We start from the raw sequence: 134,623 nt of genomic DNA, 5'->3' as shown, positions 1-134,623 counted from the left end.
TCCGAAGAAGGGTCCAGACCTGAAACGTCAGCTTTCCTGCCCCTCTGGTACTGCCTGGCCTGCTGTGTTCATCCAGCTCTACACCTTGTTATCTCAGACTCCAGCTCGGTAGTTCCCACTATCTCAAAATAAATGCAGGTTGTGACATACTGAATTGAACATACAACAGAATTGCCACTCGTGGCTTCAATCTCAACGAAATTCTGAAGCTGTGGGATCAGTCCTTTATCTACCATTCCCTCCTATCCTTGTAAAGGCAGTCAGTTCCTGGTCCTACCTTCTAATCTGACATTGAGCAGATCACACTGATTGCAGCTTTGTTTCAATCTGACTTGTTTGAGAATAAAAACAAATGGTGCAGATTTACTATGGATTAAGGCAGAGCAAAATATAATGCCATTCAGCACAAAAGACACATCTTCATAAACAAACATGAGAATTGTTAGTTCTGTCACAACCATGTCCATGAGTGCTGATTTGTTTAAATGCTTGTCCACTGATTCTTGGCAGTTCAATTCAAAGTAGTTGCAGCAAAAATAATGATACATTTTCCAGGCCATACTTCAAAACTTTGAAACAGTCCAATTAATAAATCCTATTAGCTCTCTCCATCATTTCCATGGTAACTCAGTTTGAACTGACTCTAAGCTGAAGAATAATTCACCAACGCCTGAGACAGCGTTCTTGCGTAATGTGAAAGTTTCACTGTTTCTATTAGCACATTACTTCCATGAGTAACAAATGAGTTACTGTTTAATCAAGTTACAAAAGAAAAATGTTAGCCCAGATTATTTCTCACATTCTTTCAAACCACATTTCCAGTTGTGAAAGAACACCAGTTAAATGTAAAATGTGAGATCAGAAACTGCCTTTGAAATGAAAAATAGAAGCTCCAAGTGTCCCTGCTGATTGATCTGGGAGAGAAGTTTATGTGCATTCATTTCTGTCTGGAGTCTAAAATATCTGCAGGTGCTCAAGAATTCATGATCATTAAAGATTCATTACAATTCTTTCCAACTGAAACAGATATTTGAATAATTTCACACCATATTGTTTGATAGGATACAGACAGTTAAATTACATTAGGACATGTTAACTTCTGGTATAAAGATAGTCTTTAGTCACAATCTGTGTAATGAAGTCAACGGCAGTTGTGTGAGCATAATGTACAGGATTAGCAGTAAGCATAGAACCTAAAATATCAGTCCCATGATATTTTAGCTGTGTAAATAGTTGATGTTGCAAATAAACTTCAAGATATTCAATTCAACAAGAACACAAGTTTCATGTTATATGTTACATAGATGCAGTTTACAAGAAACCAGAAATTGCATCAATCATGAATGAAATATGTTCTGAGCAAAACTGACTCAAACCCAGTCCTAATGAGAGACAAGCTTGATGATGAATGGAACTTTTTTCTTCTCTAACAGTGGAGGCAGGCTTGAAATCCGGAGGACTTATACTAAGAGAAAGGTTGGGTATATCTGAATGATTATGTTTTCTTCAACTCATTACAAATTCATACACAAGTAAAACACTTAATATTCTGGGCAGGAACTTCTGCAGCCCCAGCAACCAATGGGGGCTCCCACTTCTGGGCAATAGATTTAAAAGACGTCTGGATAGCACTTAACTGTCTGCAACCAAGGAGTATTATTCAACCTCTGCTCATCAATCCCACCCACACCTGATGATATTGGAAATGTGGCAAAAGACAGCCCCTCAGCTTTCATGATGTTTCTCTCTGTGTGCTCCTCGAAGCTCTCCAGGAAAGGAGGTACCGTTCTGAGTGACAAAGACGTGTTGGACCATGGTGGCTGAGGTAGTCACTATGCATTAGAATGCCAAGGGAAATCAGACCCAGTGTCGTAAGAGCGTGAATGATCTATTAAGCATCAATTCTCCATGGCACCATGAGTGAAAGGAATTATCGCCCTCGGCAACTCGTTCACCAACCTTATATTACAAATAGGTAAACCTATAATTCTGATAGCTTTTCACCAATGGCCTGCACGGGCCGAGGTCACGATGACAGAAAGTAAACCTCTCACAGGACATTACTCTCCCATCAGACATACACATCTAATGACGTTTTAATGATATTGATCAACTCCAGCTAGTTGATGACAATGAAGCTCCTTCCAATCAGAACTTGCCCCATATCTTCATCGATATACAGTAGACCGATGCAGGCACAGTCCTAATGTACTCCTGCTAAGATCGCTGACAGACAGGGGTGAGGGAGATGCCTGATGTAAGACTCCTGACTCCCTTTGAGGAGTAGCCCACCAAGCTAGCAAGGGAGTAGGGGTAAGATACCAATGGTTGAGGGGAAATTGGATATCCACAGCTATCTAGTGAGAAAGCTTACAATCTGCAACTGCCAGATACACATCAAGCCCAATGCCATAATGAAGCCTTAGGTTAAGACTTCACTGTGAAGTCTTCATGTTTTTCTCTTCAGTCTTTTTGGATCAAAGTCCCAAGCCAGGACAAAGCAAACAAAAAGAGCCCCAGCACCAGGCATATCTCTACCAGCCTGTCAAAGCACACTTCTCAGGAGGATCACTCTGATCCTCAGATAAAGTTTTGTCAAGGTTTCCCTCTCAATGTTCCTGGGCATAGATATTCACCTTGGTAGGTAATCTATCTAGAGTAGGCTTGGGGTGATATTCTTGTTAGCACAGCACTGGCAGGCTTGCATCTACAGATCAGAGAGGTCTCTGACACTCAGAGGCCTGTAGAACAGGCCTCTGCTGAGTCCAGTAGAGATGATGAGCCTCTGGTCATTAATGTGCTGATGGAAATATAAAGGAAAGCAGTGGAAAGACTGAAAAGAGGTGCTAGGGATCATGCATAGGGGACCCTACCCAGTTCTGTCAGATGTTGTGCCTCTGGCATGCAAGCTAATAGCAACCTCCATGATTTAGTTGGCGGCTGCAATGGACAGCCAGGTCCAGCAGAAAAATCAGTTTCTGCTGGCTATGCATGGTGACCTTCCCTCCAACACCTGAACAATTCATGCATTCATTCAATGGCTTGACAAGAGACACCTTCACCTTCTTCTCGGTGCCCCAACTCATTAAGAGGTAAGTGAGGTGTCATTATGCATAGAGTGGGAGAAGGAAAAACAGCCAGCCATACAGGCATTTCAGGACATAGCTGGACAGCAGTATTGCACCGTCTCCTCTCTGTCAGAATCCCATCAGGTACAGGCCATGGGGTTACATCTGTATCTGTGCAGGAGACACCCAGCAGATCAGGGCCATTTCAAGCCAAGGCTCAACAGAAGACATCTGCCAAAGTTAACTTAAGCAAGACAACCAAACCATCAGCAGGATTCCTCAAGCTCAGTTGCAGCTGCTGAGGTGTCATCATGATGTTCCATTGCAAAAAGCAAATTAAGCAACACTGAAATCATTTAGCATGTATTGTTAACAACTTTTTGTCTAGCAGTATAATTGAAAAATATACAACACCTTGTACTAAATTGCTTTGGTCTATTTCAATTTGATTTCAATCTGATCTAAGATTGCTGATTATTCATGTTTTCCTTGAAATCTATCTTGAGGAGTGATGATTATCCAAGTCTCTCATTCACCTTGAGGAACACAATCTCTAGAAAATGGAAGTTAAGCTATGTCATTGGGTTTCAGAAGTCAGTCAGCATCATACAACCCCCTTACCTCAGCGATAGATGGAAACGTTTTGGAAATGAATTGAATTGAATGAGGAATTGAATTAGGTTTATTGTCACATGCATTAATATGAGTACAGTGAAAACTTTGTTCGTGAACACTTATAGTGCCACCTTAGGTACAAAGATACTTAGGTACAGAATCTCAGATACAAAGCAAAAAAATGAGAAACAGTGAGTTAAAAAGCTAAACATTACAGTCTTTCCTACTAAAAAATGGAAAAACAAAGAAACACAGTTAACAGTTCAGCACCATAGTCCATAAGTATACTCCTCACAAGGGCCAACCTCCCCACTTCGGGATCAACCTTGTCCCCACCACTGCACCAGGCTGCCTGCTGTTGCCAATTTGCAACCTGATCCTTCCACTACTGCTGCCACAGGAATCCTGTTCCTGCTCCCACTGCTGCCTCAGGCTGCCTTCTCCTGCTCTCACTACCTGCCACCCCGGGCTGCCTGCTCCTGCTCTGGCCACCAGCAGGTTTGAGTCATACAGGCATGTTCTCTGTGTCAGTCTGCAGAACTCCAACATGGATGCTCTGAAATAAAACCTGTCTTACAAAGTCCTCCAAATGCAAAGGTGTATCCTCCACAATCCATGATTGGTGTTCCCCTTCCTAATGCTGTCATGTGTAAGATATTTGTGACCTTTATCTATGTACATGGCAATTCACAAAGTGTGACTTTTTGTTGCCCTGCATTATTGGTCCAAAGGGAACAACTTCAATTACATTCAGTAACAATGAAACTCTCTTACAATTTAACATTTATGAAGCAAGCATTCCCTGAGGACAGGAAGCTTCTGTACCACGAATGGCTAATCCTGAGCATCAACATAGAATAATGCAAAGTCATTCAGCCTAAAATCTAGATGTTAGCAGGTTCTCTTGGGCTTGTCTGCTTTGTTTCAATACGGCCTTGGCTTCATCAACATCATCATCAGCATTGTATCTCAGCAGCAATTTTGTTAGCCTCCCCTTCTTCCTTGTTTGAGAAGGCAGGAGACAGATCACTGGTCCATCTTGCCTTCTTTTAGGTTCTCACCCTGGGAAAGACTGTGTTCTACACTGTCCACCCTGTCACGCTTTCAAAATAAAGTCAGTGGTGCACAAGAATCTTATGGCATTCAGTTCTCCAGTGTTTGAAGGTGACATGGTCACGTTTGTACTGTTGTGTAAGAGGTCAACTGTATTCCTTTTCTAATTGCACAGCGTAAGGGACTAGAGAAAGAAGATATTTTCCTGCAGGTTCAGGAGAGTGAGTCTGTAATGAGAGGCGTGGAGAAGTAGACGAGTGATCCAGAGGAGAATTTTGGGGACAAATGTTAAGGGCCTGGCATCCTGCATATGTTGGGGGAGAGGCAACCAGAACAGTCAAGATACAGAAATGAGCAGCCTCAAAAATGATGTCAGTACTGACCGAATGTATGTCTGTCTCAAGGTCTTGGCTGTCTTTCAGGGGCTACGAATTCTCTGACAATATTTCAGTAACTCTCTGAGATTTATTTCAGATAATGTTCTTTACAATGAATCTGTGAATAGATATGAGGAGCAGTTGAAGCTGGAAGTTCAGTTTTGTCCCGCATGACATAAACATAAACATTCAAATAATGATTATGCACAGAAAGTTAAAGTGAAGTCAGTGTAATGTGAAATATCAAGAAGTGCAATTTAATTGGAAGAACACCGATGATACATTTGTGCTTTCACGTCTTATGTTAATGGGAATAGAATTTGACAGTGAAGTTGTGGCTGTGATTCAAATCTCCCTGTTTCATGATTTGTTGAGTATTCTAGATTTGACACTGTTTCGTTTCCCAGAAGTGTGCTGCTTGCATCCATGGATAACAGAGTATGGAGCTGGAGGAACACAGCAGGCCAGGCAGCATCAGAGGAACCGGAAAGTTGAAATTTCGGGTCGGGACCCTTCTTCAGAAATGGGGGAGGGGGAAGGGAGCTCAGAAATAAAGAGAGAAGAGGCTGGAAAAGGAAGGTAGGATGGTGATAGGTGAGTGCATGTAGGCAGTGGTCAGGATTGGTTGGTGAGGTGGGAGTGGCAGATAGGTGGGAGAGAAGATGGACAGGTTGTGTCAGGTCAAGGAGGCGGGGATGAGAGGAAGGGTTGGTCATGGGATGAAGCCGAAACATGGATTTTACCAGTTTCAAAATCTCCCCACCTCTGGCCTCATCCCATGACCAACCCTCCCTCTCATCCCCACCTCCTTGACCTGACACAACCTGTCCATCTTCTCTCCCACCTATCCCCCACTCCCACCTCACTGACCAATCCCAACCACTGCCTACATCACCTATCACCATCTCACCTACCTTCCACAGCGTCACCCCTCCTCTCTATTCATTTCTGACCTCCCCCAATTTCTGAAGAAGGGTCCTGACCCGAAACGTCAACTTTCCTGTTCCTCTGATGCTGCCTGAACTGCTGTGTTACTCCAGCTCCACACTTCGTTATCTCCGACTCCAGCATCTGCAGTTCTTGCTATCTTAGTGATTTGCATCCATGGGTTTTCTATACAATACTCTTTGTTCACAGCTTACTCACGACAATATTGGCTCCCTTTCCGATATATGTCTTGTGAGACTGTAACCATCACTGCAGTACCAAAGACTTCTGATGTAAACCCACTTTGATGCAATTGACTCTTTAGTAGGCTGCCTGTAGATGTTGCAAAATCACGTGATGGCAAGTTTAACCAACGTAAAGTTTCCCAACCACTGCATCGAACTTTTTTTTTGGATGTATGCTGCTGGCACTCAGAATTTTGACCCAAATTGTTTGGGTAAACACAAGAAGAGAAAAAGTAGAATTGGCACACAGTTCTGGTTACTACATCAGGAATGGTACACTGTTGACAAACACATAAAAAGAACAGTGCTTCGTTCACAAGAAAGAAAACTTCCCAATTCCCCTGTTACCGTCAATGCATGACAACCATTAGGTGTCTCACTCCCTTTTGCTCTCTGATTAATGATGCACATTTGAATAAACTTAAGCAAATGTAATACGAAATATTTACAAATGAAGTGAAATTTTATAAAACGCCCATGCCACCTTATTTTCCTTGTCTAACAGGTGGAAATATATTTATGTTCAACTCTGTTCTGAAGATTTAATTCATGGAAACTGTTCTAAGTTTTCAAAAGTTTGTAGCTTTGCAAAGAAAGCTTTAAATACCTTTAGAATGGGTAAGTTATTGATTCTTTATTTACACTCATTTTGGAATTTTCTCTTTCTTGTTTCTGCCCACATTGAACTTGATTCATAGTTTAACCTCCAAAGTTTTGACTTGATTAAACAATCATTGGCAAACTATTTTTGAAGTTGTCCTATCTCAAACCTAGGTGTGTTCATGTGTATCCTGCAGCAGACATCCCACCCTTCAAATCAAATTCTGATACCATTTGATAAACAACTACGGCTCTCGATAGGAACCTCTGTATTTAATAAAATGTGGGACATCAGCATTGGTAACGGAACACTTGAACAGTTTCCATTTCAACTGTGCAATATCAACCTCAAATATCTCCAGATCAGAAAGAGAACAATTAAAGACAGAATTGATGGCAATGGCCAAGTGGTATTATTGCTGCATTACGAATCTGAAGACCCAAGTAATGTTTTGGGGACCTGGGTTTGAATCCCACCATGGCACATGGTCGAATTTAAATTCAATAAAAATCTGGAATTAAAAATCTGATAATGACCATTACACAATTGTCACGAAAAATCCATCCGCTTCACTAATGTCCTTTAGGGACGGAAACAGCCATCATTACCTGGTCTGGCCTACATGTGACTCTGGACCTACAGCAACGTGGGTGACTCTCTACTGCGCTCCAAGCAATTAGGGATGGGCAATGAATACTGGCCTAACCAGTGACGCCCACATCCTGTGATAGAATTTTAAAAAACCCTCCTGATAAGCACTTTATGTTGAAATTGAGAAATAGTTTTCTGCATCACTGGTACACCTTTTTTCTCAATTTCCCACTCCCATCATTAAATAGCCTCAGAGTGACATTTAAAATAAAACCTGGACTTTTATCGCGTCTTTCACCATCTCCCTTAAAACCAAAGAAGTACTTTTGAAGTCCTGTCGTAACAAAGGAAACACTACGTATAATTTGTATAGAGCAAGATTCTAGAAACAGCAATGTGGATAAAGATCAGCTGACCTGTTTTAATGCTGTGATGTGAAGTATTCATTTGGGTCAGAACATTATGAGACCATATGTTTTCGGAGCATAATTAGGCCATTTGGCCCATCGAGTCTGCTTCACAATTCGATCATGCCTGATAAGTTTCTCAACCCCATTTTCCTGCCTTTTCCCCGTAACCCTTGAACCCCTGATTAATCAGGAACGAATCAAGATCTCTATCTTAAATAAAACTAATGACTTGGCCTCCAAAGCCTTAGAATCATAGAGACGTACTGCATGGAAACAGACCCTTTGGTCCAACTCGTCCATGCTGATCAGATATCCTGAATATATCTAGTCCCATTTGCCAGCATTTGGCCCATATCTCTCTAAACCCTTCCTATTCATATATCCATCCAGGTGCCTTTTAAACATTGTAATTGTATCAGCCTCCACCACTTCCTCTAGCAGCTCATTCCATACACGCACCACCCACTGTGTGAAAAAGTTGCCCCTTCGGCCCCTTTTAAATCTTTTCTCTCTCATCTTAAATCAATGCCCTCTAGTTTTGGATTCCTCGACCCAGGGGTAAGGAACTTATCTATTCACCCTATTCATGCCCCTCATGATTTTATAAACCTCTATAAGGTCACCCCTCAGCCTCCAACGTTTAGGGAAAAGAACCCCAGACCATTCAGACTCTCCCTATAGTTCAAGCCCTCCAAGCCTGGCACATTTTTGTAAATCTTTTCTGAACCCTTTCAAGTTTCACAACATCCTCCTTATAACATGGAGACCAGAACTGCACATAGTACTCCCAAAGTGGCCCAACCAATGTCCAGTACAGCTGCAACATGACCTCCTAACTCCTATACTCAATGCATTGATCAAGAAAGGCGAGCATACCAAATGCCTTCTTCACTATCCTATCTACCTGCGACTCCACTTACAAGGAACTATGAACCTGCACTTCAAGGTTTCTTTGTTCAGCAAACTCCCCAGGATCTTACCATTAAGTGTATAAGTTCTGCCCTGATTTACCTTTCCAAAATGCAGCACCTCACATTTATCGAAGTTAAACTCCATCCGCCACTCCTCGGCCCATTGGCTCATCTGATCAAGATCCCATTGTACTCTGAGATAGCCTTCTTAGCTGTCCACTACACCGCCTATTTCAACCATATATGAATTTTTTACAACAAGCAGTGGTCACTACTAGGCTAGCTTTTAATTCCAAATTGTTACTGAATTCAAATTTCATGGTGTGCCATGGTGGGAATCAAACGTGGGTTTCTAGATTACTAATCTTGTAATTTTACCATTATGCCACTGCCCAGATATGCTCTGTACACAAAGCAGAACAAATCCAATCCGGCCAATTACCACCCTCTTAGTCTACTCTCCTCTGCGGCAATGAGGGACAACCCCCTTCTTTTTGATACCAGAGTGACATCCTTGATTTTTGTGCTCAAGTCCTGCAGTGGAATTTGAACATACAATGAACTAATTATGCAAGAAGGACAATTGTCTGCTGTAGAACACTGTTACGCACGGAAGATTGCCCAGCGAAATTGACATCTGATTATAGAAACAGCAAGCAGTGGGAATCTTTATTCTCTGAATTTGACTGCTTTACAAATTGAGTTCAGAGGTCATTTTGCTGCCCTGCTTTGGCTGACTGCCTTTTTGAAAGGCTTAACTTAATTATCAGTGGGCTATTTTTAGCAAGATTGACATTTCACAGCAGATGACAGGCAAATGACTATGCCAATATGTTTCCTGTTCCAACGTGGTTCAATTCTCTAAAACAAACAATGGTTTCTTAAAGGCAATTTGGGATGGGCAACAAATGTTGACCTAGCGAGCGACGCCCATATCGTACAAAAGAAGTACAAAATGTGAGACATTTTTCTCTCAACATGTTTTGTGAAAAACATCCAATAATCCTTCATACACTTTTACCATGTGATTGCTTGGATTTGGATTTTGCACGGCTTATCTATCTTCCCGGAAAGGTGATACTGGGCTCGATATTAACTCAATTTATTTTGAATTATTTAAAATCTTGCGAAATGGTGCTGAGAGAAATGTACTCTTATGGTACCACACTGAGTCATATAACATCACGATAGCCGAATGGAGTTACAGGTCTGATGTCAGTATCTCAGGTTTTAGCAGATCAAAAATCGGGTAACAAGGACCAGTTTTATTTTCATTTTTCCAAATCCCTCAGGGAAAACATATGCAATCCAGCATATGTAAACGTATCAAAGTTATAAAAGAGAATTTAATTGACGAATGGGAACGTAGAAGGAGAGGCATTCAGCCCCTCAAGCCTGTTGTGCCAATCTAGGTCACACCTTCATGCCATCTTCCCATGTTATCCCACTAACCCCTGTCAGTAATTTTACAAAAACAATGAACAAGAAGCAGGAGTAGGTCACTTCAACCCTTGCCTGCTCTGCCTTTTCATAGGATCTCAACTGATCTAATTGTAACTTCCATTCGGCATTCCCACCTAACCCCAATAACCTTTGAACACCTTGCTTCACAAGAATCTATCAACCTCTGCCTTAAAACTATTCAGAATCCTGCTTCCACTAACTTTGCAAGAAAACATTTCTAAAGACTCACAACCGTCAAAGAGAATTATGCCTCATCTCTGTTTTAAAGTGGCAACTTTATTTTTAAATGATGACCTCCTAGCTCTAGATTTTCCTACAACAGGAAACATTCTCTCCATGGGCACCCTTTCAAGAACCTCCAGGACCTTATATGTTTCAGTTAATTTGCTGTTTATTCTTCTGAACTTCAGCAGATACAAGCACAGCCTGTCCAATTTTTGCTCATAAGGCAACCTGCCCATTCCAGTATTCATCTGCTAAACCTTTTCTGAACTGCTTACAACATGTTTACATCCCCCTTTAAACCAATACTGTACCCTGTACTCCAGATGCAGTCCCACCAGTGCTGTATAAATCAAGCATAACCTCCCTTCTTATTCCCTGTGCAATAAAAAAAACATTCTTCTAGTTGTCCCATTTATTTGCTCAGCCTGCATAATGACCTTTTATCATCCATGCATTCAGACACCTAAATCCCTCCGCATCTCAAACATCTGCAATCTCTCACCATTTAGATAATATAAAAAATATATTCTTCCGGGCTACATTACTCCTGTAACTTCTGATTGATAGTTTTGTTTGTGTTTGTACAATAGTTGTGCTTTCAAATGAAAAATAATTATTATTTGAGTCATTTTTATCAATTAAAATGCACTTTTTAGTGTATGGTTAGGTACTACTCTATGTGCTGTCAGCTCAATAAATCAATAACAGGAGTTTGATATTTAAGGAGCTGAGAAGAACTGTTCCTCTAAAAAACTCCTCCCCACTATACATATTATTGCTAATTAGGTGGCAGATACAAATTATATTTCCACGAAGTAGGAGAGGACTCTTCCAGTTGGAGGGGTACATGGAATGGTTTGCTATCCAGTCACACCATTCTGCAGAGAAATACAGTCATCTTCAATTCAGCCACACAGACTCATCTTGCTGAATATACAGGCCTAAAAATAGTTTAGAATACTGTATAAGCTTTGAAATGTTTGGCTGAATCTTATCATATTTTAATAAATTGTCAATTTCCTTGATTCAAGAAGGGTTTCTCTCCATGAGGCCCAGAGAGATTTCTCACCAAGTCATCCCAAAATTGGCTCATTAACCACCGACTGCTCTGGCAACCCTCACACCTGATGATAGTCCAGGTGTTGAGATATGAAGCTGTATATAAATGAGATGAGACTTGCAGTTAATGAGATTATTAACAAGGAGAAAAACACCTCATTAATTGGCATCTCATCACTGTCTTGTGACAATCTCATCTCAATGCCAGGAACTCTGTTTGAAAATGTGATAAAGTTGCTCCCATTGTCAGATAAGGCCTTGCTTGACTTCTCACACAATTCTACCAGATTTCCCACTATTGTCTATGTTGTTCAGACCCCTATAAGATTCTGCCTGTGAGTGTTAGCACAAAACAATATGAATGTTAATTAGTCATTTAACTACCTCGATCTATTTTGACATTTAGTGAGATTATGGATAATCTTTGAACTAACATCATCTTTGTTCTGAATCCATTAAATCCCTTGAATAATAAAAATCTACCAATTTTATTTTTAAAATTAAATAATTTATTTTAGAGTTAGTCCCCACTTTGTGTGAAAGGTTCCCTAAATTCACTGCTCAAACATCAGGCTCTATTTTTTTGACTATTTTCTTCTTGGACCCTCTTAGATCACAAAAGTAGTTTTTCTCCGTTTACCTGGTTTGTTCTCCTTCAGAGTTTGAAATCATTGATTAAATCAAATATTTTAATTTGCAATTTCATTCAGAACCTGTATGATACAGAAAAACTGAGTCTACGAACACTTGTGTGGGTTATGTTGAAGAAATGATGTGCATATTTTGAGTGCTGGAGATCTTAATTGTCAAATAATTTAATTACATCTCTTCAAATACATCTATTCTAATTGGCAGTCTAGTGTCTGTATTCAAATGTTTCTTTTTTTCATAATCCATTTCATATCCAACCACCATCCAGAAGAAGCTAAAAGTGCATGTGGCAGAATAATTGATTGGTCTGCCCAAAGACATCAGCTCTAATGTCAGAGCAACAGCTGGCAGGAGCTTCCTTCTTGCTTTCTCCTGCCTAAATCCTGGAGAAATAAAGCCTGTGTTTAAACTATATTATTTCAAATGCGTGTAGAACGATGATGTGTATCTTTTCACCTCACGCAAGCACAGTATATATTACCATTGAAGATATAATTTGGAGCAGTAGATTGTAGAAAAAATAAAATCTGGGAAGTTTTTCAATGTTATTTAATTAATAGATAAATATAAATAGTTTCCTTTGACATCAGGCAGCCAAACACAGATAGGGAGTACCATAATTTGGCGATTATGTTGCTGAAATAGTCATCCAATGCACGCAATTAATGATCCTGTAAAATGAATTCAATCTTAGTAAGTCAACTGGGGAATTTAACTTCAATGCACTAAATAAATCTGGAATCAAAATCTCACATCGATGATGGCGTAATTATGGGTTTGACATTAAAAAACCCACCAAATTCACTAATGTCTTTTAGACAAGGAAATCTGGTCCCATCACCTGATCTAGTCGATCTGTGACTCCAGACACACGGCAATGTGATTGATTGTTATGTGTCCTCTGAAATGGCCCAGCAATCTATTTAGTTGCATTGAAGAAGGCAATTGTGCAATCCACAATTCAGATTGGGTGCAGAAGACTGACTTTGCCAGCAACATCAAAAATCACACAACACCAGGTTATAGTCCAACAGGTTTATTTGAAAACACAAGCTATCAGAGCCTCAGGCCTTCTTCAGGTGTTGGTTAGAGAGGTAGTTTCAGTCACATAATTTGTAAGTAAAAGATCAAAGATTCACACGAGGATTATTAAATAAACCTAAGATGCTGTTAAATCTTTAATCAGTTAGAACGTTTTAATTGATTAATATGTATATGTAAATCCCTGAATTCCTTAAGTCATGGTCCTGAGAGAACTGATGGTTTTATCAGTGTAAAGAAGAGGTGACATTTTAGGTCAGACAATGCATGTCAGGTAAAGCATGTTAGCTTAAAGTCAGACTGGTTTTACTTCTAAAGTAGGAATTTATAAAACATCACATTAACTGACTGTCTAAAAATTTTGTGCTTTTTGAACAAAATAAAATGTATCTGCAAATACAAATTCACCCCATAGATTCACACGAATGTGGTGTGTGTGTGTTTGTGTGTGAGGGAGACACATACTTCCACAGATCGTCTCTCATATGCACGGTCTCTCTCTCTCTTTCTCTCGCACATACACACACACTCTCCCACAGTCACACTCTCTCTCCCACACGAACACACACAACCTCTCTCCCCCCAATCACACACACACACATACACACACACTCTCTCCCACAAACACAGTCTTTCTCTCTCTCCCCCCTCCCTCTCTCTCTCTCTCACACACACACACTTTTACATTTATAAATTAAAATCTTCTAACTGATTGAAGATTTAACAGGATCTTCGGTTTGTTTAACACATCCTCATCAGTGGCGTGAACGTTTACTTTTACTTTTAAATTCTGTGTCTGACACTGCCTCTCTAACCAACACCTGAAGAATGACTGAGGCTCCGAAAGTTTGTGTTTTCAAAGAAACCTGTTGGACTATAACCTGGTGTTGTGTGATTTCTGACATTGCTGGCATAGTCAGTTCAACACTGGCACCTCCACATAATTTGCCAGCAACATTCTCTCTGGTTTCCTTTAGCTGTTTGGCTCCTTTGTGGCACCTGGCCACACATGTGTACATCTTCCTGTGTGTTGTCTAGATGTACCCTGTATGTTCAATTCTGCATTGTGGCACATTCGAGCAGTTTAGAGAGAACTTTTTGTTTGCTCAGGATGTCCACATCTAATGAAAAAGTTCAAAGAAAATCAACAGAGCAGAAAGATGCTGTAGGTCAACTAGCTATTGTCCTATAGCCAATCTTGAAGTAATTCTGTTACATTATTAACTGGCGTGACAAGGGTTTAGTCTGAAAAGAAAGAACAGCTGTTCAATTCATCCAGTCATCAAGATTATCCACAATGTTTTTAGAACAAATCCAGTGATACTAAAACACACCTATTCTTTCCTGATCCTAAAAACATTCCTAATGGATCCCTTTCCTCGTATGCCTTTTAACTAGCATGTGTAACATGTAGAAAATAATTGACAGAGTTGCAAAATAAGTAGAAAATGGAAATGGAAACTATTATGGTATTTTGAACATATATTCATACAGATCCCTGCGAAGGGGACTATATAAACCTTTTCTTAAACATGTGGGCATTGCTGGCAAGGATAACATTTATTGCCCATCCCTAGCTACTCTCAAAAAGACAGTGGGCTAAGCCACCTTCTTGAACCATTGAAGCCCTTACAATCAAGGACATGATCAGCAACAATGAAGGAACAGCAATACATTTCCAAATACGGATGGTGTGTGAATTGGAGTCAAATTGGAGTCGAACTTGAAGGTGGTAGTGTAACTGCTGCACTTGCCCCTCCATTTGGTCATGGTTTAAGACTTGTGAGGTGCTGATGGAATAATGGTGAAGAGCTGCTATAGTGATTGTAATGAGGTCAGCCAGCTGGGCCTTCTAGAATCTGAGTTCCCTGATTAGTGCTATTAATCTGGTCCAATCAGGGAGTCCTGGCTGATATAAAAAGATTGAGTGTTAGGGATACGGACATGCTGGTGCCTGATGCTGTGTGAAGCAATACTATAGTCAAAGATTGCTCATGCAAATAAAGGGAGACTTGGTGATGGGATACAGGTTTTTGTGGAGTTATTTCAGTGGCAACGAGAGAAAAGCACAATCCTGAAGAAACTCACCCGCAACAGTTGTCTTTTAGCTGAGTTAAGCATTTATTTGTTTGTGAAGCTTGACTTGTTCCACCCTGCTGTCGAGGTCCAGGCCCAGTAAGTAGAAAAAATTAGTTATCTTTTTGGGCAAACAACACTTTCGCAGATGAAAATCAATGAGTAATTCTCCTGACAGTGTGTGGAGCAGCAACTTTTTCTGTCATCAGGAGCCTAATTTTCCCTGAGGGACCAGATACTAAAACCTTTCAAAAATTGATGAACATAGTTAAAGAGTATTATGACCCCAAACCTTCTCCAATTCTGAGATGTCTGATGTTATTGCTTTTACGCAGCAATTTCAAAACCAGAAGAATCTGTTATTGGGATTTTTGACTTGGTTAAGATGATTGGCAGAAGCCTGTGCAAAAACCCTTCCTAGCTGACGTGCAACTGAACTTCAAACAGGCACTATATCCAGTTTTAACACTGGAAAATTCAGCAATGGGAGCATCTGAGTTTCAGAGTGCTCCAATGGAAGTGGACAGCCTCACCAGTCCAACTGAGTTGGCAGAGCATCACTTGAGTGCAGCAATTGTAAAAGCTCACTCAGGAAATATCTGGTTAGAGGCACTTGAGGTCGGTCCACAGCAAAACTCCAAAACAAAGCCAAGCCTTGGCCAAACGGTTAAAATTTTCTTCAGGATGCAGGTAGGCAAGCCATTATAGTTGTTGCTGGTATATAGACTTGAGACAGCAAAAAAGTCCTTCTACACCTATAGAGAGTTAGATAACTCATAGACCAGCATCCAGGAGGATATCCAAGAAAGCTCATACTCTGGAAAGTTCACCTACATCTGATTTGGAACAGTTAAATTGCTCAGCAACATCAAAATGAGAATCAGTCAAGATAAACAGCTGGTTAGGTGGTCACCCAGTCTAATGGAAGTCGACACCGGCGTTGCAGAACCAGTTTTCAATAAAATTCACTCTGGACTCCAGCCCTTAACTTTGCTTAAGATCTCAGCTAGGCTGAGGGCTGAAACCAGCTTTACAGATGAAGGGTACAACTTTGTTTCTGGTCTTTTTTAAAAAGCAGTGGGTTCAGTTAACAGTGATTGTAGTAAAAGGTTCAGGCACAAACTTGATGGGACGAAATTGTTTGCGAAAGATTCACCTAGATTGGCTCAATATTTATCAATTAGAAAATTGCTGCCTCAGGGAAGTCCTTATTAAATACCCAATGTCTTCCAGGAAGGTCTAAGGGCTATCAGAGTAGCCAAGGCCACCTTGCAAGTTGTCCAAGAACCAAATCTGCAAGGCCCACCCAGTGCCTTATGGGCAAAAGTAGAGGTCGAAATCAGAAGGCTGGAAAGTGAAGGAATCATCACATCAGTCCAATTCGTGGAATGGGTGCACCAGTCATATTGATTGTGAAATCCAATGGGTAGGTTTGCCTTTGTTTGGATTATGGGTAAACCGCCCCCCACCCCGTCCCAGTGGAAGGGCCTGTAAGTGTATTAAACTTTCTGGACACATTCCCAGTCACAGCATACAATCTCAGACTTTGGACACAAAAAGATCCATTCCTTTCAAAACTTCAACAACAGGTATTGATGGGGTAAACCAAAGGGCTGTCACAACTAGAAATGAAATCTTCTTGGACCCAGAGAGACCAGCTAATGGTAGAGGACAGCAGATTGTTATGGGGAGCAAGAGTGATTGTTCCGAGTGAAGGTCGCTGTCAAATACTGGCTGAACTCCACCTTGGCCATCAAGGGGTCTCCAAAATGAACATGTTAGCAGGAAGTTTTGTCTAGTGGCCAGGCCTGGATACAGACATAGCCGCATTGATGGGGCAGCACCCAGTGTTAACAAGGACAAAAATTACCACCAGCAGTTTCCTCACATTCATGAGAATGGTTGGGTAAACCTTGGACTTGGTTGCACATCGACTCTACAGGTCCTTTCATGGATTCAATGTTCTCAGTCATTGCAGATACCACGTGCATAGGGTTAATTCATCAAACACGGGGATGACAACAGAAAAACTGTATGCATCTTTTTAAGACACAGAGTCTCGAAGTGATGGTCACAGATAACGAGCCATCATTTACCAGCAGGGAATTTAGTTATTTCTTAAAATCAAATGGGATTTGACATAAAAGGACAGCTCCATACCGCCCATCATCCAGTAGTCTGGCAGAAAGAGTAGTTCAAAGTTTGAAGGCTGGCTTGAATAAACAGCCTCGCTAGATACCAAGTTGTCATGGTTCTCATTTGATTATAGGATCACCCCACATGCAACTACAGGAATAGCACCTGCAGAGTTGCTAACGGGATGAAGATTCTGCACCAGGTTAAGTCTGATTTCCTGGACCAGAATGAGAGGGTAAAACGGCATCAGGAACTCCAATGCTGGACACAAGACTCCACCAAGTGAGAGAGACAATTTGATACAATTGATTTGATATTCATTCCACAAGCTACATATGTTCCTAGAAACGGATCTGTCTTCTACAGGAATAAGTCCAAGCATTGCACTTTATTAAACTTAAATGAAAATCTGGGGACAACAGTTCACTGGGGCATTCTCTGACCAACACCAACCAATCAAGGTCAATTTGAAAACCAGTCAGCACCCATTCTCATGTAGTGTGTATTGTTGCTCCCTTTGAAATGTCATTTTTGCACTGATGAGTGTGAAATGAAAAGCTGTGATAGCACGTCTCTCCTTTCAGTAAAACTGAATTGCTGGTTCATTCTGAATTAACTGACCTCAGCTGAGGCAACAATTGAAGATCCAGAATTAGCTTTTGCATGAGGGAGAAGAAATATAGGTCATTTTTTTCCTGCGTATAATTTCTATTCATTGATTTTTGCATAGAAGTGCACAGCTCATAAGAAGATTGGCTTGACAGTCAGTTATCATTGAGGCACACAACTGTACAATAGCTATTTTCACTGTTTGAACTGAGCACCAGTAAGATACCAGATAGGATGGCAGGTAAAATCGCCAGCATCCATGTCCAGAAGATCATCTGACGCCATTTCCACCACCTCCAGCAAGATGCCTCCACCAGACACAAATTCCCCTCCCCTCCCTTGTCCGCCTTCCGCAGGAACCGTTCCCTCTGGGACACCCTGGTCTACACTTCCTTCACCCCCAACACTCCCCCACAGCCCTACGGCACTTTTCCCTCTAACCAGTGTAGTCTCAACACCTGCCCATTTACCTTCTCTGTCCCCAGTATCCAAGGGCCCAAACTGACCTTCCAGGTGAAGCAACACTTCACCTGCACTTCACACAATCTCGTCTACTGCATTCGCTGCTCACAATGTGGTCTCCTCTACATTGGGGAAACCATGTGTAGACTGGGTGACCGCTTTGCAGAACATCTCTACATTCTGCTCACAGAAAAGACCCTGAATTACCTGTTGCCTGCCACTTCAATGCACCACCCTGTTCCCTAGCCAACATTTCTGCCTCTGGTTTGCTGTAGTGTTCCAGCAAAACCCAACACAAGCTGGAAGAACACCACCTCGTTTTCCACTTGCGGACCCTGCAGCCCTCTGGACTCAATATTGAGTTCAATAATTTTAGGGCCTAAACTCTCCCATGTCCCAGCCCGCTACCCCACACACCAGGCCTTGTTACCACAGAGCCTGCCTTTACACACCCCCTGTTGTTAGTCACTAACAGTCCCCATTAACAACTATTCACCCTCCCAGCCTGATCGTTATCAACTCTTTGTCTGTCCAACTGCTCTTCTCTCTCTTTAGGCTCTATCCTATCGTTCACTCCCTACCCCGTTCCCCTCCCTATTTTCTGCATATAAAGTGACGTTTTCCCAGCCACCATCAGTTCTGAGGAAGGGTCACCGGACCCGAAACGTTAACTCTGTTTTGTTCCTCCACAGATACTGCCAGACCTGCTGAGCTTTTCCAGCAACTTTGTTTTTGTTGTCTTCTGCATCAACTGGGGTTGAAAGAGCTGTCCAATTAGTTCCACTCGTCTGCTATTTCCTTGCAGGCAGACATCAATTTTTCTCACGTCTCATGGGAGTCGTGCAGTTGAATCTGCCTAAACCGCCCTTTCAGGTCGCGCAGTTTACAACTCATTGCAAACAAACAAACAAACAAACAAATAAATTGCCTCCAATTTCTTTTTTCGCCTTCAATCTGTGAGGACTTAGTCTTTGAGTCACGTACAAAGAACAGTTTCTCCTTCTGGACCAACAGATTCGTTGCTTCCCCCCCCCCCACCACCGTGCAATACCGGCGAAATCAAGGTCTTTTGCTCGGAACAGGTTTTCCTCGAAGGCGATGCTGCAGCCCAGGAAAGTTATCCCGATGGGACCGATTCCGAAGCGTCGCAAAGGGGGCGCAGCTCAGTCCATATGTGTATGGGGGATGGGGGTGAACTGGAAGCGCATGCGTTGCTTTAGCAGTCGCTGGGGAATTATGAATGGATGATCAGAGCGGAATCGCAGTTCGAAAGTGCTGCAGACGAATTCCTTTCAAAGCGCATTTTTTTGACTCTTATATTTAGATGACAGGGGACGTAACGGTCAGCTCTTCCGGATAAAACCAATTGCACCTGTAAATCGCTCCGTTAAAAGTGAAGGGTGAAATGCATTGCTCTCTGGCCTGTTGAAGCCAGAGCAACGCCTGGTCTACCAGTGGTGAGGGAGCACCGGCAGAGCTTGGGACGGACTGGAGACAGAAGATGGCTGGAAATTTCGGGAAATATTACGCTGCTTTTATGCCAACTTTCATGGCATTGTTATACCTTGCGATAGCAAAGATCGGTGAGTCACTGGGGGGAAAGAAACGAAGCCAAATCACTTTGCGGAATCGCGTAATGAAAATCCTTGGGTGTGGGGAAGGCATTTTCTCAGTGCGGCAGTACTGGGCTGCTGTCAGTTTTCCCTTGTCGATTACTTTCGCTCCCACTGCCGAGGTGAAGTCATTTCAGGTGGCGATAAGTACAATAGTTACCTGGAGGGTGTTTTTTGTTGTGTTCTGATGAGTTTTTGGTGGACTGCAGCTAAAATGTTCTCTGCACCCATGCTTTTGAAATTTGTTCCAAAATTTAAGAATGAGCTCAATCTTGTTTCGCTTGGGCCAATCATCGGGAACAGCTTTGGTGATCGAGGTCCCGTATCAAGGGGAGTCGGGTGGGGGAAGACAAAGGGGGTGTTGGGTTAGCGGTTGTAAATTCCCGGTGATCGCAGGGTAAACTGGCAGTTTGGTTGGGGCGGCAGCGGATTGATCGCCAGTCCTACGCTGCGCCTGAAATTGACTTCCAGTGTCTGCAATGAAACTGGAACTAATCCCTTCCAGCATCATTTCGTAGGGAGTCTGTTGGTCTCTGAAAGGGAAGCGTCGCAAGGCTTTCGTGACCGGTACACATCAACTCGCATTAGAAGGGGGAAAACGAATAGCCTTGTGTAACACATTTTATCAGTTAGATTTTTTTTTGTCAACATGAAGTCACAGATTTGGTGATGGTTCACATCCAGTTTCTGACGCTCCCATTGGCTGGCCTTGTGGTTTTTGATTCTTGACATGGGATGACTCGCCAGAGCAGCTCCCGACGGCAGAAACCACTGGATCATTCCCTGACATTCAGTCGTTCCACGTTGCCTGCTTTTGAACAAACAGTGACCCCGTGGGGTAGAGCAAATCTTCCAGCAACTGCTCCCACATTCGTGTTTGGATGAGGACATGGTAGTTCGGAAGGCAGGGGAGGAAAGAACGGAATTTGCAATGTGGTTTCAATAAATATCAAGACTATCTGAAAAGGATTGTGGATGTAAATGTTTGTTTGAGGTATAATTTGAGATTTGTTTGATTTTAATCAAGAAGTACGGAAGTAGGTTTCTTCCCTTTCCCTTTAATTCAACGGATAGTAGTAGACTGCATTTCATCTCCGAGTTCCCCTTAAATTCTCTTATTCTGAAGCTGTGGACTTTGGTTATTGACTTTTCAAGGCTGTTTCATGTTCTGGCGCCCTGTTTAAACTTTATGGGCGTGATTGTCAACACCCGGAAAATCATTGCAAAATTATCTGCCAAAGATTAAATTTGATTTATTATTGTTACATGCACCAAGTGCAGTGAATAGTTTTGTTTTGCATGCATAAAAAACACAAAAAGTCAAAGGGTGATTGAACATAGTGAGGAATACAAAGTCACAGCTGCAAAGAAAATGCACAAAAGGCAAGATCAACATTAGATTTGAAATTTGAGAGGTCCATTCAGAAGTCTTAATACAGTTGGGGTGAAACTGTTTTTGAACTTGTTGGTACATGTTCAAACTTTTGTATATTCTGCCTGACAGCAGAGGTTGGAATTGTCTTTCTTGATGTTGGCTGCCTTCCCAAGGCTTCGAGAAGTGTAGATGGAGTTATTGGATGGAAGGTTGGCTTGCATGATGGCCTGGGCTGTGTTCATAACTTTGTGCAATTTCTTATGGTCCTGGGCAGAACAGTTGCGTACCAATTCGTGATGCATCCAGACAGAATGTTTTCTATGATAACAAGGTGTAGAGCTGGATGAACACAGCAGGCCAAGCAGCATCAGAGGAGCAGGAAAGCTGACGTTTCGGGCCTGGACCCTTCTTCAGAAATGGGGGAGGGGAAGGGGGTTTTGAAATAAATAGGGAGAGGACGGAGGCGGATAGAAGATGGATAGAGGAGAAGATAGGTGAAGAGGAGACAGACAGGTCAAAGAGGCGGGGGTGGAGCCGGTAGAGGTGAGTGTAGGTGGGGAGGTAGGGAGGAGACAGGTTGGTCCAGAGAGGACGGACATGTCAAGGGGGCGGGATGAGGTTAGTAGGTAGGAGATGGAGGTGGGGCTTGAGGTGGGAGGAGGGGATAGCTGGGAGGAAGGACAGGTTAGGGAGGCGGGGACAAGCTGGGCTGGTTTTGGGATGCGGTAGGAGGAGGGGGGATTTTGAAGCTTGTGAAGTCCACATTGGTACCATTGGGCTGCAGGGTTCCCAAGCGGAATATGAGTTGTTGTTCCTGCAACCTTCAGGTAGCATCATTGTGGCACTGCAGCAGGCCCAGGATGGACATGTCGTCTGAGGAATGGGAGGGGGAGTTGAAATGGTTCGCGACTGGGAGGTGCAGTTGTTTAGTGCGAACCTGTCCTTCCTCCCACCTCAAGCCCCACCCCCATCTCCTACCTACTAACCTCATCCCGTCCCCTTGACCTGCCCGTCCTCCCTGGACCGACCTGACTCCTCCCTACCTCCCCACCTACACTCATCTTTACTGGCTCCATCCCCGCCTCTTTGACCTGGCTGTCTCCTCTCCACCTATCTTCTCCTCTATCCATCTTCTATCCGCCTCCCCTCTCTCCCTATTTATTTCAGAACCCCCTGCCCCTGCCCCATTTCTGATGAAGGGTCTAGGCCCGAAACGTCAGCCTTCCTGCTCCTCTGGTGCTGCTTGGCCTGCTATGTTCATCCAGCTCTACACCTTGTTATCTCGGATTCTCCAGCATCTGCAGTTCCTACTATCACTGAAAGAATGTTTTCTATGGTGCATTTGTAAAAGTTGGTGAGAGTCCTAGTGGACGTGGTGAATTTCCTTATCCTCCTGAGGAAGAAGAGGCGTTGTTGTGCCTTCTTGACCATTGCAACAATGCAGGTGGTCCAAATCAGATTGTTGGTGATTATCACTCTTTGGAACTTGATACTCACAATATCTCCACCTTGGCTTCATCAATGTAAATATCGGTGTGCCCTCCTCCATGCTACCTGAAGTCGATGATCAGCTCTCTAGTTTTGCTGGCATTTAGGGAGAGATTGTTACCTTTGATGTTATCACATCACCAAGCACTCTATTTCTCCTATGTTCTGTCTCGTCATTGTTTGATATCTGGTCTACAATAGTTGTGTCAGCTACGAACTTGTAGATGGAGTTCAGATGAAATTTGGCCACGTAGTCGAATAACCCTGATTTCTTAAACATAAACAAAAAACAAGTCTTTCTTGGGGCCCACAGTGATCATGAAATGTCGACTAACAGGGATTCTGAAAGGAAATTCAAGGTTGGCTTCAGTCTGAGATACTTTGGGGAAGTTTTATTTCAAAACATTTAAGTGTGGTTTCACCCAAGATGTCAATTGACAGTTTTGTCAATTTAAATGTGATAGTTTGTTGGAGGGGTGAAATGGTTGCCAGGGAAATCCTGCATTTAAATAAAAAATGAGCAGGTCAATGTTTGCAAATGCCACTAAAAGAAATTTTTTCACTCTAATCTGCCTCCTTACAAGATTCAGTTTATCCATTCTTAACTTGATTGACCTGTCTTTGCTCCCGATCTGGAGCTGCGAGTGAGATAACGTCAAGACAAGACAGAGGTTCATCATCGTTTTGTTAAGAAATGGTTGAAATTGCAAAAACTGGTTGTTTACAAGATTTAGGTTAAACACTTTCATTCTTGTAACTTGCCACACTTAAAGTAATTTATTTGGTTAAATTTGAGAAGCCCTGAGCACATGAGAGGTAGTCCAGATGTGTTAGCTACTTCTTTCCTTCTGTGACTCAGACTTAAAGTTTCTGATTTGAGGCAGTTTTCTGTCAATAGTCTCGATTGACCCAAAATCAGATTATCTCCCCAAGAATCTCTGCACTGAAAACTTTTTGTGTAAGCATGTTGATATGTAATACAGGAAATTCTGTGCTTGTAACTTAATACATGTACAAAACTGACGCTGATTCTTATTTATGAAGAAAAGCTAAAAGAATGCATCAAATTGCTCAGCAAATGGTGCACATTGGGATTTTGATGGGGGTATGCATTGAAGACTATTGTTTGTGTCATTACCCACCATCTTCACATTCACATTATCAGCACGCAGGCTGAATCAACTCTGTTTTTTTTTTCCTCCCTGTTTTTCTACTTTTGGTAGAAGTAGAAGAGGCGGTGCTGATATGTACAATGAGGAGAAATGGATGACAGTGCATCACAGTTTTGCCGGGGTCATTCGTAATACTGATTTTTAGAAATGTAGTTTCAAGTATAAGGTGAACTAAGTTCAAGAACGAAGTTTATTCTCCTTTGGAGAAGCAAAGGTTAAATAAGATATCCAATACAAATTTCTTCATGATTAATGATACCTGACAAATTTGTGTAAATTCTTGGAAGTAGCAAAGAAGTTTGTTGAGGCTAGCACAACAGATAAATTTGATAAATTGACCATGTAGCACACATAATCAGTAATGACAAGTATAGGATTGAAAAGAATGGTACCTTGGGTATGTTGGTTAAGGAATTGGAGGTGGACAGAATGAGTGAATTCATGGATTTTGGGTGGATCACAATTTTGAGTGGCATCCTCTAGGAGTTGGAATTAAGAGGTTTAATTTCTCTTCATGATGGACCTGGATTTGAGCAGGTGATTTGAAGTTTGGGGATTTTACAAAACTTGGCTAAGTTGCAAGTCGAAGTCAGATAACAGCAGATTTTCCTGGACTGGTGAAATGGGCGGCACACCAAAGATATGGGTAAATATGAATTAGAATTAGATTTTGTTGCCATGTGTACTCAAGTATAGTGAAAACTGTACAGAGTCGCCATTCTCCGATGCCATCTTGGTTACAAAACCAGAATTTAAAAAAAAATTGAAAAAGTGCCAGATGGTAAGAGATTCCTCTTTCAACACCTTAAACTTTCAAGTTTAGAAAGGATCATCTTAACATGATCCTATGTCACACCTCTCCATCAGTTAAGTTATGTGGAGTACAGACAAAATGCTGGAAATACTCATCAGGGCTGGCAGCAGCAGTGGGGAAAGAGTGAGAGAGAAAGAGTTCATGTTGCAGTTCAGAGAGCCTTGAGCAGCACTAGGACAAGTTCCACAGCAGTGATTGACTTTTTGGGTGAAACAGCTTGCAGGAGGAGTCTAATATTGTTTTCAAGGGTGCAAGAACGTAAGTCCTTGGTGTATATATTCACAATTGTTAGAAGGTGGCAGGGCAAGTTCTATCCAAAATAAAAGGCTTAATCTTAAAATAGTGAAAAGCTAGGAACAGGGCACCTAAAGTTGCTTAGGCACATGTACACAAATCACAGAAATATAGTCATGAGATACAAAGAAATTCAGAATCCTAACTTTTACAACTGGATGACTAGATCACAAAGGGGAGCCGCAGCTACACAAAGGCTTGATTTAAATTACATCTGGAGTCATGTCTGTAACAGTGTGTCTTACGAAGATCTATTGGCTGTGGAAGGAAGGCAGCACACGTTAACTATGATGTTACCAGATCTCCAAGCAGTAGATTATGAGGAAAGATTGCTTAAGTGATTGTCTATTCCCTGGAATATGTTATCCTGCAATTTCATTCAAGCCTTTAGGATTGTGAGAAGAATTGATAGGTTATGTAGGGGATTTTTTTAATCTGCTCGTGGGCAAGTTTAGGACAAGGAAGATGAAATCATGGGCAAGTCATTGAGGAAGGAAATTGGGAATATAGGTAAATCTGCAGTCTGGGAGAACCAGTTGGGGCAAAACGAAGGGGCACAAACAGAGTGCCCTTCTGTTTCCTTCACTGTTTGTTTTCCCATCCCCCCCACCATATTTTCCCATCCCTCTGTTTTCATGCCCCTATTTCTCCACCAATCTTTGTGCCCTCTTTCTCTCCCTCTAGATGGGAAAGTCTGAATAAAACTAAATGTTAGAAAGTCTCATTGGCTCTAGTGCCTCTGTGGACAGAGGTATAGAATTTAAACTTCGAAGAGAATATGACTTCATCGGGTGAATTATCATATTCGTCTCAAGATTTTGTTTGTTTACAGATGCTGGCAGATCTGCTGAAGATTTTGGTAACTCGGAGTAAATGTTAACACAAGGGTTGCAGCAGGATGGAAACATTTTCCTTGAACATACCAGCTCAATTAATCATATTAATCCAAAGCAAAACTAGATGGATTGGAATTAAGAAACAGATCAGACACATCTCCTTGAGTGGCAGAACTGATTTGTGGAGCTCGTGTTGATCTGCCATGGTGCTTCCAGAGTCCAAGGGGTTTGCATTGGCAGGAGAATGAAACTATTTCACAGTGAAACCAAACTGATTTTAATGTGTTGAGAGCCCTTCTTTCTGATATTGGAACCTGTTTAGAAGTGCAAAGAGAAAAGCATCACCTTAGTATATCACATTGTAATACTTGTGTGCCAATGCATGAAAAATGGAGGTAAGCCACCATGCTTTGGGGGCAGGAGAGAGTAAACATTAAATTTGTTTGGTAGCTGGGAGTTGAAGGTAGACAGCAGCCAAAACGTGGACAAAACATTTGATAAAATATCACGCATCTCCAACCAAATTCAAATCATCAGATCCAATGACATGAGTTTCAAAACCTGAGGCATGAATCAGTTGAGCTGATGACTATTTCATAAGAAGAAAAAGGAAATGCAGGTGAAAAGTATAAATTTGATGTCACGTATGGAAGCGGAGAGTTTGGCTTATTTTGAGGTTCTGCAAAGATTGAAATACATAATGATTTAACTAGAGAGGAGAAGCTCAAATATTGGGGGGCTGTAGATACTGCCATAGCATGTGAAGTCATGAGTAGACAAATGAAGACACTGATTACCCAAGTGGCTGGCTATTAATTGAGTCAAAAGGAAAGCAAGCAGTGTTGATATAGTGAAGCAGTGGCAAAAGAAAGGGTGCCAGACTCGAAGATAGGCAGGAACTGTGGACTACCACACAAGATCACAGACAGAAGCTAATGTCTGGGATAGAGATCAAATTTGCAGAGCATGTGGAAAGCCAAATCACTGAGAACATGGCTGCCAAACCAAGGAAGAGGATGGTAAATGAGCCAACCCAGAACAACAGGGTACATGAGAAGAAAATAAACCCAAAATGAGATGGACAACACAATAGGTATAGGTACCATACAACTGTATTAAATGGCTGGTCACAAAGGTTCCCAGAGAAAAGAAAATTGCAGAACCATTCAGGAGTAATCATAGAGTCATGGAGATGTACAGCTTGAAAACAAACCCTTTGGTCCAACTCGTCCATGCTGAACAGATATCCTAAATTAACCTAGTCCTATTTGCCAGCATTTGAGGCATATCCCTGTAAACCCTTCCTATTCCGAGACCCATCCAGATATCTTTTAAATGTTACAATTGTACCAGCCTCCACCACTTCCTCTGGCAGTTCATTCCATACATGCACCACCCTCTGCATGAAAAAGTTACCCCTGAGGTTCCTTTAAAATCTTTCCCCCCTCACCTTAAACCTATGCCCCCTAGTTTTGGACTCCCCATGCTGGGGAAAAGACCTTATTTATTCACCCTATCCATACCCCTCATGATTTTATAAGCCTCTACAAGGTCACCCCTCAGCCTCCAATGCCTTAGGGAAAATATCCCTAGCCTATTCAGCCTCTGCCTATAGCTCAAATCCTCCAACCCTGACAACATCCTTGTAAATCTTTTCTGAATCCTTTCTAGTTTCACAACATCCTTCCTATAGCAGGGAGACCAGAACTGGACTCAATATTCCAAAAGTGGCCCAAGCAACGTCCTGTGCAGATGCAACCTGACCCCCCAACTCCTGTGCTCAATGCACTGACCATTGAGTATAGGAGTTAAAACATAAGGCGATCTCCAAGATCGATGAAGTAAGATGTTGAGTTCTCAGTCAGAGTCATGAAAGAAGTTTCAGCAAACTGTGAAAGGTAGTATTTCATTGTGAAAAAGAAAATATTCCAAGAGAAAGGTCTGTCATGTTTAAAGGGATCAGTTAGCTCACTTAGCTTGATAGCTGGTTTGCAATACAGCGTGATGCCAACAGTGTGGGTTCAATTCCCAAGTTGGAAGGAATTTTTTTGTCAATCTGTCCCCTGTCCTGAGGCATCGTGACTACCAGTTGTCTCTCTCTCTCTTTCTCTCTCTCTCTCACTCATGAACAAGCACCTCGATGATTGAGTTCGATTACTGCAACTTTTTCATTTTTACACAGAAGGAAATCCTTTCGTCCCCAGGTTGCTGCTTCTACAAAAGGTCTTGGAGCAGCCTTGGCGAAAGAGAGAAACTGACAACCTTCTTTTCTAAAAGTTTAACTGCAACCAGAGCAATCAACATGGAAAAAGGGCTTTTGTAATTTTTGTCTGGATGTGGAAAATTACATCATAGCTAAATGCGAGAAAATTTGTGAATAGACATAATCTTTCACTGGAACAAATTTACAAAGCAGAATCTGTTCAAACCATGAGCATATTGTTGAGGATTGATCGTTAAGATTTCACTCTGAAATGCAAGCCAGGAACAAAAGTGGTGCAAAAACTGGAACAGCTACAAAAAACATTTTAGTATTACAAGTTCTGTTTCTGAGCAAGAATTTCCTGAAATAATTAAGACAATGAAGCACAGTGTGCCTCCAGAGACTTTAAGGGATTCACTGAACAGTCTGTGTTCAACCTTATCATGACATTACCCAAGTCTACAGAAAGATAGATTCAGATGATGGATAGAAATGTCTCAAAATCCCGAGACATAGGATTAGTCAGAGTTGCCTTCATCGACATCTCTCAAGGCTGTTATGAAATATTAAATGGAAAGAAGCATTAGACAAATCTTCAAAGCAAGATACTTCCTCCAAGTGACGAGGAGCAAGTAAGATAACAGCTCAGTGACGTACAGGCAAAAGGAAGTCAACACTTCACACATGGTAAATCACTACTTGAGTGGGTGAAAGGACAAACTATTCGCGTACAGGATCTCTAGACTCAACATTAGCTTGCTTTCCCTCCATGGAAGCTGTCTGACCTGCTGTGACTGCCAGCATTTTTGTTTTGAGTCCACATGTAGGATCCCATCATGGTTTCCAGCATCTGCAGTTAGTTTTTTTTTAACTCGGCACTGCAAAGTCTCTAAGGTCATAGAAACTGAAACCAGTAAGCAAAGGAGAAGGAACAGCATTCATAGTCGACCCATCTCTGAGCTCGGAAAGCAGAAAAGGTTATCAAGATTACTAAATAGTGAGACAGTATATACATCAAATGGCAAACCATCATCAACAACATCACTACAAGTTAGATAATAATTGCAATGTAAAATACAGCTCGACCACACGGGGAGCAGTATGCACAATATCACACGTGCAGCATGCTCACCTTCCTTGACAAATACAAAATTGACCAGTGGGAGGTACAACATCCTACTATCCCAAGTGATATGATGAATCATGTATTTCTTACAAAGGAAACAAAGTTCTTGAGATATTCAGTTTACGTGTTAGAATAAATTATTAATCTTAACTTAATTTTTTTCCTGTGAAAGTAATTTTGATATATTTCAGGGAATTATTATAGCATGGAAGGGAGTTACTTAGTTTATCATGTCTGCACTAGCTCTCCAAATAGGTAATTCACTTTGTTTGCTTCACTGGTCTTCTCCGTTTAACTGCACACATTCCTTCTTTGCACTTTTTACTCTAATTCCCTTTTGAATGCTTCAGTTGGACTTTTCTCCATCAAACTCTTTGGCAGGGCATTTCAGGCCCTAACCACTTGCTGGCTGAACAGATTTTTTTTCTGACTTTGTTTTGCTTTTGCCATTTAGTTGAAATCTATGCCCTCTTGTAATCGTTCCTTTCGTGAGTGAGACAATTTCTCCCTGTCTACTTAGTCCAGATTTGGAATACTTCAATCAAATCTACTCTCAGCCTCCTTTTCTCTGGGGAAACCGATCCTAAATTTTCCAATCTGTCTGCATAACCGAAGTTTCTCATCCTTAGAGCCATTCTTGTAAGCCTCTTCTAACTCTAATCAATGCCTCCTGATACTTTTTAAAGTGTGGTTTCCAGAACTGTCCACAGTTCTCCAGCTGAGGCCGATCAAATGTCTTATGCAAGCTCATAACCTGCTTGCTTTTGTACCTTAGGTCCTTACCAATGAAGCCGAGGGTAAGGTCTTGTCTACTTCATTGATCGGTTTCTCATGTACACATGCATGAACATATACACTCAAGTCCCACTGCTCCAGAATCATTTTTATTTTACTTTTTTTTTCTCCAAAATAATTTCCTTCACTTATCTCCGCATTGAAATTTTTCTGTCATTTGTTGTCTGACCCTCGACTTCAAGAGCTGAACACAATGTACTTGAAGAAGCTTGAGTTTTGAGTTTGAATTGCGATTATCTCAAACTCAGAGGAACCAGAAGATGTAAAGACACACAACAGTGCACCATTTTATTATGCATTACGCTAAAGGATGAATCAAACTTCTTTGTGCGTTCACGTTGTCGTACTCATGGGAGTCTTCCAGGTTTCGACACACTCTGCTATTTACGCTCAGTGATAAGAAACTCTGTGACATCATCACAAGGTTGCTTCAGGGTCATGAAGCCCTTCCACAACAGTTCTAACAGATTGACAAGGTTCTGCATGGTAGACTAGTAATGTTAGAACACATGGGATCCAGAGAGACCTAGCCAACAGCAGGCAAAATTAGTTTGATGATAGGATACAGAGAGTGGTGGTGGAGGCTTGTTGTTCAGACTGGAGACCTGTGACAAGCAATGCCAATGTCAAAAAGGCTTGGTGCTGGGTCCACTGTTGTTCATAATTTATTTAAATAATTTGGATAAGAATACAGGAGGCATGATTAATAAGTTTGCAGATGACACCAAAATTGTGCGCTTATATCACCAATGAAGAATGTTATCTCCGAGTACAATGGGACTTTGATCAACTGGGCCAGTAGGCCAAGGAATAGCAGAAGGAATTAATTCAAACAAATGCGAGGTACTGCATTTTAGTAACCAACCAGGGTAGGACTTATAGTTCGTGGTAGGATCCTGTGGAGTGTTATTGAACAGAGAGCTAGGGGTGCAGGTACATAGTTCCTTGAAAGTGAAATCATAGGTTGACATGATGGTGAAAGGTGTGTGGCACAGATGCTTTCATTGGTCAGATCACTGCATATAAGAATTGGAATGCAGTGTTATGGCTATACAAGACAATGGTGAGGTCACATTTTCAGTACTGTGTACCGTTCTGGTTGCCTTGCTATAGGAAACATCAAACTAAACTGGAAAGGGTGCAAAAAATATTTAACAGGATGTTCCTCAGACAGGAGGGTCTGAGGGATAAGGAGAGGCTGGATAGGCTGTGACTTTTTACCCTGGAGCACAGAAGGCTGTGGCGTAACCTTTATAGAGGTTTATAACATCATGATAGACGTAGATAAAGTCTTTTCCCCGGGGTAAGGGAGCCCAAAACTAGAGGGCGTAGGTTTAAAGTGTGAGGGAAAAGATTTAAAATGGACCTGAAGGGTAACTTGTTCACACACACACGGTAGTCTGTATGTGGAATGAAATGCTAGAGGAAGTTGTGGAGGCGAGTACAATTACAACATTTTAAAAGACACTTGGATGGGTACAAGGATAGGGAACGTTCAGAAGGATATGGGCTAAATGCAGGAAAATGGAACTAGTTCAGTTTAGGAAACCTGGTCAGCATGGATGAGTTGGGCTGAAGGGTCAGTTTCTGTGCTGTCTGTCTATGACTCTAAGCAGGACCAGATGTCATTTGCAGGCATCTCATAAAGCACGCTTGATTCTTTGGAAATATTTACTTTACTTTGAGCAGAATTATTGTTGTCTTTAGGTATAGAATGCTTGGGGAACAAATAGGAAAGAAAAGCATGTGACTTGATCCACATTTCTGAATCCTTCTTTCATTCAGTAAGCATGCCAGTACCCTGGGTAAAAGCAAATAAACAATATAGTCTGGGTAATTGACCCAGTCAATTGTTCGAGTTTCCACAAATGATTCATGGAATATAATTACTCATTTAGGTTCTAAATTTTCTATCTTCCTTTACTATATGTAATACACAATATTCTATAATTGAGAATGTACGGGCTCCCTGGTTAAAGATCCTTCTCGCGCTGCGCAGGGGAGGCTGCGTTTCTGAGTGAGTGTAACCCAGGTGACCTACTGTTGTGTTCATAGCATGAAACAAACTTGTAAACTCATTCACTAAGGTTTTTGCCTTAAGACAGAACTGAACATCCGTCCATTCATATTGGAATTCAATACCACTCCGCCACTGTTTCTGTAGTCCTCATGAAAGATCATTTCTGAATCACCAATGGAGACAGTTGTGACTAAAAGTAACTTAAAGCATATCAGCCAAGTCTAAATTTAAATGCAGACTTATCGTTTGCAGACCTCAGTGAGAGTGGGAAGTCTGTCCCGAGTATATCTGCTAGTAGTTTGAACACCAGCCTATATTGGGATTTTCTTTACTCACTGAATTTTCTATCTTCTTTCTCCACATGGAATATGCAGTGTTCTGTGCTTGAGGCTGTACACATTGCCTGGTTGAAGATCTTTCACAGGGTTGCTCATGAGAGGATGAATTTCTGAGTGAGTGCAACCAGGTTACCCGTTACTCCCTGTCCCTCTTTGTGTGTTAATCTACGGGGTTTTCAGCCTGACATTGCACATCTTGATTAAAGGATGTGTTTAACTTCAGGCAACAAACAAAACCTCTTCCATTCCCAAAATCCTCATTCCCATTCTCCGCCCGTTGTCTCCACTGACCAAGTCTTGTTGATGTGGCCTTCTGCCCTCGGAACCTCAACAAAACTTTTTTTGTGCAGAATTGTGAGACTTATGAAGTTTGATCTTGGAATTATAGAAGGTTTGCTATAGCTCAGTAGGTAGAGGCAACTCTCAAAGCAAATGGCACAGTAATTCCCTTAATGAACAGCAAATCAATCAAGTGGACATAACGTTTAAAACAAAGGAGTAATTTCCCTGGTGATTTCTTCAGGAAAAGGTGATAAAATTGGGATCATTCCTTGATAAGTTGTTAGATGAATTATTAAATTTAAAATTAAGATCAAGACTGAAGTAACTCCACAGAGGCTAGTATCCCGTCACCAAGTCACCTTTTATTTACATGTGGGAGGTGATGGCCTCGTGGTATTATTACTGGACTGTTAATCCAGAGACCCAGATAATGTTCTGGGGACACGGCTTCAAATCCCGTCACGGCAGATGGTGGAATTTGAACTCAATAAAATATCTGGAATTAAGAATGTAATGATGACTGTGAATCCATTGTCGATTGTTGGAAAAACCCATCTGGTTCACGAATGTCCTTTAGGAAAGGAAACTGCCATCCTTACCTGGTCTGGCCTATATGTGACTCCAGACCCACAGCAATGGGGTTGACTCTGAACTGCCCTCTGGGCAATTAGGGATGGGCAATAAATGCTGCCTAGCCAGCGTCGCCCACATCCCGTGTATGAATTTAAAAAAAACATAGGAATAGTCACTGGTCCGACTTTTCGGACCAAGCTGTCAGAGTGAACAGACCCACTGACACTCTGGTTTATATCTGTCAGCCAGGGCTCCCTGATTGGGGCTGTTCATGTGGTCCAATCAGGGAACTCATATTCTATGAGGTCCAACTGGTTGACCTCGTTACAATCACAACAAATAGATATCAAACATAATGAGGGATATGCAACTAACACGCAGGTACATAGAGTTAGATTACAGATAAGTCATGATCCCACTGAATGGCAGAACTGGTTTGAGGAGCCAAATGTGTTTATGGTGAGTTTGCCTCAAGGAATGTTGAGTTGGTGTCTTTCCTCATGGGTTATGCAAAAGAGAATTGCAAAGGGGTCCCTTTGCTGTTTGCTGTGCAGCAACCCTTTGAAAGAAGATGTGCATGAATGGATTGAATTTAATTGTGATGTGACGCTTATAAATCCTCCTGTTAATCCAGCATCAAAAAGGTATACCTCAACAACACCCAAATATATTGCTGTTTTGTGGGATTTTGCTGTGCATAAATTTGTTGTCCGAGCTCCTGCATTACAACAATGACCTCGATTCAAAGGTGCACAATTGACAGTAAAGTGCATTGGCACATCCTGAGGTTGCGAAAACTGCTCGAGCAATTGCAGGAAATAAGAGACATGGTCATTTCTCTGAGGGCCATGTGAATTTTCAGGAATATGCAACAGGATATGGGCATGTAGATTTGGTGCTGCTGCTCAGGTGGCATCATGGTGGTCTGACCTGGTGAAGCAACCTGTTTAGATGTTTTTTACAATGTACAATCTCCTGAACTCAGGGTTAGCTTAAGTATTGCCACATTTCCTAATAACATTGTTAATGCAAAGCCACAGCTGTTTTCATTCAACCATTATATGTTTAGGCTAAAAAAAAGTCACAGATTCCATTTTAGTGTATTTTTATGCCTTCTGTCCTTTATCAATATATATTTGGAAAACAGCACTTAGCAAACCATCAATTTGGCTGCTCTGCTGTCACATTTGCTACATGGCTTTGTAATTTTCTTCTGTCTGCTTAGAGTGACAAAAGTATCAAATGGTCATTTCCAGTAAAAGACACAGAACTCTATTTAGCCCATCTGAATCCAACGTGAAAAAACAATTCCAGTAATTTTGCAGTCTAGAATTTATAAAGCTTGTTTACTTGAAGGAATGAGGGGACTTTGCAGTCCTCAGGAAATAATAGATGACTCCCCATTACTCTTAACAGGCTATCCGACTCAGATAGGGTTTAAGTATGCTACACCCTGCCTTCGCTTTCACTGAAAACTGATTAAGGAGGAGGCTACAGGAAGTTCAAACTTTGAAAGATAGTACTGTGTGTTTCTTTCAATGGCATAGTGATGAGTGAGGTGGAGTGATGGAGACATTTACATGAAGGCAATTTTGCAGTTCAGCCAATTAGAATTTATCAAGTATTCTCCCACGTGAGAAATCATGTAGATTATGGTCTGGAAGTGGATACTGTATTTAAGACATGCAAGTGCCAAATGAGGAAGGACTGCTGAATGTATATTGGATAACATGACATGAGAATAGAACAGAAATTTCCTGTCATGTGTACTTCATGAAAAATATAGTGAGCAGTTTTATAAATTGTGTCACCATGATGCCTACAGCAGTGACAGATGTGATATATAATCCCAAAAAAATAGTAAAAGTATTCAAAGTTCATGACAGTTCAGTTAATGGCTCCCAGGCTCGGGGAAAGCCGATTTGAGGAACAATGGAATACCCTGAAGACGCAGCTGGGATGATCAAACGGCCAAGTCGAGTTGAGACCACAACTCCTGGATGAGATTGCCTGCTGAGCCACTGGAATACCTGGAAGCCTCCACGTTGTAACAAGACCATCTTTGCCCTCCTTCAGGCACCTAGGCCCTGGAGCCTTGGCCTAGCCTGTAAGTCTGGGCTGGAGGAGTAAGCCCAGGACCTGTTTCTCACGCTCCCAGGAGACCCCCAGGCTGGGTTGGAATAGTGTCTGGCTCGTCCTGGCGTTGCTCCTGCTGGAGGCTGCCTCCTTCATCCACCACCCTCCAGGCATAAAGTAAAAGAAAACAAAGAAAAAATAAAGGGGAAAAAGTGCAAAAGTAAAAAGAAAACAAGAGCACTCTTGTGGATTTTATGCTTGCTCTTTGTGTAGAGATGAAGATGTTGTGTCTTTTTTTTGTCATTGGTTTTGTTGCTGTTTTTTTTCTTGATGGTTATGACTTATACTATGCACAGCAAAAACAGGTGGTTGATTCGACATTATCTATCCTAAGCAGGGGGTGAATGACCTACTCCTGCCATTGCTATGCTGTTGAGTGGTTAGCTGTTAATCTAGTGACCAGTAGATAACCCAACGCTGTATCATTGAGCCCATTTAACAATCTTCGTTTGAGTTTCACCTCCCAATTATTTCACTATGAATCAGGATTCTCTCTTGGTGGGTTAAAACATGAGGGAAATGTAAAGACCTATGAGTACTGACAGCTGTTGGGAGTTCTTGATTTGTCACACTTCATTTCAGACTAGCAAGTGCAATCAGAAGGTTTACTCAGGGTCTCTTGTAGTCTGCATTGTTCAGCACTACATAAGGATTTTTTAAAAAATTAAGATACTGATGAAGAGGGAGTGAATGGATAATCCCAGAGGAGATGTGCTTTAGTCGGAAAGTTAATTTGCGTTGCCCCACAAACTTCCACATACAAAATGTTTTGAAGGTATTTCCATTAATTGGCAAAGTCATGAAAATCTAATGGCAGCAGGAAGTGTCTCAATTTATAATGTTAGACCACATACCTTGTGTGGTTTCTTATTAGATCCTGTGTTCTGAAGCAGGTTTCACAATGTCAGTTGAAATTATCACTACCTCGCCCAACAGAGAATACGGTAAGCAGAAATTTTGGTTTATCAGCTCCCAAAGTCACTAACAGTTTATAAAAACATAATCACCGACTGTACAAGTTTTCATTCACTGATTAAATCCAAGCATTTTACATTAATTATTCTTGGAGTTTGCAATAATATGGCTCAATTTTGTGCATGTGTGTATTAGTACAAGGTGTGCAATGATTCAGCATTAGGTTCAGAGGGTAGCGTCAATGTAAAACACGGATGTGGTGAGATATGCCTTCTCCAGGTACCAATTCATACTTAGAATTAGAAGCTCATTCTACTTCCAAAAGGAGAGCAAAATACTAAAATGAAGGTCATTTCTACAGCTCACACTCTAACAAAGCTCCTATGGGTAAATCTTGGCAGCTGTGTCATTTGATCTGTATGTTTGGAAATTGAGGTACATTGATCCAGCTGATGAACGTGCTGCTAAAAAATAAATGCACATCCCGTTATCAGTTTAATGTAATTCCATTCTGAGATGTCAAATCTGTAGCCAACTGAGCTTATAGAGGTAAAACGAAGAACTGTGGATATTGGCAATCTGAAACTTAAAATAGAAATTGCTGGGAAAATTCAGCAAGTCTGGCAGCATCTGCGGAGAGAAATCAGAATTAATGTTTCCGATCCAGTGACCCTTCGGATCTGATGGTAGCTAGGCAAAAGGGGCATTTTTCCTGAAGGCAAGGATGTTGGGGGACAAAGAAGTGAGAGGATAGGTGAGGTGGAGATGGAGCCCAGAGAGAAAACAACGATTATAGAAGACCGAGATGGATAATAGTAAGCTCACTATTAATAATAGTATAAATAGTAAGTTTAAGAGAAAGAAAAGCTGATCATGGGGATGATGGAAGAAGTTCAGGTCATAACATTATCCAACTTGAAGCTGAGTCCTGAAAGCTGCAGAGTCCTCAAGCAGAAAATGAGATACTTTTCTTCCAGCTTGATTGTAGCAGTCCCAAGACCGAAATGTTGGCCAGAGAACATGGTGCTGTTTGGAAGTGGCAGACGACTGGAAGCTCGGGGTCATTTATGCTGACCATAAGTGCTCCTTAAAATGGTCATCCAGTCCATGTTTTGTCTCCTCAGTGCCACATTGTGAGCAGCAAATACAGTAGATTAGATTGAGTAAAGTGCCGATAAATAATTTCTTCACCTGATAGCTGTGTCTGGAGCCTTGCATAATGTGGAGGGAGGAAGTAAACAGGCAGGTGTACCTCTTCTGTGATTGCATGGGAAGGTACCATGGGGGTGTGGGGAAGTGTTGGGAGTGAAGGAGGACTGGACCAGGATGTCCTAGAGAGAATGGTTCTTGCGAAATACTGACAACAGAGAGGATGGAAATGTGTCTCATCGTGGCATCCCTCTGGAGGTGACAGAAATGGCGGCTTGTGAACCTTTGGATATGGATGGAAAGTGAGGGCCGGGGTATATGATTGGTGTTGTGGGAGGGGATGGAAGGAGTGAGGGCAGAAGTGCAGGAAATGTGTCGATATGACTAAGGGCCCTGTCAACCACAGTGGCAGGGAATCTTGGGCTAAGGAAAAAGGTGTACATTTCTGAGGACACCTGTGGAAGGTAGCGTCATTGGAACAGATGCAATGGAGAAGGAAAAACTGGGAAAAGGGAATGGAATCTTTTTAGGAAGCAGATTTTGAGGATGTATAGTTCTGGTAATTGTGGGAGTCAGTGGGTTTGGAGTGGTTATTCGTGGCTACCCTATCCCCAGAGATGAAAACAGATGTTGAGGATGGGAAGGCAGACATTAAGAGATGGACCAGGTGAATGCGAGACTTGGTGACCACTTTGCAGATGCCTGTGTTCTGTCTGCAAAAATGATTCTGAATTTCCAGTCAACTGTCACTTTAACACACCACTGTGTTCCCTGGTTAACATTTCTGTCTTGGGCTTGCTGCGGGGCTCCAGTGAGGCTCAGGGCAAGCTGGAAGATCAGAAACTAATTTTCTGCTTGGGATGCTGACTCTTTACTGAACAAAATATTTTCATAACCTGTACATCTTCCTCAATGAACTTTACCCACCCCAACACCCCAGGCCCGGTTATTACATTGGCTGCTTTCAGCACAGCCGACCCACTTGCACTTACTATGCATGTTATCAGCTTTTCTCCTTCCTTGGCTTACTGTCATCGATCTGTTTATCTGCCAAATTGCCTTCCTCCCTTTCTAGGCTCTGTCCCAACCTATCCTGTTAATTTGTCTCTGTCTAACTCCCCACCATCCCTGTCTGTCTTCAGCATAATTACCAGCTTCTCCTTGCTACTAACAGTTCTCGAGAAGGGTCATTTGACTTGGAATGTTAACTCTCTTTTATCCCCACTGATGTTTCCAGGCTTACTGAGTTTCTCCAGAGACTTCTGTTTTTGTTCCAGTTCATTTGAGGATTGGGAGAGAGCGAAAACGGCACACCCCGTGGCGTGACGAGAGTCGCTGCTCCAGCTTTACAGTCTACAATTTTTCTAATTTTATTACATTCTCTGATGTCATCCTTGGAATGATCGGTAACACATGGATTTCTAATAACACATGCCTCACAAGGATTGTTGACTCACAACTTCTACATGCTGCCATTCTGCTGGATAGTAGCATGTTGCCTCAGACTCAGGAATTTTGTCTCTTGTGCCATATTGTTGCATGAGAAGGATGCCAAAAAAGGCAGGATGCATTGTAGCGAGGAGGTGAAGGCCGTGTGAGAAAAATCTGTCGGTCATGACAGATCACTCACCATGAAGGTTCGAGGAAAATAACACAGCCTCAAAATGGTAAAATCCAACCTTGTGTAATTGTGCGTGTAAAATGTGATGCAACCAGTCCTGTTGCTCAGTGGCCAAACTTGCTTTGGAGAGAATGCGGTACACGATGAACTCTTTGTGTCTACAGTGCAGCTTTGTAAGGTTACCCGTTCTGTTGTGAAAATGACCCACTTCATCAGGCAAACCAAAAAATCAAGTCTTTGGTTTACTGGCTACATTGAAGCCTCGAAGATGCTTTCCTGTCAGTGCCAAGAGCTGAGGTTAGTGACAGTGTATAAGCCTAGGTCATGGCAATTTTCTGCTCATTAGTGTTATCCGAGCACAAGAACAGGACCTTTCAGCAAAGGAAGTAGAATACAACACCAAGTTATTTGCCTTGATGCACTGATTCAAGAAATGCTGTGTTTGAAACTGCATGTTATTTGGCTTTTTAGATTCTGAATTTGGTTTTGTGTCTCCACTGCCTGTTTCAGTAGCAGCAATGGAACTTGAACAGCAAGAACATGAATGAGGGCTTCCATTCAGAATGTTAGTAGGATGAAACAACAGGATATTTATAGTGAAAAATTGTATAGGTGCTTTGTTGCTGCAATAGTAACTTTGACATTTATGTAGTATCTTTTAACCTCTTGTTTTTGAGAAGCTTTGTAGCTTGGGTTGTGGATGAGGGTTGGAGACTTGCTCACCGAGTCGGTGTGTTTGATTGCAGATGTTTTGTTACCCTGCTAGGTAAGCATTGGCGTTCCATCCTGCTTGTTATTTATATGCCTCAGAACTCCGTCGACAAACACATTGAACTGGACCTGAAATACAAACCACTGAAGAACAAAACAGGTAGTAATACCAACCACCCCAGCAAACCGAGGCATATAAATAACAAGCAGGACGGAACACCAACGCTTCACCAGAGGCGCACACTGACCATATTACCGAGCCGGGTGATGAGATGTCTGCAATCAAACACTGATGCTCGGTGAGCAAGTCTGCAGCCTCGTTATCTTTAACCTTCCAAGACATTTTACAAGTGCATTATAAAACAAATTTGACCCTGAGCCACATATGATTTTTGTGTGGACGACCAAGGGCGTGCTAGGTTTTCACGAGTATCTGAAATTTTGAGACAGTGGACAGAGTTTTAGGGAGGGAATTCCAGATCTCAGAACTGTCACGATCCCTGTTCTTCAAGGGAAAATATATTTTTAGAAACTTAATGTTATATTTACCAAAGATTCTGACTGAAGTAGCCCAATTTTAATTGCTGTGCCATCTTTGTGATGACCTTTGGCTGGGAAGTGGTGCAGGATCATTCAGTTAACTTGGCTATTTTGGTTCAGGCTTTTCCTACAGGATTGTGACAACCCTGAACTCTGGAAATCCCTCCCTTAACTTCGTTCAGAAGTAGATACTTTGGTTTTACAGCAGGTTGAAAAATTTCCTGGCACTTGCTAATTGTAGTTTATAATGAGTATTTTGCTATCTTTGCCACAGTTGCTCTATAATTAGCTGTAGGTCAGCAAAGACTCCATACCTAAGCCAAGAAGGAGGCACATAGAAAATATTGTCATTTCAGGCATATATTTATTAAGGTATCTCAACCTATTTGGAGATAGTGATCTCATGTATTATTTTTCGATGTTGAACTATTTTAAATGAAGTTGGTTCTTTTCAAATTAACAGAAGCTTTCCCTTACAGCTTCCACAGCCAGGAAAAATCAACTGAAACTGGTTGAAGACTGAAACTGGATCTCACAGCCCCCTACGGGAAATAACAGTCTCTAACTGGCATACGCCACGAGCAATCTAAGCAACTGGGAAATCCGACAGGAAATCTCTGGCATTAGATTTCTCAGCTGACTTTTTGGCTATAACCAGTTATGATTTGCTGGAAACTGTTGACTTCTAAACCGAAAACTGCCTACACACAGAGAAGTCTGCAGACATTGTTCCTGTTCCACTGTGCCAGTTAACAAACTGCATGGTCTGTATTCCAGTATGTCAGTTCGCAGATTGTCTGGTCTCCATTTTCCACTGTGCCAATGTTTCTCTTTGTATCAGATTCACTAGTTTCTATACCCTCGTCACCATGTGCTGGTTAACAAATTTTGTCAAGTATGGTTGTGTGCCAGTTATCTGATTGTGTTGAGACTCTTTGTTGAGTTGGTGGAATGTCTCCAATGTTTCTCCTCCTGCCAGAAAGGCAAGTTTGATGAGATGTGGTAGACAGTCCTGGAGAGAGGGTCATAACAACGGTAATATATGAATGGGATCATCTGGAGCTAATGCTTTTGTTTTCCCTTTTGTCCTCACTTTGCAGCCCAAATTTGCAGAGCCGACATCGTTTGATATCCCTGACTGGTATTCATTATGGCTGCTGCAGCATTCCTGAGCACTGCACAAGTCTAGCTTTGGCGCTTTGCTTAAAATGACCAAATTGCCCCGATTTCTTTAGAGGACCACACTGGGAATCTGATTTGCAGTTATATAAAATCTGTTCAGCCCACATGGTTAGGGTCCTCCCAGCTTGAACTTTAAATGAATCACATCAACACTGGATGCCTCTCAATTGTTGCAACATAGCCATGCTGCCCAAAACCAGATGATATCAACATGCACTTTAATCCATATCATGGATTTAAAAAATTGCAGAGCAATTTTAATGAGTGTGGTCAGATACAAGTTGTATGCCACAAATGGAAGGCCAGAAGCAACTTGCCTAGGACTGGATAATTTTGGATACCAGCATTACCAGCCTGGTCTATGAGAGCATAGCGATTGTAGTGATTGTAACAAGGTCAGCGAGGTGACCTTATAGAATATGAGTTAATCTGGTCAAATCAGGGAGCTCTCTATTTGTTTACAGGGTTTTGTTTACTCTTAGAGCTGGTTCTATCATGCGGAACTTTATCCGACACCTTGCTGAGTCCATATAGACAACACCTATTGCTCTACCTTCATTAATCTTCTTTGTCAATACTTCAAAAAACTCAATCTAGTTAGTGAGACACAATTTCCCAAGCACAGAAGATGTTGACTATCCCTAAACAGCCCTTCCCTTTCCAAATGCAAGTAAATCCTGTCCCTCAGAATCCCCTCCAACAACTTAGCCACCACTAGTGTAAGGCTCACTGGTCCTTCGTTCCCTCGCTTTTCCTGATGGCCTTTCCCAAATAATGGCACCACATTAGCCAACCTCTAGTCTTCCGACACCTCACCCATGGCTATTGATGATACCAATAACTCAGCAAGGGGTCGAGCAATCTCTTCCCTAGCTTCAGCACCCCCTTTATGAACTGTTTTTAAGACATCGCTATTTATTTCCCTAAGTTCTCTAGCTTCCAAGTCCTTCACTGTAAATACTGACATGAAACATTTGTTTTGCATCTCATCCATCTCCTGCAGTTCTACATATAGACGGCCATGTTGATCTTTAAGGGGCCCTATTCTCTCCTTAGTTAATGTATACTCCTATTTCCCTTATACTGTACTAGGGATTCACGCGAATCCAGCTGTCTGTACCCGACGTATGCCTCGTTTTTTTTGACCAGAGCCTCAATTCTCTGGTTATCCAGCATTCCCTACACCTACCAGTCACACCCTTCACACTAACAGGAACATACTGCCTCTGAACTCTCGTTAATTATTTTTCAAGGCTTCCCACTTCCCAATCGTCCCTTTAACTGCAAAGATCCTCCCCCAATCAACTTTTAAAAGTTCCTGTCTAATACCATTAAAATTGGCCTTGCTTCAATTTAGATTTTTAACTTTTTGGTCAGTTCTATCCTTTACTGTCACTATTTTAAAACTGACAGAATTATGATCACTTAAAGTGATCTACCCCACTGACACCTTGGTCACTTACCCTGCCTTATTTCCCAACAAAAGGTCAAGTATTGCTCCTGCTCTAGTAGGTATATCCATTTATTGAATAGTAAAGTTTTCTTGTACACACTTAACAAATTCCTCCACATCCAAACCCTTAACACCCTGACAGTACCTGTCTATGTTTGGAAAGTTACAATCTCCTACCATTACAACCCAATTATTCTTACCGATATCTGAGATCTCCTTACATACAGTATTTGCTTCTCAGGTTCCCACTGACTATTGCAGGGGCCTATAATACAATCTCAACAAGGGGACTATCCCTATTTTATTGCTCAGTTCCACCCATGTAACTTCACAGGACGATCTCCTAGGAATATCCTCCCTAAGTACATCCATAAACTTTCTCCTTACCAAAACGCCACTGCCCCCTTCTCTTGACTCCCCTTCAATCCTTCCTATCTACATCCCAGAATATTAAGCTGCCAGATCTGTCCCTGTCCGAGCCACATTTCTGTAATAGCGATGATATCGCAGCCCCATGTTTCCAACTACGTCCTAAGTTCATCTGCCTTACCTGTCGGGCATCTTGCATTGAAGTAAATGCAGTTTAATTTATCAGTCTTCCCTCATTCTCTGCCAAACTCTTGTCTGCCTTGACAATTTGACTTCCTCCCCTTGGCTGGTATGCCAGCCTTAGCCTTTTTTCTCATTATCGCTTTGTATATCACCCAACCCCACCCCACCTTTATGAGTTGAAAGCCTCCCAAGTAACACTAGCAGATCTCCACACAAGGATGTTGGTCCCCTTCCCATTCAGATGGAACCCATCTCTCTTACAGAGGTCATTTCTACTCCTGAAGAGATCCCAATGGTTCAAAATGCACATCCCTGTCCACTGCGCCAGCCCCTCAGCCACATATATTCATCTGCTCTATCCATCTATTCCTACTGTCACTAGTATGTGGCACTGGTAGTAGTCCAGATATTACTACACTCAAGGACCTACTTTTTAATCTATTGCCTAGTTTCCTATATGCTCTCTGCAAAACCTCATCACTTTCTCGATCTATGTCGTTGGTACCAGTGTGCCCAACAACCTCCTGCTGGTAACTCTTCTGTTTCAGAATATTCTGCACCGTCTCTGAGACATCTTTGACCCTGGCACCTGGGAGGCAACACACTGTCCTTCACTTCTTCGCTGTAGGCACAAGGCAGTTGGCACACTAATTATTCAGATGGCCACTTGGGGCAGTCAAGGTTTGTTCCTTCTTTGCCCTTCTTCCCATATTGCTGGGCATTCCTCTGGATTGTGGAAAAAGCATTGACCCAGGTGGCAACCTGAGACCAAGCTGGGGATTTCTGGTGGTATGGTGGGCTCTGCCTCTTCTTGAAGGAAGAAGATGGCCCTTCTCTGCACCACCCCATCAGCCAGGACCTCCAAGTATTTGTTTTGGTTTACCCTCCTATTCTGTAGACAGCGAAAGGCAATTCTTGGTTGACAGTGCTTGACCTACTGCACGGCTAGGCTTTAAATATGGTGCCAGCACCAGGAATCCCAGGAGGTCCCAACAGTGGTGAATATTTCTGCCTGTCTTGAGAGGGAGGACACGATAAGCAGGCCACAATAGAGGGTTGGTGCGTAGGTAATGAGGAGAGTTCAGGAAGACAGCAGGAGAAATCGTGCTCCAGCTCACAGAAAGAAGCTTCCTATGAAACTTACTGAAACTGACACTTAGCTGATTTCTGACACGTTGATTGTTTAAAAACCGATCTGGTTCACTGATATTCTTTAGGGAACGAAATTTTCTATCATGACGTGGTCTAGTCTACATGTGAATCCAGATTCATAGCAACGTGATTGCCTCTTAGCTGGCGAGAAGCAATGATGGGCAGTAAATGTTGGCATAGCCGGTCACTGCTACATCTCATGGACAAATAAAATAAATATGTACAGGGTTTTTGTTTATTCCAATTCCAAGCTGGTGGAAAATATATTCTGTTACAGAAATTCACTCAGCAAGGGATGTTTACCTTCTGCCTATGTCAAAACATGAGCAAACCAATGAGATCAGGAATATCTTAGAAGGGAAACAGCACTAAAGTGAACTCCCTGTGGTAGAAAGGAGCAGGGTTAGGATTGGATACAGATAAACCCAGAGTTGTTGATCCCAAATGCAGTCATCTCGTCCCACCTAGAATAATGAACATCAAGGGATTAGCCTTCCTGGAGATGCCGCCTGCATGGGAACAACCAGCTGACACTCGGCGATGAGCTCACAAGGAGGATTTTCTGTAGTGGTTTTTAAGCAGAAAAGTCATTTGCAACTCTGTGAAGATGCAACATCAATAAAGAAATGAAGTCTTAACTGGTTTACACATATGTATCAGTTTTATCATTAGCTAATCACATTTGAGAGGATTACCAAGGCTAAAGTTGTTTTAATTACTGTGTATAAAATTAACAGTGCCCTTGTTAAAGTGGATAGGAGGTACCTATTCTCCTTACCAGAAAGGCCAATACTTGAGAGCATACATTTAAAGTAACTTTCTACAGGTTAGAGGGGAGTTGGGTAGGAAGTTTCTCACCCAAAGTGTTGTTTGGAACTCGATGCATAAAATGAATGGTTGAAGCAGAAACCCTCAACTCCTGATACAAAAACTTGGACATGCATTTCAAGTGATTTAACCCACAGGACTATGAACTAAGAGATGGAAAGTTACATGAATCATGAAAAAGACTGAGGGGCATAAAAATAATCTTTTCTGCTGGTCTCTCTGCAGATCTGACAGATTTCTTGCTGTTGCAGGCGGCTGTTTGACCTTTGTTGTTTACTGATTGACATTAATAGCACAGTGTAGAAATTGATAGAACTTGAGCCGGGTATGGTGCTGACCCACTGTTCCACTGGTGCACTGTGAACAGTTTGAGTTTTTGTCTGGACTATAATACTGAAAAATACAGTAGGGCCTCTTAAAGGTGGCCTATCACCATCACCAACTTTGGACCACTAAAGGATGGACAACACTTTGAATCTTTTGAATGTTTACTCTATGTTCAGGAAAAAAAGCACATAGAGAACATCTACTGTTTACATGAACCCTATTTTAGTTTCTGTGCCGATGGTCATTTGTGGCAAAGCATTTTAGCCTGTGTTCAGGGGCACAAAGTTCTCACTTGATTGTTTGACAGATTGCAATTTTTTTCAGAAAGATTAACATGGTTACCAATCTGTTTCTATTTAACTGCACAGATCTTGTAAAACTTTCATTTACATTGTATTCTAAATGTGGTGAAACTGCTGATGGTACAACTAATGCTTATTGGAGGGTACAAGTCAAATTCTGTCAGAGTCATTGTACAACATTTAAACATACTTCGTTCCTTGCCAACTTTTCATTAAAATGGCTTCTGGATTCTTTCCTGATGCAGTTTGACTCAAAAGTATCTTTCAATTCTGTCTTGGTATTTGGACAAACCTATTTAGCTGGGAAACCAAGGTCAAGTATGAAAGCTGACTTTGCAGGGCACAGCCAAGTTGATAAGAGGAGGAGGTAACTCCAGGAAACAGTGGGTTAGTAATGTCATTGTGACAAAAGTGATACACAGCTTTTTGTATTGTACAAATATTACTGAAGACTTGGGTTAAATATTACTGAAGACTAAAGAATTCCAAGTCTTTGTCTGTGATCTGCAGGTAGATGACTATTTTCTCATGTCTTGCATTAATAATATTGAAATGGAACTAATTATACCCAGTAATAAGAACTCTAACTGTCCAAAACAGAAAAACAACAAGTTAAGTGACAAATTGGTTAGCTTCTGGACATGAGTGCTTTGCCGTATGTAACCACTGAGATGCAGACAAAACAGGGAATTAGAAGAAATTGAGGTTGAACAGTTCACTGTCTAACATCACTTGCTTTAATATGACTGACGATGAAATAGTGCTTCTAAGCACTGTGAGCTGTGTTTATTTGCAAAGCCGCACAGATTTCTGACAACAAAACAAAAGCAGCTGTTCTTACGTTTACATGACCCTTTCCAAGAATGCATCAGATATTAGGCTATGTTTGTATTAACGGTCATTTGAAAACACATGGTCACCAGAAGGGAGTAATTGTGATGTAGGTAAGAAATCCACTTGGGAAAAGTGGCAGGTAGAATCCACATAGATTCACAAGTTATGAACTGGGCCTCTTGCCAATTGTGTGAAAAGTGCCAACTTTACTGTGAAAATGTTGGAATGCATAAGGCAGTCCAAGTTTTTTATTGTTAAACAAAGAACTGCTCCTCTCAAGGTTGACGAAAGGTTGACTAAAGGAAATTTGAACATGTTAAGATTTCTGTCTGGATTTGTTTCTCAGAGAGTGGCCTGCATAAGAAGAATGGGTTGCACCTGAATTGGAAGGGACCAGTATCCTTGCGGGGAGATTTGCTAGTGGTACTCAGGAGGCATTAAACTTGGAAGCAGGGTGGGGGGGAGTCGTAGGACCCAAAGAGGTATTGAGAAAAGAGATAAGTCTGAGATTGGTACAGTTGAGAAGAGTAGCAAATCAAATAGTCAAGGCAGGCAAAAGCAGGGAAGAGAACAAGGTAAGGCTGACAAATTAAGCTGCATGTATTTCAATGCAAGAGGCCTGACAGGTAAGGCTGATGAAATTAGGTCATGGTTGTAAACTTTCCAATCATTGACTGAGACTGCCATAATGCTAAGGGCTTGGATGGAGAGGAATTCGTTAAACGTGTAAAAGAAAATTTTCTTACTCAGTAATTAGATGTACCGGCTAGAGAAGGAGAATACTTGATCTTCTGTTGGGAGCTAAGGCAGGGCAAGTGACTCGGGTGTCAGTGAGGAAGCATTTTGGGGAAAGTGATCATAATTCTATCAGTTTTAAACTAGTTTTGGAATAGGATAGACTTGATCTAAAAGTTCTAAATTAGAGTATGGCCAAATTTGACGGTATTGGGCAAGAGCTTTCAAAAGTTGATTGGGAGAGGTTATTCACTGGTAAAGGGACACTTGGAAAGTGAGAAGCCTTCAAAAATGAGATAACGAGAGTCCAGATGCAGTATGTTCCTGTTAAGGTGAAGGCAAGGCTGGTAGGTGTAAGGAATGCTGCATGACTAGAGAAATTGAAGCTGTGGTCAAAAAGAAGAAGGCACGTGGCAGGTATAGACAGCAGAGATCAAGTGAATCCCTAGAAGAGTATAAAGGCAGTAGGATTATACATAAGAAAGAAATCAGAAGGGCAAAAAGGGGACATGAGGTTGCTTTGGAAAAAGAAGATAAGGAGAATCCAAACAGATTCTACAAATACATTACGAACAAAAGGGTAACTAGGGATAGAACAGGGCTCCTTAAAGAATTTACGGAGCATTTCCCGTAGCTTACCCACCTAGCCTGCACATCCCTGGACACTATGGGCAATTTAGAATGGCTAATCCACCTAACGTGCGCATCTTTGGATTGTGGGAGGAAACCAGACCATCTGGAGGAAGCCCATGCAGACATGTGGAGAATGTCTGTGTGGACTTTGCACAGTCACTTAAGGCTGGCATTAAATCTGGGTCCCTGTTGCTGTGACGCAGCAGTGCTAACCATCACTTTTCAAAAATTTTCTTATTTTGCCATTCCCACTTCAATATCAACAAGGCCATCTCTGTGTGGAACTGCAGGAATTGGGGGAGATACTAAATGAGTATTTTGTTTCAGTATTTAATGTGGAGGACGTTATGGAAGCTAGAAAACTTGGAGATATAAATAATGATACCTTGAAAAGTTTCCACATTACAGAGGAGGAGATGCTGGATGTCTGAAATCACAAAAAGGTGGATAAATCCTCAGGATCTGATCAGGTGTATTCCAGAACTTTGTGGGAAGCTAGGGCAGTGATTGCTGGGCCCATTGCTGAGATATTTGTATCATAGATAACCATGGGTGAGATGCTAGAAAACTGGAGGGTAGCTAATGTGGTGCCATTATTTAAGAAAGATGGTCAGGAAAAGCTAAGGAACTATAGACTGGTGAGCCTGAGGTCAATAGTGATTAAGTTTTTGGAGGAGATTCTGAAGGACAGGATTGACGTGTTTGGAAAGGCGAGGGCTGATTAGGGATAGTCAACATGGCTTCGTGTGTGGGAAATTGTATCTCAGTAACTTGATGGGGTTTTTTGAAGAAGTGGCAAAGGATTGATAAAGGCAGAGCATGGACTTGTCTATGTGGACTCTCGTTATCTCCTTTTTGAAGGCTTCTCACTTTAAAAGTGTCCTTTTACCTGTGAATAGCCTATCCCAATCAACTTTTGAAAGCTGTTGCCCACAACCATCACATTTGGCCTTACTCCAATTTAGAACTTTAATTTTTAGATCAAGTCTATCCTTTTCCATAACTACTTTAAAACTAATAGAATTAAGATCACTTGCCCCAAAGTGCTTCCTCACTGATACGTCAGTCACTTGCCCTGCCTTAGATCGACAAGATTCTGCATGGTAGATTTCAGAATCCCTTCACTGTGTAAAGAGGCCATTTGGCTCAACAAGTCCACGCTCACCCTCCAAAGAACATCCCACCCTATCCCTGCAACCCTGCATTGCCCATGGCTAATGCACCTAACTTACATATCCCTGAACACTATGGGCAAATTTAGCACAATCCACCTAATTGTACATCTTTGGACTGTGGGAGGAAACTGCAGCACCTGGCCGAAACTCACGCAGATAGGGGGAGAACGTGCAAACTCCACACAGACAGTTGCTCTAAGTTGGAATCGAACCTGGGTATGTGGTGTTGTGAGGCAGCACTGCTAACCACTGAGCCATCAAGCTGCACTAGACTGGTTAGCAAGGTTAGATCACATGGAATCCAGGGAGAGCTAGCTATTTGATGTAAAATTGGCTTCAAGGTAGGAGACAGGGGTGGTGGTGGAGGGTTGCTTTTCAGACAGGAGGCATATGACCAGCGGTGCTCTGCAAAAATTGGTGCTGGGTCCACTGCTTTTCATTGTTTATATAAAGGATTTAGATGTGAATATAGGAGTAATGGTTAGTAAGTTTGCAGGTGACACCAAAATTGGTGTAGTGGACAGTGAAGGTTATCTCAAGAATATAACATGGAATCTTGATCAGATGAAATGATTGGATGAAGAGTGGCAGATGGAGTTTAATTTACATAAAGGTGAGATGTTGCATTTTGGTAAGGCAAGTCAGGGCAGGACTTATACACTTTAATGGTAACGTCCTGGGGAGTGTTGCTGAACAAAGAGATCTTGGGCTGCAGGTTTATAGTTCCTTGAAAGTGGGGTCTCATGGAAACAGGAACAAGGCATTTGGTATGCTTGCCTATATTGGTCAGTGCATTGAGTATAGGAGTTGGGAGGTCATGTTGAGGCTTTACAGAACATTGGTTAGGCCACTTTTGGTATACTGCATTCGATTCTGGTCTCCGTGCTTTAGGAAGGATATTATCAAACTTGAAAGGGTGAAGAAAAGATTTACTAGGATGTTGCTAGATTTGGAGTGTTTGAGCAATCGGAACAGGCTGAATAGGCTGGAGCTATTTTCCATGGAACGTCTGAGGCCGAGGGGTGACCTTGTAGGGATTCATAGAATCATAACGGCATGGCTAAGGGTGAATAACCAAGATCTTTTCCACAAGGTAGGGGAGTCCAAAACTAGAGGGCATAGTTTTAAGGTGAGAGGGGAAAGATTTAAAAGGGACCAAAGGGGCAACATTTCATACAGAGAGTTTGTATATTTGGAATCGGCTGCCAGAGGAAGTGGTCAAGGCTGGTACAATTAAAACATTTAAAAGGCATCTGGATGGGTGTATGAATAGGAAGGGTTTAGTTTGATGTGGGCCAAATGCTGGCATATGGGACTAGAGTAATTTAGGATATCTGGTTGGCATGGACGAGTTCAACCGAAGTGGCTGTTTATGTGCAGTACAACTCTTTGACTGTATGAGTGAACTGTGCAGCTGGGTGGCCCTGTCACTTTGGAACTTGACTGCTTGAGACAATGACAGTGCAGTGACACATGATGGGTTCATCTGAGCTGAAGGGACTTGGTGCAAGAATGAAGGGACAATGGGAGAAAGTAAGGTCACTTCTATCAGGAATAACATTGTCTTCTGGAAAGCTGGAAAGGATCAAGAAAGGTGCAATGTATTGATGCACTCTTCTTTCAAAAATGAAGAAAATGTTTGTATCTTCAAAATAGCTTAATCATTCTTGAAGGTAAGTATGTTTTTACCTGTTTTACCTGTCTGTTTAGGCAAGCCAACAAAAAGCAGGTCATTGTTGATCCTGTTTGGAGGTTATCACACAACCATCAGGACTGAGCTTGAAAAATGTTGATCAAATGGTGGGCACCTCACTAGCTCCTTGGACTCAAAAATTATATCCTGTTGCAACTTATGAACAGAGCTTTTCAAATTCCTTGTATAAATGTTAATAGCAGTATTGCTGCGTTACACTTGAACTCAATTTTATATTCCTGTTTTACTTCATAGATGACTTACATTCAACATCCTACCAAACATTAAAACTGTCTGCCTACGAAATTACAATCCCACAACAGTTGACGGAAAGAGAAAAGCGAGATGCTGGCCTATCTCCCTTTGCACAGGTACATTGGAAAATAATTGTGCTGTTGACAAGTCTGACTTAACTTTGTGATCAAAGGAAAAGTACTGGAAAATTGTTTGAAATCAGCTTGTGTAAACTTGGCTTGTATTATTATCAGTTTAGGAATGTTGAAGGAAATCTAGTCAAGGTGTTTAAAACAATTAAGGGATTCAAGAGGGTCTATGCAGAGAAGCGTTTTTCTCTGAGGAAGTAATCCATAGTAAGGGAGAACAGTCTTAAAAAGCAAACCAACTTGTTTAGGAATCATTTTGATGTGTAACACTGGAAATCGGGATGTTTTCTAACAGGGCAACATTACCAATTTTGGAAATGTGATCCAAATGTTCTCAAAAAAAAATCATTGTCACATATCAAATGTAATGTTTCTGTCCAAGACTTTTAAACTTATTGAATATCAGCAAAATACTGTGAATACTGGAAATTTGATAGAGAAACAGAAAACATTGTAAATCCTCAGCTGGTCAAGCTGCATTTATGCAGAGACTAACAGAGATAGTGTTTCAAGTCCACTATCTCTCTGTGGATGCTGCCCTACTTCTTTGAACTTGTTCTCGTTACCTGAATAGGTGCTCACCTTTCTTCATTCAAGATCTCTCAACTTCAGTTTCCGGTCTGTCCATACCATGAGCAAAATTCTGAGTAGCTGCAGAAATTATTTTGCTCCCTCTTCTCATCTTTGACTTATTTCACATCTTTGACACTGACCATTCTGTCACACATTATTAGTACATAGGAGAGGAAATGTGAATTAGGAGCAGGAGGAGACTGACCTCTCTACCCTGCTCTACCATTCAACAAGATCATGGCTGACCTGACTCTGGTCACAGTTCCACTTTGCTGCCAAACTGTGATAGCCATTGACTCCCTTGTTAATGAAGAATCTACATACCTCTGCCTTCAAAATATTCATTGAGTCTGTTCTGCATGAGAATTTTGACTCTCTGAGAGGAAAAGATTTCTCCTCATTACTGTTTCAAATGCACAGGCCCTTATTTTCAAAATGTGACCTCTAGTTAAAGATTCTCCCATAAGAGGAAACATCCTCTACACAAGGCTAAACTGTCCAACCTTTCTTCATTCGACATTTTTACCAATTCCAGCCAAGTAAACCTTCTCTGAACTGTTTCACTGAATGTGCATCCTTTAAATATGTAGACCAGTACCGTACACAGTACTACACGTATACTACCCTAAAGCATAACCTCCTTACTTTTGATTTAATTCCCTTTTCAATAAACAAGTATATTCTATGAGCTTTCCTTATAACATTCTGAAACTGTGCACTAACTTTTTGTAATTCATGCACTGGGACACCCAGATCCCTATGTATCTCAGAGTTGTACAATCTCTCACCAATTTGAGAACGTGCTTCTTTTTTATTCTTCCTGCCAAAATGGGACAGTTTCATTTTTTTTGAAACTTTACCCACATTTGCCAGATCTTTGTCTACTCTCAACCTACTTCTACCACTTTGCAGCATCTTTGCTTCATCTTCATAGTTCCTTTCCTGCTTATATAGCTGTAGTGATTGTAACATGGTCAGCCAGCTGCACATCATAGAATCTGAATTCCCTGATTGAGGCTGTTAATGTGGTCCAATCAGGGAGCCCTGGCTGACAGATATAAACAGGAGTGTCAGACATTGTCAGACTCTGATTGCAGGTTTTGAAGGAGCTGGCTCAGTGTCAGGGATTTTGCACGTGTAAATAAAGGGTGACATAGTGATGGGATACCAGCCTCTGTGGAGTTATTTCTGTGGCGATGAGAATAAAGCATGCTCCTGAAGAAAATTGCTTGCAACAGTCATCTTTGAGTTCAAGTAAGCATTTCTGGATCGTGCTGTTATTTGGGAAGCTTGACTCGTTCGATCCTCCGTTGAGGACTAGGCCCAGTATGTGGAAAGAGTGCATTTTTTTCCTCCGGGCAGATGAAATTAGCAGATGAGTAATTCTGCTGACAGCTTGTGGACCCACAGTTATTTCGGTTATTTGAAGCCCAACTTTCCTCGAGGCACCAGATATGAAAACCTTTCAAGACTTGATGGGTTGGGTTAAGAAATATTATGACCCAAGCCGCCTCTAATTCTGAGATGCTGTCATTTTTACTTGGCAATTCGAGAACCAAGGAATCCATATCAGGAAACTTGACTCGGTTAAGAAGACTGATAGAGGCATGTGACTTTATTTTAACCCTTAATGAGATGCTGAGAAACCATTTGGTATATGGGATTAATGCAAAAGCACCTACTAGTTGAAGCCCAACTGAACTTGAGAGAGGCACTACAACTGGCTTTGTCATTTAGAAAATGCGGCAAGTGGAGCACATGGGTTACAGGGTATTCCAATGGAAGTGGACACCCTCGCCAATCCAACTGAGCTTGGGGAACACAAGTGAAGGCAATTGCATAGCCTCATGCAGGACATGTCCTGAACAGTGGGACTCTGGGTCAGCTCACAGCAAAACCTCAAAACTAAAGCAAGCCTTGGCCAAACAGTTAAAATTTTCTTCAGGATCTGGGCCGGCAAGCCAGTATGCAGACTTTGCACAGCAAAAGAGTTCTACCAGACTTAAATTGAGTGAAAGAACTTAAGCCGGTATCCACGACAATGCACGCACTGGAAAGACCACCTACATCTGGTTTGAAACAGTTAAGTTCCTGAGCAACGTCCAAAACAAAACTAACTAAAATAAACATCTACCGAATTGGTCACCCAGTTCTAATGGTGGTTGATTCCGGCATGGCTGTTTCAGTGACCATAAAACCAGTCTTTAAGAAAATTCACACTGGACTTGAATCCTCAAGTTTGTACAAGACCTTGGCTTGACTGAGTACCTTTCCTGGGGAACCATTGCAGATTAAGGGTACAATTTCGGTTCCAGCCTCTAATGAGAAGCTCTGAGTTCTGAGGAAGGGTCACCGGACCCGAAACGTTAACTCTGTTTTCTCCTCCACAGATGCTGCCAGACCTGCTGAGCTTTTCCAGCAACTTTGTTTTTGTTTCTTATGAGAAGCAGCTGGTTCAGTTAGCACTGATCATAGTAAAAGGCTCTGGCTGAAGCTTAATGGGGCAAAATTGTTTTAGAAAAATTAATCTAGACTGGCTCAACATAGTTTGAGTAGAAAATGGCTGCCTGAGTGAACACCTATTTAAACACCTGGAAGATTTTCAGGAAGGTCTAGGGAGTATCAAAGGAACCAAGGCCACTTTGCATGTTGTCCAGGAAGCATTTCATGATCTGCAAATCCTGGGGGCTGGAAAGCGAAGGAATTACGAAACTAGTACAGTTTGCGGAATGGGCGGAACTAGTTGTACCGATAGACAAGCTCAACAGGTCTGTCTGCTTCTGTGGGGATTTTAAACATACAGTAAACTGCTTTTCACAGCTGGATAAATTCCCAATCCCTTGCATCAAGGATTTATACACGAAGCTGGCAGGGAGGGCTGTCCTTCACGAAGCTGGGCATGAACCGTGAGTGCTTGCAATTGCTGTTAGATGAGGAATCTCAGAAGTATGCTACAATTAATACCCATAATGCTTGGTACCAATATACGAGACTGCCATTCGGGCTATCATCAGCCTGGCAATTTTTCAGCAGGCAGTGGAGATATTTTACAAGGTCTACCCCCCACCCCAGTCTCCATTTATCCAGAGGACGTGCTAAAAACAAAGAAGACCAATAAGGAGCACTTAGAGAACTTGGATATAGTACATAGACATTTCTCCCTGGGGATATGCCTTAGAAGGGAAGAACTGTGTGTTCCTGGTACCACAAGTTACCTACTTGGACAACAGAGCTGTCACAACTTGGTCACACCTGTTGGAAGATAAAGTGAGGGCGATGAAAAGATGCCTTGGCTCCCATGTCTGTTCCGGAGGTTATGTCTTTCCTTGGGCTGATGAATTATTACACAGAGTTCGTACATAGCCTGGCCTCCATTCTGGCACCTTTGCATCAACTCCTAAAAAAGGGCCAGCTTTAGAAACGATTGCGTAGTCAAGCAATAGCTTTCAGGGAAGTGAAGAAAAAGCGATCATCCTCCAAGATATTGGCACACCATGATCCCAAGTGAGATCTGGTATTGTTACATGATGCTTCCCCGTACGCCATTGGGATGGTAGTAGCTCATCGGTGGCCCAATGGAGAGGAACACCTAATAATGTATGCATCCAGGACTTTGGCTAATGCAGTGAATAAATATGTCCAGATAGAGAAGTAAGGTTTGGCAGTCATATTTGGAATCCAGAAGTTCCACCAATACTTTTATGGATGTAAATAATAATGGACCACAAACCTCTGTTAGATTTACTTAAAGGGGACAAGGCAGTGCCACCATTAGCATCCAGCTGAATTCAGTGGTGGGCTCTAATACTAAGTGTGTATAATTACAAGTTGGAACACCATCCGGGAGGCCAAGTAGCGAATGTGGATGCACTGAGCTGCCTCCGATGGCAGATACACCACCGGTGGTCCTGCCACTGGAAGAACCCTTAATGGTTTTAAATTTTCTAGACAAACTTCCAGTCACAGATGACAATATCAGACATCGGATGCAAAAAGATCTAAAACTGAAACAGCTGGTGATAATGGGAGAAACCAAATAGTGCACAACCAAATGTGAAATCTTTTAGGACCTGGAGAGGCCAGATCACAAGAGAGGATGGTATTTTATTATGGGGAGCAAGAGTGATTGTTGGTGGCCTCCAGTTACTGGCTGAACACCACCAGGGTCATCCAGGGATTTCCAAAATGAAGATATGGGTGAGCATTCATGTCTGGGGGGTCGCGGATTGGATACAGGCATAATTGCATTGGTGGGGCAGTGCCCAGAGCGCCGACAAGGACAAAAATTACTGCTGCCCTACATGTAGCTCCCCTACATACATGGGAATGGCCGGGTAAACCCTGGAATCAGTTGCACATTGACTATCGAGGTCCTTTTATGGGCTCAATGTTCTTAGTCATTATGGACGCCCACTGAGTGGTTGGATGAGCATAGATTTTATTAATCAAACGTGGAGATGACAATAGAAAAACTGCGTGAATTTTTTGCATTACAGTTCTGGAAGTGTTGTTAATAGATAATGGGAATTTGAGTATTTCCCAAAGTCAAATGGCATTCGACACATAAGGACAGCTCCTTACCATCCATCGTCAAATGGTCTGGCAGAAAGAGCAATCCAAACTTTGAAGTCAGGCTGAAAGAAACAGCCTACAGCTTCACTAGATACTGAACTGTCCCCATTCCTATTTGATCACAGGACCACCCCTCATACGACTATAGGGATAGTTCCAGCCGAGTTGTTAATGGGAAGAAGATTTCGCACCAGATTAAATCTGATCTTCCCAGACCTGGGTGGGGAGGGTGAAACTGCATTGGGAATGCCAATGCTAGATACAAGACTCGGCTAAGCAAGAGAGAGAATTTATTTTAGGGGACAAAGTTTGGTGTTGAAACCACAGGAGTGGCCCTGTGTTGGTAATAGGCATGGTTGATGCGAGGCCGTGTCCAGTGAATCTTAAAGTTGGGGGAGGTGTGATGGTCCTGGACAAGCACGTGGACCATATGAAAGCTGCAAATTCAGAAACGGGGTGGGAGAAAAATGTGCCCAGCTCCTTGGAACAGTTGGAAAGACTGGCGGAACATGTGTTCCCCCTCTCTATCTAGAGTTGAAGAGACCTCGGAATCTGAGGTGTGCATGGCAGATGTCACTGCCTCGATGCCTTTGCCGTCTGAAGAGGAGAATAAATTTCTTGCAAGACACTTCGGGCACAAGAGGCGAGCTAGTGTGCATATCCAAGGCAGAGTCCTGGGAACCTGACGTGGTGCTAAGATACCCAAGAGGAACTATGAAAAGAAAACAGGCCCCTGTCCTTGGACTCAGAGGGGTTGGGATGTAGTGATTGTAATGAGGTCTACCAGGAAGACCTCGTAGAATATGAGTTCCATGGTTGGCTGTTAATCTGGTCCAATCAGGAAGCCCTGGCTGACAGATGAGAACAGGAGTGTCAGACATCCTGTTCCCTCTGAGATGACTCTGAGGGAGCTGTATCAGGGTCAAGGATTCTCCACATGTAAATGAAAGGTGACTTGGTGATGGGATACTGGCCTATGTGGAGTTATTTCAGTAATTCTTGTATACTTGCTGATCCTATGTAGTCAGTTTTAGATTCATGTCCCTCTGGCGTAAACCTTCAACAATGCATTTCAAATGATAAATCTGTGTTTTCTTCAGTTACATTGCATTGTGACCCAGACGATTCCTCATCTCTTTGCTGACTAAAACTGTAAAGTCTGTCATGACATGGTACCCCGTGATTGCAAAAAGCAACGTGATCTGTTCAAAAGATCTCTTATACTTTTGACTTTGTCAATGAAGCAATACAAGGAATGTCTGAGTAAAATTAAACTGTGATATTTTTGGGTCAACTTATAAGTTATAAATAGACCACGAGGTAGGCCTGTAAGTTTGAACCAGGAACAATTTAGAACACATCTTTACAGATACACAGTCAAACCAAGACTCACCCAAAGCTCCTGCTCCAGATCATCTGACCCACTCTCTTTAAAGGGACAGCAAGCACACCTAACTGCACACATAGCACCTATCCTACTTGATTTCAAAAACTCCCACTCATGAACATGTGTACAGGAATTGTAAATATTAAAGAAGCATCATAGCCAGCATAGGTACATAGTTGTGAATATTTACAAAAACACGGAAAACATGCGCAAATGACCACTTATCACCCCCAAAGGCTTTAATGAAGTCCATGTAAACCACATCACTTGCACTACTCTTTGCAATGTATTTCATAACTTTTTTTAAAGATCTCAATTAAATTAATTAGACAGGATCTCCCTCTAACAAATCAATGCTGACTATACAAGTATTGATTAATCCTGTCCTTCAGAATTTTTTGCCAATCATTTCCCTGCCACTGACCTCCAGCTAACTGGTCTGTAATTGCTTGGCTTATCCCTGCTGCCCGTCTTGAACAAAAGAGCCACATGAGCTAACCTCCACGAATATTATTCTTCTCCTGTTGCCAAGCAAAGAAATAAATGTCTCTGCCAGGGCTCCAGCAATCTACTCTCTTGCCTTCCATTGCAGCATGGGATACATGTCATCAAACCCTTGGGATTGATGCACCTGTATGCCTACTAAAACCTCCAATTAATCCTCCTCCTTATTAATCTTAATGTGTTTTCGAAGGCATCCCAAATGAAACCCCCAGCTATAATGTCTTTCTCATGTGAACATGGATGAGAAGTCTTCATTTAAGACCTCATCCACGTTCACTGGCTTCATGCACAGGTTGCCCCTTTCAGTCTCTTATAGGTTCCACCCTTGCCTGGTGATTCTTTTATTCTTAATATACTGATTAAAAAGCCTCGGAGTTTTCCTGATCCTGTCTGTGAAAGATATTTTGTGGCCCCTCTATGCCCTCCTAATTTACTTTTTAAGCAACCTGCTACACTGCCTATACTTCAAAAGGCCTTCCTGTTTTTAATGCACTGTATCTGATGTATGCTTCCTTTTTCGTTATCAAACTTGTGACATCCAGGGTTCCCTGGACATGCTGTTCTTGACCTTTACTCTTAGAGAAACGCGCTGGTCCTGAATTCTTACTGTCCTACTTTTTTAATAATTCCACTTTACAAATATGGGCTTACCTGTAAGTAGCAGCTGCCAGCCTATATTTGCTATATATTGAAATCAGTCATCCCCCAATTTAGACACTTGATTGATATATTATCCATATCCCTTTCCATAATGACTGATACTTAAGAGTTATAGTCACTATCCCTGAAATGTTCGTCCACTGAAACTTTGACCACTTGACTGGCTTAATTTCCCTGGATGAGGTCTAGCACTGCCCCATCTCTAATAGGACTATCTACATACTGGCACAAAAAACTCTCCTGGGTGCACTTTACAAAGTCCACCCCATCTGACCCTTTCACACGAGTTACCAATTAATATTCTGAAAGTTGAAGTACCTCATTACTATTTCTGTTTCTCTCACACTTTTTGTGTGATTTGCTTACATGTCTGCTCCTCTATCTCTTTCTGACTGTTAGGAGACCTGTAGGAAAACCCCAGCAGGGTAATTGCCCCTTTTTTCTTTCTAAGCTCTAACCAGATGGCATCATTTCATACGCATCTCCAAGGTGTCCCCATTACTGCAGTGATAGTTTCCTTTATCAACAATACAACACCGTCACCTTACATCCCCCACTATTGTACCTGAAACTTCTACACCTTGGAATGTTGAGCTGCTGTTCTGTTCTACCTCCAACTATGTCTCAGTGATTGCAACAGTATGATATTCCTACATGCTGATCAATGCTGTATGTTCATCTATCTTACCAGTCAAGCAGCTTAGATTAAAATAGATACAGTTTAGCTTTCCAGATCTCCCATGCGCCTTATCCTGCCCATGTCTTCTCCAGCTTTCTCAGCATTCCTTCCACATCTGTTTGGGTTTTGCTCCTGGCGTTCCATCTGTTCTGTGCCCTATCCTCTGGCCAATCCGTGTAAAACCGCCCCAAATGCATGACTCAACCTTCCAGCAAGGATACTGCACTCATTCTGGTTCAGGTGCAACTTGTACAGGTCCCAGCTACCCTAGAAACTGTCCCACTGATCCAAAAATCTAGAGCCCTCCCTCCTGTATCTTCCCTTTTGCCACGTGGCCACCTGACTGTTTGTTTGTTTTTCCTATTCCTACATCAGAAGCATGTGGCACTGGAAGTATTCTGGACATGCCCACCTTAGTAGTCTTCCTCTTTAATCTATGACTTTGCTCCCTAAATTTCCGCTGCAAAACCTCATTTCTCTTTTTTTACCTATATTGTCAGCACCGACATGTACCACAACAGCTGGCTGTACACCCTCCCTCTTCAGAATGCCCTGCAGGCACTCTGAGACATATCCAACCCCAGCACCAGGGAGGTAACATACCATTCAAGATTCTCATTTGCTGCCTCAGAACCTCCTGTCAGCTCCCTTCACAATTGAGTCTCCTATCACAAAAGTTCTCTCCCTTGTCCTTTTCCTGCAGCAAAGCTAACTGTGGTGCCACAAACTTTCTTGCTGCTGCTTCCCTCTCCAACAGTATCCAAAACACACGATCTATTTGAGAGAGAACTGGCCATAGGGACTCCTGCACTGCCTGTCCATGCTTACTAGTTTTCCTGCTAGTCACCCAAATATTTTTGCCTGCACAGCCCTTACTTGTGATGTGACCAGCTCATTAAATGTGCATAATGTCCTATACATCATGGCTGCTCCATAATGAGTCCATCCATAACTCCAGCCACTCCATGTGGCTAAACAGAGCTGCAGCTGAAAACACTTCCCGTAGACATCGAGGGAAGAGGGTCTCTGCCTGCTCCTGCCCCACTGAACTTATCTCCACTTATCTCCACTCCATTTTCTCCCCCTTGGTCCAGGAACTCCCTATGTACATCCGTGACACCACCCACGCCCTCCACCTCCTCCAGAACTTCCAATTCCCTGGTCCCCAACGCTTCATCTTTACCATGAACATCCAGTCCCTATATACTTGCATTCCCCATGCAGATGGCCTAAAGGCCCTCCGCTTCTTCCTGTCCCGCAGGCCCGATCAGTTCCCCCTCCACTGACACCCTTATCTGCTTAGCTGAACTCGTCCTCACCCTTAACAACTTCTCCTTCAATTCCTCCCACTTCCTACAGACAAATGGGGTAGCCATAGGTACCCGCATGGGGCCAAGCTATGCCTGCCTCTTTGTAGGTTACTTGGAACAATCCCTCTTCCGCAGCTACACTGGCCCCATCCCCCACCTCTTCCTCCGTTATATAGATCACTGTATTGGTGCCACCTTGTGCTCCCACGAGGAGCTCGAACAGTTCATCCACTTCACTAACACCTTCCACCCCAACCTTAAGTTCACCTGGACCATCTCCGATACCTCTCTCTCTCTCCTTCCTGGACCTCTCTGTTTCCATCTCTGGCAACCACCTGGAAACCGATATCTATTTCAAGCCTACCGACTCCCACAGCTACCTAGAATACACCTCCTGTCACCCACCTTCCTGCAAGAATGCCATTCCCTATTCCTAATTCCTTCGCCTCTGCCGCATCTGCTCCCGAGATGAGGCGTTCCACTCCCGGACATCCCAGATGCCCTCGTTTTTCAAGGACCGCAATTTCTCCTCCACGGTGGTTGAAAACGCCCTTGACTGCATCTCTCGCATTTCCCGCAACTCATCTCTCACACCCCCTCCCCGCAATAACAACAAAAACAGAATCCCCCTCGTCCTCACGTACCACCCCACCAACCTCTGGATTCAATGCATCATCCTCCGCTACTTCCGCCACCTGCAATCCCCCCCCACCACCAAGGAATCTCCCCCCCCCCCCCCACCCTTATCTGCCTTCTGGAGGGACCGCTCCTTTCGTGACCCCCTTGTCCGCTCCACACTCCCCACCAGCCCCACCACCCCCGGCACTTTTCCCTGCAATCGCAGGAAGTGCTATATCTGCCCCTACACCTCCTTACACATCAAACAGATGTTCACCTGCACATCTGCTAATGTGGTATACTATATGTGCTGTTCCCAATGTGGCCTCCTCTACATCGGGGAAACCAAGCGGAGACTTGGAGACTGCTTTGTGGAACACCTACGCTCAGTTCGCGACAAACGACTGCACCTCCCAGTCGCGGACCACTTCAAACCACCACCCCCCCCACCCCCGCAACTCCTTGGCCGACATGTCTATCCTGAGCCTCCTCCAGTGCTACTACGATACCACCTGAAGGTTGCAAGAACGGAACCTCATATTTCGCTTGGGAACCCTGCAGCCCAATGGTTTCAATGTACACTTCACAAGCTTCAAAATCTCCTCTCCCCCTACTGCATCCCAAAACCAGCCCAGCTCGTCCCCGCCCCCTTGACCTGTCCGTCTTTTCTCCCACCTATCCACTCCTCCCACCTCAACCCCCACCCCCACGTCCTACCTACCAGCCTTGTCCCCGCCCCCTTGACCTGTCCATCTTCCCTTGACTGACCAACCCCCATTCTAACTCTCCACCTACACTCACCTTTACTGGCTCCATCCCCACCTCCTTGACCTGTCTGTCTCCTCTCCACCTATCTGCTCCTTTATTCACCTTCCATCCGCCTTCCCCTCTCTCTCTCTTTATTTCTGAATCCCCTTGCCCTCCCCCACTTCTGAAGAAGGGTCCAGACCCGAAACGTCAGCTTTCCTGCTCCTCTGATGCTGCTTGGCCTGCTGTGTTCATCCAGCTCTACACCTTGTTATCTCCTGTAGATGTCGTCACCATAACACTGGAACGGTAGCTGAATTCCCACATATTGCACAGGAACATTCCATGTAGCCAGATTCTTCTGACATTGTGAACCTCATCAACATACGATAAACTCGGAAGCAATTATTTAACCTTAACTACTCACCAAATCAGACTTCTCTCTCTCTGCATCTCTCTGTTCTGAACAAACTACAAAGAAAGACTTGACACTCTCCCTACTCTCCCTAAAGCTGGTTGCTAATCAGATAATCCACTTGTGTCTTGTCACTTTTTTAATTGCGACATCACTTCGTGAGTTCCTCCTCTGGATTCAGGTTTACTCTGCTCTGGTCTGTTCCTGCTGCAGCTCCAAGTGAGCTTGAGTCAGGCCCCACTGTTTGCGCTTTTATCCAGAGGCTCGACGGCCTCTGTTCCCTAAGCTTACTCTGCTTTGCTCATTATCAGAGCTGAGACTCAAATCCACACCTTATGACAACATCACCATTAAATATTTGCTTCAGAGTGGATCAGCTTCAAGCTATTATCTTTGGACCATGTAGTGATTGATTTTTAAAGGGACCATCCTTTACAATACTGTTAGGAGGTCAGTTACTTAGCAAGTGAACAATGTTGGAAGTCAAAATACCAGTCCATTTTAAAATGTCAATATTGTAACTACCCCTGATGAGCAATTCCTGGATTTCATATGTCCAAGTAAGAGGTTTCACTGTACCTATATTATTCATGGAAAATATGTTGTCTGAAAGTTTTTATTTTATTTCTTAGTTTGTAGAAGTAATTGATCGCATCTTGTTTGCCAATAAATTATTTTAATTACTCCAAAAGGTTTTGCTAATCACTTTTCTCTTTCTTGTGCTGAATGCCTCAGGGCAGACTGTCATATTCCATTCAGGTGGAAGGCCGTGAGCACATTGTTCACATGAAGAGAAATGAGTAAGTATGATTTAATTCAAAAATGAGATAACGAGAGTCCAGAGACAGTATTTTCCTGTTAGGTTGAAGGGCAAGGCTGGTAGGGATAGGGAATGCTTGAGGACTACAGAAATTGAGCTTTTGGTCAAGAATAAGAAGGAAGCATATGTCATGTATAGACAGCAGAGATACAGTGAATCCCTAGAAGAGTATAAAGGCAGTGGAAATATAGGTAAGAGGGAAATCCGAAGGGCAAAAAGGGGACATGAGATAGCTTTGGCAAATACAGTTTAAAAATAATCCAAAGATATTCTATTAGTACATAAAGGGAAAAACAGGAACTAAGGAGAGAATAGGGCCCCTTAAACATCAGCAAGGCCACCTATGTGTGGAACCATAGGGGATGGGGGAGATACTAACCAAGTATTTTACATCACTGTTTACTGTGAAAAGGATTTGGAAGATAGAGAATGTGGGGAAATACATTGCAATATCTTGAAAAATGCCCATGTTACAGAGGAGGTGCTGGATCTCTTAAAACGCATAAAGGTGGATCTATCCCTGGGACCTCATCAGGTATACCCAAGAGCTTTGTGGAAAACTAGGGAAGAGATTGCTGGGCCCCTTGCTGAGATACTTGTACCATAGATAACCGCAGGTGAGGTGTCAGAAGACTTGGAGGTTGGCTAACGTGGTGCCACTATTTAAGAAAGGTGGTAGGGAAAAGCCAGGGAACTGTAGACCAATGAACTTGACACAGTGCTGGGGACAGGGTTTACATGTTATTTGGAAAGGCTAGGACTGATTAGGGATAGTCAACATGGCTTTGTGTGAGGGAAATTGTGTCTCACTAACTCGATTGAGTTTTTTGAAGAAGTAACAAAGAGGATTGATGAAGGCAGAGCAGTGGACATGATCTATATGGACTTCAATAAGGTTTTTGACAAGGTTCCTCATGGTAGACTGGTTAACGAGTTTAGATCACATGGAATGCAGGGAGAACTAGCCATTTGGATCCAGAACTCGCTCAAAGGTTGGAGACAGCGGTGGTGGAAGGTTGGTTTTCAGACTGGAGGCCTGTGACCAGTCGTGTGCCGCAAGGATCGGTGCTGGATCCACTGCTTTCTGTCATTTACATAAATGATTTGGAAGTGAACGTTGGAGGTATGATTAGTAAGTTTGTGGATGAGAACAAAATTGGAGATGTAGTGAACAGCGAAAAAGGTTACCTCAGTACAATGGAACCTTGATCACATGGGCCAATGGGCTGAGGAGTGGCAGATGGAGCTTGGTGAGGTGCTGGATTTTGGAAAAGCAAGTCAGGGCAGGACTTGTTTAGTTAATGGTAAGGTCCTGGAGAATGTTGCTGAACAAAGAGACCTTGCAGTGTAGGTTCATAGTTCCTTGAAAGTGGAGTTGCAGATAGATAGGACAGTGAAGAAGGCGTTTGGCAGTTATTGGTCAGTGCTTTCAGTATAGGAGTTGGAAGGTCATGTTGCGGCTGTACAGGACATTGGTTCGGCCACTTTTGGAATATCTCCCTGCTACAGGAAGGATGTTGTTAAATTTGAAAGGATGCAGAAAAGATTTACAAGGATATCGCTTGGGGTTGGAGCGATAGGGAGAGGCTGGGGGTATTTTTCCTGCAGTGCCATGCAAGGTAACCTTGAAGTGGTTTACAAAATCACGAGGGACACAGGTTTTTACTTGGGGTGGACGAGTCCAAAACTAGAGGGCATAGATTTAAGTTGAGAAGGGAAAGGCAACTTTTTTACGCAGAGGGTGGTGTGTGTATAGAATGAACTACCAGAGGAAGTGGTGGAGGCTAGTACAATTACAACATTTAAAACGCGTCTGGATGGGTACATGAATAGGAAAGGTTTCGATGGTATGGGTCAAATCCTGGCAAATGGGACAAAATTAATTTGGAATATTTGGTTAGCATCAATGAATTGGACCAAAGGGTCTTTTTCTGTGCTGTACATCTCTATGACTTTATATAATCCTACGATCTCCTGTAATTTACTGATTGAAGAGTCGTGAATGTTGGTGAACAATTAAACAACTCCATTGGAGGAGGAGGCTCCACCAATATCCCATTCTTCAATGGTGGAAGAGCCCAACACATTAGTGCAAAAGATAAGGCTGAAGCATTCGCAGCAATCTTCAGACAGCAATGCTGAGTGGATGAGCCACCTCGGCCTCCTCCAGTGGTCCCCAGCATTTTCGATACCAGTCTTCAGCCAAATTGATTCACTCCACAGTTGGAGACACAGGATAGTGCAACGGCAATGGACCCTGACAACATTCCAGCAGGGGTACTGATGGTTTGTGTTCTAGAACTAGCCACGCCCCTCACCAAGCTTTCCCAGTATCATTACAACACTGGCATCTAACTGACAATGTGGAAAATTGCCCAGGCGTGTCCTGTACACAAAAAAGCAAGACAATTCCAGCCTGGCCAATTACTGCCCCATCCATCTCCACTCGATCATCAGGCACGTAATGTACAATGTCAACAGTAGTGTGTCAAGCAGCCCCTTCTCAGCAATAACCTGCTCACTGATGCCAAGTTTGGGTTCCACCAGGGCCACTTATTTCCTGACCTCATCATAGCTTTCATTCAAACTTAGACAAAGGAGCTGAATTCTAGAGGTGAGGGAGAGTGACAGCCCTTGACATCAAGGCCTGATTTGACTGAGTGTGGCATCAAGGAACCCTAGCAGAACTGGTATCAATGGGTATCAGATGGCAAACTCTCCACTGTTTGGAGTGATACCTGACACATAGACAGATGATTGTAGTTCTTGGAGGTCAGTCGTCTCAGCTCCAGGACATCTCTGTAGGAGTTGCTCAGGCTAGTGTCCTTGACCCAACTATCTTCAATTGCTTCAGCAATGACCTAGCCTCTAACATAAGATGAGAAGTGAGGATGTTCAACAGTGATTGCAAAATGTTGAACAAGTGGCAAGTAACATTTGCGCCGCACAAATGTGAGGCAATGACCGTCTCCGTTAATAAACAATCTAACCCCCACCCTTGGCATTCAGTAGTGTTACCGTCAATGAATCATCCACTGTCAACATTCTTGGGGTTACCATTGACTAGAAGCTCAACTGGAACTGCCACATAAATACAGTGGCAACAAAAGTAGGTCAGAGGCTACGAATATTGCAGCTGGTAACTCCCCTCCTGACTCCCCAAAGCCTGTTCATACAGGGCATACGTCAGGAGTGTGATGGAACACTCCCCACTTGCCTGGATGGGTGCAGCTCCAACAACACTCAAGAAGCTTGACACCATCCAGGACGAAGCAGCTCACTTAATTGGCACCACACCCACAAACATCCACTCCTTCCACCACCGATGCTAAGTAACAGCGGTGTATACCATCTACAAGATGCACTGCAGAATTTCACCACAGATTTTTAGACAGCACTTTCTAAAACCATGACTGGTTCCATCTAGAATGACAAGGGCAGCAGATACATGGGAACACCACCACCTGCAAGTTCTCCTCTAAGTGACTTACCATCCTGACTTGGAAATATATCCCCGTTCCTTCACTGTCGCTGGGTCAAAATCCTGGAATTCCCTCCCGAAGGGCATTTTAGGTTAACCTACAGCATATGAACTGCGGCGGTTCAGGAAGGCAGCTCACGACTGTTATGGACCAGGCCAGACCCTGTAAAAATATGATGAGGTTACCTAGACCCTAACTTGTTCTTATTTTAAAGGTAAATATGAGGTACTGTGTTCCAGAGGTAATTCGATTGGTCAAACTGCTCGATGTTAAGCAAAGCTCAGTTTATTCAAACACTGTAGTTAAAACAAAATAAAAAGAAGAACTTGGAATGACTTAATTCTATGGGAAAACTTAATGGAACAATAAATACACTAACTACTATTAAGTAACTGTTCCAATACAGCAATGTTCCATAAACACACTCTTGGCAAAAGGCAAAATCAGAAAATAGATTGTCTCCACATGCAGTTCTCCAATCGAGGAGGAAAGAACATCAAAAGACAATTCTGAGAGAGAGAACTGCAGCTTTCAGCTGTAGCATAGAGAAATGTGGCAGCTTTTCACAATACCATCAGCTTCTGCTGAAAGCTAAACTGAAGACCCTGGTTCTGTGGGAGTTGACCACATCCCTTCAAGGCTGCTTCTGTTGCCCAAGCCTTTTTAAAATAAAAACCATCAAGGCCTCACACAATGTTTACTGGCTTTCCACCTCGACAGCTCATCACCTCTGCCTTAAAACCTCGTGTTTAAAAAAAGAATAGGATAAAATGACCTCTCAAAGCTACAGCATCGTCACACCGCCACTTTCTGATGGGCAGCTAGGGTTGGACGATAAATGCTGGCCAACCACCAAGCCCCCATGTCCCATGAATAAATTAAAAAAATACTAAGTGTAAGTTAAGTTTGATTAATAAGACAGTACATAGACTGCTTTCAAACAAACCCCCACGTGCTATTTATGTGACATGATATAGTGACTGTTTTGAAAAGTTTCAGAGACAGTGAACGAGTAGACTTGACTATTTCCTTATACTGCCTGAAGTCATCTTTAAATTGCCACCATGCAGTGTGTTGTTGGTTTTCTTTTTGTATTATTCCAAGAAAAGAGAGCAAGTTTTAAGCAGAACAAAAACAAAAAAACTGCAGATGCTGTAAATCAGGAACAAGTTTTAAGCAGTGCATGTGCAGATTTTTGAAAGATCTTAGTACTTTATTCTCACCCACTGTCAAAATCAGCAGTGCTGGGACTCTCTGAACAATCCCAGTGGAGATGTGAATTGAGTAAATTGCATAGGTTTACAGCTTGGACATCTGAACTTGCTGTTTGCATACAAGAAAAACTGTTTTCAAAAGATTACGTCATGCAATAAATGAGCGATAACACACGGTTTCCAGTGTTTTCTAAAAAAAAATCTTGTGTTTGAAATACCATTTAAATAAATCTTCTTGTTTTGTTGTACATTTTTCTAGTAATTAGTATCAACACCAGCAAGTAATTAGGAAGGCAAATGCAATGTTGCCTTTCATTGTCAGAGGAATGGAGAATAAAAATAGTAAAGTCATGCTTCAAATGTATGATACATTGGTGAAATCACGTCATGAGAATTGCATACAATTTTGGGCTGCTTCGGTATGAAGCAATGGTGGGAAGCAGTGTAACTGGTTTGGCAGCAGCTCAGAGAAAATTCACTTGCGTGGTTCACAGAATTAAGATTGAGGAAAAGTTGAGCAATTTGCATCTTAATTTGTAAAGTTTAGGAGGAGAAGTGATCTTTATGGTTACCGACAAAGTTTCTACAGTACAGAAAAGGACCATGTTGCTTGACCTGTTCCTACGAGTGTTTATGCTCCAATGAAGCCTCCTCCAATCTTTGCTCATCTGCGTCCACCATTGTAATCCCCTAGTCCCTTCTCTCTCTCATGAACTTATCCAACATTTCCTTAAATACATCAATTGAATTAACTTCAAGTGCTTCCTGTGGTAGCAAATTCCACGTCCTCACTACTCTTTGGGTAAAGAAGCTTCTTCCGAATTCCCTACAAAATTTCTTGCTATCTCTTATCAATATTCTATGTTAGTATTTTTCACTGCAAGAGGAAACATCCATGTTGTCAGAACTTTTCAGAGTATTATGACCTTTCTTTGGTCATCCCTCAGCTTTCTGTTTGTTCAGAGTTAAGAGCCCCAGCCTGTTAATTACTTGCTGACATCGATACTCACCCATTTATCCTATCATGGTTTTACATCTTCTCTCCATCCCGTCCAATGTCTTCAGGGGTTGAACCTTAAAGGTTTTTGGCTAAGTGCAAGTCACGTCAAGTTTGCAAGAATGATTGTTGCCATGAATCCAAGCAGCTTTTGTCATGGAATCTTCACAAATATGCAGCATTAATTGCTGTTCACACCCCTGTTGTGTGTATCATGTCCAATTTCCACTCCATTTTACCATATGCTCTTCTCAAAACAACTTGCCACTCAGCAGAGATGCCAGATTCATTATCAACTCTGGTGCAGGTGCCAACTTTAAGAGTCTATTGTGCATCCAAAACTGCCCTGCGTGGCTCCCGACATGCATCAGACACGGCAGACAGGAAAATCAGGGCCCTGCTTTGCAGGCAGAACCCTGGAGCTGTGCTAGATGGGTGGTCTACAAGTGGGACTTCCTCTACCTCCAGGACCTGGAGTGGAGGCTACAATACCGAACTATACCAGCCTGTTCCACCCAGGTTAGCTGGAATGCCAGAACTGTAGAGTCAAATAGTGCCACCATGTTTGTCCAATATATCAAACTCACTTTATCTCTGCTACTGTACCCGCGTGTCACCAAGTCTCATGCTGTACTGCTCTCACTATTGCCTGCAATGTCTTTTCCATCTGCCCTGACCAACCCAACTTCTGCATTACTCACCCCACATACGATCTGTGTTGTTTACTCACTTGTTCTGGACACCTCCCCACATGCCATATTCCCTACCTTTCTCTTTCTGCAGGAGCAAAATGGCTGACAATAAGGCAGAAAGAGCCAAGACATGTTGCATGTTGTCTATCATTGGGATCCTCTCCCTTATGAGGAGATGATCCCAACTGTGGCAATGTTTGGACTGCCCTTGACTTACTGTGCTAGGATCACTTGACTGTCAGATTCTGCTACACCTCACCATAGCCTACATTGCTCAGATCCCCATAGATTCACCCTTTTCCTTTTATAAAATACGGCAATCAGAATTTCACACAGTCAGACTAAACATGTTGCAACCAAGGTTTGATACAGTTTAAACATTAACTTACCTACTTGTCAATTTTTAAATCACTTGAAAGAAAGCCTGTTTCTTGGTTTGATTTCTCATGGGCTTGCCATCCTGTGGTGCTGCTTTCAAGAGAGATTTATATGTTGTCAAAGATACCTTTGTTCCTCTACCACACCTTCAAACTGCACCTCTGATTTAGTGACTTTCTTCTTCTTCCTACCACATTGTGCAATTTTATATTTATTTGTGTTTAATTTTTTGCTGATGATTTACCCATTCTTCAAGATCTGATTGAAAGATGTACAATTATGCAGAGGTTAGACAATGAGGGATGGATGCCCTCTTGTGGGAACTTGGAAGTCATTCTTTCTTTTCTTTGAGGGTCATGAATCTTCAGAATGCTTTGTCCCAGACAGCTGTGGATGTTGAGCCATTTGATCTCATAAAGGTAAAAGTAGATTTACTTCAGGATAGGGGAGTCAGAACATTGCAGGAGCAGGAAGGAAAGTGGAGCTGAGGGTAAATAAGATCAGTCCAGATACAGTCCAGTAAGTCATATCAGGAGTGTGGAGAATTATCTCCAACTGCTAGAATGAGTATAGGTCCAACAGTACAGTGTGATGTGATATCAGTAATTTATCTGTATTTTAATGTCATTTATTTTTTGAGATCAAATTCAACCCAGCACCATGTGGGTTTTGGTCTGTGTGTCTGAATGATTAGCTGAGAGATACTTCTGTCTGTCTGGTGATTTCCTTTAAAACAGTGAGAGTGTACCCCAGTGTGTAAAGGGATCTAGTTTTCATTGGAAGATTTTTGACAGTAAACAAAGTAAGTAGTTGTGCGCTGGCTTTCAGTATTATTGCTGGAATGTTGTCCATCAGCCTTTTCATTAGTTACTGGGGACATGCTAGAATCTAACGGAAACGATGTGACAATTGGATACTTGTGTAACAGTGATCTGATTGGGCATTGTCAGCATGGATTCGAGCATAGAAAATGATATTCGACAAACTTTTTGGAGTGTTTGAGGATGTCACAAACAGAATTGATAAAGAAGAATTGATGGATGTTGTATATTTGGATGTTCAGAAGGCTTTTAAGAAGGTCCCCCAGAGGCTGTTGAGAAAAATTATTACATATGGTTGAGGAGTGAATGCACTGGGATGGATTCAGGATTGTCTTAGAGGTGAAAACAGGCATTGGCGGGCTGTGAATAGAGGTATACCACAAGGTTCAGTATTTGGGCCCTAGCTGTTCACATATATATCGACAATTTGCACAGCAGGAACCAACTAATATATTTACAAATTTACAGGAGAGACCAAGCTAAGCAGTGATGTGCGGAAGATGTATTATGTTTTCAGGAGGAATCTGAAAGGCTTTGTAATTGAGTGTGCAGATGGCAGATGGAATATGTTGTGGAAAAATGTGAGGTTATCCACTTTGTTAGGAATAGCAGATGTGCAGAATATTTCCTAAACTGGGAGAGGTTGGAAAGTGTAGACATGGAAAGGGCCTTGGATATCCTTGTTGAAAAGTCACCTGAAGCTTAACGTGCAAGTGCAGCAAGCTGTTAGGAAGGATGATGGGGATGTAAACCATTGTTGTAAGCAGATTTGAGTTCAGGAGTAGTGAAATATTTCTTGAATTTTATAGGAGCTTACTTAGACCACATCTAAAGTACTGTGTGCTGTTTTGACCTCATTTGTCAAATATTAAAGGGATATTAAAGGGAGGGGAGTCCAATAAAGGCTCACCTGACTTGTTCTGAGGCTGACCGCCCTGTACAATGAAGCGAGATTGAGCAAATTGAACTGGAGTTTCTCGAGAGTTTTGAAGAATGAGTGGTGTTGTCATTGAAACTTACAAAATGCTGAAAGAGATGGACAGGGTAGATGCAAATAAGATATTCAACGTGGTTGGAGAGTCTAGGATCAAGTAGCACAGTTTAAAATCAGGGGGATGCCACTTTGGACTGAGATCAAGAGAAATCTTTTTACTCAAAGGGTGGTGAATTTTTGAAATTGTCTTCCACATGGGGTTTGGGAGGCTTAGTCTTTGAGTATGTTTGAAGTAGAAGTTGTTAATTTTTTTGATGACCAATGGTATAGAGTTCTGGTATAGTGTGGGATGAAGGCATTGAAGTGTTCCATGAGCCATAGTCTAATTAAATGATGGAGTCAGCAATTGTACAAGAAGGTGTACAATGTACAAGGACTTCCACTTGATGGAGACAGAACATACAATAGTGCAGCACAGGAACAGGCCCTTCGGCCCACCATGTCTATCCTGACTATGATGCCATTCTAAACTAACTCCACCTGCCTACACATGGTCTTTAATGCTGTATGCCCAGTCTGTTTGAGTCTGAGTAAATAATAATTTTTAAGGAGCCAGTGTGAGTTTGCAAATGTTTGGGCAACAGGAACTTAGTAAGAACATTGGCAACAGCCCTTAGCATGACGTCAAGTCTGCAGCAAGGTAGAGTACAGGAGAGAAACAATGAATGCATTAGGTCAGTCTGGTCTAGAGGTAATAAAAGCATGGATGACATTTCAACAACAGAGAAGTTAAGGCAAGGGTGGAGTTGAGTGATGTTAGAGAGATGGAAATACAAGATGGTATGATGAAATATGTGAAAAGAAAATATCCATCCAAATGTTACTGTCAAGGAGGGTCTGGCAGGGATGCTTGAGGCCAAATGGAACTTGGAAACAAATGATGGTTATACATTAATTAAAGGATAATGGGTGGCCAACATTTCATACACATGGGCAACAAGTAATCAACGAGGTTAGAGTTGATGATGTGAGTTGGAATAAAACTGACCACAGAGGGCGGCACGGTGGCTCAGTGGTCAGCACTGCTGCCTCACAGCGCCAAGGACCTGGGTTCGATTCCAGCCTCGGGCGACTGTCTGTGCAAACTCCACACTTTCTCCCCATGTCTGTGTGGGTTTCCTCCGGGTGCTCCGGTTTCCTCCCACAGTTCAAAGATGTGCAGGTTAGGTGGTTTGGCCATGCTAAATTACCTGTAGTGCCCAGGGATGTTTAGGTTAGGTGGTTTAGACATGGGAAATGCAGGGGTAGGGGAATGGGTTTGGGTGAGATGCTCTTCGGAGAGGCGATGTGGACTTGTTGGGCCGAATGGCCTGTTTCCACACTGTAAGGGTCCAATGATTCTATGATACCTGTGAAAAGCTTATGAGTGGATTCTGTCGAATTTGTCAGTTTGGATTATTGTAAACGATGCTGTTACATTATTGGAAAATATAAGCAGGGTTCTACCAGTACTGTCGCGAAAAATATTTCCTCAACCACACATGCCAAAATGAAACCGATAAGTTGATAGTTGTTTCTTGAAATTTCTGCGATCTTGCTGTACATACATTGAGTGCTGGATCTTCCTGAGAACATTAAGTACCACAATACCATGGATGTCAAGCACTTTTAAATTTTTGTGAGAATTTGACATGAGGAGTCACAAGCCCGGAGAAAACCGGATGTCTAGGAGTGGATAAGGAGGAAAAGATAGGATTTTAACATGAAGATGCAAAGGGAGCAAATCACCAGGGATGCTGGTGGAGTGCAGAAAGTGCAGTGGGAACTTAAGAAAGCAAATAGGAGAGTAAAGGGAGGGCAAGATTGGGAAGAATCCAAGATATTCTGTCAGTATATCACCCTGTTATAGGAGGGATATTATTAAACCAGAGGCAGTTCAGAAAATATTTACCAGGATACTGCCGGGAATGGAGGGTTTTGATCATTAAAAATACAATGGAAGAGCTGGGGTTTTTGCACTGCAGCCGAGGAGGTTGACGGGTGACCTTCTTGTGGTTTACAAAATCATGAGTGGCACAGATAAGGTGAAAGAAAAGGGTCTTCTCTTGAAGGTGGGGGCATTCAAAATTAAGGACCATATTTTGAAGGTGAGAGGAGAAAGATTGAAAAAGGACACAAGGAGCAACTTTTTTTACACAGAGTGGTTCGTGTGTGGAATGAAATGCCAGAGAAAGTGGTGGATGCAGGTACAATTACAACATTTAAAAGACATTTGGATAAGTTCATGAATAGCAAAGGTTTGGAGGGATATGAGTCAAGTGCACGCATGTGGGGCGAGTTTAGTTTGGGAGCGTGGTTGGTGTGGATTGGTTGGACCGAAGGGTCTGTTTCCATGCTGTATGATTCTGACTGTCTGACGGCATAACCAGTGAAAGAACAAAACACATTAGGGACCAAGAGGGCAATCTGTGTTTGGAACCGACCAACATTGGTAGGATGTATTTCACATCTGTCTAGTTCTGAAAAACGGTCACAGAACTTGAAATGTTAATTCTGTTTTCTCTCCACAGATGCTGCCAGATCTGTTGAGTTTCTCCAGCAGTTTGTTTTTGATTGTTTTAGACATCTGGCATCTGTGCTTTTTTTACTTCACATCTGTTTTCACTTTGGAGAAAGACGATGTCGGTATGGAATTTGGGAAGAGGGTCTGTGAGGTTCTTGAGCAGTTTGACAGAGAGAGTGAGCAAGTATTGGGGGTTTTGGCAGCTTTACAAGTGGCCAGTCATCATTTCCAGATGAGTTGTATGTTGTGAGACAAGGGAGGAAGTTACAAAGCTCTTACCCAAATTTTTAGTTCCTCTCTGGCTGCAGAGGAGAGCACTGGAAGCCAGTTCATATGGTTCTACTTGTCAAGAAGGGTGTTAGAGACAAACCAGGGAATTACAGATTAGTGAGCCCCACACCAGTGGTAGGGAAACTATTGGAGAAAATTCTGAACCAGACAATTAATCTCCACTTAGAGGAAATGTTTGACCAGGGATAGTCGACGTGGCTTTGACAGAAAGAGGTCATGTCTAACAAAAGTGATAGAATTTTTCGAAGAAAACACCAGGTGTGTTGATGAGGATAAGGCAGTTGATGTAGTTTAAATGGCTTTCAGCAAAGCCTTTAACAAGGTCCCACTTGGGAGACTGTTAAAGTACGCACAAGCATATGGGATTCAGGGTAACTTGGTAAGTTGGATCCAAGATTGGCTCGGTGGTAGGAGAGAAGGCTGTTTGTGTGACAGTGTTGAGTGGCATACCACAGGGTTCAATGCCGGGACCCTTATATTTGTGATATTTATAAATGATACGTAAGAAAATGTAGTGGTGGCAATGATAAATAAGTCTGCAGATGACAAAGATTGGCTGGGTGGTTGACACTGACGAAGAAAGTCTAACATTATAGGAGGATATAGACAGATTTGTCAGATGGGCAGATGGAACTTAAACCTGATAAATGTGAAGTGATGTACTTTGGAAGAAGAAAGATGACATGAATACTCAATGAATAGCAGGACACTAGGACTTCAGAAGAACAGAGGAATTATAGAGTCACAGAGTCAAATAGCACAGAAGAAGCCCTTCAACCCATCAAGTCTCTATCACCAGAGCAACACTAAATCTATTTGTGTCCCACCTTGCAGTACTAGACCCATAATATTCAATTTTATGACATTTCAAGTGCTCATCCAAGTACTTTTTAAAGGCTTTAAGGTTACCCACCTCAACTATACTCCCAGGCAGTGCATTCCAGACCCCAACCACCACCACTCTAAACCTCCTGCTTCTCACTTTAAAATTATAAACCCTTACTAAAGACCCTGTGATTAAGAGGAACAGCTACACTCTGTTTACACTGTCCATGACCCTTACAATCTTATACATCTCTGTCATGTCCCCCTCAACCTTCTGTGTTCCCAAGAAAACAACCCAAGCTTATCCAGCCTGGCTACATGGCTAAAATGCTCCATCCCAGGCAACGTCTTGGTGAATTTCCTATGCACCCCCTCCAATGCAATCACATCTTTCGTATTGTGCTGAGACCAGAACTGAACACAGTACTCCGCATGGATCCTAACCAAAGTCCTATGCCGTTCCAACATAGCCTCCCTGCATTTATACTCTTGGGGTTCATGACCACAAATCATTGAAGGCAGGTCGCAGGACAAGTTAAAGGGTAGTTATGAAGGCATAGGGAGCACTTGTCTTTTCCAGTCATGGCATAGATTACTGTTTTAGACATTGAGTCTGCACTGAAAAAATATACTCTATGTACCAAAGGACTCTTCTGTAGTGTCCGATTTAATGGAGGCACTTTGTATCATATCAAAGTGGACGCAAACAATGCTATAGTAGGTGTAAGTTTCACAGATGAGGAAATCACACCTGAACTAAGTTCATAATCTAAGCAAAAGTTATAATGTTGACACTCATCTGGAAACTTGATTTTGCTGTGCTGTTTGTTCTCTGGTTTTTTTTTGCAGATGTTGCAGTTGTAGTTGTATCAACCAGAACAGCAAGTGAATCATGTCATTGTCTTTTTTGGAATTGTGCCTACTTTCTTTTTGTTCCAGGTTTCTGTTTGTGTGTGTGTGTGTGTGTAAGGAGAACCAGACAGGACCACTTCTGTACTTGGAATGGCTGTGACACAAGTTGAGACCGAGGCTGTGATTCTGAGATGTCTCAATCTCTGCCCTGTTTGACATATTTCCGAACAGCTCAGGAATTCCAAAAGCTTCTCCATTTCTGGTCTCCTCATTGATCATGTGCAAAGACTGAGAATGCTGCTGCCAGTTCTTAGATTATTCCATTTGTTTCATAGGGTTGTTGTTTTTCTGCGTCAGATCAAAATTTAACACTGCTATTTTCCGAAATAAATGGAGCAGGTGGAATTAGAAAACGAGTTTTCAGTCAAAATTTGAATGGATGCTGGTATGCATGTTCTCCAGATTACTGTGACAGATGGACCAGTGCAAATAGAAGTGTGCTTCTCAAAAGAAGTTTACAAATAGACGGTGTCTTATATCCTGCAATCTGGTCCAGACTGTGCTTGGTTAAACTTTTTTTAAACAACACCGGTGCAATTCAGGTTTTCACCTGAGGTTCAGGTCTGTAGAGTGCAAACTCTGCAATTAATATCGGTGGCCAGAAACATACTCTGGCTCACCAAGCGAGATTAACATTTCGTCATTAGTTATGACCCAGAGCACACGAGAAAATTCTCTGGATTCCCATTGTGCTCTTCTGCTGCCCTCAGAGTGCATTGTCAGTTGAAGCTGCACTGGTGAAAACTAGTTGAAACAAAAGACCAATAAAGGCACTTTGGTGCCAATCACAACATCAGGAGAGCCCAATACATTCTCTTGGTAATCAGTTGTGGTTCTTTTGGTAGGAGAGAAAAATGATGACTAGGAAGTGGGGAGAGTTCCCTTGTTTTTCTTCTGGTGACACTTATGGATTTTTTTCTGTCCATTTGAGCAGGCAAACTAGACTTGGGTTTGACATGGGACCAGAAAGTAGTGCTTTTAACAATGCAACACTTCCTCTGTTCAGTATCAGGCTAGAGTTTGAGCCAAGTTGAACAGAACTCTCAATTGATGGAGGAGCCCAACACAAGATAAGGCTGAAGCATTCGCAGCAATCTTTACCCAGAGGTACAGAGTGGATGATCCATCTTGGCCTCCTCCAGCGGTCCCCAGCGTCACAGATACCAGACTTCAGCCAACTCGATTCACTCCACATGATATCAAGAAATGGTTGGAGGCACTGGATACTGCAAAGGCTATGGGTCCTGACAACCTCCTGGCAATAGTACTGAAGACTTGTGCTCCAGAGCTTGCCGCTCCCCTAGCCAATCTGTTCCAGTGCAGCTACAATGCCGGCATCTTGCCGAGAATATGGAAAAATTGCCCAGATCTGTCAGATACACAAAAAATAGGACAAATCCAACTCAGCCAATTACTGCCTTGTTAGTGAAAATAAATGATTTTAGTGGTAATTGCTTTGCTGTTCAGTGGGAGTACAAATTGGCTGATGCATTTCTGACGTAACTGCGGGGCCGACTTCAAAACAGAATTTCGTGGCTCTAAAACACTTTGAGAAGTTTGAGAAATGTCAAATAAATGCAAGCCTCACCTTCCTTTTCACTGTTTTGTAAAGATCTTTTGCATTGATGTGGCTGTGACAATGCTGTGGCTTTCAAGGGTTTATTTTGTCCTGGGTTTTTTCGAAGAGAAGTTATAAAGCAGAAGTGTTGAGCTGTCTCTAAGAAAGTAAACAACTTGTGATGCTTTTCAGATAATAAATTGTGGGGCTGGAGGAACTCAGCAGGCCAGGCAGCATCAGAGGAACAGGAAAGTTGACGTTTTGGATCAGGACACTTCTTCTCATAGACTATGCTTCCTCGGTTTTTTTTTAGTTTTTAGGTTTAGCTTTAAGCAGAAGCTATTGAAGTCTCAAAAGAATTGGAAGCTTCAGTGAATGCCTCATGGCTGCTACTCTCTCTGAATTTTCTCTTGATGCTTTCCTCCGGAATTGGAGAACTGCAAGTGAGAATCAGTGTCTGAATTTTCCTTTTATTTTGCCAAGGGGTGTGTGTATGGGATGTTACTACATTCGAATGTTTAATTAGGAATGGTTACTGTTGCTATTATTCTGTTAATTTTTCCAGTAGAGTTAATTTTATTCTAAATTCCTATTTCTTTGTTGTATTTTAACCACAGTGTTTAAATAAATTGTGTTTTGCTTAACATCGTGTAGTCTGACCAATCGCATTGCATCTGAGATACTTTACATTTGCCAACAAAATAAGAAAAAGTTAGGGCCTAGGCTACCTTCTTAAAATATTTTTGAGGGGGCTTGGTCTGGTCCATATCACGCTAAGCATTCCAGGAAGCTATTGGCCAGACTGGGGTGTTGCATTCAACAATTAGGAGACAGTCTCTTTCACACAGACTGACAAGTCTCACTTTCTGACATGGCCGTTTAACATTGGAGCCAAACATCTACCAGCACCCAGTAGTTCATGTTGTCTCGTGTAGTTTGATTATTACTGCAGAGCCCACTCACATTCATCTCTATCTGAGAGATCACCTATGCTTTCTTGAAAACACCCACACAGAGAGCAAGGATCCTGTTTCATTCAAGAGTGCAAAAAGTAACACCGAAGTGACTAAGTGTGCACCTGCTTACATGAAGAAGTGACTGTGACATCGTGTTTATCCTTTCCTCCTGTATCAAAGCTTTTGTTGTGTTTACAAGCTGCGAGAAACCCAGGCTCCAAGGACCAACAGAATCGAGGGGCAGTGATGTGATGACAGAAACTGTTGTATAAATGAGGCTCAGCACTGCTGGCTGCATGATATTCGCTTTAAAGCATCATCAGAGAAATTCAGCCATTGCCACTGACATAATTGCCAGTCCACAAACTGGGAATGTTGCTTAAGAACTGCTATGCTCCCAGCAGGGCTGATAAAACAGATGTTGCCTGTGCTTGCAACCGGACAAGGCAAGTTAAAGATGCTTGGGTGACATTATACAGGTTTATAAAATCATGAGGAGCACGGATAGGATGAATAGCCAGTGTCTTCTCCCTAGGGTAATGGAGTCCAAAACTAGAGGGCATAGGTTTAAGGTGAGAGGGGAAAGATTTAAAAGGCACCTAAGGGGTAATATTTTCATGCAGAGGGTGAAGTGTGTTTGGAATGAGCTGCCAGAGGAAGTGATGGAGGGAGGTACAATTAGAATATTTAAAGGGCATCTGGATAGGTACATGAAGAAGAAGGGTTTAAAGGGATATGGGCCAAATACTGTAGAAAAGGACTAGATTAATTTCAGATACCTGGTCAACATGGATGCATTAGACCGAAGGGTACATCCTTGGTGTACATCTCTATGACTCTGCAATTCTGCTTTAGCCCTCAATATCTTGGTTCAGTCAGCAACATGTTGCTTTTGTGTTACTCTCAAATGAAGAATTTGCCAATTTTTTCCAAAATATTTCATGCAACATTTTGAAACTTTAATTACATTTCATAAAGCAAAAGTATAACAGATTACAAATTAATTGCCTGGGGTACCAATAAATGTATCACACGTAAACTATGGTCATTGCATATCTACTTTTGCACGTTTCTAATATCATGGGTTTGTTAAAATGTGGTCCAAGTATTAACACTGACTGCTGATGCTCTTTTACTTCAGAGACATTGTACCGAAGGACTTCAAGATGTTCACCTACAGCAACAATGGGAGCTTGATCATAACTCAGCCAGATGTTCAGGTATTCAACAATTTGGCAACAACTGTCTTTTTTCCTGTTACGGCCCATCAATCTTGAATTACATGGTGCCTCTCCTTGCTGACTTTGTCTCATTTTTCAGAAGGCATTGACTTGTGTCAGAGTGTAGATCAAAACTCTTAGCATCTTGTACGTTTCTTTAGTGGCCTGTCTTTATGGTTAAGATAGTGATTATTCACAGCTTATTCTTCCGATAAAACAGGAAACAGGGGGTATCTGAAGTACGCCTGATCCCCCTTCTCATTGTCCTCTGTATGTAAGGGATGTGATTTAAGTATATTTTAATATTATATATTTTGGATTTTGAAGTCTTGACTGATTCATGTTTAGGTATTCTGTGTGTCTTAAAGATTAATTTGTAGGTATTTTTATAGCCATGGTAATATTTTTTAAAACACTAAAGGTCAGGGAGACTTCCTGGTGAGTACCTGGGTTTTGTTTCCATTGGGGGAGTTTATGAGCAAAGAAACTAAACAGTGTACTGCATTAGATTTTCACACAGCAGATTCTGGGGTTTCTTTTTTGGGCTTGGAGGAAACGTCTATACCTTGGGGGGAAAACAAAAAGTTTGTTTCAGTTTGGTAGTTTGCAGAAGTCTTGGTTGAAGATGGATGTGTTAATCAGTTGTTTATGAGAAAGGAAGGTAATTTTAAGACTGTTCAGAAAGAGATTACCTCAATGTAATGAGTTTAGTTAAAAAGTTCCGCACCATAAGTATTTGGTTAAAATCCTGACGAGGTTTTTGAAGCTAAGAAAATCGGAGCAAAGTTAAATGATGAATCAAGGATGAGTCTATCAGATTATGACAACTGAGAATTGAAACCACAGCCAAATCAAACCCTACCTGGGTTCCAGAGGGAATTCTTTTTGGTGTTTGAGTGCTATGAATGAGATGCTGTTGGGCTTGGTGGGATCGCATCTTAACATATGTTTCTAAATTTTTAAACATATGTTTACATACATAAACATATATGTAAATAGTTTGGTTTATTCCATTTTATTTTCATTTCTTTTGCATAATAAATATCTGATTCATTGATAAAACTGAATCTGCACCATTGGTGTGTTTGTGTATCGGTGAAAGAATGCCTTATTAAAACCAAAGAAAATCCATGATCTGTCAAGCTAGATATAAATCTGTGAACTGACTTGTCCAGTAATAATAACAGCTGGGACCATAACACATCTGTCACTCACACCAACAGTTTAATTGTTTGGACTTTATTTGTCATTTTTTTGTATCATGTGATGTACTTACAGACTGAATCATTGAAACAACATGAAGTGCTGACTGAAATTGAGTTTTTGGATTGGATTTTATTTTTATGCCTCATTTGGAGAAAAATAGCTTAGCTACACTATGGCAGTGAGAGTCAACAGCTGGGATTTCCTGATGGAATGAGTTTGTAGGATGGTGAGGACTAGGTCAGGTTCATGTAGATTTTAGACTGTCCAGTGTGTGTTCTTGTGAAACGTGATTCCTGTCTCGTTGCTAGCGTAACTGATTGACAGATTTATTCCTTTGGTTGGGGACTGTTGCAGCAGAAGCCTTTGATTCAAGATTGTGATTTTGGGGACCAAGTAGTGAATGATAAAATGATGATATTGTCAGTTGTCTAACCGTGGAGAGGCAAATAGTTTAGCTTGGAGGGGAGCTGAGAGGAAACATACCTCCTCCTCTTGGCCTCCAAGGCACCAACGCCCTTCCCACTGCAAATCTTGCCACTCTTCAGCAACTGCATTTGCCAGATCAATAAATCTGATGGACCAAGATTAATTTGAAAGTAGCATGTAGTCTCATGAAATTATTTAATTGAGCAACCTCCCACCCTCACTTCTCCAACTGATCGTTTCTGTTAAAATTGGAAACTGATTGGATCAAAACCATTTTAGCAGATGTTTAAGATTTTGACAATTTACTGATAATTCTCTCACCCTCTGGTTTTGGAGGAGGCATTGTTAAAATTTCCTTCTGCAAATTTTTTCAATCCCCAAAGCCAAGTTAGGATCACCAGAGAATTTTGATCACCACTCCATCATTCTGAAGTACATCAATAAATACTATTTTCCTGGAAAGGGGGGCACATTTATAGGCACAGTATCAAGCCACCAGCTGTGAGCAGTAGCTCACAGGAAGTAGCTCATTGATCTCAGGATAACTGGGTCCTGTATATTTTGCCCAGTCATCTTCTCATGATCCATTCTCAAATTGATGCCACAGCAATGATATACTCCATCACTGACCCTTGTTTGAGATTTCTTGTCCCCTTTCCAGACGAACAAAAACAAAGTTGCTGGAAAAGCTCAGCAGGTCTGGCAGCATCTGTGGAGGAGAAAACAGAGTTAACGTTTTGGGTCCGGTGACCCTTCCTCAGAATATGACAGAAGCTGTGAATGACGTGATAAGAGACCAAATAGTTTTCATTTTTCTTTTTTGGAGCTATAAATTGAATTTTAAGTTATACTGATATAATTGAAAACCCAGATAGATTTTCAACGTGAAAAACAAGTGTTGCGTACCATTGAGTTGTTCAATACACTTTTTTGCTTTATGGAAACAACCAGGAGGGATAAATTGAGACTGAAGTGTACCAACAAGCTTTCAAGTTTAGGACATTCTTCCCAACAGCATTCCTCTGATCGGTTGAGCTGCAAAGTGTTTTTAAGAAAATATTGAAGTGCTCAGAGCAGAAAAAGGTAAAAGCATCCAGAGCCTGCAGTCAGACAGCATCTCGCTCTCACCATGTGAAGGTGAAGTCAGGAAACCCTGGAAAGCTTTAAAAAAAGCAAACTAGGAAAGACCTAGGTTCAGCAAATCAATCACGAAATTAAGGGCAGAGTCTCATCTTACAGAAAATGCAGTTTCACCATTGCAACAATCAAAATCATTGTAACAGAAAAAGGAATTTCCACCTTGTGCTCTGTAATTTTGATTTTCAGAATGCTGTTTGCTCTGTCCACCAATCATTTATGTGTTAAATCATTTGTCTTTTGTCTGTTTTAATCATGATTCAGTGTGCGTAATTTAAGTTGCATAAATCCAAAATCCTTGTTCTTGTTGAACTTAATTGTGTAATTTATTTTCTTTTTCCCTGTTACTGGCGAAACCTGGTGTTATTTTTGTCCTGGGTAGCAATCAGATAGGAAAATTAGTGTTTGGTACTAAAAAATCCCATTTTTATACATTTATACATTTTATGATGATTTCTGTAACATTAGGCCATCATAGTGCACTGACAATGTCAGGTCATGGCAACACATACTGATCCAACTTATTGGCTCTCCGGTATGATAAGAATGTTCGTTTCTAAGTAATGCTGTTGTTTAAAACTGAATTTTGGTTTGAGCTCTTTCTCGACCAGTTCTGGGATGACTGAAAGATGGAAATAATTTTGCTTCATTGTTTCATCTGACAAAAGTGATTTCGTTCTGCTGATGTAGCAAGATGAATTTGTGATTATCTATCAGAAATACAGGGATCCAGCTAAATGTGCATGTTTTCATGGATCTTCAATTTGTATTTATTAATACTACAGAAAGCAGCTGTGTTAAAACAGCAGATTGACAGTGGTGGAATTTGTATGTTTTCATTGCTTTCCTTGCTCTGCTGTCATTGGTTAGGAAGAGTTAAAATCACCCTGTCAAAGTGTTTTGTAATTCATTAATTGGATGTGGGCATCTCTGGCAGGACCAATAATTGCCTTCGCTGACTGCCTAAAAGAAAATGGTGGTCAACTGCGGTCTTGAACTGTTGCTCTGTATGTAGTATGTGTCTTAGAAGGGAATGGGTCAGTGGTGGTGTCCCTATGTGCCTGCCACATTCTGCAAAGTGTTAGCGGTCACGGGTTTAAAGACGCTGTTGAAAGAGCCTTGGCAAGCGTTATGTGAAAAGCAATGCTGCAGATTCTGGGCGATGTGTTTAACCATTTCCTTACTGTTTATTTCTGAAGGATCATTGTCACTTCCAGGGATATGTGGAAGGAATGGAAAATTCCATGGTTGCTCTTAGCACCTGCAATGGGCTCAGGTAAATATTACATCTATTCTTGCATTAATCCACAAAACAGCAGTGACCGCATGTGACACCTCAGGAGGGTGGAAGGTCAATGATGCTGTGGAAGTTGTGTTTCTTAACTTGATAATAATCTACCTCCTACAATGTATTAATTGTCTTCCTTTGTGTCATTGGGAGGGCAGTTGTGGTTAGTGGCAGTGTTCCTATCTCTGGACAGGTTGATCAGAAAATGAAACAAAATTGGATTTAAGGTCTTGGAGTGCACTGCATGATGAATGTTTGTCAGATTTATTACCATTTAAGTTCAGAAAATCTTGTACAAGATATGGTTTTAAACATACCAGAGTTCTTGTATGCAGCACAATTGAAATTGGTTGCAAGATGCATGAAAATATTATGTTTGCTCTAAGCCAATCTTTGCTTCATTTTTGTCACAGCTGACGCACAAATCTCTCAAACATGTATGACAAGGATTAACTTTAAAAGCACTGTGGTGGTTTAGTTTCATTCAAAAGGGTTACCAATTTGTTTCTTTTCGCTGGAAGCAAAATGAGCACAAGCATAAAATCTCACTTCAAACAAGGGCTGACTCCAAGTTTCTGGTTTGCTATCACTATAATTCTCTGTCCAATCTCATTCTGACTTTATTGCTTTATTCACCTGCTCTATTCCAATAAAGCTCTCTGTCAGCTTGGGGAACAGCTCCTCATCTTTGAATTAGGCACAATACAGACTTCCAGACTCAACACCATAGAATAGAATCATAGAATCCATACAGCGTGGAAACAGGCCCTTCGGCCCAACAAGTCCACACTGACCCGCAGTGAAGGGAACCCAGACCCATCCACCTAATCTACACATTCCTGAACACTATGGGCAATTTAGTATGACCAATCCACCTAGCATGCACATTTTTGGACTGTGGGAGGAAACCGGAGCACCCGGAGGAAACCCACACAGACACAGGAGAATGTGCAAGCTCCATGCAGACAGTCACCTGAGGGCGGAATCGAACCCGGGCCCCTGGCCCTGTGAGGCAGCAGTGCTAACCACTGAGCCACCGTGCTGCCCCTATATTCAACATTTTCAGACCATAATGCTCTGCCCTGATTTTTTTTTGTTTTTGAATTATAGCTGTTGATGAAATTTATGTGATTCCTATTTGCAAATTGTCTGCGTCTATCTTTTGTTTACTCATGACATTGCCATTTCCTTTTGCCTTTATCCTCATTGCTTTGGCCACTTAATCTCTCTCCTGCCATTAACTCTATCACAGACTGGCCTTTTCTTTGCACTTGATTTAAACCTGGAGCAACATTTCTTTGCAATTTTGATGATGTGTCAGTAATCAAAATATCATTGTTTTTATCAGATTGTCTGATTTATTGGGCATCTTTTATCATTTTTTAAAAATTTTAAAACCTTCACCGTTTGTAATATTTTGCTTTGGTAAAGTCTCAATTTGCTAGTTACAGCCTACAGCAATTTCTATCCTTTTTTGATATGTGGTTGTATGAGATTAATTCTGAAATGCCCCAAGTTTAGCTTGTGTTTACTGCTAACTACCAAATGGAATTCCTGTTTGTTATTTTTTCCTTATTGTAAACAGTAAGAGCTCTTCAAGTGTAGCTGTAAAAAATGGGATTTGACGTATATACTTATGATGAATATGACGAACATAAGAGTTTGGTACAGGAATTGACCGTTAGCTCCACCCCACCAACATTCTCAGCCATTTAATCAGATCATGGCTGATCTGTTTTTCACCTCAACTCACCTTCCCACTTACTCCTGATGACACTTAACCCCTCTCTTACTTTGTAAGAATCTAACCACTGCTTCTGTAAAAATATTCAAAAACTGTTAACATTTTGACAAGTAGATTTCCAACAACTCATGATGTTCTTTGAGAAACAATTTGTGCTCATTTTTGTCTTAAATCTTTACCTCTTATTTGTAAACGGTGACGCCTATTTCTGGGTTCTCCTATCCACACTGACCCTATCAGGCTGCTTCAAGAGGTTGAAGAGCTTGAGGAGCTCCCTCCCAATTGGGTTACCTTTAACCTTCTAAATTCCATTGATAAAACCTAGCTTGTCCCTGATTGTCTTGAACTTATTGAAATGTCCTCCTATCACAACTTCAATTATCAGTCCTAACATTTTGCCTCTGATACATGTTAAGCTAACTATTCTAAGTTTCCTGCTTCCTCTCTCCCTCTCTTGTTAAATTAGTAAAGGAGTTACATTTGCTTTCTTCCAATCTAATGGACCCTTCCCCAAATCTTGGGAAATATAATTGAAGTCCAATTGTGTAATTTCTGTCCAATTATTGTAATTATACTTATTGCAATGATGTTGAGATGTATAGCACCCTTAAAATCTCCCCAAAAAGTCACCTTTTGTTGCATTGATTATTTCAAATCACTTCAGATTTCACCAGGGCTTTGATAAGTACGTCGTAAACGTAAAATATTAAAATAAGTACAGCTTGTATAAATAGAGAAAATATATTTTTCTGTGAAATTATGTATCCATTTGCAGATTCAAATGAAAAAGACTAAGGAACTCAGTTTGTATTGTTGACTTCTTAACTATTGTACTGTAGCTGAGTTGAGGAAAGAAATTATTTGCTATAAATTATGTTAGGTTGTTAGTCTCCTTCTTACATGCCTTTCTGGTTGCAGAGTCAAAGAAAGCAAAGAAATGCTTCCATTTATATTGCACCTTTCATGCCCTCAGGATAAGACAAAGCACTTTGCTTCTCATGAAGTATGTTTTGAAGTGTGGTTGCTGTTGTAATGTGTGCTTCAGGACCCAGTTTGCACAGTCTTCGTCTGAACAGCAAATTGATAATGATCAAATAACATGTTTTTGCTTTTCATCAGGCATAGACAGTGGCCGTAGAATCCCCTCCTGCCCTTCAAATGGGATTATTTAAGTCCACCCTAGAAAGCAAAGACAATCCCACTTTGAAGTCTCATCAAAAAATGGCACCTCCAACAGTATAACATTCCCTCAGTACTGTAATAGTGTTAACTGGATTCTGACTCACACCTCTATAATGGGACTTGAATCTGTACTCTCGTGAGTCAGTGACAGGAATACAACTAACTGAACCAAGACTAATGCCTAAATGTGCTTGTAAAAGTCTGAAAGCTGCTTGGCTTCTTCTCTGCAGCAACAGGTGAGTCAGAAATATAACAAACGTAGGAGGCATTATTCCTGTCCTGTCCTGCATTCTTCATGCCCTCTCTTGACTAAAATGCTTATGATGCATTCGATTTTTATACAGTTAATGATAATGTATTCTGCAATTTGTAGGAACCTGACTACTTTCAGATTACTTCTATCAATGCAAATTCAAAAAAAAATTGAACAAGCACATCAAATGTTTTGAAAAGTGATTGACGTAAGCAAAATATACTTGTCATCTTTTCTCCACAGAGGATTACTGCAGACAGGTGATACTCATTATGCAATTGAACCACTTGAGTCCTCCAGTACTTTCCAACATGTTGTCTATCGTATGGAGGATCTGCTTGAAGAACATTTAGTCTGTGGAGTGTCAGATTTGGCCAGCACTGTGCAGCCAGTTGATCAGGAGCATGCAGAACAACATTTCCATGATGGTCACAGTATGACAGGCTTCCTGCGCGTAAGTCCAGGCCTTTGGCATTCAATTGTTGCCAATCATTTGCACATCCCTTAATTCCCGAGTCTGTAGCTGAGTGATAACATTTCGACCTCTGGACCAGGAGGCCCATGTTCAAGTCTCAGCAGGCTGTAAGGTGTGTCAGAATATGTCTGAGCAGGTTGATTAAAGTATTTTGTTCAATCGCAAAATGTATGTGAATGCACATATGAGTTTTATATCCATTCATTACGTAGATGGGGGCATTGCTGGCAAGATCAGCATTTCTTGCACTTGGGTAATTGCTGAAGAGAGGGGATGGTGAATTGTCGTCTTAACAATTCAGTAACTTGGTCATTTTCACAAGCTATGAATGTTATCACCCAGTTCTGACTGCCAGAGATGCCTCAGACAAATTGGAACGAGAGAGCCAGGTGACAGTTGCATGTTAACTTAGGGATAATTGGGCATGAACTGGATGGATATATGTGTACATATTTTGCATTCATTCTTTCTATTTTTATGTGTATATTTATAGGCACAAGTTTTGTTACTGAGTTGAGGAAAGCAACTGTTTCTGGTATATTATGTCAGGTTACTAGTTGCCAAGTAGCTGATCTCTTGGTTATTGGAGTTTTGTGATGTGTGTCTAAATAAACCACTGACAAGAAAATATATGTGCTTGGACATTGTCTAACCAACCTTTACCTTGTGGTCTTTATCGGTTAGAAGTCAATCAGATTTCTTTGTACCACGATCCAAAAGAATTTCAGAAACAAAAACAGAAATTGCTGGAATACTTCAGCAGGTCTGGCAGCATCTGTGGAGAGAAATCTGTGTTTTGGGTTGAATGACTCTTCCTCAGAACCCAGCATCCACAGTTCTTTTGGTTTTCACAAGAAAGCCAGACTGGGTAACGATGGCAGATATCCTTTGCCATTCATTAACCAGATGAATGTTTATGACAAATTTTTTTTCATTTTTTTCATGGGATGTGGGCATTGATGGCTAGGCCAGCATTTATTGTCCATTCTTAACTGCCCTTGAACTGAGTGGTTGTTGAGCCAGAGGGTCATCAGAGTCAACCATGGTTTGGAGTCACTGCATTTTTCATTATGCACTGTGATGAAGTTGAGATTGAGCAGTAAAAGAAAACCATACTGGAGTCATTGTCATGATTTTGGTGCTATATCTTGCTTGGATCCTAGTTTGCGCCTGCAGTTGGCCACTCAGTGCATTCCCAATATGGAAAAACATGGTCACTTGTGAAAATATGAGCAACTGTGCAGCCAAAAAGAGTTGGAGGGCACATAAACAAACAATTCCACAAGTTTGAATTACAGGTGGGATAGTGAGTGAGGTGGGGAGGGATGTAGGATCACTCAGTGGCTGGTTTATCCCCCGCACCCTTGCAGTAATTGCATCTATGATGATGATGAGGTATACCGTCCTGCCTTTCCAATTTCTCTTCTCCATTCTCTATCAAGTCTCCTTCTGATTTAACTTCAAAAGCTCTCAGGTAATTTGAGGGAAAGTGGAAACTGGCTGGAATGAAGGATGATAAATAATAGAGATGAGAGGCTCCTGACGTTATTTATAATTGTTTCACTTTACTGGGTGCTGTTCTTCATAACTGCATAAAATGAGGTATGGAATGGTTTCATGTTTGCAACACCCAAATCACTTGAAAATGCTTGAATCCGGTCATGATCTGTATATTTATGCATAAAATGGCCATCTTAATGAACCTTGATGAGTAATTCAAATTTTATGTTCAATGCCAAACGTCACTGAACTTCAAGTGTTAAATTATAAGATACCCGACAAAACAAAACTGGGCTTTATTCCCCAGATTTAACAAGTTGAGGTGCAATTTGATTGAGAATGTTAAGGGGATTAAGGGCATAACCTAAAATGTAGAAACAGACCTTTCAGGGAAACAGTTATCATATATCTAAAATATGTTCTGCGTTTTGAAGTCAAGCCATATTTGTGATGTGTTTGGAGATGCTCACATGGTACCATGCATAGAGTTAGCATTACAACTCCCAGCACAGTTCTCATATGAATCCTAAGTTTTGCACAAAATTCTGCTGCAAGTTTTACGATAAGTAATAACTTAGTGTAATAAAAGCACACTGAAAACCTCAGTGAGAGTTGAATAGTTCGTACAGGAACACAATTAAATAAGAAAATCTACTTCGCCTTATTTTAAATGTACTTAAGTACAGCAAATTTCACTGCTTTCCCGAGTTGGCCCCAGTTCTGCAGCTTATGTTACTGTATCCAGCTCTTCAACCTCAGATTTGTAACAATCTGCTCAATTAATATGTTTTTTAAAGACAAACTTCAGCATTAAACATCCTACGTATGAATTGAACAGGTTGCGACAAATCTCAGAGGTTGAAGAGGTTTTCAGTGTGTTTTTATTACGCTAATAGTTATTACTTGTAGTAAAACTTTCAACAAAATTTTGGGTGAATGCTCTTCGGAGGGTCGATGTGGACTCCGTGGGCCAGATGCCCTTTAGGGAAGGAAACTACCATCCTTACCTGGTCTGGTCTACATGTGACTCCAGACCTGCAGCAATTTGAGCAGTTAGGGATGGGCAATAAATGCTGCCTAGCCAGCGATGCCCGCATCCCATGAATGAATAAAGCAAAAAAAAGGCCTGCTTCCTCACAGTAGGAATCCTAAGATTCTACATCCAGAAATGGTGATGCTGGTGCCTGGGACATTGTCAGTTGAGGGAAGGGCAAGATTGGCAACTAAATATCCCAGGATATAGATGCTTCAGGCGGGATAGAGAGGGAGGTAAAAGGGGTGGAGGAGTTGCATTACTGGTCAAAGAGGATATTACAGCTGTGCTGAAGGAGGGCACTGTGGAGGATTCGAGCAGTGAGGCAATACGGGCAGAGCTCAGAAATAGGAAGGGTGCGGTAACAATGTTGGGACTGTACTACAGGCCTCCCAACAGCGAGCGTGAGGTAGAAGTACAAATATGTAGACAGATTATGGAAAGATGTAGGAGCAACAGGGTGGTGGTGATGGGAGATTTTAATTTTCCCAACATTGACTGGGATTCACTTATGTTAGGGTTTAGATGGAGCAGAATTTGTAAGGAGCATCCAGGAGGGTTTTCTGGAGCAGTATGTAAATAGTCCAACTCGGGAAAGGGCCATACTGGACCTGGTGTTGGGGAATGAGCCTGGCCAGGTGGTTGAAGTTTCAGTAGGGGATTACTTTGGGAATAGTGATCACAATTCCGTAAGTTTTAGAATACTGATGGACAAAGATGAGAGTGGTCCGAAAGGAAGAGTGCTGAATTGGGGGACGGCCAACTATAGCAAAATTTGGCAGGCGCTGGGGAATGTGGATTGGGAGCAGCTGTTTGAGTGTGTTTGATATGTGGGAGGCTTTTAAAGAGAGGTTGGTTAGAGTGCAGGACAGACGTGTCCCTGTGAAAATGAGGGATAGAAAGGGCAAGATTAGGGAACCATGGATGACAGGTGAAATTGTGAGATGAGCAAAGAGGAAAAAGGAAGCATACATAAGGTCTAGGTGACTGAAAACAAACAAAGCTTTGGAAGAATATCGGGAAAGTAGGACCAATCTGAAACGAGGAATTAAGAGGGCTAAAAGGGGTCGTGAAATATCTTTAGCAAACAGGGTTAAGGAACATCCCAAAGCCTTTTATGCATACATAAGGAGCAAGAGGGTAACTAGAGAAAGGGTTGGTCCACTCAAGGACAAAGGAGGGAAGTTTATGCGAGGAGTCAGAGAAAATGAGTGAGATTCTTAATGAGTACTTTGTGTTGGTATTCACTGAGGAGAGGGACATGTTGAGGTTAGGAATAGATGTTTGATTACTCCAGGTCAAGTCGGCATAAGGAGGGGGGGAAGTGTTGGGTATTCTAAAAGGCATTAGGGTGAACAAGTCTCCAGGTCCGGATGGGGTCTATCCCAGGTTACTGAGGGAAGCGAGAGAGGAAATAGCTGGGGCCTTAACAGATATCTTTGCAGCATCCTTGAGCATGGGTGAGGTGCTGGAGGACTGGAGAATTGCTAATGTTGTCCCCTTGTTTAAGAAGGGTAGCAAGGATAATCCAGGTAATTATAGACTGGTGAGCCTGACATCAGTGGTGGGGAAGCTTCTGGAGAAGATACTGAGGGATAGGATCTATTTACATTTTGAAAAAAATGGCCTTATTAGTGATAGGCAGCATGGTTTTGTGCAGGGAAGGTCATGTCTTACCAACTTGATAGAATTCTTTGAGGAAGTGACAAAGTTGATCGATGAGGGAAGGGCTGTGGATGTCATATACATGGACTTCAGTAAGGCATTTGATAAGGTTCCCCGTGGTAGGCTGATGGAGAAAGTGAAGTCACATGGGGTCCAAGGTGTACTAGCTAGATGGATAGAGAACTGGCTGGGCAACAGGAGACAGAGGGTTGTAGTGGAAGGGAGTTTCTCAAAATGGAGAACTGTGACCAGTGGTGTTCCACAGGGATCTGTGTTGGGACCACTGTTGTTTGTGATATACATAAATGATCTGGAGGAAGGTATAGATTGTCTGATTAGCAAGTTTGCAGACAACACTAAGATTGGTGGAGTAGCAGATAGTAAAGGGGACTGTCGGAGAATGCAGCAGAATTTAGATAGATTGGAGAGTTGGGCGGAGAAATGGCAGATGGAGTTCAATCCAGGCAAATGCGAGGTGATTCATTTTGGACGATCCAATTCAAGAGCGAACTGTACGGTAAATGGAAAAGCCCTGGGGAAAATTGATACACAGAGAGATCTGGGTGTTGAGGTCCATTGTACCTTGAAGGTGGCAACGCAGGTCGATAGAGTGGTCAAGAAGGCATACAGCATGCTTTCACTCATCGGACGGGATATTGAGTACAAGAGTTGGTAGGTCATGTTACAGTTGTATAGGACTTTTGTTCGACCACATTTGGAATACTGCGTACAGTTCTGGTCGCCACATTACCAAAAGGATGTGGATGCTTTGGAGAGGGTGCAGAGGAGGTTCACCAGGATGTTGCCTGGTATGGAGGGCGCTAGCTATGAAGAGAGGTTGAGTAGATTAGGATTATTTACAGTAGAAAGACGGAGGTTGAGGGGGAACCTGATTGAGGTCTACAAAATCATGAGAGGTATAGACAGGGTGGATAGCAAGAAGCTTTTTCCCAGAGTGGGGGACTCAATTACTAGGGGTCACAATTTCAAGGTGAGAGGGGAAAAGTTTAAGGGAGATATGCGTGGAAAGTTCGTTACGCAGAGGGTGGTGAGTGCCTGCAATGCGTTGCCAGCGGAGGTGGTAGAGGCGGGCACGATAGCGTCATTTAAGATGTATCTAGACAGATACATGAATGGGCAGGGAGCAGAGGGATACAGATCCTAGGGAAATAGGCGACAGGTTTAGAAAGAGGATCTGGATCGATGCAGGCTTGGAGGGCCGAAGGGCCTGTTCCTGTGCTGTAATTTTCTTTGTTCTCTGTTCTTTGTTCTTTGATGCCTTGAGTGTTACTGTTGGGTTGTTGCTTGACTAGTCCATGAGACAGCTGTCACAATTTTGGCATGAGCCCCCAGATATTAGTAATGAGGACCTTGCAAAGTTGACAGGGCCATTTCTGTTGTCTCTTTTGGTGCCTGGGCTGATGCCAGGTGGTCCATTCAGTTTCATTTCTTTGTTGAGACTTCGGAGCAATTGATACAGCCGAGTGGCTCGCTAGGCCATTTCAGAAGGAAGTTGAGAGTCAGCCACATTGTTGTAGGTCTGGACTCACATGTAGACCAGACCAGATGAAGATAGCAGATCCTGAAGGACATTGCTGAGCCAGATGGGTTTTTCTGACAATCAACAATGGTTTCCTGATCGTCAATAGATTCCTAATTACAGATATTTTTATTGAAATTCAGTGCCATCATCGATTCAGACACGGGTCCCCAGAATGTTAGCCAAATTCCTGGATTAATTGTCTTGCAATATTACCCCTAAGCCATTGCCTCCCTTTTGTGCTGAAGTCTCCAAATGATTTCAGAGATAGCAGGAACTGCAGATGTTGGAGAATCTGAGATAACAAGGTGTAGAGCTGGATGAACACAGCAGGCCAAGCAGCATCAGAGGAGCAGGAAAGCTGACGTTTCGGGCCTGGACCCTTCTTCAGAAATGGGGGAGGGGAAGGGGGTTCTGAAATAAATAGGGAGAGAGGGGGCGGCGAATAGAAGATGGATAGAGGAGAGGATAGGTGGAGAGGAGGCAGACAGGTCAAAGAGGCGGGGATGGAGCCAGTAAAGATGAGTGTAGGTGGGGAGGTAGGGAGGAGTCAGGTCGGTCCAGGGAGGACGGGCAGATCAAGGGGGCGGGATGAGGTTAGTAGGTAGGAGATGGGGGTGAGGCTTGAGGTGGGAGGAGGGGATAGGTGGGAGGAAGGACAGGTTAGGGAGGCAGGGACGAGCTGGGCTGGTTTTGGGATGCGGTGGGGGGAGGGGAGATTTTGAAGCTTGTGAAGTCCACATTGATACCATTAGGCTGCAGGGTTCCCAAGCGGAATATGAGTTGCTGTTCCTGCAACCTTCGGGTAGCATCGTTGTGGCACTGCAGGAGGCCCAGGATGGACATGTCATCTGAGGAATGGGAGGAGGAGTTGAAATGGTTTGTGACTGGGAGATGCAGTTGTTTAGCGCGAACCAAACGTAGGTGTTCCGCATACCTATCCCCTCCTCCCACCTCAAGCCCCACCCCCATCTCCTACCTACTAACCTCATCCCGCCTCCTTGACCTGTCCGTCCTCCCTGGACTGACCTATCTCCTCCCTAACTCCCCACCTACACTCACCTCTACTGGCTCCATTCCCGCCTCTTTGACCTGTCTGTTTCCTCTCCACCTATCTTCTCCTCTATCCATCTTCTATCAGCCTCCCCCTCTCTCCCTATTTATTTCAGAACGCCCTTCCCCTCCCCCATTTCTGATGAAGGGTCTAGGACCGAAACGTCAGCTTTCTTGCTCCTCTGATGCTGCTTGGCCTGTTGTGTTCATCCAGCTCTGCACCTTGTTATCTCCAAATGATTTGCTGACTCCACGCTCAGTTTGAAACCTTAGCCACAGGTGATACCAGTGGTGGGATGGGCAGCACTTTGAATAAGCATAAATTGAAACTTTTTCCACCTGTTTGTGTAAATGGCTAAAAAACACAAGGTTTGTAGACTTAAGACTTTCCAAACCAGCACTCCTTCCCCACATAGCACAAAAATTCAAAGAATCAAGCTCATAACGTCTCTCATCATATTCCATCCACATTGCAGGAAAAGGTCCAGCCATTCATGCTCAAAAAACCAAAATATTTCAAATACATAGTTGGCACTGTAGGAGGTTTTGTTTTTGTCATAAATTTAATTGTACCTTTCAGCATGTTTCGAGTGGTCTGTATATCCAACTAAAAGGTTTGTGGGATCGCTTGAAAGCTGCACTGTTGAACCTGACCTGTATAGTCTGGAGATTAGAGCAGTTGCTGGAGCTCAGTTGCCATATTATGAACTGGGACACTCCAGATTCACGTGTATAATTCACACAGAATAGGATTCTGACCACAGCCAAACCAAGAGCTACCATTGCAAAGGTGGAAAAACTGGAGATCAACCTCCAATCTGCTGTTCCCAAATCATGCCATCTGCACTGCTCAAAAAGTGAAGGCAGAGATCAATGAGCTAACATATTTTACCAGGTACAATATGGTGGCAAAACTTTCAGGAGTTGTTGCAGAACAAATGTGATGTCTTCAAAATTACTGTTTGTCTTATGCAAATGTGTTAACGATTTTCTGATGTCACTTCTGTTATCATAGGAATGAGCAGATTCATTCTAAAATAAAGCAGGTGGGTATCTAGAGTTGATATTTAAAACTAATAAAATGACAGACACTAAAATGATCTACTCAGTGATCTTAAAGCTGAAGTGATTGAAGTACAACGGCACGGGTAATGATTGCAACCAATGGTCTGAATCTAGACTGTTTATTCTTATGTAGACTGTGTATTTACACCCGGGGAAAAAAACAGATCTTCAATAGTCACAGAAAATTTACGATTTTTTACTTTGTATTGTTCACAGAATAAACGGGCTATATTGCCCCAGACTCGATATGTTGAGCTGTTTTTGGTTGTCGATAAGGACCTGGTAAGTATGAAAGCTGCTTTCTGTAACCAAAGTGAAATGAGGAATTTAAAAACTTGAAGAAGTGTAGCTGCTCCTTTTAAATTTTGTTACTTTTTTTTAATGTGTTCCAGTATGATATGACCAAGAATGAGACTGCTGTGAGAGAACAGATGGTTCAGCTTGCAAATTACCTTGATGGAGTAAGTGCATTTCCACAATTTTATTTCACGTTATGGGGAAAATTACTGTTGCCTTTTCTTGATTTCAGGCTTATAAGCTCGTGTATCTTTGTCCCCTGAACAGCTGTTTAGAGACTTCTTGCAGTCTGGCTATTTGCATAGACCAAGCAGCATCACTGGGGAGTGAAGAGTAAGAAATTGGCTTTTCACAGTTTCTGTGTATGCAGGTCTTAAATTGGAACAGGTCAATTCTATAAGGACTGAAGAAATTTGACTAAAAACTGAATAATCTTCCATTATTAATAGACCAGAATCTTTACAAAGCCCACTTGCCTTTGCTTGGTTTGGTAGACTTTGAAAGCTTGGGTTGATTTTAGTCTGAATTAGCATCGTACTTGTATTCAATTTTTGACTTGAAATGAGGTGGACATGCTTTGAGTTAATACACTAATTGTGAATTGTTAAGGAACCTTTAGTATTACACATGCCTTCTCACTGTGAATTCTACTGTGCGAAGGTTAAGAACAGAGGCAGAAGGTTGGTGCAAACCAAGGGCAAACAAAGAGAAGGTGGAGTGTTGGAATGGTCATTAATTTTCTAACTGAGTTGCGTCGGCCCAGAATAAAGTGCCTGTTCTTCTCCGAGGAGCAGGGTATGAAGCTTTCAAATCTTGAAAAGATGATTGCAAAAGAATTTGCAGCCAACTGCTTCAGCTGACTGATTGTGTACTGCAGACTGTATCACAGGAACATAGAAGCAGCATTAGGTTATTCAGCCTCTGAAGCCTGCTGTGCTGTTCGAGATCATGGCTGATCGTCTGTCTCAATTCTGTTTTACTGAGCTATCTCCCATGTCCCTTGATATCATTTCTATCTAGAAACTTATCTATTTTTACGTTGAACACCGTAAATTACTGAGCTTTCACAGCACTCCAACTTAGAGAATTAGATATTTACTCCCTCTAAGTGAAAGAAATTTTCTTCATGTCAATGCTGAATGGCTTTCTCCATATTGTGCAAGGAGGGTCAAACAGATGACTAGAAACAGAGCTTTTAGAAATGGAGCATTTTAGTTGAATAGTTCATGGCACCCACACTTGAAGTTTCATCTGACATCTCTCCTCTTCCTACCCTTCTTAAACAAACAATATTTGTTCAGCAAACCAATGTTTTATTCAGGACCACAAACAGAAGTTGCTGAAAAAGCTCAGGAAGTCTGGCAACATCTGTGAAGAAAAATCAGCATGACCCTGCCTCAGAAAATGTTTTATTCACCTTCATTCACAACATCACCAGCAGCAAAAGAATACTTTGCACAGAAAATTTCACAATGTATGATTGTTTCACAGACACAGAAATACTTGTACGTAATTTTCTCTTCTGGGTAATCTCTTAATCCTGTGGGCTATCAACAGCTCTTGTGCTTCGCAAAAGGTAGAAAGGATTGAGTGTGTACTGTTGTTCATTTATTATGTAATGAAATGCTTGTAGTCAGTGAGTTCTTGCATCTTGAATCTAGCTCTGCTCTGCAGCAACTCTCAGCCCTTCAGGATTCTCTGACCAAGCTGAGCTTTTGGTACAAGGTTGACAACTAGACCCAAGGATTCACTGGTTGTCATAATGGGAGCTAACATCAACCTGTATCCATACTGCATGGCAGCACTTGCTTTCTGACTTGATGAATAATTTCTACTGAATGGCTGGAGGGCAGACCCTCTATTCAGCCTTTTGTTCCTGTTGAGACATTTCTGTCCTGTCCAAGGCACAGAAGGTGGTTGAGCAGCGTGCTTGTATAGTCTCAGAATTAGCATTTCAGGACTAATCAAGTAGTGATGCTTCAGAATTCTGATAGTGAATATAGTTTTTGTAGCAACCAGTAGGGTGACTGTGTCTGATGCCTTCTCCATCCATACCTCGCAACTTGTTCTCTACAGTTCCAGCTGACAATTGATGAGGAAGAGAACTTCCTTTACAACAGGAATTTGCTTTCACGTAACTGTACCCCATCATCTCTGGGAGGGAGGAAGATCTCTGCTAAAAGTCATGTTTCCTGCTGCACCAACTCTCGTCTCTCTATGTCTCTGTGAAACACTTTATTACTTCGTTCAGGCTGTTGCTCTAATAAGATGGCTAAACTGCCAGATTTTACACTTTGTGGTTGACAAGCTGCTGATGGACCTTAAAGAGGCTTCCTGTACAATTGCTTTTGTTAACTGATGATTCTTCCAAAAAAGGAATGTTTCTCCTCCACCAGTAGACACATACAAAGTCAGCAATGTGAAATTCAGAATTCTCGGTATGTGGATACGTTTATTACACTTGTAGGATTTTTCTGAGAAAAACGTCTACTTGTCTAATGCAATGGTTTAACCTTAGCATCGTGCAATTCTGCAACATAACACAGAATTACAGACTGTGCAGAAAGAGACCATTCAGGTCATCATCTGCACTAGCTCTCTGAGTCTCTTTAAGTTCATGCCAATTTCTTGGCTTTACTCTGAAACTCCGCCTATTGTTTAATTAGAAGCAATCATCCAATGGCCTTTTGAAGGGCTCAATGGAAACTGCCTCTACTACACTTCCAAGAAGTGCATGCTGCATCCTAACTACTCGCAGTGTTGAAATAAATTGCCTCACCTTGCATGTGGTTCTTTGGCAAATCGCTTCAAGTATGTGCTGTCTGGCACTTAATCCATTTATAAGAGGGAACAGTTTCTCCCCTATATCTCCCTGTTTCTCCCCTGTGTAGAACCCCTCATGAAATTGTAACTTTCTTTCGAGTCTCCTCTTAGCCTTCTGCTCTGAGAAAAATAATCCCTAAAAAAATGCTGCAAGAAATGAAGGTGCACCAAATTTGGAGCACATCTAAATATTCATTAATTGAACATTCTTGATGTTGATTCATTTTCTGCATTTGTTCGTGGGATGTGGACATTTTTGGCATTTATAGTTCTGCAGTTGATGTCACTGGTGGAACCATTGAAACCCATTTCAGTACATAGATGGAGAAATAGAGGACTTAGGCGAAAGAGTAGACCACGTGGAGCCTCAACCCTGCTTTACCATTCAGTAAGATCACGGCTGATCTAATTGTGAACTCAACTCCACTTCCCTGTCTGCCTCCCATAACTTTTGACTTTCTTACCCTTGTGGTCTACGCTTCCCCACAGTGCTTTGAGGAAGTTTCAGGATTTTGAGTACGTGAAGATGAAGGTTATTGCCTATGCTGATGCCTGGTGGTATGTTTCTCAGGTTGTTGATATGATAGTGATTGTAATTTCTTGACAATTAAAATTCAGCAAGACTTCATCAGATGGACCACTTGTTGAAGCAAATTTGTGTTCTTTGTGGCTTGATACATCGAAAATGTTAATTGTTCAGTTTTTTTTCCAAAGGGTCACAGAATCATAGAATCTCTGTAATGTGGAAGGCAGCTATTTGGCCCATTGAGTCAATACCGACCCCCCAAAGAGCATCCTACTCAGACCCAACCTCTTATCCTGTCCCTGTAACTGTATTTACCATGGCTAATCCACCTATACAACAATTTAGCATGGCCAATCCACCTAACCTGCATATCTTTGGACTGTGAGAGGAAACCGGAGCACTCAGAGGAAAGCTGCACAAGCACATGGAGAATGCGCAAACTCCAAACAGACAGTCACCTGAGGGTGGGATCGAACCTGGGTCCCAGGCACTGTGAGGCAGCAGTGCTAACCATTAAGCCATAATGGTGTATTGTAGCATTTTGGGGCTTGGGACTGGAAGGAGCTTTATGACTCCATTCCGTTCACATTGGGAAAACTCCCATGAGAATCCAAGGAAAAAAAAAAAAAAAAAAATATATATATATATATATATATATAAAATTGTGGAAAATACGGAATTGTTTCTTTCTCATTGAGTACATTGCCAATGCCTTGACTAAATTGACCTTTTTGGCCAGTTGACAAGAAATAAATTGGAACCATAATCATGAGTGAACTGCACTTCTCCTTCCTCAGATGTACAGTTCCATGAACATCCGCATTGTTCTGGTGGGTTTGGAAATATGGTCAAGGAGGAATCAAATCAGCATCGAAGGAGGAGCAGGTGAAGTGTTGGGGCGTTTTGTACAATGGCGAGAGAAGGACTTGTTGCCTCGTCGCAGGCATGACAGCGCACATTTAATTCTGTGAGTTTTTGGTTTCTTAATGGAGAATACTTGAAATATGATGTATTGTCTGTTGAAAGCTTACTCTTCTGAAGGAGGCACCCTTTTATATTTTTCAAAGATGTGGAGAAATCTCATTAGATATTCTGTCTTCTTCAGTAATTTATTTCCTGTCATCTTAATGTGACAAAATCCTGATTGTTAATTAGCTAAGGTCCTGGGAGAGAAAAAGTTGTTGTTGTGGGAGAGGAAGTGATTCAAGATGTGCAGGAGGAAGGAGTAATTTTAAAACAAATATTGTTTCTTAATTCATCAACAGGAGATGCAGTTTGTCCATTTAGTGAAGTTCAGAGGTGTTTTGTTCTCCTTCTTAAAATACAGGTTGATTTTCCACCTTTCCTGTCCGTTTATTTTAGAAAGCAGCCACATACTTCTGCAGTTACTTGGAAATAAAAACAGAAGAGGGTCATTTGGCACATTGATCCTGCTTCATGATTCAATAAGATCATTCTTCATCTGCTACTTTCCTACCGTTTGCATACTTTTGATTCCCTTAATATCTAAAAATCTGTCTTTCTCTACTTTGCAAAGACTTGATAGCTGACTATTCACAGGTCTCTGCAGTAGACAGTTTTCCAAGAGTCACACAACCGCTTGAATAGACTCATTTCTCCTCATCTCAATTCTAAATAGCCATTCCTTTGGTTGGTAGTTGCACCCTAAATATTATTTCTTGCAACGATTCAAAGAATGCATACAGGCAGATTTTTATTGTGTGTGTCCCTTGCCTTTAGGAGAGTTGGATCTTTGAGGACACTTTGCACTGTGTATGTACAATGTTGCAGTGCTGCCTGGCGGTTTGTCAGCTTTTGCATCTGCAAGCTGCATACACAAATGAGTTGGTTTGTTGCAAATTCTGCTTCATAACTAGGAACTGTGTTAAATGAATCAACCCATAGAGTTAATCAGTGTCTTCTGAGCGATCATTAGACAATTATAATTACATGACAATTTTTACTGATAAAGCATGTACCTGTTAGCTTGTTTTTGTTGATCATATAACTTTTACATCTTTCAGGAAAAGGGGATTTGGTGAGACTGCGGGAATGGCCTTTGTGAGCACTATTTGTTCAAGGAGCCACAGTGGAGGAATTAATGTGGTATGGAATCATTCTTTTTTTCAAAAGAAAGGAGAAATTAACTGTGAAGCAAAATGTTGTGGATAGGAGAGGGAATTAATCCTCCTCAGAAACTGTGTTCTGGCAAAACTGTCTTCTACTCTTTTCTCAGTTTTGGACTATATTTTCTCTGCTTTATTTGTTCCTTGGCTGCAGCTGAGTTTGGGAATTCTGTGAAGTGAATGGTGGCTGTAGACAAAGAAATGCTGTACTGTGAATGCATGGCAAACCACCAGCTCTTAGAAAAGCCAAGTTCTTGCCCATGGGTATTGTGTTTATTTTTTTGTGGAATTCTGTGATAATACCCCATCCAAAAAAGCAAGTTTCTGGTTTACACAGTTAAACAAAATCATATGTGTTAATTTTATCCACGTATAATGCATGATGTATCGAAATACGTCTTGTTCCAGGAAATGAAGGGGCAGCTATCCAACAGTTCAGTACTCATTGTTAAACTCCAAAAGATAACTGTATTTAAACAGAATTCAAGTCCACACTTCTATGTGAAAGCTCGATTTCAGTTAGCCATACTCTCTAAAATTCTCAGCTCATGGATTATGAACTGCCCTTATTTATGCGACAGATTCTCACACTCTTTAACCTTCATTATTATATTCATGATCTGTTCTCTAATTCAGTTAGATCTTGTGCATTGTTTCAGACCATATTAGATGATAACAATCACTTTCTACAATGCTTTCAGCCTTTAAATTAATTGTAATGATGTTTTCAAATAATTGACTAACTTTGTACTGTGGAAAGTGTCTGCTATGTTTAAGCTGAGTAAAAAGAACCTCATGCACCAATGTTCCAAATTACTCCACTGCTCTTTCAGGGAATCTGCTTTGTTTATATTACAATTCCAATTTCTCTTTTCTCTCCTGTTCTGGCTCCCTTGTGGGCAAATGTGTTATCTGATTTAGTCAAAAGGATGCAATGACTAAAATTAGAAGTTCAGAGTTTCTATATCCACTGTGACTCTTTACTTGAGGACGGACTCATGGATGAAATTGCAGGCCCTTTTCTAGTTGGGTAATTACTCATTTTTGTCACTCAATTGCTGACTCTTTGGATGGGCAGAGGCTACATTTCTTCTTGAGCTGTGATTACAAGGAGCCTGCCAAACCACAGTAATGTTTACCATATTGAAAACGTTAAAATATTTCCAAGGTCTTAACAGTTTCTGCATTTCTGTCAACAAAAAAGTAATATTTTTAATTTTATTTACTGTGTGAGTAAGCAGGCCAATTGATTTCCTGGTTTGCTGACCCTGGGAAAGTGGCTTGGCTAAAACCTCTTCAGTCAGCAAAGGAATGTTGAGTAGGGATCTCCAAGCATTTAGCAGTGCATTGGCAATGTTTTCATGTAATGATGCTGAGGGCCTTGGAGGTTTTGATGTTTCCAGAGCATTGCTGCAAATGCATTTCTCAGTTATATGGAGTATGGGCGAGAAGGTAGTACAGAACTAAGAATGACTAGTTGGTGCAGTCTGTAGACTGTGTCAGTGGGGGAGCACATTGGTCTGGTGGCAGAAATGCCAATCAAGTGGTCTAATCTGTTATGGAAGTTGTAGGTTGTGAGGAACTGTGAGAAACCTCCTAAGGATATTTAATATGTTGGTATGGTGAAGCTATGTAGTTTGTTCTGTATATTAGATATGGTGGGGACATCCATGGTTCTGAATTTTGGATCTTTGTATGCACGTTTTTCAATCTGGTTTATTTTCTAGTTTTCACAGAACATTCTTTATTTTGCATCCATTGTTGCTCACGAGCTGGGCCATAACTTGGGAATGAACCATGATAATGACCGGAAATGTAAGTGTGAAGCAGAAGTATGCATCATGAATGCTGGAGCCACGTAAGTAATGGTTCAGAAGTACCTCTATGTAGTAACACCGTGTCTTCTATGTGTTGGTGATATCAGTGCATTACTTGCCTAATACCATACAGAAAATTGTGCATGATATGCTCTAAGTTGACTTTAACATGATCTTCTGAGATTTCTTAGTTTTCTTAGTTTGACTTGTTTTAATGATATGATTCCCTTGGTTTATAATCCTGATACAGAGGTGCGATGAACTTCAGCAGCTGCAGTGCTGATGACTTTGAAGCTATGATCTTAAATCGAGGGGGCTCTTGCCTTTTAAACATTCCCACACCTGAGGAAGAATACAGCCCTCCCTTCTGTGGCAACAAGCTGGTGGATATGGGGGAAGAATGTGACTGTGGATCACCAAAGGTCGGTTGTAAATTTACCACTGTTCATTCCTGAATGTATTGGTGCACCATGTTCAATTTAATGCTGATCGATCTATCATGATTATGTCTCAATTTCTTCTAGCCCCAATAATATTTCTGCAACAGTTTTGTCTTTCCTTATCCTTGTCACTCATTCCCTGAAAGGCTGAATCCTGGTTGTGATCTGGTATCCAAGGCAGTTTTCCAGTGCTCCAATCAAATCACTGTTACTCTTATGTGCATACTTCCTGGGTTTGGTTTAATCTTTGTAGGCTACCAATTGTAGGTGTTCATGACCAGCTACTTAGTGCACAATATAAAGGACACTGAAGCCAATTGTTCCAGTCTTGTCTGAAGATAGTTACCAGATCTGTGATGCAATCTAGGATGGTTTTATTATGTACATTTTAATGTTGCTGTGGGTAACTTACAGCTGGTGAATGGAAAAATGTGCAATTCTAAAACAGCATCTTCCATGGATAAAAAAGTTCAGGGACAAAGCAAAACTTGAGATACTGGGCCTATGTTCTTGGACCAAATATTACTGTATCTCGGAATGCTTTGCCACTGGAAGTAATTGAGGTAGAAAGCCTTGCATCCTTTCTGTAAGGGAAGAATAGGCAAATAACTGAAGCTAAGGAGATCAAAAGACCACAGGAAATAGTAGCAGAAGTGGTCTATTTGGACCATCGCTTCTGTTCCACCATTCAGTAAAACTGTGGCTTTTCTGCTTTTACCCATAACCCTTTAATTTCAGATTCAGGGTCAGAAGAAAACAGGACAACACTGGGCTTTGAATTATATTCCTGTAGAAAAGAGCCAAAGCAGATATGTAGACCGAGCCACATTGCATTTGATGTCAACATACAACATGTCAAAATTAAATTCCAGGTCGTACATCAGTCAGGAAGTCCGTTAAATCAGCACAGTTTTGAGGTTCATTGTCCAGTTTAAGAGACCTGGGAGGTTATTCACCCTGATCCAACCAGACAATGTCTGGCAGACTCGTTTATCATTGGAGTCCCTCTCGATTGTGTCTGAAGCTGGGAACATAATTCTACTTGTGCCACTTGGAGCCAGCAGTGTGATATCAGGAAGGTTAAGATATTACTAGAATTCTTTTCTTTACACTAATGTTTTTTGTTGAAATGATAGCCTTTCCTGCTTCGCCTTTGACTTTACTGGTACTTTAGTTAGGAGCAGGCTATTCTTGTCTATATATGTTACAGGTTGTTGCTGCTTATGTTGTTTTTAGGAAGACTGTTTCAATCGCGTACTCTGTTTGTCTTATGCTTTAATTTCTCACAGATTTATGAATCTGTCAAAATAAATCTTATGCTGCTCAAATGAATCTTGGCATAAATATTGGTTGGGGTTCAAACAAGTACAGCCCCATTATTCCTGCACTGTAACAATTGAATTGCACTTGGCATCATTTCATAAGATAATATTTTGGAAATGATAGATAAAAATAAGGTGATTTCTTTAAAATTGTACAAGCACAGTCTATAAGTGAGAATTTAACAATTGTGAGATTTTTCACTGGGGTTGAAGCTGAGCTTTAAGACAAATGGGTTGGAGAATGAGTGCTCCAGGATTGCATCACAATTATCCAACAGAGAGGAAAGCTCTCTGTTGGGTTCAGCTTTAGTCCTGTGGCCTTGATTTGCTTGTGTAGCGTGCCACATAGTGCCAGGATGAAGAATTACATCAGGCTTTCTCCACTGACTTTTCTCTTCCTGGAATTTGGCACTTTTGGCTCAATGCAGACTTGGAACAGTTGGGATCATGATCTTTGGAAATGACTTCCTGTGCCATTTTAATCTTGCCATTTATCTATTCCCAAACAGTTGGAACACACTTGGGGCACGATTTAGAATGATGAGGCAGAATATTCTGGGTTTTGCCCTTTGGTTGGTGAAGAGGTGTCACATGAGAGCACGGAGAATAAAAGCTGCTGATAATCTTGTGTTATTTTCACTGAATTGTATTGCTTGTGGTGTGTTGAAGTTCTTCTGGTATTTTTCAGGAATGTGAAAATGATCCTTGTTGCGAGGCCTCAACCTGTAAGCTCAAATACGGAGCACAATGTGCTTTTGGAGTTTGCTGCAAAAACTGTAAGGTAAGAACTTAAGGACTGACAAAGTGAGGCAATCTCATAACTGGTGAGTGTGACCCACTGTATTCCATTTGACGCAAGGCAAAAGATTAAGAGAAATGTTTAAAGTCAGAGTAAATCAGCATGATAGGCAAAGCAAATGTGATATAAGCAAAATAATTTGACATTTGGTTTGCTGCAAATGCAAGCAGTATGATTTAGCAGCATGCAAGGGATGATGAGATTGGTGGAATCACTTCCTGTGTGATTGAAGATGATATTATGACCTAGGCTGTTTCAGAGCAGAAAAGTTCGAAACAAATGATTTCCATTCATGAATAAGGGGGAGCTGTTTCGACTGACATCAAATTTCAGATGCCAAAAGAACCAGAGATGAATAGGGGATTACTTTTACCTCGTTACTTGTGATTACAGTGGTGAACAAGTGGTGGGAGCATACTTGAATAAATATTTTGGTCTATTTGGCTTTCTAGTCATCCCATATTGCTTTAGAACTAATGAAAACCTTTTAAACCACAAGGGTTATGTTGGCAAGTTTGTGAACAGCAATATTCCACAAACCAGTGGTGTTTGTTGAAGAAGACCTTGTCAAAAGAAGAATTCATCATTGAAGAATTAACTCTTCCAAAAATAGTGCTTCAATATCTGCAGACAGTAACTCAGCTAAAGATAGGCACCTCTACTAATGCAGCACACTCTTAGTTGTGCAGTGGTTTGCCACTTTCAATTATGTACTGTCCAAAGTCAGGCCTGAAAACCTAATTCTCTGACTTGCTATCACTGAATGGAGTTGAGACGAATGATATCTGAAGTCACAGATGCTAGTTGAAGCCAAACGATTAATAGCAGACACAGGTTTGATGGTAGGGAAAGCAATGGGCCAAACCGGTTTTTCAGTTGGAAAGGAGTAACGTGACTGAGAGCAGAAATTGGTATTTTCAGTTATTTTAAATTCATCAACTACCTATTCACAATCAGTCTTTGCATTCACTGAATTTATAATCCAGTATCTCACTCTAACACAACTGCTCCATTAGTCATTATTTGCATCTATGTATCTTTGCTCTCGAAATTGTTTCAAGAATTGAAAACATGAGTGAAGAATATTTCATGCTATTTAGTTTTAAAGTCATTTTTATGTAAATTTGAGGTCACCCCAAACTCTTGTCTCCATGTTCTAACTCATACTAAGTCCATTTAGCTAAACATCTCTGCTCGCTGACAACTTTTTGACTGGTTAAATAAAGCCTTGATGTTTGAAATTCTCATTCAACCTCATTCTTCTCTGCTCTGTCCAGCTCTGAAATTCTCCAAGGTGGCTGCTCTCTTCCAAATCTGATCTTCCCAATTTTAATTGCTCCACAATTGCTAACCGCATCCTCAGCCGCAAAGTCTCTAAATTCTGGAATTCCTTCCCCAAGTGCACTCTGTTCCCTTCTTGAAGACACTCCTCTTTCATTTATTTGGCAATGCTTTTGGTCATCTGTCATTGTATCTCGTTAGGTGACAGTCAAATTTGGTTTTGCTAACACTCCTGTGAAGCACCTTGTGAGGTCACAAAGAATGCTGTTGTCTGTTTCACACTAAAAACAATTGTTTTGGGGCTAAGGAAAAAAATTATTTCAGCAATCTATTTCAAATTTTATCTTTTGACTGTGGGAAGTGTACACATTGTGGGTACTGGGTAGCAACACTGTGCACGACTGAGCTTAACTATCCAATTTTCATCTCTACCTCCATGCTTTCCTCACCCTCACCACTCATGCTACTACAGTTCCGTCCAGCTGGAACAGTGTGTCGAGCATCTACAAGTGAATGTGACCTCCCAGAGTACTGCAATGGAACAACTCAAATTTGCCAAGCTGACGTATTTGTGCAGGATGGACACCCTTGCAAAAACAACAATTCGTACTGCTACAATGGAGCGTGTCAGAGTTATGATGCCCAGTGTGTAAATTTATTTGGACAAAGTAAGTAACCACTATGTCTCTTGTATCATGGCTTTAAAAGCATCATTCACATTACTGTAAAAAAAAATGCAGAAGAGTTACTTTTAGAGCCGTGTGATAAGAAATTCAGCTTGATGAGAGTTGGCGCACTTTTCAAAATCTAATTCATCCCCTTTCCACCATCAACCTGTGTGTTATTCTTGGATTTTTCCCAAGTGGTGTTGAAGAAGTATTGAAATATTTCCACATATTCAGAACTACACGTGACTGGAAGGGGACTGTAAGTATGAAGATGTTCTCACAGGATTGTCTTGCTTGCTAGAAGAGAGCACAGAGCCAGTCGTTTAAATCCGCTTGATGAGGTACTATGGTTAGTTGTGAAGATAGCATGTATGCCAGCCACCATCCTGAGAAATACTTGGCAGTCCGTACTTAAATCTGCTGGTTCAGGTTGAATACAGTTCAAAGGTTAGTTATTTTCGTGCCTTGATGACTTTTTCATTGTGACAGTCTCACAGAGAACACTTTGCTATATCGACTAGTCTTCCTGGTTATTTTCATTCTAGGAAAGCCGTGGGAAATGAATATCTGGGAGGACTGTAGGAGATGATTTGTTTGTATTTTTTTTCTCATCTATTTCTTCTTGCAGATGCAAAATCGGCTCCACGTATTTGTTTCCAAGAAGTGAATTCTAAAGGTGACCGTTTTGGAAACTGTGGCTCCAGTGGTGCTGGGTATAAGAAATGTGAGATCAGGTACGTTTTCTCACTTGAACTTTATGCCTGTGTAGTTAAATTCTTAATTGGTATGTTCCAGTAGGCTTGGTCCAATGACTGGGGTACCAAGCATACAGACTCTGGTGAATGGATTATTGAAGGACCAGTATGTATTTTGTATTGTTGTAAAACTCAATTATTTGTTTTTTCCAAATGTGTATTTATTTGCTAACGTGATGTTGTTTGACCAGGATCATTATTTACTTTGGGGTTGAGTGGTTCTCGTCCAGTGGTTTCCAAGTTGTGGTAATCGTCCAGGGAAATATCTGAGGTGTGAACAGGAGCAATTTCCCAACCATGGACTTTCTTCATTAAATATTTAGTATCACTCATTACTAACATATTTTATGTATCGTATTTAACTTTAAAATGATTGGAGCATCAAGTGGGTCGTTTATTTCATGGTATACAACTGACAACACTGATTTCACCGTCTTCATATATCTAATAGCCCTAGAATCCAATCATTGTACATTTAAAGCCTGGTTTATAAGCCAGGAACTATCTAATCTGACTGAGTTCAGAATCAAGTTGGATTTCACTGTTGGTTGCATCCGTTACACTGTAGCTACTGACACAGAACTGTTGTAAGTGATGCGATGTTAGTGAATTAGAAGATTGTGGTTCCTCTAAAGGCACCTGTAAATGATGCAAAGATTGCACATGCGCAAATAGAAAGCAACATCAGTGTCAGTGATGAAAAGTACCAGCTAGTCTCAAACATGGCACTGCAGGAAGTGTGCGGTTAGAAAAATTCAATTTTTGAAAATAAATTTGTAAAAACTCATACATGAAAAGGACACATGGAGATTGGCTGCACTTGTGGTGCTGGATTCTCAACCTCTCGTTCCTAGCACTAACTGCTGCAGCATGTTCTCTTGCGGCAAGCCGATGTAATGGGATCATCATTATAAATAATCACTCCATAAATTAAAACACGTTGTTCCGGAGCTAGGTATCTGGTACATATGGAAGACAGTATGTAATAACAAGTGTTCTAATATCTCTGTCCAAAGCCAAAATAAGAGTATAGTTTAAAACTAGATTTTAAATTAGAAGGACAATGACACATTCTTCGAGATAAACAGAAAGTGCAGGAAAAACTGAGCAGGTTTTCGGAACAGTTATACTCAACTCAACATTATCTGCTGCCTGGCCTCCTGGTTTCTTTACTGCATTCTGTTATTTCAGATTTTCAAAATCTGAAATGTTTTGATTTTAATTCAGTGATACATTCATGTTGATATTGTTTACCAGCAGATTTCAAAGCCCTTGCAATAAAGGGATAGTGAGCAAATGGATATGATGTTGGCTGTGTGACAGGAAACAGGGAGTAAAGGTGTATATTTGTTCCTTGGTGTAGAGGAAGATATATTATGAAGTTCTTTGGTGATGGTACTTGCACCACTGCTTTTAAAGATCTTGGTTTATCACCTAGTCTTGGGTGTGCAGTTATTGGTTTCAGAGCTGTGTTGCTCTAAGAGCTGGATATTGCAAACGATCAAAAACCAGATTAAACCACATGACCAACTATCACATGCAGTCCAGAAAAAGCAAACTAGAGTCTTGATGCATACATTGGTACGTGCACCTGCAAGTTATATTCTGAGCTGTTAAATAAACCTGGATGAAATTTTCAAGTAAATTGAATCTACATCGTTTAATCTGTGTAATTTATTGCAACCATAAGAAATATGTCACGGTGATCAATGTTGGAGATTTTCTTCAAAAAAAAAACAGTGAGATAAACTCGAAAACCACAGGAGAAAGCAGTGCAGAAGTTACATTGACACTGGAAAAATAAACCACGAGTGGAAGTGAGAGTATTTTATTTGTGAGCCTCTTCGATCAGAGAGTTCATTCCAAATTGCGCAGTTGGAGGAGCAAGGCAGTTGGCAATTTTGAGTGCACTTCTTGTGCAAAAGGAGAAATGTTTTGGAGAAACAAAGCTAATACTGCAGTGGAAGGTGCCACAGGAATAGTTGATTGAGTGGTTTAATCCTGGTTCCTGCCTCTTCGGCATATTCTAAGAGATGGACATGCAGAAGCAATTTATGCAGACAAGTGTGACGTGAGAGATTTGATTGGAAGATGGAGGAGAAGTAATGTTTTCTAAGGGATATAGCTGTCAGTGGGGTGCAAATGTTCAGGCTGAGGACAGTCAATAAGAGCACCAGTTTTGTGAAGGTGGCAGGGCAGTGTGAAGGATAGCTAATGAGGCATATGTGATCTTAGGTTTTATAACTCAAACCAAAGAATACAAAAGCCAGGGAAATTATGGTGAAACTTTAAAAACACTGGTTCAGCCTCAACTGGACCACTGTGTCCAATTCTGGGCCCAACGCTTTATGAAGGCTGCTGAAGGTTTTCGAGGATACCGAAATGACTCCTGAGAATGGTTTCAGGGATGAGGGACTTCAGTGACATAGATAGATTGGAGAAGCTCCAGGTTGAGACAAGACTTGATCAAGCTGTTGAGAAACTGTTCCTGATGGCAGAAGGATTGAGAACCAGACATTTTACATTACATATGATGCCGTGGGATACCTGGCACAAAGAAGTGTCTTTCAGCCCAAGCTGTAATGCTCCACTTGAGCCTCCACCCTCTCTTTCTTCAGTTAATTTGTCATGTAACCCCCAAACAGTCCTCCGGTAAATGCCTGTCTGGCTTCTCGTTAATTGCAGCTACAGAATTAATTTCAATCATTTCCTGTGGAAACCAGATCCCCATTTTCAAGACCTCACCTACCTTCCACCACCATTCTCTGGGTAAACAATCTTTTCTGAATGTTTTACAAAATTTCTTGGTTCCTATCTTACAATGACAGCCTCGCGCTTTGCACTTTCCTACAAGGGGAAACTTTCTGTCTACATCCACTCTATCAGCAGCCTTTCAGAATTTGAAGCCATCTATTACATCCCTCTTAGGCTTTTATTTTGTCAGGGGGAAGAGACCCACCCTGTTTCTGGATATCTACACATAGTTGTATCTGGTATTTGCTTTGTAAAGCTTCTCTGCATCCTTCCTTCTCCAGTGCTTGTAGAGCATTCTTAAAGCATGGAGACTGGAACCGTGCACAGTTCTTTTAAGTGTGTTCCAACCAAGGATTGGTACAGGTTGAGAACAACTTACCCGACCACTTCAAAATACACCTCCTAAAAGAAAGCTTAGTGCTTAGCTTGCATTTCTATGGTCTTGCTAATCTGTGGCATTCCTTTCAGTGACTGTTGTATTCATTGTATCGGCATTCATCTTAAATCGATCAGGGGAACGTGCAGAAAAATGTAGCATGTATTTGAGATGCTGAATGCAATGCCTGAGAGTACCATGGAGGCACTATGAAGGACAGTAGAGTAGGACAAAGTGAGTTGCTTATGCAGAGAGCTGACAGTGAAATAAAAGGCAGACTGGCCTTCTCTGCTTTGACCACTATAGAATTCCATAATAGACAGTAAGGCATTGAAAAAAAAATGTTAATGTTGAGGCCAAGTGCCAGGAGCTGAGAGGGAGGATAAATGTGAATACGATTTATACTTTGTCATTGTAAAAGTTAATAAGTGACACTACATCCTGCTGAAATGTTTCTTTTTATTAAATCGTGGGATGTGGGCATTAGTAGCTGGTCAGCATTTTATTTCCCCTCTCTAGTTGCCCTTCTTGAGGTGCCTTCTTGAACCACTGCCTTCCACATACTGTAGATATACCCCAATGCCCTTAGTGAGGGAATTCCAGGGTTTTGACTCAGCACTATGAAGGAATGATTATATATTTCCAAGTTGGGATGGTGAGTGACTTGAAGAGGAAGTTGCAGGAGGTGGTGTTCCTATGTATCTGCAGCCCTTGTCCTTCTAAATGGAAGTGGTCGCATGTTTGAAATGTTCTGCGTCAGGATCTTTGGTAAATTTCTGCAGTGCTGCTACTGAGTGTTCGTCGTGGAGGGGTTGGATGCAAGTGGATGTGGTGCCAGTCAAATGGGCAGCTTTTTTCCCCGATGGTGTTGAGCTTCTTGAGTGTTGCTGGAACTGCACTGATCCAGGTAAGTGGGGAGTACTGCATCACAGTCTTGATTTGTGTCTTGTCGTTGGTGGACAGGCTTTGGGGAGTCAGGAAATGAGTTACTCGCCGCAGTGTTCCTAGCTTCTGACCAGCTCTTGTAGCAGTGTGTTTATCTCATGAGTCCAGTTGAGTTTGTAGTCAGTAGTAACCCCAGTGATGTTACTGATGGGGGATTCAATAATGGTAACACCGTTGAATGTTAAGGGGTGGTGATTAGATTGTTTGTTATTGGAAATGGCTACTGCCTGGCATTTGTGTGGCGTGAATGTTACCTGCCACCTGTCAGGCCAAGCTTTGGTATTGTCTAGATCTTGCTCATTTGAACATGGAGTGCTTCAGTATCAGAGCAGTCGGGAATGGTGCTGAACATTGTGCAATCCACAGTGAACGTCCTCACCTCTGACATTAATGAAACAGCTGGAGACAGTTGGGTCTTCGAGCACCTGTAGACATGGCTGAGAGCAACTGAGATGATTGACCTCCTACAACTACAACCATCTTCCTCTTTGCCAGCTATGACTCAAATTAGCAGAGAGTTTGCCCCTTGATGACTCGAGTTTGCAAGGACTCCTTGATGCCACACTCAGTCAAATATAGCCTTGATGTCATGGACTGTCACTTTTACCTCATCTCTGGAATCCAGCTCTTTTGTCTGTGTTTGAACCAAGGCTGTAATAAAGGACAGGAGTTGAATGGCGCTGGCAGAACCCAAACTGGGTGTCACCAAGCAGTTTACTGCTGAGCAGGTGCAGCTTGATAGGATTTTTGATGACATCTTCCATCACTTTAATAATGATCAAGAGTAATTGGCTACATTGGATTTGGCCTGCTTTTTGTGTACAGAACATACTTAAGCAATCATCCATATTGTCGGGTAGATGCCAGTGTTGTATCTGTACTGGAACAGTTTGACCAGGGGAATAGCAAGTTCTGGAGCACAAATCTTCAGTACTATTGCCGGAATATTGTCAGGGTTCATAGCCTTTGCAGTATCCGCTGCTTTCAACTGTCTGTGACTTGCTTAATTAAACTGCAGATGCTGGAGCTCTGAGAGCTTCTTGATTTCACAACTAACCTGGGAGACAGCACCTTTGACAACCCAACATTTCCTCCATATTGTCCTTGTATTGTCTGCTTTGATATTTGTGCTCAGGCTGTAAACTCGAATGCACAATCTTCTGATTTGGAGAATACTACTTGCAAGTGAAAAAGCTGTCACTGAGTAAAGAACCTGATGAACTTAACTGTTACGTTTACTGCTATTTCAGTTCTGTGTCATAGTTTACGCAATCAGCAGTGATTTACACAGTAACAGTGTTGTGTTTTTCTTTATCTAGAAACTCCATGTGTGGGAAACTGCAGTGTGAGAATGTAAACTTTGCACCTGTTTTTGGAATCAGACCTTCCATCATCCAGACACCGATTGATGGGACAACATGTTGGGGGGTTGACTTCCGGTTGGGATCAGATGTCCCGGATCCTGGCATGGTAAACCCAGGGACACGATGTGACACTGGCAAGGTATATTTAAAACTGTTAATCTCTGGCTAGAATTGTGTTTTGGATTGTTTCATATTTGCTGTGTTTTTCTGTGTTGTGGAGTAATTTACAATTGGTAACTTCTGTAAACCGTGCCTCACTGAATAGGAACTAAACGTTCCTGAAGATGCATAAAACTCAAAATGCAAGCTAAGAGGTGCTGCGAGAAAACTAACAACCTTCAAGTTGGTAGATATATTTAATGCTTGCTCTAAATGTCCCAATTCAGTTGGTGGTGTTTGATTGGAATGTTTTAAAAGCGACAGAGAGTTGGCCGAGTTCCACTAAGTGCTGGATAAGTGGAATCGTGGAGTGAGCTGTGTGTACTACACTTGTAAACCTACAATTTGTTCAACCCATCTCAGAATGTCATTAGAAGGAGGCACTTAATTTCCGTGTTTCCAGCCTCCATTTTATGAACCTGTGTAAAGTTGGATCACGGGCACGTTTGATGGCACTGACTCGAGTGCTTTCGTCCCGATTGTCAGTCGTTGAGAACCAATGTTGCTTGGCCTCCAAATGAACAACTGAACTATTTACACAAGATGAGGTATTGCTATGTCTCAAATCAATTACTCGTGACCTAATATTAAGCTTGGGTTTATCATTGCACTGTAAAGCAGATCCACTCATTAGATGAAGCTGCTCGGCAAATTGCATTGATACTGACTTGATAACAGTCAACACAGGCTGTTTTGTGTTCAAAGTCACCAGCCAGTTGACAGAGTTTAATGCAATGAACCCCATGCCCTGGAAGTCACATGGAAAAAGAGACTAGATGACTGGCGTACCTGCAAGAGTGAAATTATACGACCCAACAAGTGCAGATAGATACTCGCGGTAGAGCTGGGACTTAGGACAGCATTCATTCTGAAGTGAGGATTTCCAGAACTCTGGGCATTTGCAAAGATGTGAGAGGGTTTCACAAATCAGACATTTCACTTTGTCTTGAGATATCTTAATTTTTGTGATTTTTATATTAAAAAAATCAAATTATTTAAGTTTCTACATTGTAGTAAAACATTATTCCTTACAACACAAGCAGATAACATGGATATGTATATGAATAAGAAATGTTTGGAGGAAAAGGGGCCAAGTGCAGGCAGGTGTGACGAGTTTAGTTTGGAATATCAGTCAGCATGGACTGGTTGGACCGAAGAGTCTGTTTCCATGTTTTTGGACTGTTTAACAACAGGTCTATTCACTTTTGGTATGCTCGTAGCTGTGCTTTGGAAGTAGGGTCAGGAAGTCTCCTACAGAGTTCCAGAATTAAGAAAAGAGTCTTCTGCACAAAAAATGTTAAAAACTGACATCTTGGAGAAATTGAACACAGGTCTATATCTAACTGTTAAACCTCTTACTCAAAGAAATACTCTCGTTTTACTGGTGTGCCAATAACATCACCCAACTGACGACAGAAATTTCCACATCTCACAATAGACAATGTTGTAGTCACTTCCATTTTTCAAAACAAACATTGTGAATAAATTGAAGAGCATTAAAGATCAGCCACATGTGTTGCATTCTTTGTTACTTAGCACTATTTTTATTTGTTTTAGATTTGCATGGATTTCAAATGTGTGGATGCATCTATTCTAAACTATGACTGTGATGTACAGATCAAATGCAATGGCCATGGTGTAAGTAACAGCTTCTGAATCAATTCAACTTTATTTTTGCCAGATGAAACAGTGACTTAGTGCCACATTTTTTTCAATTAAGTACTTTGTCTCAGTTGAGTATGCTGCATTCAGATAAAGGAAAACAACACACAGTGGATGCTGGAAATCTGAAATAAATCAGAACATAATGGAAAATCTCAACAGGCCTGGCAGCATCTGTGGAAAGAGAGACAGTTAACATTTAAATTTGAATATGACTCTTGTTAAGAACTATTTCTAATAATAGTGACTCCTAATGTAGTTTCCTCCTACATGAAGGAGACCAGGCATAGATTGGATGACCACTTTGCAGAATATCCCTGTGCAGTTCACAAAAGGTAACCCAGAGCTACTAATCACCTATTATTTTAACTCTTCACTTTGCTTCTGCCTTGTTGTCAGCCTCCTATACCATTCTCATGAAGCTCAATGCAAGCTTCTAAAGAGTATCTCATGTTTTGATCAGGCGCTATATTCTCTTTAAGTTCACCACTTAATTCAACAGTTCCAGAGCATAGCATAGTTCCCTTTTGAATGTTTTATTTCTGGATGACAGTTGTTCGTAATCAGAATCATTATTCCATTTCAGAATAACATTCATGACAACCTGCAATGTTCACTTTCTCTCTCTCCAGATGCTGCCTGACTTGAGTATTTTCATGATTATTTTGAGTTCAGTTTTCCATAGTATTTTCCTTTGGGGTTATCCTGTTACATCTCATCCACATCTCTTGTTTCTTTCCTTGGCTCATTAGCATCTCCTTTTGTCTTGAATTTTTAATCACTGAATCTCTCTTCTTTTCCACCCAATCACAGATCATTCTTTTCCCTCTTACTATCCACTCCATACTCCCTTTGGATATTTGCAGGTCAAGCAAGTATAACTTTTCTTCATCGGCATTAACCACAAACTGTTCCTCTATCCATCATTGCTGCCACACCTACAGAAAATGTCCAGCATTTTGCGTTCATCTTTCAATAATGAAAATGTTCCTTTGTCAGGAATGAACAGTTGGCCCTTGATAAATTGAAACCTATATTTTGAAAAGCAATGCCCCAGACACCTTGAATTATTCTGAATGCAGAATAATTATACTTTCCATCCACGTGGCACTCTGGAATGAAGTGAAATCTACCTGAAAGGATTAATGGTAAGTTTAGCAAAGGTAGCAGAACTGATGTAAGGTGCTCACCATGTCATTGTCCATCCATGACAATAAGATTAAATAACAACTTAGAAAAAACACTTCGTGGGCGCCTATGACAAGTGGTTTGACTTTCTTTGAAGTTACAGTTGCCTCTACGTTGGTCAGATGGTGTAGAATGCGCAGCTTAGAAACAGATCCCGATTACGAAAACCAAGTACTTCAGATTCTGAAACGATGAAATAAACAGAGAGAAACACTAGAAATACTGAAGAGGTATGGCAGCCTTTGTGAAGTGAGAAATAGCATTGAAAGGAACCTTTTACACATGTGGAAATTTGTATCAGTGCTCTGTTGTGTGAGCGTTTTACAGTCTGTATTTTTAATTTCTACGAGATGGGTTTCAATTAATTTTGAACCTCTCTCCTGTAATGCCAGTAAGGAACTGGAGATGGGAATAACATACTTTGAATCCAATTCATAACTGACAATAGTTCAAAAATGACTCAGCAATGCATAATTGACAAACTTGCTTTCTTTCCTTGAGAAGCATAACGGGGAAATTGAAGAACTGTTTGCATGATGGGTTAACAGCAGGTGATGATAAATTTGGTGAATTACTTCATTAGAGTAGCAGCAGTCTGAAATGAGTAATCTAACATCAGTCACTTGCTGCTAAAGTAGCATGAAGCAATAGAATTGACACCAGTTTGCACACGCATCTGAGCTCTTGACAGAAGAGTTTATTTTTCTTTGATAATATCAAGTGACTTAGTTTTGGGAATTTTATGTATTGTTCATTCATGACCCTGCATTCCATCTATGCACAAACTCATCAGTGTATTTTTTGGCTTTTCAGGTGTGCAACAGTAATAAGAACTGTCACTGTGATAGAGGGTGGGCACCTCCAGATTGTGCAAACACTGGCTATGGAGGAAGCATTGACAGCGGACCAACCTATGATGGTAAGTAGCTGAGAACAATGTGACTCATGCCACTGCTCTGGAACAGAAAGTCATTCCTACTGAAGGTGTTGTTAAACACTGAAAACAGGAAGCTGACACTCAGACTGCCTGTGGGCAAATATTTGATGCCACCGATGTCATCATTGTATGCCTGTTGTCTTCCCTTGCCATCTTCAACAAGGGACCAGGGTAATGACTTGATGGGAGGCAGCGATGGGTGAACCATGAGGCAGTGAGTGGGGCAGCAAACAGATCTGAATAGTGTTAGCAGGATTGTTAAGTAGAGTTTTAGAATTCAATATTCAGTGAAGTCTGCAATCCTTAACCATGATACTGTGCTGCCTGGGCGAAATCAAATAACATTTAAAATTTTGCACATCCCAGAAACATTTGAGAAAAGCACATCTATTGATGATGCACTTGTTAAAATATCTGCATATTGTTCTTTGATGGAACCAGTTAGCTTCAGCGTGATTTCAGGCATCATGACTGCATGTGTGGTGACTGTGAGCCCTTCAGTTGTGGTAGCAGCAAAATCAGGCTCAAAATTATTTGCTTTGTGATGGTATGAAAAAACTCAGCTGTCTGCTTGAGTTGCACTTAATCCACTAGCTTAAATATTCATTGCTGGCATTTGGTGGCTGCACAGTGTCCAGTCTTCAACATGCAATGCAACAATTTATCAAGTCATCTTTAGCAGCATTTCCCAAACTTCTGGCCTTCATGCTCCACACACATAGATAAGAATTAGCAGTAAGAATCAACTATTTGTCCCTTCAAGCCTGCTCACCATTCAATGCAATCATGACTCTTCTTCTGTTTCCATCCCATTTTCTGGCTCTATTTTCATTTCCCTTGATATTTTGAATGACCAGAAATCAATCAATCAATCAATCAATCTCTGTCTTGAATTCACTGGCAGTGAATGTGCCAGTGAACATACTCAATGACTGAGCCTTCTTAGCTCTCACAGGTAGAGAATGCTAAAGATTCACCGCTCTCAGAATGAGGAAATTCCTTCTTGTCAATCCCAGCATTGTTAGTTTACAAGTTGAATTTTGACAAAAGAAATGTCAATAAAGTCACAATTGAAAATCCTTGCATATTTCAGATTGTTATGATATAGGTTTAGATCCGACCTAGGTGCAAAATATGACTGCAATTGTAAATCTGGTATTCTTAACATTTCTCTGAAAGTTTTTCCATGGATCTGCCAATCTTTCAGTCCCACTGAATTGTCTGAAGAGTGTGATATTTTTTGAGATGTCCACTGCTGGCGTGTAATGGAATGAACCACCTCAACCAGTATGTGGTTCTGGGAAAGGTTGTTTGAGGTCATTCACTGTGACCAGTCTTCCTTTGTCTTCTCACTATCTCTTAGTGACAGAGGATACATTATTGTAGAGTGTCTACCAAAGTGACGATTGTCTTAGATGACAGGAAGATTTAATGCATGACAGCAGTAATACAAATACAAGTATATATATACATATATCAGATATAATGACTACTCAGGGAACTGGAATAGATGCATTTGCTTCTTCCAAAAACTGGAGTAGAACTCTTCATCTCCACCCTCAGACTCTTTGATATCAGTGGAATTGGTGAAGGCAATGTCATGTGAACATGAACCCCCTCATAACCATTACTTTAATTTGCAGAGTAATGATTAATGAGGTAAAGTCAGGTCAAGGCGCCATTGTCCCAGAAGACCAGAAGGCTGCTCACTCATTAGGGAGTGATGACTGTTGGTGGTTTCACCTGGGAGTCACCACGCAACGACTGAGGAGTGAGGTTGAGAAAGAGATGTGATAAGATCAGCCAGTGCAGGAATTGAACTCAGTGCTGGCATCACTAACCAGCCGCCCAGTCATCTGAACTCAATCAATACCCAATGTTTACTGACTCTGATAATTAAGTATATTTTTCTTCTTTTCAGATAAAGATACTACACTTCGGGATGGTCTGCTGGTGTTCTTCCTCCTAGTGGTTCCTTTGCTCCTTTTGGCTATATACGTATTTGTGAAAAGAAATGAACTCACAAGAAGATTCTGTCGGAAGCGAAGTTCTCAAACACAGAAGTAACAATTTTACTTTTCTCAAAGTTAATGCTTCTTTTTAAAAATTAAAACCCTGCTGAACATGTGAAATGAAACAGAAAGTGTCACAAAGTCTCTGTGATGAATTAGATTATCAGGGAGGGAAGCTTTGTGATACTCGAAGGCTTCAGACAGACACTTTTCCTTGGAACACAATGCTTCTGGTTTGTAACGCTATGAACGGTGTGGGTGACTGTCCTTGTTCGTTCTTGTGATATTAAGTGATTAAGCTCAAGGACTTGAAGTGTTGTGAAGACTGAGGTAATCTGTCAATTTAGTGGTTCCTGCATTTGAGAAAGAAAATAATTTGTTGTGTGTGGCTGAAAACAAGTTATGCTATCAAAACTTGCAAAACAATACCTTTGAACAGAGTTAGCAAGAACTGCTGACGCTGGAGTCAGAGACAACACAGTGTGGAGCTGGAGGAACACAGCAGGCCAGGCAGCATCAGAGGAGCAGGAAGGCTGACGTTTCAGGACGGGACCCTTCTTCAGAAATGAGAAGGGGGAAGAGACCTGGGAAATAAAGAGAGAGAGGAGGGATGGGGCTGGGGAATGTAAGTGGAAAGGTGATAGGTGAGGGCAGGTAGGGATGGTGGGGATTGGTCAGTGGGGCGGATAGGTGGGCGAGAAGATGGACAGGTTGTGTCAGGTCAAGGAGGCGGGGATGAGAGGGAGGGTTGGACATGGGATGATGCCAGGAGTGAGGAGATTTTAAAACTGATGAATTCCACGCTTAGACCATCGGGCTGTCGGCTCCCTAGGCGAAATATGAGGTGTTGCTCCTCCAGTTTGCAGGTGGTGTCATTGTGACACTGGAGGAGGCCCAGGATGGACATGTCGTCCAGGGAGTGGGAGGGGGAGGGGGCAAAGTAAAATGTTCGCGACCGGAAATGTACGAACAGAGTGCAGATGCACTACGAAACGGTCTCTTAGTCTCACCGATGTAGAGGAGGCCACATCAGGAACAGCAGATACAGTAGACCCAGTTGACGGATGTGCAGGTGAACCCCTGTCTGATATGGAAGGTTTGTTTTGTGCTTTGAATGGAGGTAAGGAGGGAGGTGTAGGTGAAGATGTAGTACTTCTTTGGTTGCAGGGAAGAGTGCCGGGGTGTTGGGGTTAGTGGGGAGTGTGGAGCAGATGAGGGAGTCGTGGAGAGAACAGTCCCTATGAAAGGCAGATAGGGGTGGGGAGGGAAATATATCTTTGGTTGTGGGGTCGGAATTGTAAGTGGTTGAAGTGGCAGAGAATGATACGTTGGATGTGGAGGTTGGTGGGGTGATATGTGAGGACAAGGGGGAATTCTGTCTTTATTTTTCTCGGGGGGAGAGAGTGTGAGGGCAGAAGTGCGGGAAATGCAAGAGATGCAGTTGAGTGCATTTTCGATCAGCAAAGGGGGAATGTTACGGTCCTTGAAAAAGGAGGACATCTGGGATGTTCTGGGTGGAACACCTCACCTTGGGAGCAGATGTGGTGGAGGTGGAGGAATTGGGAGTATGAGATCACGTTCTTGCAGGAGGGTGGGTGGGAGGAGGTGTATTCCTGGTAGCTGTGGGAGTCAGTGGGCTTGAAATCGACGTCAGTTTTGAGGCAGTCACCAGAGATGGAGACGGAGAGGTCCACGAAGTAGAGGGAGATATCGGAGATGGTCCAAGTGAATTTGAGGTTGGGGCGAAAGGTGTTAGTAAAGTTGATGAACTGTTCAAGCTCCTTGTGGGAGCATGAGGCAACGCTGATATAGTCACCAATATTAATCTGTCTGTGTCATCCTTCATGTCTGGTGGTGCATGGGCTAATGCCACATTGCAGTTGGCAAACATTGGTTAGAGCATTGAATATTGGAGTTAGGATGTCATTTTGCAGCTGTATAGGACAATAGTGAGGCCAATTTTGGAGTGCTGCTTACAGTTATAATTGCCCCCTTATAGGAAGGATATTATTAATTTGGAAAGGGTGCAGCAAAGACTTACAAAGTTGTTAATGGGATTGGCGGGTTTGAGTTAAAAGGAGATGTTGGAAAGGTTTGGACTTTTTTCCTTGGAAAAGATTGAGGGGTGACCTTATAGAGGTTTATAAAATCATGAGAGGCATAGATAAGGTAAATATCAAAGGTAGGGTAGGGAGTCCAAAACTAGAGAGCATACGTTTAAGGTGAGAGAAGAAATATTTAAAAGGGACCTGAGGGGAACTTTTTCACATAGAGGGTAGTGAGTATGTGGAATCACCTGCCAGAGGAAGTGGTAGATGCGGGTACAGTTACAACATTTAAGAGACATTTGGACATGAACATCAATCAGAAACGTTTAGAGGGATATGGGCTGAACGCAGGCAAATGGGACTAGTTCAGTTTGGGAAGCCCAGTTGGCATAGACATGTTGGACTGAAGGTGGTTTTTGTATCTACATATTGATTTCAGTGAACCTGAACAAACAGGGTACTTGGTACACACTTCCGAGAGAGCCTACCAGAACCTCAGGCATCTCCAAATGACTTTCAGTCACCAAAGTACTTTAGAGATGTAAGAATGATTGTAATGAAGGAAACAGGACTTTTTTTTTCCTGCACAACAGGATTCCGCAAATAGAAATGTGATACTGACCTGATTTCATTTTTCAAAGTGCTTGAGGGATAGAAATTCACTGTGCTTCTGAAATCGGCTTAAGGGGGGAGATATTGCCTTCGTTTATTGTCTCATTTGACAATGCAGCACCTCCTTGGTACTGTACTGAAATGTCAGCCTGGATCATGAGCTTGAGCCCCTGAAATGACAGTTGAACACACAACCTGCTAAAGCCACCACAGATGCACGTTAACTTGCGCTGACTTGGACAAATGAATTCACTTAATTTAACTGGACTTCTGGACAGATTTTTCACTGGTTTGCGATCATCCTGTTTTTAAGCCAGCAACTATGACAGTAATTCACAATTTTAATCTCAACCGACTGTACCATACTTTAGTTGAGATGTGAAACCATGGAACTATTGAAAGAAAGAAGGTCTTTGTATTCCAGTCTATATTTCTCCATCAGTCAACAAAACCGAAAAAAGGAAGTAACTGGCCATGACCTCTCTTTTCCTATTTGGATGACTTGTGTATTTCATGCGTAATCAGTTGTGAAATACTGGAGGTGCTTGAAGGATGTGCTAATGCGCACATACTCCTTATTGCATTGTATTGACATGCTAATCTATGGACATTGTGCACCAGAATTCAACATGGATTTGTAACCTTGTATTAACTGTATATGGAAACTGGATGAGGAAAATTGTTTTTCTAAAGAATGTAATGGTGCAGATTACTGGAAAGAAACTTGTGTTGTTTTGTCACGTTTGTTCTGCTTCAATTAGGTCTGAAAACAGAGCTCAACCAAGAAATGCCTCAAGTAACTCAGCAAAAGAAGGGGTAAGTAGTGGTTCCTGAAAGTCAGTGTTTAAGCAGCAAATCAGTCCAAGTATTGCGACAAATTTTTAGCAATCTCCTTACAGGCTGATAATAGATGTTGATGTGTTCGCCGAGTTGGGAGGTTTGATAGCAGATGTTTCGTCCCCTTACGAGGTGACATCTTAGTGCTGTGGCGCTTCCTGTGAAGCGCTGTTGTCTTGTGTTGATTCGAATTTATATGGTCTGGTTTTTGCTGCTACCAGTAGGTGCCCATTCCTGCTGTGCGTTGTAATGTCGGTATATCGGGTCTACGTCAATGTGTTTGTTGATGGAGTCTGCGGATGAATGCCAAGCCTCCAAGAATTCCCTGGCTGTCCTCTGTTTGGCTTTTCCAATGATAGTAGTGTTGTCCCAGTTGAAAGTGTGGTTTTTCTCGTCTGTGTGTATTAAAACCAAGGACATCTGGTCGCGTCTGCTGGTTTGTATGCTGTCATGATTCCTAAAGGTCTGAATAGTCTGACTGTAAGTTCTGAGGTACTTTTTTATATATATGGTATGAGCCAGACTACTCAGACTGCTAGGAATCACGACAGCACACAAACCAGCAGCCACACTAAGACAGCAAATGACCAGAGTTAAAGACCCAATAGATACCATGGACAGGGCAAATGTGGTCTACAAGATACCACACGGAGACTGCACAAAACACTATGTGGGACAAACAGGCAGGCAACTAGCAACCCGCATTCACAAACACCACCTAGCAACTAAACGACACGACCAGATGTCCACACACAGACGAGAAAAACCACACTTTCAACTGAGACTACACTACTATCATTGGAAAAGCCAAACTAAGGATAGCCAGGGAATTCTTGGAGGCTTGGCATTCATCCGCAGACTTCATCAAAAAACACATTGACTTAGAACCGATATACCGACCGTTACAACGCACAGCAGGAATGGGCACCTACCGGTAGCAGCAAAAACCAGACCATATAAATTTGAATCAGCATAAGACAACAGCGCTTCACAGGAGGCTTCACAGCATTGAGGATGTCACCTGGTATGGGGACGAAATGTCTGCTATCAAACCTCTCAGCTCGGCAAACACATCAACATCTAGAACCAGTGCCTGAGTGACAAATCTTCACTCAAAGGCTGATAATATTGAGAAAGATATTTGAAATTCTAGTGATTGACTGGAAGGATCTCACACAAGAACATTTCGAGTTTTAAGACCTGTTATCTTCCAAATTAACCAGGAGCAACATTGTCTGAACACTTTTCACTAAACAATTTATACTCTAAACTACAGCAAAGAATCCCCCATTTAGCTTCTAAAACAATGGAAAACCCCTAATATAGTCATTCTTAACCCTGTATCTTGAGTGGACCATCCAAAGCTATTATCAGTTGGTTTTTCCCCTTTTCCAGTCAGCTAATGTCTACTTCCCAAATGGACTGTCACGCAAAGTGCCGAACTGGAGATCTCTCTCTCTTGTCAAAGATAGGCTTATCTTCCAACTCTTTTTAAATCCTCATGAAGTTGGTCTCTTAAGTTTGAATGTGAACTTCCACTGACATCCTTGCAATGTGCACAAAAGAGACATGCTGCCTCTATCTTTCTGCTTTTTTTATTTCTCTCTCTTGGGTTGTTACAGTCTGATCCTGTCTCTGAGATTCAGTAATTTAGTTCAGGGAAGCTGCAACTCAATCCTTCCAGTGGGCCCTATCTCTCTCAGAATCTAAATCCATGATAATATGAAACAAGTGGGCCTCGCATCTAGGTGGAAATGTTTATTAGCTCCCCTGTAGACTTCCAACTTCATTCTATCGTGGAAGTAAAAGATACTTTAAAGTGTAACTACTCACAAAACCAGACATTGAGAACATCACCCTGGGACTTGCAGACTGCCAGTTTATCCATTGTCAGTATAACTGCTGAGGTCATTGTTACAAGTATGGATATCTGAAACCGTATTTCTGTAAAGCCTGGATATCGTTTACCTTGTCAGCATAATTCAGAACAGCCTAAACTCAAGACTCATTCGCAAAACACAAAGATTTTGCAGATCTAACATTTGTGGCAATGCCTAAAAGTCCATGTTAATTCACAACAGTGGTTTCTCTCTGAGGTGAGGAGCAAGGCTTGCCTAGTTAATATATTTTTCTAGCTGTTTGCCTCCTCATTCAATGTGGCTTTCTTTGATAATACAGTTGCCTGAAAGTGTGAGTTTGCAATTTGCACTTGGCCTTGTTACCAATTAGCAACTGAACTAAAGATTGACTTTACAATGTCTACATGTGATTCTGACCAGCAATGGATTGTACCCCTCCATCTTGTTGTTTTTCAGTTTCATCATAGTGATTTATTTTTTTCTCTTGTCATTATTCATTTGTAGGATATGAGCATCTCAGTGAGCATTCACTGTCCCACCTGTTTGCCTTTAAAAAGGCGGTAGTGCAATGCCTTCTTGACCCACTTTAGGCCTTAGGTGCCACTGCACCATGAATTGTTACAGCTTTTAGGAAATATTTACCATCTAAAACAAGCTGTATTTGGACATTAAATTTGATCACATAGCATCTGTTTATGCATGTATCTGAAGTGCCAAAATAGTGGGCAGTAATCATCTGTAATGTCCATCAGAGATGCAACACCATTGTATTGCATACAAAACATGGAGATTTCATTTCTTCATCCGTGAAGCAGGCATTAGACTGTAGCACTTCCATTTAAGGAACTTAGTGTCTGCTTCAAGCTTTCATTACAATTACAGATTTACAGAATTGTGAGGAGGCAGAAGGAGACCATTTAACTCATTGTGCCTGCATGGTTCTCAAATGAGCATCATTCCTGAGTGCCAGTCTGTTGCTTTGTCCTCACATCTTTGCACACTATTTCCATCTAAATAATCATCCAATGCCCCCTTAAATGCCTCGATAGAATCTGGCTCTGCCACACTTTTCAGGTAGTACATTCCCTACCATAGCTACTTATTGAGTGAAAAAAAACTTTTTCTGACATCGCGTTTGCTTCTTTTGAACATCACTTTAAATCCATACTCCCTCATTTTTGATCCTTTTGCAAGAGGGAACAGCTTCTCCCTATCTACTCTATCCATCCCACTCATGGTTTCTCTCCAGGAAGAGCAATCCTAACTTCTTCCATCTGTCCTCATGACTGAAGTTTCTCATTCCTGGAACCATTCTAGTAAGTCACTTCTGTACTCTTTCCAATGCTTCACATCTTTGCTCATTTTTCATCAACCCAATGTTTTTCATGTGACGTTCTAATTCAATCGCAAATCATTCTATCTATTAATTCACTGAGAGGGTGGTGGGAGTCTGGAAATCACTGCCTGTAAGGGTGGTCGAGGAAGAAACCCTCATAACATTTAACAGGTATTTACATGTACACACGGGATGCCAAGACGTACAAGGCTCTGGCTCAAATTCTGGAAAATGGGGTTAGAATAGTGGGGTGGTTGTTCTCGGCTGGCTGAGGGGTCTACTTCTGTGCTGTAGACCTCTTTAAGTTTTCCCCTCGCTGAAGTTAAACTGATTTGGTCTATAATTGCTGGGATTAACCATCCAAACTTTCTTGAACACATCGCAGTGGTTGCAATTCTCCAATCCTCTGGCACCTCCATTTAGCCCAGGGAAGTCTGAAAGATTATGGCCATGACCACTGCACTTCAAAAATTTTGGATGAGTCTCACCCAGTCCAGGTGCCTTTTCAACTTTAAGTGCCAACAGTCTGTCCAAGACCTATTCATTTTGAACCATTGAGTGATAGAGTCTACTCTAATCATGGGCTGGGCAGCATCTTCCTCTCTTAAAAAGACAGATGCAATATATTAATTAAATACCTCTGCCATGCCCACTGTCTTCATGTGTAATGAATTCTGTTGCCCATATTCATATGGACTTCATATTTCAGACGCAAGGTATTAAATCCTGCAACAAATAGACAGTCAAAATTGGACTTCTTGAATTTAACCAACATTTATAAGTCAAAACTGCACAGATACCTTTAAGTTATTTAAATGCTGTTGTCTCAGAGAAAGTAAGGAGGATGAGACAAAACTAACCTCTGCCAAAACACAACATCCAAATTTAGGTTTGTTAGCCCATCTTGTCAACACAGCAGTAACTTTTCTTTTGTTTTCAATACACCAGGTCAACTTACTGACAAGTCAGCAGGTAATTGAACTTACTGAAACTTCAGGGATAAATATTTCTTTGAGCTGGTGTTCTGTTTCTTGCTATCAAAAAACATTCTGAAAGTAATATGGTGATTTCTCTTGAATACAATTCACAAAGCTCCTTTGTATTTCTGCACAATTGAAAGCCTGCTTCAAAATCAGCTGGCAGAAAGTAGACAAAAACTCTGCTAACTATTCATGTTAAAAGACACAGTGAGGTGCATTTAATGTGAAAAAACTCCCATTGATGTCATGTCCTATTTCTTGGTCGTGATGGCCATTTGTCTGACCAGCAAGTGCCAATGAGATACATACATCCTGAGAGCTTTGTGCTTTGTGAGAAAGCTGTGATACTGGTTCTGCATGCAGCATGGCAAATTATGGGGACACCTATGATTCCAATCTCTTGTGAACAATGTGCACTGAGTTAGTAATTAACTAATCTTCACAGCCACAATATTTCTTCTTTCTGTGTATAATTCTCCTCTTGCCGTATGTAGACAGAAATCTTTTGACCAGAGAGTAATGTAAAAGCCAATAGTTTTGGCAAGATAAGGAAAACTTTCGAATGAGGTACACAAGAGGAATTCTATCTTGCTGTCATAGTCTCGCTTTCTTCCCAGCTTTCACAATCACATTTTAAATCTGTTTGTTTCAGGAAAATGTCATTTTCACCCCCTCCACTTTTTTATCTCTACTTAAAAATTTAGTTGTTCTCATCAATTAAAGCCTATTTAGAGCATGCTTTTGACTTGTGCCTGGGATTTCACACAACAAATGATCTGCACAGATAAAACAGCAGCTACCTTAGAATGACAATTGCATTTTCTTGATGTTTCAACACCTACCTGTTGTTAAGGTCAGTGATACTTAAAACTATATAATTATGACTTTTCCAATGACAAATTTGGCTGAAAATTTGAGTCCTGGTCTGTACAGAATGGGTTGATGTCAACTAAATAAGACTGACATGGCTGACTTCAATGCATCTGTTATAGTTTAGGGAAAATTGGATTTTTGTTCAGGATGGCCTCTCAGTGCTGGAAAATTTGACATGTGAAAAAGACCGGGCCAGACTTGTGGTCTTGAACATGGCTTCCCATGTTATACCCCATTGGGCATGCAAGTCCCAAAATGCTGGTAGTCCAACCTGTGATGTCCAGGTGACCTTGTTCTGTTGACAATTCAATATTTTGTCCCCTCCTCCTACCGCATCCCAAAACCAGTCCAGCTCGTCCCTGCCTCCCTAACCTGTTCTTTCTCCCACCTATCCCCTCCTCCCACCTCAAGCCGCACCTCCATCTCCTACCGACCAACCTCATCCCGCCCCCTTGACCTGTCCCCTTCCTAACTCCCTACCTACACTCACCTTTACTGGCTCCATCCCCGCCTCTTCGACCTGCTTGTTTCCTCTCCACCTATCCTCTCCTCTATCCCTCTTCTATCCGCCTCCCACTCTCTCCCTATTTATTTCAAAACCCCCTTCCCCTCCCCCTTTTCTGATGAAGGGTCTAGGCCCGAAACGTCAGCCTCTCTGCTCCTATGATGCTGCTTGGCCTGCTGTGTTCATCCAGCCCTGCACCTTGTTGTCTCGGATTCTCCAGCATCTGCAGTTCCTACTATCTCTGATTCAATATTTTGTCTGCTGTTTTGTCCCATGAAAATGTTGTGCGTTGAGAGGTTTGTTTCATTCTTTGACAAGTCATAAATCATAACACTGAGAACCACTGAAACATTTCCATGTCATACTAACACGGACTTTTACTTTACGTGGTCCAGACTGCACCACATTTTGCAATGAATTAGCTCACGATCTCAAGAGGGCATAAAATGGTAGTCAAAGCTTGTCTGAACATAAGACCTAGGAGCAGAAGTAAAATCTTTCAGCCTCTTATTGTTGTTCTGCTACTCAGTAAGATGATGATGAATCTGTTCATGTTTTGAACTCCACATTCTGATCTACCCTCATGCATGAAGAATGAACATTTGGCTAATGTATAGAGGGCTGACTGTTCCTGAAACTGCACCATAGCTCAAGTTTACTGGGTCATGTCATTGATGTGAGTAGTTGGCTGTAAAGCATGATTTAGACACAATGTAGGAAGGAAAATCAGATAAACTTAATCATTTATGTGTCATCTGTGTCACTTGCTCTTTTTCGCTGCTGTGTGACCACTATTGTTCCAGTTTGTCATGATGAAAATCTCCCCAAATATCTTTAGAGAAAGGTCATAAAGGAGAGAAATTATGCAACAAAAAATTCAAGTTAAAAATAATTGAGATGCACTTTCATGTTTTTTTAATAGTGGGTGTTGTGGTGATAAAACTCCTGGCATTTTGTCTGAACTTTGTCCTGAATATCCATTTAATCATGGTTCCTTTTTGACCTTTGCTGCCTTCAACTTTTTATATAAGAAGCAGCCTGAGAAAAAGATTTGCATTGAGATAGTGCCTTTCACATCGTCAGGTTATCCCAAAGTGCTTAATGGTTAGCTGAGTAAATTGAAAATGCCATCATTTATTTTGTCAGAATATGCGACTGCCAATTTCTGTATGACCCTGTTCAAGAAACAACATGATCATGATCATATTATTTTGTTTTGTGATGTTGATTGAGGGCTATGCATTGGCCAGCTGACAGGGAGAACTCTCATTCTCACCTTGAAAATGGTACCAAAGAACCTTACATCCACTCGAAGGGACAGATGCGGATGTTCCTTTAATGTCGGAATTGAAAGAGGTCACTTGTGCATTTTGCCTTGTTCATTGTAAAGTCTGTTCTGATGTCAAGTGCCCAAAGTCCATCCATGTTCTCATTGTATGGAGTCAGAGTTCTACAGCAGGAACAGACCTTTTGGTCCAACTTATCCCCGCCAATCAGATATCCTCAACTGATCCAGTTTCAAGACAAAAGTCAGACTGGCCAGTCAGCAGCTCAGGACTATGTATGTGTATTATATTATCCAAGTATCAGAATATACTACTGCTGGATGAAACACTGGTCCACAAAAATCTTTTTAGCCCAATTTATCCTTGGACAGTATTTTTCATTCTGCTTTGCTGTATGCCTGTACTTTGCCCTCTCGTGGGGAAAACCTAAAATGACTGCAGCTCCTGTGCATTTACAGGAACGAAAACACAAAGTGCTGGAGAAATTCAGATCTGGCAGCATCTGTGAAGAGAAAAATAGAGTTAATGTTTCGAGTCTGGTGACTCTTTGTTAGAAGCTGTCTTTTCTCAGCATTACCCGTTGTGAGAATTGTTTATCATGAGTTTAGAGTAGTTACGTTTGATGCAGTGTGAAAATGTCTACAGAATGGTTCGCTATGAGGGAGCATTGACTGGTTTTTCAAGTTAACAGAATGCTATCAGGACTTAAATGCCTCAAATATCAGGCCAAGTTGACCAAAAATCTGTTGCATTCTCCTGAGTTTTCGAGATTGAGGATTGGTTTCATTGGTGTGCTTAAAATGATAATAGACTTTGATTGTGTAGATACAGATAACCTCTTCATTCTGATAGAGGAATCTCACCAAGCGAATACAATTCTCCACCACAGCCCCAGGAGCTGTGCATGCTTGGAGCTCGCAAAGCTGACTTCAGCATCTTTCAATACCATTCATTCAGGCTATCAAGAGATACAGATCCAGTGCTGATAAATGAGAGTTGTAGCGCTGAGTAGCAATGACCTAATTGTTCCCATAATTCACAGCCAAGTAAGCATTTCAATCTATTTGGATATGTTCTTTTCTGTTGGATTAAGGTTTATTATTTGTTTATTTCCTAAACTGAGCATTAGATAGAATAGTGACATACTGAATGTTTGCTTGAACGGCACTTGTAATATGGATTTTCAGAAGGGGATGGCAACTTGAAAACTTAGAATCACAAATACTAAAAAGCATACAATCCTTAGTATGTCAGACATTTTATTTTGGCATTTACCAAAACTACGTGTATTGAAGGTAATAACTTTACCAAATCAGTTCAAATTATTGCCAGGCAGGAATACTTTCTCAGTCCACAACTTTTCTTAACATCTGTAGAAATGTAAAGTTCACTGGTAAATGATTTTGCACAATTGACAATAGAACTGTGGGACTTTTCTAAATTTCACCAGAGTTATGCCTGTAAGTGCACTTCAGCCCTGACACAGGAAAAGTGACAGGCCATTGAACGGCAGATTTGCATGTTTGGCCATGTTATGCATTATGGGGTCCTGCCAATCTCATGCTGTTGAATAAGTGCTGGTGGTGTAATGGTACGGCTACTGGGCTAGTATTCCAAACCCTTGTTCAATGTTCGGGAGCTTGGATTCAAATCGCACTGTGGCAGGTGGGTGAAATTTGTAAATTCACTAGTATTGATGGTCACAGATTTCTGAGTGCTCATACTTAGGAGCGCGATCCCATACAGAGGTATCATTCTATACATCTCATGTATGAACATTTCCTATACTGAAAAATGGCTGCTTTATATTGTCCAAATTAGTACAAATACACTTATGAATTGATTTTGGAATGGAACCTGTTCGCAACCCATGGACTGCCTGTAATATGGAATAAAATTCTGGTTTGATGGAAACCATGTAACCACTTTTGATTGTTGTAAAAAACCCATCCGGTTCATTAATGTTCTTCAGGGAAGAAAATCTGCCATCCTTACCTGGTCTGGCCTTCATGTGACTCCAGAGCCACAGCAATTTTGTTGACTTTTAACTACCCTTCAGGCAGTTAGAGATGGACAATAAATACTGGACTACACAGCCATGTCCACATTCCATGAACAAATTCTAAAAATCTAGTGCAGTGGCCTTCATCAGGCCACATTTTGACATAATGTCTGTTGCCATTTCAACTCAGTTTGATGATTCACTGCTAAAACTGACATCTGCGGTTGAAACAATCCCTGACTTCATTCTTCTTTATTCCACTGAAAGCCGATGAACATTTAAAATATTAACCAGTGGGGATACATCATCTTTTTTGTGAGATTGCAAAGGTGTCTTGATTTTTTTTTCAAGCTGGCTTGATCTGGGCATGTTAACTGACTTGTAAGCCGTGCCAAAAATACATCGTCTCAGTTGCTATACACTTTACTTTTATTCAGTTGAGTTACATAAAGCAGTACAAATAAATTCAAACAAATTTTCATCAACATTAAGATATGCTTGCTTTATCTTAGAATGTTGATTTTTCATTAATGATGTCTGTTTGAATAGCTTGTATTTTGTAGAATAGCCTTAAAATATATTCTTACTCAGCATTTGAAATAGCTGTAGTACATTTCCAAAGTCAACCTCTGATATAAAGTAGCATCTGTAATCATTGTAGGAATGCATTGTTTGCCTGTTGAGGACCATAATTTTATTCTACTAACAGTAAGGCTGAGTGGACCCCATTTGTTTCACTTCACAGTTGTGAGAAATGTACGCAGAAATAACAGTATAAAGAAAATTGACTGATGAACCCATTATTTCCAGCAATCATCTTGGTAAATATTTTGAATGGATTGAATTGTTCCACTCACAAACCATGCTTTAACTCACTAAATCCTAATCCAAGAATAGAATGTTAATTTAATGTAACGAGTGATAAAACTCCAACGAATCTTCCAACAAGTAACTAAAGTAATTTCCTGTGATTTATTTGGAGAAATGGTACACTGAAATGTTGATAAAACCTTCAGATCTTTAATTCAAACCACATCCAGGCCACCAAGTGTCCACCTGAAACACTCTTTTAGTCTTTGCTTTAAATGAACTCATCTAGACATTGCCGTCACAATCTAAGGTGGGACTTAAACCCAATCTATGTGGCCCAGAGATATGATCATTACTACTGCAGCAAATGACCTGTGTTTTAGTTTTAAGGGGCAACTAAAACCAAAGCATCTGAACTGAGGAAATTGGTTATTTGTCATTGCATTTCATTCAGAGGGGAATTAACCTCACTGTTTCAGAGAGTAGAGAGACAGAGGTTGTGCATGAGCCCCATAAATTACTGCATGACACAATTGATAGGCTAAATAATCTAAGTAATGATTGCAGTTGCCAATGATGTAAATCTCCACATAACTCTGGGTCCAAGTATTATATAGTATGTACAAGAACATCACTAACACAATTCTTTCAGAGATAGTAGGAACTGCAGATGCTGGAGAATCTGAGATAACAAGGTGTAGAGCTGGATGAACACAGCAGGCCAAGCAGCATCAGAGGAGCAGGAAGGCTGACGTTTC

General features: G+C 41.6%; 1 protein-coding gene across 1 annotated transcript; it reads left to right on the top strand.

Moving 5' to 3' along the window:
- The first annotated feature begins 19,745 nt into the window (after positions 1-19,745).
- LOC109930709 (disintegrin and metalloproteinase domain-containing protein 9) lies at positions 19,746-128,765 on the top strand. Its single transcript, XM_048618762.1, has 21 exons — positions 19,746-20,104; positions 51,644-51,759; positions 63,972-64,036; positions 80,821-80,899; positions 84,868-84,944; positions 88,379-88,589; positions 96,683-96,748; positions 96,859-96,927; positions 100,910-101,079; positions 102,137-102,218; positions 103,966-104,096; positions 104,306-104,477; positions 106,506-106,598; positions 108,370-108,565; positions 109,194-109,299; positions 114,715-114,898; positions 116,476-116,556; positions 118,582-118,687; positions 120,627-120,768; positions 124,139-124,193; positions 128,358-128,765. Exons 1-21 carry the CDS (start codon positions 20,023-20,025, stop codon positions 128,460-128,462), a joined length of 2,388 nt encoding a protein of 795 aa, XP_048474719.1. The 5' UTR covers positions 19,746-20,022; the 3' UTR covers positions 128,463-128,765.
- The last annotated feature ends 5,858 nt before the right edge of the window (positions 128,766-134,623 follow it).

This window comes from Rhincodon typus, chromosome 40 (genome assembly GCF_021869965.1).
Source record: "Rhincodon typus isolate 14 chromosome 40, sRhiTyp1.1, whole genome shotgun sequence".
In the NCBI taxonomy this organism is placed as follows: domain Eukaryota; kingdom Metazoa; phylum Chordata; class Chondrichthyes; order Orectolobiformes; family Rhincodontidae; genus Rhincodon; species Rhincodon typus.
The sequence above is the reverse complement of the archived record's forward strand: the minus strand, read 5'-3'. Positions and strand labels throughout refer to the sequence as shown.

Coding starts and splice junctions, on each gene's coding strand:
- LOC109930709 (XM_048618762.1), top strand. CDS start 20,023: ATGGCTGGAAATTTCGGGAAATATTACGCTGCTTTTATGCCAACTTTC. Junction 101,080..102,136: donor GACAGCGCACATTTAATTCT/GTGAGTTTTTGG, acceptor TACATCTTTCAG/GAAAAGGGGATTTGGTGAGA. Junction 114,899..116,475: donor CACGATGTGACACTGGCAAG/GTATATTTAAAA, acceptor TATTTGTTTTAG/ATTTGCATGGATTTCAAATG.